This window comes from Lepidochelys olivacea, assembly GCF_965140295.1.
Source record: "Lepidochelys olivacea isolate rLepOli2 genome assembly, chromosome: 21".
In the NCBI taxonomy this organism is placed as follows: Eukaryota; Metazoa; Chordata; order Testudines; family Cheloniidae; genus Lepidochelys; species Lepidochelys olivacea.
In genome coordinates this window covers 584859-727358 of record NC_140431.1, presented here as the reverse complement: position 1 = coordinate 727358, position 142500 = coordinate 584859, and the positions used below count along the sequence as shown (strand labels likewise).

Below are 142500 nucleotides of genomic sequence, written 5' to 3'. Positions count from 1 at the left end.
GGGGGCCAGGATGCCTGTAAGCTGCAGAAGATTCCTCATCAGGATGCTGTCTCCAAGCTCCTCCACTCTGCCAAGCACCAAAAGCAGCAGCCACTGCAGGCAGGAACTAACCTCAGGACAGTGCTGCAGACTCTACATAAGGTAGAGGCTCTGCTGGGAATAGCAGGAATGGGGATGAGTGGAGAGATGGCCCTGCATGGGGTGGCGGGGACCACCCCTGCACCTTATCCTCCCCTAACTCTCTCGATTTTGGGATCAAAACCTCCAGTGAGTTCCCCTTCCCTTGGCTTATCTCTTCAGTTTCATCTTGATTAAGCTACAGCCACCTAGGCTTTGCCGAGGGGCTGGTAGATTCCTATGCACCCAGCACCGGCATCACGTCTTTCTCGATTACTTCATTGGGAACTCAGAAACCAGTATCTAATCACAACACAAGCTTTTACCTTTTGAGCTCTGATGTTGGAAGCCAGGCTTTGGGATCTGGAAAGCAGAACCTGGGGATGACCTTTAGCCTCTCCTCGGTATCCTTTGACTGCCTGAAAGGATGCTCGGGCTGGGAAAGGTAACACATGCCTGTTATACAGGGCAACTCTCCCAGGATCTCAGAACAATGGTGGCAGCATTCACTGTAATAGGTATAGTCTCCACCCTGCAGCAGGGGCTTGTGTGCATCAACCCCAAAAGCCTGATGTAGGGACTGCAGGAGAATATACTCTGGCTACACCAAATTCCCAGCTTCCTCTCATATTGCTCCATGCAACTCAAAGCACAGAGCCCCAGTGCAGCCTTGACAACAGATTCAGCCCAGGTCTCTTACGGGTCTGGTACGTACTTATTTATCATTAGACCGTTTTGATGCTCAGCTCCACAAAGAGAAAAGCTAATTCCTGGTCCCATGTTTCCAACCGAACAACAGACTTTTTTGCTACATCCTGTGCCTACTAGATTTAGCTGAGGATATAGTTTAGTGGCATTTCCCAGCTTATAATAGAATAAAGCTGGGAGAGCTCCCCCGGTGATCACTGCAGGGTGAGACTGTCCCACTCAGTCCTCTTGAGAGGAGATGCCATGATACTAATAGAACAGAAATATCTTCTCAAGGTTACGCTTGTATGTCTAATAGGCGGGGATCCCAGCTTGCACAGTAAGGAGAGTATATCCCTCCTATGGTCTGTTACAAAGGGAGGGAAGGGAGAAAGGTTTCGTGCATCATTAAGAGATAAGAAGGGCACAAATTCTTTGACATCAGGTACTGCAGTTACCTCCACTCAGCCCGAGTCAAAGTCCTTCAGAGAGAACAGGAGCACTTCCACCTTCAGAACTGCTCAGGAAGGACAGAGTGGGGGTCATTTAGCGCTTCCCTGTGGGACCACTGACTCAGCTGCATTTGGAGTAAGGGATTCAACCACTTATGGGAAACAGCAGAGAAAAAGATCATATGGTCTTTTCCAAGGAACGCAAGTCATATTTGGGAGTCACACTTTCAATCACTACACAGTCCAATGGGAACCTCAACATCACTTCAAGTGTTACAAGATGAGACAGGTTAGAAAGGTAACATGGATGGTCTCCAAAGGATGCCCGTTGCACAGGAGTTTTTCTGGCCCTAGACATCGGAAGAGGGGGACAGGCAGATTACTTGGGAGCAATGCTATTTTTAGAGTCAAGACTAATCTGTAATCACAGCACCCAAGGTATAATCAGTGCTCCCTAATTACTGGTATGATATTTCCTCATGAATCCCAGCATGAAAGATCCTCCTGTGTAAATCTGGTTGCATTCAACAAAATATTCTAAATCAGGCAAAGAGTAAACAGACATTGAGAAAATCTTTAGTTTTGTCAGTATCATCATAAAACCAGGCCAACAGCCATGTGGTGCAGACTGGAACTGATCCACTGAAGAGATGCAGTAGGGAAGGAAGATGCTCTGTCCCCACCTCCCCAGTCTCTGATGGTCACAGGGAAGAAGAACTCAGTCAAACCAAATTTTCACTGCCTTTCAATATTGGGAGTATATCACCTCCGCTCAGTTTCACCCTGTTGAATTGAGACTGCTCTCAGGGGCTGGCAGTGTTCCTTTCTGTGTTTTGTGAGTCACCGAGTATGTTTAATCACAATCCTCTCAACTGCATGTCAAACACTTATTGCTCTGGATACAGCAGATTCCCTTGCAGCCCCACTTGCCCTCCCATAATGGTGAAATGACTGCACCTCCTACAGAAAGGGCATGCTAATTCCCAACAATAACTTTTTTCTTTTTGCAAGAACCCAGGAGACTTCTTTTCTGGAAACTCTGAAAATCCACAGTATCTTGTGGTGCGCTGCTGAGACCCACAGGAGAGGAGAGGAAATGCAGCTGGATAGCCAAAGCTAGACTGACCTCATCTTGGCTGCTGTTGATACACAGACAAGGAGGGATGTGTTGACTCATGCCGCATTGGAAACAGTGACTAGATTCCATGGGGTTTCATTCTTTTTTTCCCCCAAATATCAAGGAAAGCCACATAAAGCAAACTGAACAAAACTGAGACCAACTGCCAACTACAGAGCCATAAACAAACTCATCAAGCACAGCAAGGCTTTAATTCTGCATGTTCAGACCCAAATGCATAGCAAAGGGCAGCCTCAGAGATTCCCCACACTAGCCCTGGTGTGACCAGAACTGCAAGGAGCAAGAAGAGTGATAAACAGGAGATGTATATGTAGTTTGCTCCACAGTCCTACACTGAACAGAGTCTTCAGATGTTATTGTCTGCCCAGGCTTTCAGAAGGTCCCTGTCACTGGTATCTGAGCACCTTCCACGAGAAGTAAAAACATAAATAATCTATTCCAGCCCAGCCAGCATGGGCTGAGAGGGGAGAGCAGTTCTCATTTCATAAAAGGGCTCAGCAGCAACATTTTCAGTTCGAATTACTTCAGAGGAAACCCAAACCCCTCCTGGGTTTGATTCTCTCTCAGCACTAAAACTGGAAGAGAAGAACATTACCATGTGCTTTCACTCCCTGCCAATCCCACCCACAATACCAGATCCTACGGATTATTGTCCCACTAACACTAGGTTCTTCATGGGTTTCTGACACATCCAGAACACTGGATCAGTATCAGAGCACACTGTGGGAATGCGTCTCAAGCCCCATGTACCGTGAGGCAGAATACAGCCTACCAAAAACAAACCCAGCTGCATCCATGTTACAAAAGGAACTTGGTAAATTACTAAAAAGAAAAGGAGTACTTGTGGCACCTTAGAGACTAACCAATTTATTTGAGCATGAGCTTTCGTGAGCTACAGCTCACTTCATCGGATGAATACCGTGTGTTTCCACGGTATGCATCCGATGAAGTGAGCTGTAGCTCACGAAAGCTCATGCTCAAATAAATTGGTTAGTCTCTAAGGTGCCACAAGTACTCCTTTTCTTTTTGCGAATACAGACTAACACGGCTGTTACTCTGAAACTTGGTAAATTACTGTTTATAGTGCAGCAGACAGGCCCAAGTTAGCTGTTGCCTGGGTACTTTAGGGTAGAGCAGCTTTACCCCTTCTCAAGTAAAAGCCAGAACAGGTTTAATTACAGCTCCAAGTGACACACGGTCTAACTACATGCTGGACCCTGCTGTTCTCCCAGCTTTATCGCCACACTCAGAAGGGGGAAGGAATGGCTGCAAGCACATACAGGATTTAAAGCAACAAGGTTAACTGGAGTAAAACTGTCTCTTCGGACCAGCATTTAAATCAGTTTCTACCAGCACCCTTGAGGAGACCAGAGAGAGAAGAGAAAAAACTCCTCACCTTCTGAGTGGCTCCAGAGTACAAGGTTCAAGTACTGTAGGCTCAGTAAGAATCAAGGACTGGGTCGTGCCACTCCCTCTTTGTGCATAGCAAGAAAAATGTCACAGGAAAGGATGTTTTCTCCATGAAAATCTTGAAGCAATATGCATTTTAATATGGTCAAATGTCAAGTCATACCTCTGGAAACAAAGAAGGCAGGCCAGGCTTACAGGCTGGGGCCTCTCTCTTGGGAAGCAACACAGGCTGGCTGCACATTATGAAAAGGACTTGGGGATTATGGTGGATAATCAGCTGAACATGAGCTCTCAGTGCGACACCATGGCCAAAAGGGCTAATGTGATTCTTGGACGTAAAAAACCAGGAAAATCTTGCACAGAAATCTAGAGAGGTTATTTTACCTCTGTATTTGGCACTGGTGTGACCGCTGCTGGAATAGTGTGTCCCATTCTGGTGCCCACAGCTCAAGAAGGATGTTGATCAATTGGAGAAGGTTCGGAGAAGAGCCACAAAATGATTAAAAGATTGGAAAGTATACCTTATAATGAAAGCGTCAAGGAGCTCAATCTGCTTAGCTTAATGAGAGGTTATGAGACTTGTTCAGTCTGCAAGTATCTACCCGGGTAACAAATTCAATAATAGAGGGCTAACAGACAATGGCATAACAAGATCCAATGGCCTCAATTTGAAGACAAATTCAGATTTGAAATTAGGTGCAAAATTTTAACAATGAGAGTAATTAACCATTGGAACAATTTACCAAGGGTTGTGGTGGTGGATTCTCCATCTCTGGAATTTTTAAAATAAAATTGGATGTTTTTCTAAGAGATGTGCTATAGTTCAAACAGGAGTTAATTCAGGGAAGGCCTGGGGTCTGTGTTACACAGGAGGTCAGACCAGATTATCACAGTGGTCCCTTCTGGTCATATAAATAATGAAGAAATTCACCCTTTCCAGGAGAAGTGTATCTATCTACAGTCTAGTTAATATAGTGCCCCAAGCATCGCAGAGTCTTTACTGTGTTTTCCTCCTAACACCCCTGTGAGGTAGGTAAATGCTGTCACCAGTGAAATGAGACAGAGGATGAGTGACTTACTCAGAGAGTCTGTGGCAGAGCCAGAAGTTGAACCCAGCCGGTTAGAACCCTAGCTACTGGACATCCTGGCTCTGCTCATCTGCACAGAGCCAGGGAGGAGGGAAATGCTGGGAGGGAAAAATAATTCAACAGATAAAGTGAAGCTGATGGGACTGGTACAGATCGAGGCATCTGCGTGGCACCCACCTTGCTGGGGAACTGCTGTATGACTTGCGGGGTGTACGTCGTCTCTGATGGCTTCTTCTGCAGGGACACCACCACAAAGAGCTCAAAGAGCTGCTGCTCTTGGAATTCAATCAGATCCCGCTCTAGGGTCTGATAGTGTGGGTTCCTCTTGGAAGTCGACTGTACTTGCAGCAGGCGCTTATGGTGACCTGAGAGATAAGGACCAATTCAGTGACAGGAGGCTGGGGCTGTAACCGTGATCATCGGAGACATTGAGCCTAGTGACTCCTTCCTAGAGCAGGATACTCCAGCTCAGCTCCCACAAGCACCAAGCACCCACAGAGAGACAGTAATGTCCCTAGCTGCTTTGCCTGGTAGATTTTATTAGCAGCCCAATACTTTCAATGCCTCTATAGGCTGATTCTTTGTCACAGCCCAGAGGCTCCCCCCTAACCTCCAGCAGCCCCGAGGAACTGTCTGAGTGCTAACAGGGCTGCTGCTGCTGAAGACAGTGAGAAGGGGCCTCGTTCTGTCAATGGGGCGCGCGCGCGTGCGTGTGTGTGTGTGTGCGCTCGCGCGCAGGTGCAATCTCCATAATGTTGCCACACTCCAGGCAATTACATCATAAGAGCGACAACTTCAGCAGCAAGGGAATTCAAAACAGAGGTAGAGTCCATCTCCACCCCATCCAGCCTGTCCCACGCAGCATCACAGACTCTCCCTACGCAACACATGGGAAACACTGACGTAGCCAGGGGGCTGCAAAGGGTCTGTGAGACATGCTCTGTGGGTTTGTACTATCCAGCCAGACTCACTCAGTGACTCATTTGCTCTATTTTAAGACAGCCTACTACCTCCACACCACCCCCCAACACAGAGGGATGGAGTTTTGCCATCAGCCCCAAATTATGGGCTTTTGTACCTCATCTACAGGAAGGAAACATTTAAAGTAATCCAACTGGTTCCTTTTCACTGGGTACTTCCAGCATGTAGCTATCACATTTACAGGCATGCTAGACAGATTCATCTGTAGTAAGTTCAGGGCTGCAGGCAAAGTTTTTACCATTTCATTTCCCAACCCTGCTAAGTGGAAGCTCAGATCCCTTCTGTGCCAACTAGAGCAGATTAGTCAGCACTGAACACCTAGATCTGAGCCTGTAGTTCTGGTTGTCCCTCCAGTGTTTACATCAAGCCAAGGAACCACACTATCTACTCCTCGCTGACTCCCTTCCAAACAAGGCATTTCACAGCATGGCAAACGTGAAAAGAGGGAAGGGGTACGGTACTCAGTTCTGAGCACCAGAGACAATCCACGGGGGTGAGTTACTCCAAGACACGCGTTTTACTTAGAGGAGGGAGTGACTGGCTGGTGAGTGGCACAGCCCAAGAGGCTGGGAAACCTGACATATGGGGCTCGACATGCAGACTCTGTCCCCCTCCAGATCCTTTCATCTCACTGTCACAAGAGGCTGGTTTGACACAAGAGTGGCAGCTTCCTCCATTAGCTACAGGAGGCACAAAAACCACAGGAGTGGCTAATCCCATATAGCCCTGCCAGCATTAATTATGACATGGCAACAGGACCAGCCCCGGTGACTCACTCACTCACTTTTCGGCAGATTCTCCGTCTCACTTTCATTCCCACTGGTTTCACCTGAAATAAGAAACAAGGCTTCCATAAAATCATAGTTGCAGTGGTAAGGTGGGTGACACCCATGGCTGCCGAAGGGGTCACATCCAAGACCTCCCTTAAGTCTACACCACGTAGGGCTGCTCATTAGCCACTTTGTTCATTACAGAAATCTCAGCAAAAGCAGTCCTTCGATAGTAATATAAATCCCAAAGAACATCAGAGATGAAGTCAGGTCCACCACTTCCAGGGAGATATAGACAGGCATGGAGATTCTGAGTAGGTATTTAAGCCCTCTAGGTGAGTTAGCAACACTTCAGGTTTGGATATAGTTTGTATTCTTTATTTAAAGTTGTTAGGAAACCAAAGAGGCTTTAGACCCCAAGTGTCCCTCCCCAAAGGGGCACCTGAAAGCACCATGAGAGAGCAACACGTGCCCTCCTCACAACAAATAGCTTTAACACCTCAGCATGGAGCTACCCCAGCACTGAAGACTCAGACACAGAAAGGGATCTTCTATATGTAACACTATCGAACTTGGATTAAAGAGATGTACAGGGCTTGATTTGCTGAGGTGCTGAACACCCAGCAACTCTCACCAGAGTCAGTGCAAGATGCAGAAGCTCAGTACCTCTGAAAATCAAACCGCTGTGGTAAAGTTCGCTCATTCGCTGAGCACTAGCTGCAGTATGAAGCCCCCATTATGCTGACAGGACTGTGGTGTGTTGTAAATTAGACATGTCCGTTGTCATGTCAGATGTGTGCTATGTAATGAAGAGAACGGTGCTGGCAGTCTCCATACCTTTTGCTGGAGGAGCTTCTTTCCCTGTATAAGTGAGTAACTTCACCCTCTTCTTCCCACGTTTAGACTCAAAGATCTCCTGTATTTTTAACACAAGCTGGAATCCAAAGAGAAAGCAAACATTAATACAGGCCACATGCACACAAGAGGAGGGAGGTGGCAGTGACACAGCAAAGCACACAGAAGACCTTCAGCAGATGTAACCACATTCAGGAAAGGCTTTGCAGAACCCTTGCTAAAGAGTTATGGTCACAATGCTGTTAACACAACTCTCTGGATACTGGGCACTCTACAGGTCTAACAGGACTGAATAATTATGACAAGAGCCAGTTGGAGACATCATACAGAGCACCCTGGAGAAGGAAGGAAACAAGCAGCATTTGTGCTCTGGCAGCAGACTAGTTGCTGTATATTTGGCTTATCAAGCAGGCTGCACAGGCAGCAGGGCCTAGGATACAGGGAAGTCTGAGGCTATGAACAAGACAAACCACCCATAAAGGAACTAGCAGCAGCATCCTGTAGGATTTGCCTCCAGGAAGCCTTCTGCAAAGGATCCAGAACTCTGTGCAACTACAGGTACCCCAATCCTTTCTGAGCCCAGCCAGAGCTCCTCAACGTAGCTTGGCCTAGTTTCCTAGGATTGTACAGAATGCACTGACAATTTGAGACCCCAGTTATGTTTTCTAAAGCACTCTAGGACTCACCTCTACTTGCTGTGTGTGTAACACCACGACAGACGCGGGGCCTGCCCCAAGGCATTTCCTTAGCTGAACGGTTATAAAAAACGAGCATTTTCTATACTCTAGCATGCCCAGAGGGGACAGAATGCTGCGTCTGCCCCACAGGGGCCCGGGTGGGCCCAGTCTACAGGGAGAAGAAACCTGAACATTACCACTGCTGTATGTGGGCTAAGCAACAAAAGAGAGAAAGGCACCAGCATTCTAACATGCAGAGCAGAAGCAGCTAGATTTTTGTTGATCCAATTGTTTTTTAGGGCCTTTGCTAATACCAGACCCATAAGGATTTCTGGAAATGGGCACCCCTGGCGCTGAAGGTGTTAAAAGGCATCTCCACTGCCATCCTAAGGCACTGTGTGCCCCAAGACCCAGGCAGGACTGGAGGGAGCTCCTTGTTGCTTCATGTTGGAGCCTGCTGGCATTTCTGATTCAGGAGTAGGGCGATTTATTTTTTAAACACAGTGGGGAGGTCAAGTTCTCTCTTGCCCAGTGTTAAGAATCCATTCATGCTCCCAGCAAAGGTAGTACGGTGGGGCCCAGTTATTTCTGTCCCCACACACACACTGCATAAAAATAAAGATCATCACCAACAGAACCTGTTCTCCAGCTCAAACCCTCATCCCCCATCTCCATGAACTAGGCTGAATTTCAAGCTTGCCTCGTTTTCTGATCTGCTTCTGGTTTTCTCGGGCAGTGACAGACATGTTCTGTTAATGCAGTGAGACTGCAGTGAGATGCCCTTCAGAGGAGCTGCTGTTTCACTTCGGAAGGCTTCCTTCCCTCTGTTACTCTCACCTAGAGGTTTTCTGTTATTACTCCTAATTTTGCAGATTTCAGTCACCAGTGAGGTTTTGGGAACACTTGAAGCAGCAAGTTTGCTTTTATTGCTCGAGAAAGAATTGGCTTTTTTGGACTGAAATTCTTTTCTTGCCTGTTCTGAGCCTCTCTCGCAATCCCGGCTGAATCCTTTGAGTGCCGGGAGAATAATGTAGGCTTCCTGCATGTAAATTGCTCCCAGATTTTTGGAACAGGTTTGGGTTTTTGGGAACTATTCCCCTCCCTCTTAACCCCAGAAAAAGGTTACTTGCTATCATGGCATTTTCATAGTTTTTGACACCATGCTCCCTGCTGCCAGGCAGGGTGTTTATAATAATCTTTGTATGCACAAAAAGGGGTATTACTACTTAACATTTCTACAGATTTCGCAGGCAGCTCACTCCACTTCACAGTCCCCTGCCAAGTAGGTAAATATACCAATTTACAGAAGAACTAACTGATGCCTAAGACTTTCCCAGAGCCACACAGCAGGGTTTTCTCAGCTAGAATTAGAACTCAGGAGTCCCATGCTCAAACCACTAACCAATGGTAACTCACCACAGTAGCTACGATATTCCCTCCATCCAATGTGCTATGTTTTGTTATTGTAGCATTGCTCAGGAGAGCTGGATATGGAGTTGGGTTTAGGGTTTTTTAATTAATACAAACTTTTAGAAATATTCCAAGCAGATACAGGCAGGAATTGTAGTAAAGTTTGACTTCTCCAACATGACAGTGGACTTAAATCCCTTTTGTGCTTCCGCCCTCAGAGGTGTGTGTCCCTTACTCACGCAGAAGGGAGCGGCAGGGAGAACGATACCCAAGTGTTATGAAACAGGCTCATTTCTAATGAGCTGTTCAGCAGCTTTTAACATGGAACAGCTGCCAAGGTGCTTTTATTAACATTAGATGAGGAAAATAGACAAACCGTCTAAATAACTGAGCAACAAGCCCCCACAAGAAAGCCAGAGTCGCTCCAGGCCTTGCCAACCAAACAGTAAGTGCTTACACCGAAAGAGCTAATCGACAGATAGTTTAATGGAACGGACGTGAGTCACGCTCACTTGTAGAGAAACTCCCCATGGGTATTCTCTGGCTCCCGACCACTACACTTGTTTGTCCATACACTAAGTTCCTCAAAGCCGGGACTGTCCTCCCTGCATGCCTGGAAAGTGCTCAGCACACAGCGGGTGCTACCACAGGTAAGTAGTAGATCTAATGCCACGAAACACTCAGCACATGCCTATCCTGTAAAGCAATCCCCCAGTCAAACCCCAGTGCTCCCTGGGACCCAAGGCTGGGAGGAAGTCACTCCCCCCACCCCCCGGCTCTGCACTGACATGCCGATGCACCAGTTCATCCACGTGGGAGGGCAGCTATCGTGGGGTTTGCAGACTCATGCTGTCAGGATGGTTATCAAACCAGACTGGGAGTCAGAACTCCTGGGTTCTATTCCCCCCTCTACCACCTGCGAGAGCCTAATGTGATCCTAGGCAAGCCACGTCCCCTCCCAGTGTCTCCACTGCCCACCTGGAGAGCAGAGATAAGCTCTGATCTGCGGGCCGAGGGGCTCCAGGACCATTGCAAAGCGTTAAGGTGCTAGAGAAGGTGGAGTGTTAGTGTCACAAATGCCACACAAGAAGCAGGGATTCACACAGGAGCAGAACGTGCAAGTCTCACCTGGGGAAGGTTCTTCCTTTTCCTACCAGCAGCGTCCCCTGCTCGGAACAGCTTCCACTCTGTCAGCGTGACGGGCAGGGTCGTGTCCTTCCCACGCAGGCATGCCCGGGCAGCTTTCAACTCCAGTGTCTTACGATGGAGGAAGGCAGGCTTGGGAGGGAGCTGGGAATGGACAGGATAAGACACTCAAGGTGTGAAGGAAGCTTTGGAGTTAAACATCTTGTTGGCCAGGTTACAAAGGGGCTCAGCAGGGTGCCCCACTCAGCTCCTGGGAAGCAGCCCCAGAGGGTGTCACAAGCAATCCCCTCTGGCATACGAACGCATATCGCAGCAGCTCCTGAGCCCCTTCCAGCTGCAAAGAGGGCACAGGACCTGGAGGTTAGTGAGTATTTCAGCAGGGAAGGAACCTGGAGACTCCCACTCAGAAGGGACCCAGAGGCCTAAAGAGGAGGAGAGAGCCTACACTGCCTGTCACGGGCAAGGTGAAGTTGTTAAAGGGACAGTCCTGCCCTGCCCCGCAGGCCTTATTAATGTCTAAAGTCCTCTGAGGATGGGAAGTGCCCAGCATTAATATGCAGCTTGTAGGGAAAATGAGATCCCTAACTCGCACAGCATCTCAGCTCCCACCACTCTGTTCCTACCACACACACTCAGGGCTGACCTGGCATTTAATTCACAAACAGCTCAAGCTGCCCAGACCTGAACGTGGGACGCAGCGTGCGACAACGACTCAGCAGGGACACGCATTATTCATGCTGGAAACAGGAAGCCCTGTGGATCCCTCTGCCTGTGACCTAGGCGTCACGGCTGTTTATTGCTGATGTACATAATTTTCAACAAAACCAGGGGCGACTGAAGACACGTGAAAGATGCAACTCCAGGTGCATGGAGAAGAGGGGCACGTGAGGGGGAAGCTCATTTTCCTTCATGAGGCCTGGCAGCTGCCCACCTCACCTCATAGCCAGGCACTTCTGCCCAAGGAATATTTTATTTTTCCATGCACTAAATATCCCTTACGCACCAGGTGAGAGTGTCCAGCCCTGGATATTGACAGCCACCTGACAGTAGAGCATAATTCAAGTTTTGTAGCTGAGCTCCCCGAGACAGCTGCTTTTCAGATCCCAGCCCTGGGCCCTCTGGAGTCAGGACAAGCTAGGTGTGCCCCGTGGATTTGAACACAGCCAGCCTGTGACTCACTCTCACCTTGGGAGGCTTGAAGGCATTCTTTGGGGGTGGTAACTTCCAGGCTGATGGGACCCTCCACAATGGTAAAGGCAACACTTTGATATCTTCATACAGATTCTCCTTAGCAGGATCTGGAGAGAACAGGTAAGGGACTAATGAAGCATGGGGAGCGGGCGGGGGGATGCTGCAAGATGGCCACGGGGCTCCCAAAGTCCTTCCATCTCCAGTATCAGTGGGTGTGGGGATCCTGCATAGGGACCCCACTAAATCCCAGCTACCTGCTGCTGCAGTACCACAGCCATCAGCACCTCCAGACAGCAGCCAATTCTTTCCACAAGTGTTTATATAAAGCACCCCATGGCATCTACAGGAAAGCTAAATCCAGCTCAGCTCAGTCCTATTCCAGGTGCCATTAAAGAAAGCCTGCCAGTGGTTAGCCCTGCTTCCATCCCACCCAGCAACCAGACACGGGGAAATCCAAACACTTCCCGACCTGAACAGGCCCCTCCCTGCCCCTGCTAACATCCCCGTCAGAGCACAGACACGTACAGATAATGTCCTCGTAGATGTTGTCTTCTGACTGTGTGTAGTAGAGTCTAGATCCCGAGCTGCTATTCAGCTCCTCATGGAGCTTCTGGGAGCTGGTGGCTGCCATCCGACTGCGGAAGCCCTGGATGTCTTCAAACTCAAAGGATTTCCTGAAAGCAGACCGGCACGTTTTCTAGTAGTTTCTTCTCAAGAGGGATGTAAATCACAGATGTTAGGAGCAAGCGAGGCCCTGCCCGCTGAACTCACCAGCACCACCTCCCCAGGCCGGCTTAGGAACTGGCCAGGCCCCCAATGCCAGGCTAGTGATTTACTGGTTTCCAGCCAATCCAATCATGTTTGTTTCCCCTGAAGATCTTGTAGGCCCGATAAATGGGACGGGTGGTTTTGGACTATCTGGGCCAAGGAACTGCACTCCCACCTAGTACCTGCCCAGAGACTCAAGTGCTGAAGCCCTGTCCAGGTAGCGCAGCCAAGGGCAGGAACCCGGAGTGCTGCTGTCTGGACGAAGGAATCCTGCACTGCCCCCTTCCTACATCCCTGGTGGTGCAATCCCCAGCACTCTGACTTGGGGGGCAGGGCAGGGGGCTGCAACTGACATTGGAGGTCCTGGTTAAAGACACAGGGACTGGTACAGTACACAGAGTCTGTCCCAGAGGACTGTCTTTCCTGGAAGATGCCTAGTCATTCTGCAGACTAATTCCGACACTTGGCTTCCTTTGGGGGGTTTAGCTCTGACAAACAACATATCTGCATCCTGGCAGGCACAAGTGGGCAGAATTCCATTTTTATTTTTAGTAGTTTTGACACCTTTATTTTAAGCTTTTTTCTAGATCTGTATCAATTTAAATTTTCATAGTTGTGGGAAATTATGGGGGGGCCAGATAATTACTTAATGACAGCAGGCACTGAGATTCAGAAAGTTAAAGCATTATAATTTTAAAACAAATTGTCAATATCAGATGTCAAAATATACCAAGCAAACATCCTGAAATCAAACTAACAAATTCTCAAGCAGCACTTCCCTACTTTGCTTATCTGTACATTTTGTTATTATTGATGTTCATACTCTTTTGGTAGCTTGTGTGTGACCAGTGATATGAATATTTATTGACATTTACTGATATCAATCTAATTCTGCCAAGCCTAAGGATGAATAGTAAGGGGCTTTGTTCCAAAGCCAGTCTGGGTCAGTCATCAAAGCATTAAGGGAGAGACAGGCCACTAAAAACCCAGAGTATTTGCAACACATTTAATACTATGGAAAGCATTGGAGGATCCAAGAGCCCCATCTCCGTGCCCCTCCACAGGATGCTTATCTGCTTACCCAGAGATGGCTACACCTCACCATCTCCTACGTCTGTAGAACTAGCAGAGGGCTAACACAAATTATATGTTAAGTTACTTGTCTAACTCTGAGACCCACATCCAAGTGGGCAGCCCAGCCCAGCCTGCTGCCACGGTGGTTATCTGAGAGTAATGGCCCCAAACTCCAGGCAACTAAAAGATCAACCATCTGGAGTCATGTCGGACTCACAGAGCAACAGTGCTCCTCACTGGAGGAGAGAATTAGCCCATGATCCATGGGAAATATCCCAAAGCGCAGGGCAGGCAGCAGCACCCAGCTTTGCTGAGGTCTGGACACCACAGCTAAGTCAGCTTTCAGGGTTCTGGGATGAGGTTTGTTTGGGGCAGTACTAGGGACCAGGCAGTCTGTGCACAGGAGTCATGCACTGCTCAGGGTGGGGAGGGGGTATTTTAGCCAGGACATACCCCTCTCCTTACGCTTCTAAAGAAGGGCCAACTGCAGAGCTACCATCACTTCTGTGGATTTTAAGGTCTCACCTGAAAGTGCAATTCATGTGAGGCCTTTAGAAACAAAGTAATTCTCATGGGTCACTGAGTGACCTGGTTTGGGCGAGGGACTTGCTCAGCAGAGGCCGAGGAGGCAGGTGTTCCGTGCATACAACAGCAAATAAGAATTAAGCCACCTACCTCTTGGATCTCCCTCTGATTTTCCCGTTTGCCTCTCTGTGCTCGGGCTCATGGGAGGAGCCTGTTGGGGAGTCCTTACACTGGCCTTCCAGTGGCTTTTCTCTGCGGGAGCTGGCTTGGTCCCTTTCTGACAGATAGCGGAAAGTCCTGCGGGGCTTCGGGGGAGGGATGGCAGCAGGTCTTGTCTCCTGTCCCTCAGCCTCTGAGTAAATGTTTTCGAAGCTCCTCTCTGTCACATTGAGAGGCTCCACTCCCCCAGCATATAGTTCTCTCTCTGTCAAGCCACAGCTCTCTCTTTTCCTTTTCAGCTCCAATGCCATCGCTAGGACCTTGTCAGGAGGAACGGCTTCCATGTTCTTCCACAGCCCTCGTGAGGTGTAGAAGTTCCCTGGTGGCAGCATCTGCTCTGGGTCCAGGAGGCCTCCCCGCCAGCCTCCGTTCTCCTCAGCTCGGGAAATCAGGCAGCTTGTGTGCACTTTGGGCCTGAGGATCTCCGAGGTACTGCAATCACCATCTCTCTTGCTGTCACCCTCACTCTGAGAATGGTTCCTGCCCTTTTCCCTGAAATCCAGGCCCAAGCTCTTTGAGTTTGCCAGCCCTGCCTTTCCGTCATTTCCACAGCCCCGTGGCTTGGCCGTCGGCAGAGCCTCACAGCCATGGTCGTACTGTACCCCGAAGTCCTTCGGCTGCTGTCTGTCCTCGCTGCAGCCCCCTCTAGTCCTCCCCTCCCACTGGGAGATCTTCTGTTTGATGTTCCGGCAGTGGCTGCGGGAAAGCGTTTGCACAGCACACCGAGAAAAGCCACCATCTGGGGTCCCTGTTGGGTGCATGGCAGGAGCCTGAATCCTCACAAATGCCCCATCACAGGCCCCGCCTAGTCCCTCCCGTGCCACACACACAGCGAGATGGTGCAGAGTCCCAGCGCTCCTGCTAGGCTCCAGTCAGGGAGCAGAACACAGACAATCCCTTTGGACACCAGCCCTGCGAGCAGCAAGTTCTAATTCAGCCCTGGACTTAGGGAAGGGGAGGGAAGAGAGAGAGAACATCCATTAGTCCAGCTCCAAGGCAGAAGGCACCAACTCACCCCAACAGAGAAGCATTCAGCAGCAAACATGAGGGCACAGTAGTAATCCTTCTCCGAGGGCTGACCCTCCTCACCAAGTGCTGAAGACTGGTCTCCCCACACCTCACCACACTCCTGAAAATCCCTTTCTCCCACCAAACTAGAGATTTAAACACCTGCTGTAAGAGATGCCAGGTTCCCTGATTTTCCCCACCAGCATAGGGCATGGCAAGACGGGAGGAGACGGACTGGCTGCTCTCAGTGCTTGGGAAACAGGCTGATGATTTGCAGTTCTCTGAGCTCTCTCAGGGCATTGCCCATGGTTGCTAGCACTTGTGCAGCACTCCTGAAGACAACACCAGCAAGAGCTCCAGAGTGGACCTGGTGCAGCATTTTCACGACCCCATCGTCTAACCCTGCTCAGAGCAGGTCTGCAGCATCTTGTGTGTGCTGGAGCTCCCGCCAGGGGAGTTGCATTGGTGCGGGGAGGTGTTGAGACAGAGCTCAGTACAGGTACAGCACAAGGAGTTTCCCAACTCCAGTCTGCAGTGAGCCAGTGACAGCCCTGATCGGAGGGCTGCTACGGTTTGACACAGGAAAGCAAAAAGGCTCATTGCGTTGACTGCAGACAGGCCCAGGTATTGGCAACACTAAACCTCCCGCCAGATGTGCCCCGCCTGCCCCACAGCTGGGCAGGAACATGTTCAACATTCCACCTGCCCACACCTGACCTAGATCGGCCACTGGGGAGACTCTAGGTCTCAGGGAAGCGGCAAGGTGGCTCATGGTGTCTTTTGGGGGAATGAGGAGAAGCAGCCGCTCCAAGTGCAGTGCTGTGCTGGTCAGTCACACCCTACTCTGTCCAACAACCCCTTGGCATGGTGTATCTGCTCAGAGACCCAGAGCACAGGCCAGTCAGAGACCATCATCCCAGGCTCTAGCTGGGTGACACTGTTCAGGACAGAAATCCTGACCACAGACATAAGTGAAGTTGGCCTGGGTGGTTCTGGCCACCATCTGACAGCAGGAAAAGCAGGTGGGCTGCTGTGCAGGGGAAGGGCTGCAAGTCAGGCTGGGCTGTACATACACAGCACTCCCAGGTCTGGGCAGAACTGCAGCACAGACATTTCCTGGGCAACTACTGCAGCGTCAGTGCCTATGAAGATCTCATCAGCCTTGTGCCCACATCTGCCTTTTTACCCTGCAGAGAGGGGTCTGGCCAAATCCTCCCACATCCCTTCTCCCATGTGCCAGAAATATCAGAGCACAACGTGGAGAGGAGTCTCCAGGATCAGCTCCACCTGCCGTCTGCCTGCCTGCCCAGGTATTTACCCTCTGCCTATCCCCGGGAGACCTGAGCCCCTGAGCTATTTGAATATGGAAACCTAACTAGGTGTTAATCCAGTGCAAGGGCCATGGCGACTATGTGCAGCAGCATTGCCACATTGATCGAGGTCCCAGCGGAGCCCCCAGCACGTGGTAGCTCTCCACGGAGTAACAGGCCAAACACCCCTCTGCGGCAGCTTTGTCCCCACTGCATAAATGATAACCTTGACCCAGAGAAGTGGAGAGACTTGTCCAAGGCCACAGCAAGCACAGGTGTCAGAGATAGGGCTAGAGCCCCAAGGTCCTGGCTCAGGCTTGTGTTCAGATCACAGCCCACATGACGAAGTCCCCTAGCTCAGTGGCAGAAAGTGATGCTACGAAGCATTGGAAGCCACTGTTTCTGATCTCATCAGCACAATCTGCGGTGACTTTCCCAGTTGCTATGAAACCCACCTCATCCTCACTGACTCAGCACCTGCAAGAACTGGCAGAACTGCAGACAGGAAGGGCACTAAGTCAGCGAGAAGCAGATCATAAACCTGTTTGCCCCACTATCTCACTACCCCTGCGAGCCACCTGCTGCCCTCGCAAGCAACAGGCTCTGTACCCCAGCACATTCAGCCAAGAGCAAGGTTTACACTGTGTGTGCATTAGCATCCTGAATTACATTCCCCATCCTGGACAGATCAGCTCTCAGGAGGGCATCCTGCACCACCACAACACTCAGAAACTTCTGGCAACTGGCTTTGCAGTAGTCACTGGCGCTTGCGATATGCAGAAATGCACTGAAGGGAGAAGGCCAGGGTTTTGCTCCGAGCAGAGGCTGCTGACCCTCCCTTTGCAGAAGGAACAGGCTGTGCCTGCTGCATGATGAAAAAAGGGGTGTCCAACAGTGGTGCTAGATGCAGGAGAAATGCACTGGCCAAGGCAGCTCACTGTTGGAACTAGCAAAACCAGCTCCTTTTTAGCCATGACAGCACACAGTTCCTCAGGCAGGGACTGAAGCTGTCGTGAGAGACTCAGCATTTGCACAGATGCATAGTGGAACTTACCCCTCTGCAGAGATCCTGATGTCCCAGCCACCCCCTGCTGCACTCACACAGAGCCAGCACCAGAGTGGAGCTTCCTTCCCCCAGCTGAGAGGCAGCTGCACCTAGCAGAGGCTGATGCTGCCCATCTCCAGGGATGTCAGTGCCGGCTCTCGCCTTCTCCAGAACTGTCCTGATGGGGAGAAAACACAGCATGCTGCTTCAGCAAAGACATGACCAAGCCAACTCCCAATCCCGAGCAAGGCGGCAACCACCCGCTTGCAATGCATCGTTAACATGAATGGCACCAGGTAACCCCACTGTGCTGGGGGTCTGTGCTAACCCCAACAAGCAGCCTGCCCCAGCCTCAATGCTCCACACATGGAAATATCAGCACTCAGATGCCGGGGCTGAACCTAGGAAAGTCACAGCACCCAGCTCCCAACAGGAGGGGGAGCACATGCAGCAGGGTCCTCTGCCCGCACAGACGGCTCCTACACAGACCCTGCCATTCAGAGTACACTCAGCTAAGCGAGTGAAAGAAGCACCGCCCCCAGTCCCTGGGAGCAGGCCCCTCTGCCCATCTGGGGTGTGCTCATGGTACAGTATGGCAGCCCTAATGCAGCACACTCTCCCCTCCCTGGTGTCAGCAGGCCAGGAGCGAGACTCGACAGGAAGCTGCTCCTGCAGCAGCAGGGTGACGGCGAGATGCAAAAGGAGGTGGAGGCAGGGGAGTAGCAAATAAAGGAAGCCTCGTCACCTGCCCCCTGCCCAAGGCATCAAGGGCTGGACAAGAGCCCAGCGTGCTGCAGTGCAAACTAAGGCATTCTAGGTACAACCACAGTTTGCCACTGTACCTACGTCTCCCCCAAACACACACAGCCCTATATCAGGGCCATCGCCCCAGGCACCGACACCATTCACCACGGTACCATGCTGCCCAGCTGCCCCAGCCAGCAGCCCTTCCCTGGCCTGGCCACTCGCAGCCAGAGCCCTGGCAGGAGCCCTCCTGTCCAGCACCATGCAGAGGCCTCCTCTCAGCCACGCCCCGACGCGCAGCAGCTATAAATAAGCATTGTCTCCAAACATCCTGAGCCAGGAGCCATCCTTCCTCAAGCCCAGTCTGCACAGCTCGATTAGCAGGCAGGAAAGCGTGCCCCCCAACCCCCCCTCAGTGGCCACGGCTGCCACGCAACGATAACACAGCCCTCGCTTCCCAGGCACAGGCCTGGCTGGAGTCACAGAAAGCCAACCCTGAGACCACCTGGAGTGGACTCCCAGGGTCTGGGGTCAGAAGACAGGGAAGGCCGTAGCAGTAAGACACTGGGGCTGGGGGAAAAAAACTTTGGCAGAACAGCCCTTTACTCCCTGCTCCCGCCCCTGGACACCACACCATGAACCCAGCCAAATGTAGGGAGTAGACACCTATGAGCCGGGAACCAGCTAGGCTGGTGGCAGGGCAGGCCAGGGCAGCAGTAATAGGAGTGCAGGGAGCAGCAACACAAAGCTGCTTGCAGCAGAGGAGAGAGGCTCTCAAAATCAGGGACCTCACTCAGAACAGCCAGCAGGAGCAATCACACCCCCCTCCAAAGGGCTCAGGGCTGCTGGGGAAGGAGCCTACAGAATGAGAATCCAGCACCCTATCCAGTAGCTGATTAGGGAAAGCAATGCTCTCAGCCACACAAGAGCCCACAGGAGCCAGAACCAAGTGCAGCCATCCCCAGATCCCAAGGAAGAGATTCTGCTCCATCGGAGTCTGACACCTGCTGTGCAGGGAAGGTAGAGTGCAGGGGCAGAGCCCCCCATGCCGCACAATTCACAGGCAGGACTGGCCAGCGAAGCAGCTGAAATCACTCCTGTTATCAGAGCTCCCAAAACACAGGCCCGAAAGCCGTTCTGGCACAGGGAACAATGGGCCATTCACAGGGCAGAGCGCTCCACAGGCTAATGCTCTGCGTCCCTCTGCCCACACGTCCCGAGTAACAGCTCCACAAGGGGCCTGGCAGCAGGGTGCTGGAGGGTTCAGTTATTCCCCTGGCGCAGTGTAGGTTTTCACTTCCTCACCCTGCCAGCCGTTCGGTGCTCCACAAGGAGGGAGCAGCGTGGCCTGGAGAAGCCTGGTCTGCAGGGCAAAGGGCCACAAACTGCAGTACACATCGCACTTCACAACAGGCCAGCCTGGGTCTGTCCCCAGCAGCACCTACATCAGGCCCTCTCTTCCCAACAGGAAGTAGTAGGAGTAGTTACATCTGCCCCTCCACATCTCATTGGCTGGGGAAGCTACAGAAAGGCAGGAGGCACAGATCACATGTATTTACGCTCCGGGGCTAAGTGAAGGAGCCTGTGGCCCCACAGTTATGCTGGAAACCACCTCAGTCCCTCCCTAGCACACCTAGATTCACAGTTACCCAAGACTCAGTAACTCAGCAGCAGAAGACTAGCCCAGCCAGGTCTCACTGTACAGTCCCACTAGGATCCATTCCCCAGCCAGTTAGCTTTTGCATTCAAAACACTGCAGCATTTATGTCAAGCTAAAGGAATTCACAGGCAAGTTCTCATGAAACACCAGGGAGGCTACGACACAAGCCATCAAGCTGAGCCAGCACCACAAAGCCTGAACGCACTGGACACCCCATAGCTGTGGGCACCAAGGCGCCATAGTTTCTGTTCGGTTCCCAAGGATTTCAGCACAACCGACCATCACCTAACGATTTACAACAGCAAAGAGGAGAGTGTGCTCCAGGGAAGGGGAATGAGCCCACACAGGCAAAAGGCAAAGCCACATGGGCCAACAGATCAGCAACAAGTAGGGCTCAGGGCACCTCAAATCCCGAGGAAAGAGCATCCAACCAAGAACTATCACGAGAGGTGCACAGCGCTGCCAGCTCTGGCCATTTATCATGAATCTCACTAATCTATTTGGGGATTTTTAAAAAGACTATTTGGTAGTCAGGTGATTACGTGACAATCCCAGCCCCCAAGTTCCTAGCCCTCCTGGTTGTGGAGAAAAGCTTGATAACATGACTTCCGACGGCTCAAACACCTGACCCAACTGATTTTTTCAGTCTCATGATTTTAAAATCACCCTCAAGATTTTTTTTTGAGGCCCAACTCACGATTGTTCAAATGCTTGGAGTTGGCAAGGCTGGTACACTTACCAGGAAACGCCTGCATGCCCAGGCCTTTCCCAACCACACAGTTTACATGGCATTTGCAGAAGAGCTGAGGAAGAAGCCCTTGGGAGGGGTATTTGATTAAGAAGCAACAGCAACTCACCAGCAAGCTTTCACCGCTCTGCAGGGCTGGCTGCCCACTGCATGGCACATCTGCTCAAATGAAGTTCTCTACTCCTGTCTCCTCATCACCAGCTCAATGCCCGCATGACATTCATCCACGGGGGTACCAACGCAGCATGCCAGCTCATGACTGTGCTCAGAACTGTCTTGGTTTATAGGTGCTCTTGGGCTCAAGGCATAAAGCAGACAGCAAATGTCTTCTCTTCAACTTAGCAAGGGTCTAACTCTCAACATGAGGCATCCAGTTCACAGCCACTTCTCTACAGAGAGAAAAGCATCAACGGATACCTCAAACTGCTCCTAAGAGAAGCTGCGCAGCTTGACTGCAGTCCTGGGACCCAAGGTCTCTAAGGTGTGTCACTGGTCCTTGAGTAATTACAATTAGAGCCAGATACAATTAACAATTAATTTCTATTCCACCTCTGAAACAACCTATGGAAGGCAAGCTAAAGGAACTAGCCAACATTACCTCTCCCTTGGGCCTAGTCAGCCAGGCGCAGCACTGAACAGGTATTTGTCAAATACACCCACCCGTTTGGAAGAATGGAATGTAGCATTTAACTTGCACGGGCTTGCAAGACAGGTGGCTGCTCTCAAGGAAGAGGGATTTTGATGAAAGCTGCTCCAGTGGGTGAAGCACATGAGCCCAGGAAACTATATAGACTTTGCCCTCAGAAGGAGTCACAGAAGTTGCTCTGAAGCAGGCTGGGATGGTCTGACCTCTAAGTTAAAGAAAGTTGCCTATTTGTGAGATACAAACTTAACACAAAACCTCTGCAAAACCTGACCCAAGGGACCTTCACAGCACAACTCAAGGGACTAGGGACAAACTGAAATCACCCTGGTCTTTTAACAGCATCACATCTGACAGCATCTTGTGGGGCTTCTCTGCAGGAACTCTGATCTGTAAAGGTTTCCAGCTTGCAAGCGGCTGTAAATCCGATCAGCAAATTTCTAATCCTAAAAACCAACCAGTTACTTCCAGACCCTTCCACGTAGAGACACCGGCAAGTTACCCAGGGACTCCTGCAGGACCAAAGTAGTTAGACTTGGGAAGGATGAGTCATCGTCCAGTTCTCGTCTCTGCTATTCCAAGGGCTGAAAGTAAGGCGGTACAGGCATACCGGTAAAAGGTGGCCGCCGGTACCAGACCCTACCGCCTTACGGGTTTTGCGGCCCCATCGGCGGCCAACAGGGCCAGTGGGGGGAGGGGAAGGCGAGCAAAAGGAGCAGCTGGAGCCCTTGGCCCTTTAAATTGCCACTGGAGCCCTGTGTGGCACAGGCCAAGCAGCATGGAAGGGTTGGCTGGGGGATGTTGACCCCCAGCCCCAGCCCCACCCCTGGGTGGGGGGGTGGAGGCTGGAGCTGGCACCCATACCGGTAAGTTTAAAATTTTACTTTCACCCCGGCTATTCCAGAGCTCTTCCCTATTGTACATTCTCTGATGCTTCTAACAAAACCTGGGCTTCCTGCACATGACATCCCCTCATCCCGTTCCCCATTCTCTGCACGTTCCTAACTGTGCCTCTGAGCAGAGAGCACTTCATGCAGGGAGCATCCAACTACAAGCTATTTTAGTTAAATTTACACTTTAAAAAAGAGTAAATGATTGCTGCACCTCAGCACAGCTCTCTCCAAACTACATCCAGAAGGCTCAGTAGTCTCCAGTTTGTTTTCCTGTGTTCCCAAAAGTAGCCAAACAGCCACCCCCACCCCACCAATTGTGACGATGCTTGCAATGCCTTGCATCTGAAGGCACTAAGCAAAGATTCTAGATCTATATTATTTTATTTGAAATGTTCTTCCTAGGTACAGAAAGATTTAAAATGTTTCTAGATGAGATCTGCCAACAGCATTGCCCATTTCTTGAAAAAAGATACCCTCTGAAGATACATGTCTCAGATTCAACATCTAGAGAAAGTTTCCGTAACATCTTTGCCCAAAGTTGAAGCATGAGGAGGTTTAGCACTCCCTGCCATGTAGTGTTATCTTTTTTTCCAGGACTGAGAGCCAGAGAGCATTCTAAGCATTTTCCATGCAAAGAATCCCAACAGGATTCAATTTCCTGAAACCGTATGTTCCAAAAGAGAACGCTGCCAACATTATTCAGGAACAAAATTACTCTTAATTGTTGAGCCCACCCAACCCAGGTGCTGCTGGCCCTGTGCTAACCCCAATACCGCAGTCAAAAAATCTCAAGCAATTAGCAAAACAAAGGCATTAACATGTGTGTGCAGCATCTCCTATTACAGGCTGCAAAGCATGCACCAGAACCCATACAGATTAATTCCTTGTGACTGTCAGCTTTCCAAGCCAATCCAGTTTCAAAATGCTTCTCAATTGTGAACTGCCCGAGAGGTGACAAGTCTTCCTGCCACAGTGACCCAAGGGTGGGAGGAGGCCTTCAAGTCTCTAGCGTTCTGGGAAAACAGCCAAGCAAATATTGGAGAGAGGTGGTTAGTAAAGATATTTATTACTCACTGTGAAGGCACAAACAAGGATACATCTCAGAATTCGTAGCCACTTTTACTCTGCTCAGATGCAAATCCTATGCTTTTCTGAGCAAAACTCTGCCCCGTTCTGGAAGTAGAAAAGTCTGGGGCAGTATCAGATAATAACACACTCCAGGAATGCTGCACTCTGTCATTCGTCTCCAGCTCAACAGAAACCACCTCCATTAGGAACTGGATGTTGCCACCAGGCTAGCAGCAGAGCAGAGCACCACAGAGTAGGTCTGCACAGCCAGTAGCTGCCCCGGGCTGGGATGCTCGCTGCCATGTAGATATACCCACTGAGACCCCAGAGGCAGGCATGGAACACATAGGCTGGATCACCACCAGTGTGAGCATAAATAATGTTCAACACTTTATTTTAAGTCTCTAGCTGTTGTGGATGCAGAGGGAAGATCCCTAAAGGCTCAAACACCAGAAGGCAAACAGCCAGCCCAACGTTCGTTATTTTTTAAAATCTCATGATCACTGGGGGGCCTGACTCATGATTCCTGAATGTCCGGGGTCAGCAACACTGGAAGGGTGGCAAACCACCCAGCTCTGAAGCAGGATTTCAGCCAAGTCTGCTGGCTGTTTGCCTGAGGGCCCTGCAGTTTCACACCAAGGTGCAGGCAAACTCAGCAGAGGCACTGCAGGCTGAATGGAGGGAGAAAATCAAAGATCAGCATAACCTGAGGTAGTTCCTTGATGCAGAACCAACATCAGTCAGAAAATGCATATTCCACAACACACAAAAAAGGGATGCCGGGGCCACTCCCTGCTGGGGCCTTTATTGTCTTTTGCCCCATTAGCAAGGTTTGACGTGACTGGAGAAACCAGACCTTTTGGCCTCTGTTTCACTCCCCCCCTGCTCCTGGGCCTCACCCAGCTCCCTGTGCCCCCAGGGTCAGCATCACTGCAAACAGAACAGGCAGAGCCTCCTGGGCTTGCTTGAGCCAAGGTCTCTCCCCCCAGGCTGGGGCTGCACCCTGGGAGTGTGGCAGGGGAAGGCACAGGCCCACACGGCCATGGAAGGTGGCACAGGTGGCAGGTCTGATGGGGAGGAAGCTGCCCTCCCCTCCCCCAAGACAGAGCGACCGGTAAGGGCTCCCCAGCAGCACTCTCTCAGTAGCAGTGACTCTCCCTACTGCCCCTCAGGTTCTTAACCGCCTGTGATGGACAGGACTGGCTGGCAGCAGAACAGCCTGGGCTATCAGCCAGGAGGGAGGCAGGGCTCCCAAGCATCTGCTGGAGTCTCCTCCTCACTGCACGGGGCTGGGCAGCTCCTGGGCTGCTCACTGCAGGAGCATCAGGCAGCCTCCTCCAGGCACCTGCGACATCCCTAGAACCAGCTGCACACAGAGGTGGCAGACATGGCAACAAGCACTAACCTCACAGGAGAGTGGATGACACCAGGGGCCCAGTTTCCAGGAGCAATTGGGAAACAGGGCAGCCAAAATCCTTGCTTTAGTCTCAGCTCCTCAGGGACAGGCACCATACTCGCCGCGGGGGCACACGCGGCTCTGAGCTCTGTCAGCACCACACACCACAGCCGAGCGTGAAGAGCTCCATCTAGGCGAGGGGGACCAGATCGTACCTTCTTGTTGCTCTGGCTGCAGGAGAGTCCAAGAGCTCAGATCCCCGCTCCAGCCCGAGTGCTCCAGGGACAGCAGAAAGCGCTGAGCAGAGCACTCAGAACTACAGTCCTGGCAGTGGGCCGGGCTGCAGCTGCCTTCAGCATCCCCTTTCCCTGGGACAAACAGCTAGGAGCGGAGAAGAAACAGTCGGCAAGAACGGAGCAGCTAACTCCACATCATGCTCCTAGCCCAGCCTGCCACTATCTCTGCCCTTGCTGGCACAGCCCAAGCCACCAGCTTTTGTGGAGCTGCTCGATCTACACCCCAACAGTTCTAGGGGCCAGGACTGTCTCATGCCATACTGCCACTGGGAGGAGCACCTGATTTGAGAAGCTCCAGGAAGGAGTCACCTCTGTCACCCCCTGTGGCCAGTCCTCTTTGCAGCTTTCCAGGCCAAGCTCAAGACAAGCCTCTTGGTCGGCTGGGAATTGAGGGCTCCACTTCAGTCAGCGAGTTAGTCTACAATCCCCAGGTACTATGCATCCTTCTGCCACCAATTCCAGAGATCCACATCCCAAGACAACGTGCTGCCCAGCTTTCCTGGGACCTGGACTGTGTCTAACCCTCTGCTTGGGGGAGACAATTCCTATTGGTCCTACTGACCACGAGAACAAACAAAAGCCAGCCTGAGCAGATGGAAAACAGACATCCTGAGAATGGGCGCTTACCCGTCCAGCCACAGGAAGCGTTAAAGCAAAGGCCAGAGATGACACTCAGGATAAATCGGTGGGCGGAAATGCCGCATCCCAGCTGGCTCCACACCTCCTCCTCAGCACTACTGCACTTTGCTTCCGGAGATGAACCTTCAGGTTACAAGGAGCAGCTGCAGCTAACTGAATAACCAGCCTTGCCCAGTGCTGGAGCAAAGTGCCCAAGCCGATTCATCAGGTCTTGGTAATGCATCCGCATGGCTCTGTGATGGCAAAACACTGGCCTGGGACACACTGGTTGTTCTGGGCCATAACCTTAGTTACCACACCTCCCTGCACACAGGCAGCAGCCATAGGAGCAGCAGCAGAAACATGTTTATTTGCAGTGACCGAAGGACCCACGGACAAACATTTAATTCACATGCTTCCAAAACAATGAGAAGAGCAAGGAAGCAGGTGTTTCCACATTAAAAGGCTGGGTCAACAAGGAACCGAGCTATGAGAGAAGAACAAAAAAGCGGCCAGACCAATGGTCCATCTAGCCCAGTGTCCTGTCTCTGACAGTGGCCACTGCCAGAGGCTTCAGAGGGAACGAACAGAATAGGGCATGTTATCGAGTGACACATCCCCTGTTGTCTAGTCCCAGCTTCTGGCAGTCAGAGGTTTAGGAGTATAAACTATTTGAGCATAAGTTCAAATAAATTTGTTAGTCTCTAAGGTGCCACAAGTCCTCCTTTTCTTTTTGTGGATACAGACTAACACGGCTGCTACTCTGAAACCTGTCAGAGGTTTAGGGACACCCAGAGTGTGGGGTTACATCTCTGACCATCTTAGCTAATTGCTAGTGATGGACCTGTCCTCCATGAACTCAAATGGCCCCTTCTGCAGTTCAGTAATGTCACAAGTGGGGAGCTATCACTGCCGTCTGTTTCTAAGCAGTTCACTACCGCATTGCAGTTGGAAGGCACGCGCTGCTCTGAGAAGTGTGATCCCCTGAGACCCCAGCTCCTTCCCTTAACGGCTGCAAAGCATATTTCCCTGTTCACGTCTCTGCATTTCTAGAGCATCACAGCCCCAAAGCACTCACAGGCATTAACTAAAACTCTCAGCCGGACAGGCCTGTATTACCCCATTTCACGGAGTCAGTGACTCACCGAAGGCCAAAGCAGGACTCGCCAATCCCCAAATCCTACCAGAGAATTGACCCGCAGAGTGGCCCCGCAGGAAGCCCTGCGACTGATGGGCTACGGCAGACTCGACTCCTGGCCTTATTCCATCAGCAAGACAGTTTTGTTGGGTCAGCCACAACCCGCCCATTCTCCGCACCTCCCTACCCCGCCTGCTCGTCAGTGACCAAGTGCGGCAGCCGCCACAGCGGCAGCCTACAGCTGGATTCCGAATGTCACTGAAATGGCTTTCCAGGTCCACGACATGCCCTCAGCAGCACAGGGCCTGGAGCCAGAGACCAGTTCAGCTAGTGGCACCAATGTGGACAGAACCATGATCACTAAGTGCATCATCCCAAATATGTACAGTAACAGCAGCTTCCCATTCCGGGAGCCCAGGAGTCCCCCCAGAACATGAGACGCCCTGACAGGGATGGCCCACGTGGCTCTTTCCCCTCTAGCTAGGCTGTGCCTTCCTTTGTGGTGGCAGATGGGACAGTGGACAATGCAAACACCATTGTTCAGATACAAACAGACGCGGGGCTACTCTTCCTGGCCAGCCTGCTGCCTGCCCATAACCCCCCTCCTCTCCTCCCTGGAGCCGAGAACGAGCTGTGGCCGGAGCTCTCGCTGTTAACAGGGGACTGGAGAATCCCAGCGAGGCAGTGCGTCAGACGGGCTGTGATCATTTTCAACTAGCTACAGCAGAAGAAGGGCCTACACAGCAACTCGCACCTTGGGCCAGGCAAGGCAAACTGAAAGGTGACTTGGTCACCATGTGTCAGTACCTTCATGGGGAAAGTCCCAGATACTAAGGGACTCTAATCTAGGGGAGAAAGACAGAACAAGAGCTAACAGCTGGACATTATTTAAATTGGAAATAAGGCCCCAGTTTTTAACAGGGAGGGTGATCAACCACTGGAACAAGCTCCTCAGGGACATGGTGGATTCTCCATCTCAACGTCTTCAGCTCCAGACTAGCTGCCTTTCTGGAAGAGAAGCTTTAGCCAAACACAAGTTATTAGGCTCTATACAGGGGTAACTGGGTGAAATTTAATGGCTTGTGTTATACAGGAGGTCAAGCTGGATGATCTAATGGTTTCTTCAGGCGCTGAACTCTACGAATCTGAGACTCCAGACAGATGGAATTCCATGTGTTCCTTAGCTGTGAAGAATTGTTTCCACTGTGGCCACATCATGGCACCAGCCTTGGGAGCGAAACACCAAGGGCCATCAGGAGAATGGGCTGCAAGCTCACACTGCATTTGGGGGAATCATCGTGTCAGGGGTTACCACAGCAGAGTTTAGCACAGGTAGAAGATTAAGGGGTTTAACAGCCATTCAGTATGTGCCCCTGTCCTGACTTCAGCACTGACAAGAGACCAGCGTGAACCCTCCGATGAAGTGAGCTGTAGCTCACAAAACCTTATGCTCAAATAAATTTGTTAGTCTCTAAGGCACCACAAGTCCTCCTCCTCTCTTCAGAGGGCTTGCAAACAGCTGGTTGGTTACTTCAACAGCACATGCTGAAAAGGGATTTTGCACTTTGTGGCCTTTCCCACCCCAGAGAGCAGAACTCAGCTGGGGCTAGTTTCAATATCAATAGCTACCAATGGCATTTACACATGGTTTAAAATCACAAGCAATTCAGGGCAGCTACACAGCTGGTTATGTTCAGTGCCCAGCATAAGAGGGTTTTCCCTCAGGGGCCTCTGGGCACCACCGTAATGACACAGCCACCACAATAGCTGTGGACTAATCCCTGCCCCTGGGGAACACCAGTGCGACTAGGAAAATATAGGGAGTGTACACAGCACAATTAATTCCCTGGCAGAAAGCTGCACCAACACTCTGTTAGGGCTGTAAATGAGATTATTATAACCTCACAGGGACAAAACCCAAACAAGCCTGAGAGCTGAAAACTGAAACTTCAATATCCCTACTCCATGGTTCTCAGCTCCTCTTCACTCCCACCACACCCCAGCCTGAACCCCCCGGGAAACAAAGGCCCCCCTCTTCCCTGGCTTAATTTAGTGGAGGATGAGAACACTTTGATAACCTCATAGTATTAGCCAACTCCAATGGGCCAAGCATTTTCTGGATTCAGGATGCTAGAGCTGGAAAACACCACTAGGTTGGGAGAATTGAGACTGGGAAGCTTTATTAGCTCATCCAACCCTTCCCACAGGTCCAGAGCAGGCTTGTTCCCTTTCTTAGGTTTCCTGGTGATGTGTTCAGTCTGGTTCTGAATATCCTAAGGAAAGGGGTTTCCTACTGCCCCCGGGACACACCTCTCCCCCTGCTAACACAGACTCACTGGCAGGGAGTCCCCCTGATATTCAACTTTGAATTTCCCTTTCCCAGCCCCCTCTCATTGACAGTTCAGCTCCTTGTACCACCCTCAAGGATTCATCTGGCTCCTCCATGCACACACCCTCTGTCTGTCCCAGCCTACTTCCCCATTACTCATCTGTTACGCAAGATCCAAGCCAGGCACGTTGCACTCAGCATTTCCCCACCAACTGAACCCTCTAGCCACGACCATCCTGCTGCTCTTTTCTGAGCTCACTCCTATCTCCTGTTGGTGAGGGGGATGCACAGAGATGAGCACAGCACCCCAGGGCAGCAACAGCCATCTTGCAGGGAGCAGGTCTTGCTGCTCCAGGATGACAGACACAGTCGGATTGTGCTGCATCTCACTCATCAGCTGCCCCCTGCCCCACCACCTGCTAAGATTTCCTGCAGCACCTCCACCCCAGAGCCTCTCTTCCTCACCTCTGTCAGCTGGGAGCTCCCCAAGCTGAAGCTGCGACTCCCCACCCACATCTCTTTTCTCTTCACAACCCTTTACTCTGTCCCTGGCCTCACAGCTGTCTGCAGCACCCCCCCCCCCCCGCATCATTAACATGCTGCTCACTACATCTTCTTGACCCTCAAAGATACCACAGAGTCTCACTCCCCTCCCCAGCTTGAAACAGGACCTTCTGCTCCGTCCACCCCAGCAGGATTAACCCAGCCCATTATCAGGACCTCTTAGGTTAGGGTCCCTGCTGCCCCATGAGTCCCGTTTACTGTCAGGACCCTTTCGTACACCAAAACCTGCCCTTCCTAGCTCCTGCACTATTCCTTCACTTCACTACTCCCACCCACCAACTGCCATTCCATGTAACACCTCGGCACTGTCTCTGAAGAGGTGACTGTGACTCTTTAAGGGGATTAATACTTAACAGTTCAGGAATAGAACAGAAACCACAACTTGCCACCAGCACAGCCACTGGTGGGCCAGTTCACAGGGCCACTAGCTCAGCTTTTCAGAATCCAGCCACAAAAGTCTTCCTTGTTAATGTTATCAGCACATATACAGTTAACGCAATGATCTGATTTGCCATGGCACCCAATCCTGACTCATCTTACACACATAGATTTAGAGTGTCAGAATGAGCAGAGAGGATTTGCAATGACCAAAAACAAGAATCCATATGCCATGGACCACCTGTCCAGATCTGCTGAGAAGCTGCCACAACTTCACCTTGCACCACTGCAGTATCTCAGGAGCAGCTTCCCCAAAACCCTTTGCCCCAATCTCACTCCAATTTCCTGCCACACAATACAGAAGGGAAAAGATTCTGCGCTAATAGTGATCCACAGTATGGAAATCAAACTCAGCAGACATCTGCTTTCTGCAAACACAATATGACAATCTCCTGGGCAGGGCAGGGCACATGGGGCAGGGGAAAAATTCAAGGGCTGAGACAAAACAGAAGAGAGAAAAAATCAAGAGCAGAAACAGGTCTCAGCCATAGGATGATATGGGCAGGTTTAAACTAATCCCTCATACGCCAAGAGAAGCCAGTAGCGAGTCTCACACTCAAGCGTTTGTTCCATGTGCTGTTCTTCTGCCCCCGTACTGCAGCATACCACACAGAGGTGCACAGAGCCTGGATTGGGCAGCAGCCCCTATAGCACGCATCAGCAGGACGGAACATGCCAGCAGCCAGCTTGTCACGCCTGCAAAAGCCAAGTGATGACTGCATGTTTCTCATTTCGAGATCATCGGCATGAGACTGCACCATGAAGGTCTCAGGAACATTTTTGCTTCTGCCAAAGCCAAGTCCTAGGGCTGGTTAGCATACCAGGGCTCAGGAAAGGGGCTGACCACCCCATCTTCCACAAGGCAGAGGGCAAACAGAGCTGGGGCTGGCAGGAGCAGAGAACTGCGGAGGGGTGGGGACTTAGCCAGCTGCCTTCTCCCCCACCATCACATAGGGCACAGACACTATCCCCAGTCCCTGATCCCGATGGGAGCCACTACCCTGTTTTGCTCCCTCAGTCATCCATCTACCAGCTGAAAGGCGAGGCAAGAAACAGAGATGCTATCAGTTAGATCAGAGGCACAAGGCTGCAACGAGGCATCTCCTGGCAGCAATGGATCTGCACCTCCAGCCTCTTGCTCCAGAGACGGACATGACTCACACCGCCGAGAGAGGCCGGCACCTCGGCTCCCAGCCACTCGCAGCTGTTAACCTCACAGGCGTGGGTCCTTGAGGGGACATGGAGGAGGTAGCAACACCACCTGTGATCTGGGCGTCAGTGAAAAGCAAAAGCTGCCAATGCATTGAGACGGTCACTGAGCAGAGGGGCCCCACGCCAGCCGGTCACTGGGTCTGTGCCATGTGCTAGGGGAGCACAGACAGGCACTAGACCACCACCACTCAGGGCTCCGTATGCTGCTGCTCCCCTTGTTCACACAGCCCTGGGGGAGGATGAGCAAGGCCGCTGCATTCCCCTCCCCAGGGTCAGCAGAAGGCAGCGTTCAGGTTCAACCAGCAACCCTGGCATTAGCACCCCCTACGGATAGGCAGGAAGTGAATATGCAGAAACCACAGAGCTATCACACCTCTGAGCCAAAGCAGCTATGACAAGGAGTCTACAGGCCCATCTGCCTTGACATTGCCCCAGACCCACCCCAGGAAACATCCACAGGCTCAGACACTGGGGTAGCAAAATAATACAAACCCCCAGCCACTGGTGACGCCACAAATACAAGGTACAAAGTCAATTCGAAGCCCCAGAGCGAGTCTCAAAATCCTGTCATCCTAGGAACTGACGAGACTGGCCCAGACCTGCTTTACCCCAGTGCCCAGCTGAGGATGCTCCAGAGGAAGGACTGAGACAGCCTGTAACAAATAATTACAGAATAAGCCGCCAGGAGTGGCACTTTCCACCCATCCCAGGGACTTAGCAGCTGCATTCTGTACTGAGTATTCCATATGGTGACCACCCACCACATTTAATGCTCCCTGTTATATAACAAAGGGCCAGACTGCCACAGCTGGGTCCTAAACAAACATACTTACAGTCAGCCTGCTGCGTGGGCTGGGTTTTTCTTTTTCCCTAGGCACATTTAAAGAAATGTGCCAAATTGCAACAAATATTGGCCAGGGGAAAAGGTACCCCAGATCCTTTAGCCAGAACTACAACAGTCAGCCCTCAGATCCCGTCCTAACACTAATGCCCAGTGCCTCACACACCTACCAAGAACTAATTGCCTATGCTTCCAGCCCACACCACAAGGCGGGACAGCACTCACAGGGATCAGTATAAAACAATCTGTGTTTGTGCAGTGCCCAGACTCTGATCCTGACTGGGGCCTCTGGACATCACCACAAGACAAACAGATGATTTTTGAGGAGAAACTGAGGCTCAAAGAAGGGACGTGACCTGCCCAAGGTCACACAGGCAACCAGGAATAGGACCCAGGAGTCCTGACTCCCAACACCCTGCTTTAACTACAGGCCTTTCATTTGGCTTCACATCCTTGAACCTGGCCCCCATACTTTACCCTATGGGCATCTTGGAAGTCACCCATCTTCTCCTCACTCCTTCCTGCCGCTCTCAGAAAACAGCCCAAGTGTGGTGAACCGTTCCCTCAGTGGAGGTGAGAAACAGGAAATCTCAGCCATTCAGCTGGGCAAACCCATCACTCACAAGGCATAATTAAGTACCTGTTTGGACACGTTCAGTTTAACACACAGTCTTGTTATACCAGTTTCTTCCTCAGATAAGCTACTGGCAACACAATCCTCCCAGAATAAGAGAAACCAGCTGACCAGGTATCACCCTGAGCATGAATAAGGTGCCACTAAACCCATGAGCAGCTGCACTTACAAAGGACGTTTCACTGCTATTTGTACAAATCATTTCAACGGTGCATCTTCCAGGAAGGCAAGAGCCGGTCATTCCAGCCCAGGATGTCCCAGCACCCAACCCTGATGCTAACCCACACCCATCACCAGGGTCTCTCGCCCTAAGCCACGATTGCATTCTCTTTGCGAAAGATGGCAAGCACTGAACAGGCCAAGAAGTAATCCACTGCAGTCCTGAGATCTCTCCGCCGGGGCAGCTGAGCCCAGAGCAACCTGCGACTAGGGCTTCCGCCTGCAGAGCCAGCTCCTTCCACTGCTATCTGGGCTCATGCTCGGTGGGCTGGGACACAGTGCAAGGCCTGGCACAAAACTCCTGGCAGAGCCCATCTGCCATTGCATCAGCTTGATCTCTTCTGAGAAAACCCAGAATTTCTCCCTGTGCTTCTTTCCTCCTTGGCTGAGGGAGTTTGCAGAGGAGAATCCTGCACATCCCTGCTGCAACTCCCAGGGTTTCTCCTGCTGGGGGTTTTAACAGCCAGGGCTCTCCTTAGACGGAAGTGACTGAGGGCACTAGCCAGGGACTCTGGAGACATGCTTTCATTTTCCTGCTCTACCACAGACTCCCTGGGGGACCCTGGGCAAGTCACTTGGCCTGGGCACCTCGGTTCCCTCCTACGCGATGGGGATAACAGCACTGCCCTGCCTCATTGCTGTTGTGAGGAAAAGTACATTGCAAGCCGAGGCACTCTGATATTATGGCAATGAGCCCCAGCCAGTGTCAGGACAGAGACCTGCGTAAAAATAAATGAAAAGTAAAGACAAACCAGTGGCAAATGTGATTCGGCAGGCTCCAGGACAGCAAGAACTCCTCCTGTTTCAGGGCAGGAGCCTCCAACTGACAGGGTCAGGAAGACGCTTCCCCACTGGGCAGGTTTTTCTATAGTTGTCCACTAGGGAGTTTCTTGCACCTGCCTCTGAAGTAGCGAATTCTGGCCCCCCTCAGATCCAGGAGACTGGATTAGGAGGCGCTATGGGCTGATCCAGACTGCTAGTTCCATGTTCCTAACATCATTCAGCATGATAAGACATTAACAAAGCGTTAGACTCATCTCCAGTGGGCACCACAGTCTCTGTTTGCAGAACACACTTCCCCAGAACAGTCAAGCTTCCCTTTCCCCACAGTGCTGTAAGTCCAACCTGCTAAAACAGCATTTTGCCTCCATTAAATGGTGTTAAAGAAACAGCAGCCTAGTGTTCAGGGGCACGTCTGCCTCAGGGAAGCATGGAGCTAGACTGCAGCAAGCACGCAAATAAAAACTTTTCCTTTGGCATCACACCAGGCTATTGAGACACCATTTAAAAACCTTATCCAACATTTTCCCTTTGTTTCTGTACTAGAAATTGCTCTATTGTCATCCCCTCCAAAACACAATGGAAGGTCACAAGACAACCTTACTACATTTCCTGATCTGGCTGTGAAACAACTTCAGAACATTGAAAACAAAATCAACAAAATCTACAATTTAGACACTGATTCCTCTCCATGCCATGTCTGTTCTGAACAACAGAGCCTGCACAGATGTTTAATGTGAAGAGCTGTCTACCCTTCCCTGCGCACAATCTTCTCCTAATCCATTGGGATAGACATTGCCACTGATAAATCTGCCATGTCTTTGCATTTAAGAAATTCTTCAGGAGACTCCAAGAAATTCTTCCACTGGTACATTTCTCTTGCTTTAAATGTCCATTCACTGGAATCAAGACTTAGCCTGGGATATTGATCTCACCAGGTTAGAAAACGCCAAGGCAAAGCCAAAAACACTGATTCAGGGACATACAGAATCCTGACTGTTACTCCTAATTCTATCACCTCAAAATTGAAACCTGAACAAAAAGAAATCGAATCTGCAAAGCTCATGCATGCCCCATTAGGCAGAAACTGCAGCTGTTTCACTGGCTCTCCATCTGGTTATTAAAAACCACACGTGAAGCTGGGACAGTAACTGGGCATGGCACTGCCATGCAGAGCGCTATGCCTGGCGCAAAGTCAGGACTCTGAGATCTGATTAGAAAATAAACAAAACACCTTCAAAATGCCACACACGGTAAAGACAGTCCCAGAACAACATCACAAGCCCTGTTTAGCCCTTGCGAAGCACTGTCACTCCACACATCCACGTACCTAGTGTGAGCCCATCGCCAGGGTATCTAGACACTACATGAGCATTAACTCTCCGATTCCCAAAGCAGCTGGGAAAACAGGGGCGCAGCAGTGGGCAGCTGCTGGCTGCAGTCACAGTGCACAGGGCGCTGCTCCAACAGGAAAGCAGCTAATCCAGAGACTAACCCGGGGCTGCCTTGTTCCGAGCTCTGGACACCCCTGCTGCGGTTCCCGAACAGCTCCGCGCCACACCGAGCGCGTGCACGGGCGGCGAGCCTAGGACCGGGCGGCGAGCCTAGGACCTGGCCCCCGCGCCCCCGCCGCCCGCCGCCCCCGCGGAGGACGATAGGGACCGGGGCTGACTCACGCCCAGAGCGAGGGGAGGATTTGTTGAGTCTGGTTCCACGCCCACCCCACCGCGTGAGCTCGGGGGGCGGGGAGACGGCTTCCCTCCCGCAGGCATCGCTGCTGCCCGGGGCGGGGCGGGAGCCACGGACACTGGGGGGGGGGGCGGTGGGATTCTCCGGTCACGGGCTCTGCGAAGCCCAACGGACCTGCCAGCGTCGCCAGCGCGGAGAGGCGGCGGGGCCCGGCGGCGGGGCCCGGCTTCACTCGGCAGCCAGCAGCGCCGCCGACCTCCCCTGCCGCCCTGCGCGGCGCGGCCCGGGGCGCTGGGACTGAGACGCTGCTGATTTTGCCTAGTCTACGGATTGTCAGGCAAGGGGGGTCTCGGACTGTCGGGGCATCGCCTGGCCACCCGCGTCCCCCTGTGTCTGTGCAGTGCCCGGCGCCCCGGGACCCCCCCCGGCCCCGCTCCCCCCGTGCCCGCCCGGCGCCCCGGGACCCCCCCCGGCCCCGCTCCCCCCGTGCCCGCCCGGCGCCCCGGGACCCCCCCCGGCCCCGCTCCCCCCGTGCCCGCCCGGCGCCCCGGGACCCTCCCCCCGTGCCCGCCCGGCGCCCCGGGACCCTCCCCCCGTGCCCGCCCGGCGCCCCGGGACCCTCCCCCCGTGCCCGCCCGGCGCCCCGGCCCCGCTCCCCCCGTGCCCGCCCGGCGCCCCGGGACCCTCCCCCCGTGCCCGCCCGGCGCCCCGGCCCCGCTCCCCCCGTGCCCGCCCGGCGCCCCGGCCCCGCTCCCCCCGTGCCCGCCCGGCGCCCCGGCCCCGCTCCCCCCGTGCCCGCCCGGCGCCCCGGCCCCGCTCCCCCCGTGCCCGCCCGGCGCCCCGGCCCCGCTCCCCCCGTGCCCGCCCGGCGCCCCGGCCCCGCTCCCCCCGTGCCCGCCCGGCGCCCCGGCCCCGCTCCCCCCGTGCCCGCCCGGCGCCCCGGCCCCGCTCCCCCCGTGCCCGCCCGGCGCCCCGGCCCCGCTCCCCCCGTGCCCGCCCGGCGCCCCGGCCCCGCTCCCCCCGTGCCCGCCCGGCGCCCCGGCCCCGCTCCCCCCGTGCCCGCCCGGCGCCCCGGCCCCGCTCCCCCCGTGCCCGCCCGGCGCCCCGGCCCCGCTCCCCCCGTGCCCGCCCGGCGCCCCGGGACCCCCCCCCCGGCCCCGCTCCCCCCGTGCCCGCCCGGCGCCCCGGGACCCCCCCCCCCGGCCCCGCTCCCCCCGTGCCCGCCCGGCGCCCCGGGACCCCCCCCCCCGGCCCCGCTCCCCCCGTGCCCGCCCGGCGCCCCGGGACCCCCCCCCCGGCCCCGCTCCCCCCGTGCCCGCCCGGCGCCCCGGGACCCCCCCCCCGGCCCCGCTCCCCCCGTGCCCGCCCGGCGCCCCGGGACCCCCCCCCGGCCCCGCTCCCCCCGTGCCCGCCCGGCGCCCCGGGACCCCCCCCCGGCCCCGCTCCCCCCGTGCCCGCCCGGCGCCCATCACAAGGGCCTCGATCCCCGGAGCCGATCCCCGCAGCAGAGGCCCCCCAGGTCGGGCTCTCACCGGCTCGTCGGCGCCGCTCCCCCCAAAACCCCCCCGGCCCCGACTCCAGCCCCGCTCAGGGGGGCCCGCGGGCGTCTCTAGCTTCATACATTTGGGCAACATCCCATTGGGCAATGCGACAGTCACTCAGACACCTGGACCCGCCCAAAGCTCCGCCTTTTAAAGGGACACGCACCGCAGGACCCTCGTTCTCTCCTTGGCACCTGGGGCCTTGACTTGCTGCTGGGGGGCGGATCGAGGGGTGGGGTCCGTCAGCCTGAGCCCCGGCCCCGACATGACCCCCAGGGAGACAGATTCCCCCCCTGACATGACCCCCAGGAGGCCCTCGCATTCCCCATCCTGACCCCCAGGGAGACCCTCATCTGTCCTGCCCTGGGGGCGCCCCCTCCTATGCCCACACCCATCGGGGAGAGCCGCTGAGTCCTGGTGCTGCCCCGTTCTTTGTACAGTGCCATGCACAGGCTGCCCACGCACAGGCTGCCCACACCCCGCCCATCTCAGGGATTGCCACACAAATGAAAATCCATCCCAAAATGGGGGAAGTGACACCTTCACTGGGGTTCAGGGCTGCAGTCGGGGAGCACAACCCCACCAGTACCGTGTGAGTTAGTTGACCAGCCACAGACAATAGTGACTCGTAGGTGCGAGCAGTTCCCTCAGACTCATGGTCTGGTAACTACTCGCCCAAGCTATATGGTGGGATCCCATTTGCCAGACGGTGGGTGAGGGCTACTCCTGACAAATACTGTCCAGGGCTCAGGCAAACCCCATATGGCCTGCCTCAGCCAGGAGTAAGGTCTTTGGAAATGGGGCCTTCATCCCGAAGGGCTGCACCCCAGCCCAAGCTTCCTGCCCCCTGAACGCAGCTAGGCTATGGGGCCCTCAACATCCAGGCCCACAAGTGCGTGACCCCACATGCCTCTGGAGCTTTAGTTTACATAACAGCTCCCGACTACCCCAGGCTGCCTGGTGCTTTCCAGCCCTGTCACTCCCTTGGGCACGCAGGAGGCAGTGCCACCCTCTGGAGTCTTGGCGCCTGGCACCATGGGAACAATCTGGCCATTGCGGAGGGTACAGCGAGGATTGGGAAAGGCTGGAACTTCAGGCAAAACTCACTGTGACGCACCCCACCTGTGACCTCATTATTCTCACCCAGAGCGATACACACCAGTCACGCCTTGCCAACTGTTCACGCAGGCTCAGGTGCTAGGATGGCCCGGCGCCCACGGCATATTGCAAGGTGCTGTCAGTGCTAGGGGCTGTAGATGCCAAAGCTGAGCTCAGCAGGCATGTGTCTCTCTGTGTTGTGCAGCCTCTCCCAGCGACCACACAGCCCTGACAAAGCCTCTTCACACTTACTCACGTTGGTTCACACCGAGATATCAGAATTCAGCAGCTGAAGAGCCAGCGACTGGGATGATCCTGCCTCAGGCCCCAAAAGCTTAATAGGAAATCCCATTAGGAAGGAATGGCTGGGACCCCCCTCTCAGCCCCCCGCCCGTGAAACAGAAGGGAAAGTGGGGGTTGCTGACAGCCCTGGGAGCCAGCGCAGCTACACAGTATAACACAATACAGACTAGTATGTAATATAATTAAATATCCTATGGACCATATTACCACCTAACAGCTTCTGACACTATCCATACACTCTCGATTTATTTCTCTGGAGGGAAAATCAAATTCCATACCATAGTCCAGTACAACAAACTAAGTCCTGAAGACGGGGCCCAGGACTACGCCAGACATGCAGCCAGTGTTCTGTGGGGTTAAGAGGCAGGAGCTGGGTCATTTACTTGTGGATGCTTGAAACTTGCATATGTTTTAATTTTGTGTTTTGTAGTTGGGGCCCCTGCTCTTGCAAGTAAATGCAGGGCTGTTGTGTTTGTTACAGCAGTGTAACTGCAGTGAAAAGCCACTAGATGGCAACATTTAGACATTAATTCCAAAGGACAGGATAGGAGGACTTGTAGCACCTTAGAGACTCACCAATTTATTTGAGCATGAGCTTTCGTGAGCTACAGCTCACTTCATCGGATGCATACCGTGGAAAGTGTAGAAGATCTTTTTATATACACACAAAGCATGAAAAAATACCTCCTCCCACCCCACTCTCCTGCTGGTAATAGCTTATCCAAAGTGATCAAGAAAACCTGGATTTGTGCTGGAAATGGCCCAACTTGATGATCACTTTAGATAAGCTATTACCAGCAGGAGAGTGGGGTGGGAGGAGGTATTGTTTCATGGTCTCTGTGTGTATATAATGTCTTCTGCAGTTTCCACGGTATGCATCCGATGAAGTGAGCTGTAGCTCACGAAAGCTCATGCTCAAATAAATTGGTTAGTCTCTAAGGTGCCACAAGTACTCCTTTTCTTTTTGCGAATACAGACTAACACAGCTGTTACTCTGAAAGGACAGGATAGTTGTTCTGTGATTCCCTTCCTGTCACTGTACATTTATTAATGGCACAAATATTTAATCGTAGGCTTTGTCTCTCAAAGGACGATATATTATTACTAAGAATATCTTCCACTTATAAAGCACTTTTTCATCTATAAAAAGAAAAGGAGTACATGTGGCACCTTAGAGACTAACCAATTATTAAGGTGCCACAAGTACTCCTTTTCTTTTTGTGAATACAGACTAACAATACAGAGTATTGTTACAGAATACAGAGTAACAGCTGTTACTCTGAAACCTTTCTCATCTATGAGGCTCAGGGCAACACAGTTCAGCTAATCCCCCACCCAGACACCTCCAGCACATGCCCGTGTGTGTGTGAGAGACAGAGCGGATGCCTGCCAGCTCCACCCTTTCCTGATCCCCACCCATGAAGGGCTGCCATTACCTTCTGGGCTATTGCTTATATGGGCTGGGCCAAGGGACAGAGATAGCTTAGTCTTGACGTGGTCCTTCACCTGTGCTCCCTCACTGTCAGCACTTGCCATGAGGATGGGCAGCCTGAAACTTTGCAGGGCTGATTCCCTCAGAATAGGCTTATCCCCATAATGTGGACTGGTGCAGTATAGCCTGTCCCTGGGATGGGTGTTATTCTGCATACAGCATAGATACAGCACTCATAGAAGGGTGGAGCTGAGTCATTTGCTTCTGATTTGTGAATAGCTGAACAGGCAGAATCTGTGTTGCCACCTCTGGTGATTTAATTGCCACTCACAATATCTGAGTTTTTTCTTAAAGCTCCAGCTCCTGGAGTCCTGCGATTAAGAGAGATTCTCACCTTTTGCTTGCAAAGAGTACATTTCCAGCCCTTATGGCTACAGAGACATGCCTGAAAACATGACACCAAGTGACCCAGAAACCACACAGCAAAGAAAAAGAAACCAACTTTATTATTTGTTAAAAATCTCATGATTTTCAGGGCCTGACTACTGATTTTTGAACACCCAGAGCTAGTAACCCCGCAGAGAAAGCATGTGATCTCTAGTGCTGCAACACAAGAGAGCGAAGGGCAGGCATGGGTGGGGCTCTGGGCTGCCCCCGGCCCTGACAGAGCGGAGGAGGCATCAGGGTCCAAGCAAGTTTGGGGATCTACTCCGGGGTTTTCAGGCCCTCTGCGATGAGGTTGAGTTCGTAGCACCAGGTCTCATAGCGATAGGCCATGCGGATCTGAGGTACATTTGTCTTCCAGATGTTGTTGCCTTGGGGCCCCTCCTCACAGTAATTCTCCCCCAGGAACTTGGTCTTCTCCTGGCAGAGACAAGGGAGCAGAATGAAAGGCACTGCATGGATCTATGCCCTCATCTCCCTTGGACAGCCTTCCTCTGCAGAATCCCGGCTGCCGTACTGTGCACAGGTTAGCACTGGCAGGCCTCTGCAGCCTCCCAGAGAAGCTGCTTCTGAGTCTCGAATTCCCTTTAGCACCAGGTCTGACGTGTCACTCTCCAAACAGGCAGAGCCATCCCTCCAGCTCCCCCACCCACTCTGATGCACACATGGACACAGCTGCAGGAAGGGAAATCCTCACTCCCAGGCCACTGGCGAACTGCTGAGCAGCTGGACCCTCCCCAAGAGAGATGTGGCAGACAGACAGCTGTACCTCATGGGACAGACCACATTGCAGGACACTGTTCCTGGCAATCTCACACATGTCACAGGTGCTGAGTTTGAAGACTTGGGCAGCAATGGCATATTCTTCCATCAGGGGCTCCTAGAGCAACACAAGAATCATATCGGGGCGGGGGGGGGGGGGGAGAGGAGCATGCATAGTGCTGCACAAACAGCTGGCCCTGCAGCCAGACTCCTCCCAGCACCTGCTGCACAGCTCTGTGCCTCTGGGGGCACAGCCAGCATTCCCATTACTCTGTTACGGCAGTGCCTAGGGCCCTCTCGGAGCAGGCACCATTGTGCTGGGTGCTGTACAAATAGCTCCCATGTCCCCACACTGCAGTGCACTGTAAGGACCCTGGGTGGTATTTCCATGCCCAGGCCTGCCCTAGCACCATACCTTGGTGTAGTGGAACTGCATGGGGTCGTCCGTGGAGAGAGAGACCATCAGGCCTTTCTGGTGGAAGTCCAGCAGCGGGTTTTTGGCGTACTCAAGGAAGAGGCTGTTGTTGCTGAGCGGGGACATAGCAATGGGGATGTGGGCAAGAAAATACAGGTACTGCAGCACAGGACTCTGAAAGGAAGAGCGTGGCCGTCTTCAGGGCGGGGGTGGGGTGGGGAGCAGGGTGGTGGCAGATGCGGCTGCGTTCTCCACTACCTACAGCCAACCCTTCCATGCCCTGGCACAGAGAGCTGGGATGCGGAGCTCACAGCTGCTTTCTGAGAAGGGAAGGGTCAGTCACTGTCCTATAAATCCACGGGGAGTAGATCTGGGCTGTGCCTTGGCTTAAGCCAGTTGGTTCCTCCATGGTCTGTGCACCCTGCAAGCACAGATTCTCACCTCCTCAGCATTTTCTCCAAGCAGACGGCCCAGAGCAGGGATCTCAGTGCTGGGGAACACATGGTGCTCCAGGTGGGGGCGCTGTGTTTGAGTGACATGGGACAGCATATTACAGTTCAGTGTGTAAGAGTCATGTGGGGTGGGGCTATGGGACCGGACTGGGGCTCGGGAGACCTGGGTTCAATTGCCAGCCCTGCCACACACATCTCCAGGGTGCCCTGGGCAAGTCACTTAATGTCTGTGTGTGGGCCCCAGCCCTGCAAGGCCAGTGAAGGGTGTGAAGCAAGAGCCACTGGCATTGGCTGTGAAGACAGGGCCTTGGACAGACCATCCCCCTGCACCCTCTGGAGCCATGCAGCTCATAAGAGCATTGGTGCGGGGGAGGGGGAAAAACATTAAGAGACTCTCCCCCACACTCACCTTCTTTAGGTTCAGGCCATGGGAGATATTATCTGCTGTCATGAAAGCTGCAAGCAGGTGGGTGATGGCCCCAGCTTCCCCGCAGTGGGGTCGGAACAGGAAGGTGTTCATGCCGCGTTCCCTGTGTGCAGACAGCAATATATGCAGGGGTGCTGAAATAACTTGTGTAGCGGAGGTGCTGAGAGTGACTGAACCAAACTGTAACCCCTGTGTATGATGGAAACCTCTTCAAGCCAGGGGGTGTGGCAGCACCCCCAGCACCCTTAGTTCCAGCACCTATACATGGGGCTGATGCAAGGAGTTGGAGGGCATTGCTGGGCGGGAGCTGAGCTGGAAGCCCACTTCCAGGGAGGGACCCCTAGAGCCCAGCCGGACCCTCTCCCAGGGACAGGACCCCCAGAGTCCAGCCAGACCCACTCCCAGGGATGGGACCCCCCGCGCCCAGCCCAACCCCAGGCCTCAGTGTTTGTCCTTTATTCTCCCTAGTGCATTCAGACTGGGTGCAAGGAGACAGTCTCAGCTGAGCCCAGGTGTTTGCCACAATCGCTCGTGTCTCCCTGCTGTCAAGGAAGCCCCAGGGCTCCCGCGCTGGGCAATCTCTGCGATGGAAGCACAGACCCCAGCAGAGCCACCCCAGCAGAGCCGCCCCAGCACCGCCTGCAAAACATGAACACAGGTCTCTCTGTGCTTCTGCTGGAGGCAACTCACAGCCAACATCCCCTCCCTCCATATGGGGCACAATGCCCGTGTGATGCATGGCTAGAAAGGGTTAAACATCCTGCAAAATAAATAACCCTCAAAAGACATGTGGGGAAATAATGTTTGTGGTTTTGCGTATTTACATATGTATGAGTAAGGTCCACAATGTAATCAACAGTCCCTGTCTATGCTGTATTCTGATAATTCAGAGGTCAAAAGAACATGCTGTCATTTAACTGAATTGTAAACACGGGATATCTCTGTATTCATCTCTCTTTTAAATGTATAGCAAATAATCTGTGAAAGGTGGAGGAACAATAAGTACCAGTAATGGACCTCCTTCAAAGTCATGCTAATTACCCTTTGAACTCAAACTTGTCAAAAGACATGAAATTGTATTAAGATCTTTGGGTCCTGGTTCTTTCATCTCAGATCTGCTTAGGCTTCATCAGTGAAAGTGTGAGTTGCAAGTCTGAGGTCCCAGTTATGCTAATATTCCCTGAATATGACGTTTGGATATTGGACTATAATCTATGAGCTATTTCTGAAAAAACTCTTTGCAACTACAAAGCTCACCGTCTATGCTATGAATCTGAACCTCAATTAATTGAACTCATGTCTGTATGTATATTGATCTTTTAACCCTACTCTCTCTCTTTTGTTTTTTAATAAAGTTTAGTTTAGTTATTAAGAATTGGCTGTAGCGTGTATTTGGGTAAGATCTGGAATATTCAATAGTCTGAGAGGTGATGTGTCCGATCCTTTGGGATTGGTAGAACCTTTTATTTTATATAATGAAATAAGATTTACAGAAATGTTCATCATATTTGACGTGGGTACCCAGATGGAGGCCTGAGGCTCCATCACTTTAAGACAGTGGTTTTCAAACTTTTGTACTGGTGACCCCTTTCACATAGCAAGCCTCTGAGTGTGACCCCCCCTAATAAATTAAAAACACTTTTTTATATATTTAACAGTCTTAAAAATGCTGGAGGCAAAGCGGGATTTGGGGTGGAGGCTGACAGCTTGTGACCCCCCATGTAATAACCTCACAACCTCCTGAGGGATCCTGACCTCCAGTTTGAGAACCCCTGCTTTAAGGGAACTGTGTTGTTTGGATTTCTGAGTAACCGGGAAGGTAATAAAGAAACTGTTTTATGCTGGCTTGGTAAATCTAAGTATTGGAATATCCACCAGCTTTATGGGGATTGTCTGCCCATTCTTTGCAGTTCACCCTAACTGAGTGACCATAGCTGGCCCCCACTGGGACCTCTCACAGCCCGTGAACCAGATCCCCGCCAGAGGCGACCAGCAGCCCACATACCCTGTGCAGGGACCCACCTGCGGAGGTTGTTGAGCACCGTGATGTTGGCATACATGTAGTACAGGTAGTAGGTGTAGGACGGGTTCTTCTCATGGCTCCACTTGTCCGGCTTGGGGCTCCTGATGGAGAACATGTGCCCACTGTGCTTGGACTCGTCATCCACGCTATCAAAACCGGTGATCTGCTGGCACAAGCAGACAGGAATGGGTCAGCCCCACCACCCTCCCCTGGCTTCTAGGGCTCTCCTGATCGAGGGGGTGTCTGTGAGCAAAGCCAGACGCCACCTCCCTCCCCATGGGCGAAGCAACCTCGGACACCCATCTCCCTGACCCAGGGCACGTGGCACGGAGTGCCGGACACCGCTCGCACTGCAAGCACCCCAGCACATGTAGTGCAGGAAGGGGCCCAGCTCCTCCAGCACATCCTGCCCAGAACCCCGTGCAGAGCCTGGCATATGCAGCACAGGAGGGGTGCCGGGCTCCACCCACTAGCCTGGGCCCCCCTTAATGGACCAGCCCCTGGTAAACTCAGAAAGGAGCTTGCTTGCTCATCTCACAGGCCTCCCTCTCCTGGCACCTCCCAACCCCAACCCATTTCTCTGCTGGGGGCCAGAGCAGGGAGGGTGGGAGGCTGACTTCCCCGACGTGTGGCAGAGGGCTCGGTGCTAATGCCGAGCTTACCAGTGTGGCAGACAATGGTGGGGTCTGAGCCCCAGAGGCACCACCCCTCCCGTCAGCACTTCGTCAGGCCCAGGCCTCTCTGTGCAGCACTCACGTGTCGCAGGAATACGCTCAGTTCCTTGTTGGCCTGAGGACAGACAGTCGCTTCAAACACTGGCACAAAAATATTCTCCAGCATCTTCCCAAAGTGGGGGAGGAATTTCTTGGTCCTGAACACGTCGCTGGGGATAGAGACCAGGGTTAGCCTCCAGCAGGAGAGCTGCACAGCCCCCAGCATGGACAGAACAGCTCCCCCTGAACCTCCTCTACGGATGCCCCACAGCTGCCACGTTGGTAAGTGAGGCCGCTCCTGCTCCCACCAGCCTTGCCCCGACACCCGGAATTTCAACCCATGGCACGTACTAAATCCTGGGCACTTGGATCATCCACTTCATGTTGGGGGAGTAGACCCTGTGCCGGTTGAACCAGCTAGCCAGCTTGGGCCACTCCTCCGGTGAGCGCCCGTAGATGGACAGACGGGGTTCCGCGTGCTGGTACTTGGCGTCCTCCAAGTCAGAGCTGACTTCCTGCAGACGTAAGGGTGCAGGTGGTCACGTGTGGCCCACTCACTGGCTGGAACTCGGCATACTGTGGGCCTCCAGGCTCCTTTCTGCTGCACTGGTGCCCCTTGTGTCCCTGGACCCCCCCCCCCCACGCTCACCTTGATGATGGTGGCAAAGTACTCGCCATCAATGGTGTTTTCTGTCTTCAGGTAGAGGTCACGAAGCTCACTGGCTCCCACTGGGTTGTACTTGTCATTAAACTTGTCAAAGCGCTGGAAGGTCTGGCGCCCCTGGGGTGCAAATCAGGGTCAGAGCTGAGGGCTGATAATGCTTCATGGACCTAAAGGGGTGGGGTGCAATGGATTAAGGCCTCACTGGAAAGGAGAGGATTAACCCCAATTCTAGAGAAGGAAAAGTGGCCACCCTGCCATGGGACAGAGCTGGTGCAGTATGTGACTGGGGAGGGGTCCCAGGTGACAGAAGGCATGTGATGGAGTGCCCTAGGAGAGGTAGGTGAGGGTGCCATGGGACATGTGGGGGCATGGCCCAGTGGCAGGGCAGGCATGGGACGTCTTACAGCAGAGGCCAACAGACTCACAGCGTGGACATCAAGAGAATCCACCGTCAGGTCATAGGGGTGCAGGTTGAGCTGCTGGAAGAGCTCCTTCAGGGTGAGTTTCTTGCCCTTGGCGTCATACACGACCCTCTCTGCATCCACACGGTACGACTTCTTGATGAAGTGCAGCAGGTGCTTCTGGTTCATGCAGGCTGCAGCATGAATGTGGGTGTCCACCTGCCAGGCAGAGGGGAGCCATCAGTCTAGCCAGGGCCCAGACAGCGTTGGTGAGGAGGCAGGGCAGCCAGGACCATAGAAAGGAATGCTGCTGACACTGCCTGCGGCCATGGCAAGTCTGCCCTGACGTCAGGGAGCACATCAGCCTGAATCCCAGTAAGTGATGGTGACCACTAGGGGTAGAGGAGGGTACTCCCTGTGCCTGCACTCCAGCCATGCCTCCACACACTCACACCTCCAGGGATGACCCAGGGTCTGCTCAGGGGTCACAGCAGCTTGTGCTGCCCCAGAGAGAGGTGCGGGATGGAGAAAGCTGCCGGAGCAGCACCAGTGCCTGTATCCCCTGCCTGCGGAGGAAGGAGTCAAGGCAGAGCCCGCGACTCAGCCCATCTGGCAGGCCAGCCGGCAGTGGCTGTGCATCTGTCCCAGGCCCTCACCTTCCTGCAGTTGTAAAAATCCCGATGAGGGTTGTTCTTCAGCTCCTTCAGCTCCTCCATCTCATTCAGCATCTCATGCACACTGAACTTGGAGGAGAGGAACTTCAGGCGCCGATGAGTGTAGGTTTTCCTGACAGAGACAAAGGGTCAGAACCAGGCACGTTCAGGCCCAGCTGAGTGCATGGGACCTGGGGATGCTACCGGAGGTGCGAACAAGGGCACTGCTGCCATCCAGCTCGCACATGGCATGAAACTCCTGCTGTAATTACCTGAATCCTACAGCGCTTCCCACCCAGCACCACCCTGAGCACTGTACCAAGGAGGGGCGATGTCTGCACTCCCACAGAGCCAGCGGCAGGGTCACCTGTGTGGGGGCTGGGTGAAGGGAGCCTCCTTGGACACACAGCTGTCTCGGGGGCACAGCAGCAGCTGTGTAACAGTGCACAGCAACATGGCATGGCAGCTCCTAGCACTGTGCCTGAAGAAGCAGGTTCTGAGTGACATGGCCAGGGCCTGTCATCACCTACACGGGGCTGTAGCCATGACACCAAGGCTAACAGCTGCTTTCACCCAGACTGCCCTGGGATTCTTAATACCCATGAGTGCCAGGGGCTGGCTCTGTGCCCCATAACGACACTCCCTCCATCACTAGTTGTGTGGGGCCAGGCAGACAAGGCATTTAGCATGTCACTAAAGGCAGCAGGGAAACCAGCGGCTGGGGCAGTGACAGCATCCCAGCAAACTCCTCCAGGCCATGCTTCAGTCCCAGAGAGCAGCCATGGAGGCCTGCAGCAGGGCTGGGCTCCTCTGCGCACCAGGGGCCTGGCAGGTATTGCTGGGGGCCTGGCCAGCCCCTCTGACTGAAGCGGGAGCTGGTGTCCTGCTTGAGGGCTGCAAAGTTCTGCAGCGCACAGCCTCCAGCAGGGCTGGAGCACAGCCTGATGGGGGTCCCCTGACATCCCTCTGAGTGTCAGGGTGGGGGCCTGGCTGGGCACTTACATGGGTCCCTGTGCAATCAGGGCGAGGAGGAAGTTCATGTCATCGAGGAAGTCCTCGAGGTTGGGGTAGGGCAAGTCCTTGGGCTCCCCTCGACTGGCAGCCACTGCGTCAGCATAGACATAGACCACACCGCCCTGCATGCGGATGCAGTATCCCAGGTCCTCAGGCAGATTGTCCAACCGGAAAGGGTCCTCACCCTCCTTCACAGGGGGGGTGAACACTGTCCCGAAGGCAGAGTGCGGGTGAGCAATGGGCCTGGCAGGGCAGCCTTTGCCACACTGCTGTACTTCTGGGCTGAGGGCAGAGGCAGTGCCAGCCTGCCCATGAACACAGGTAGCCCACCCTGGAACCCAAGGCCAGGCCAATGGCTGCCCAGCATGGGGCCCAGACAGACACAAGCTGCTGCCGCTAACGTGCTCCTCTGGGGTAGGGTGACCAGATGTCCCGTTTTTTTAGGGGCAGTCCCGCTTTTGGGGACTTTTTCTTATATAGGTGCCTATTGCTCCCCACCCCCTATCCCGTTATTTCACAGTTGCTATCTGATCACCCTACTCTGGAGGCCCTTCCCTGCCCTGGTGCCTGGGCTGCTCCCTGCCTTTCCGGTGGTAGAGCCGGAATCCCAGCTTTCTGGCTACTGAGTCTCTCCAGGCCTGCAAGGCCTGAGCAAGAGCACGGCCTGCCCAGAGACACAGATTGCTGGCGGAGATCTGACAACTCTGGAGGGATCTAGGGCACAGAGGCGAGTGAGCGTATGCAGGGGACGCTGCAGCCACAAGAGATCTGCTTTCACATGATGCCTTCCTAGCTGCTGTGTCCAAGCTTGCTGCACTCAGCAGGGGGGCAGATCCCTTCCTCAGCCTCACAGCATCCGGGGAGGAATCACACCAGGAGGGACAGGGCCAGTCATGCTCAGATGGCTTACAAGGCAGCAGGGGACCTTCTCACCCCACTGGGAGCGTGGCAGAGACCTAGGGCATTCAGAGGGGCTCTACTCCCCACACATCATGGGGTCAGTCTCTGCTGGAGACAGGTTTGAAGCTCGATGGGGTGAGGCTGCATTCCTGTAGCCTCAACAACAGGAGTCATTTCCCCCAGATAGATGCAGGTTCAGCACCCCTGGCCCTGCTACCCGGGACATCTGCTTGCCTGCACAGCCCTGGGCTCCCCAGCTACTCTTCCTGTTTGTGCTAGTTGTGAGTTACCCTGGAAGCCATGGCTGCTAGTTACCTGGGGCGCGCCCATCATCGGCTCGCCAAATCTTGCCTTCAATGTTGCGCAGATACTGGGATGGGGTCTTGGGGAACCTCTGAAACGACTTCTGCATGTATTTCTCCCGGATGCACAAAGCCCGGTAGAGGCCTCTGCAGACAACTTCAAAATCCTCAATTGTGACCTGCAAAAGTTCTTTGTTGAGGACAGTGGTGTCTGCAGCATGTGGGAGTCTGCCCTGAGCCTGTGGGAGCTCCCAGCCTTGCTGGAACGCACAGACAGACACGCTTGCTGTGCACATGCTGGAGAACAGCTGAACCAAAGCAAGGCCTGGGTTCCCCCCAGAGCCTACCCCCACATGCCTGGTCCAAGCAGGCAGCCTGGCAGCCATTCTCCAAGCCCTGCCCTTTCAGCCCGGCTGACAGCGCTGTGGGCAGTTCAGTGGCCAGAGCCAATGGGAAAGGTCCTTGCTGAGGTAGAAGGAAAGCCCCAGAGGCCAGGACAAGCCGTCAGGGGCATTGTTCTGGAGCACGACTCCCAGCTGCTGTCTGACATCTCACTCTGAAGCTGCAGCCTAGGGTGCTGCAGGAGCTATTTTAGGAGCACAGGATGGTCCTGCTTCAATTTCATCTGACCCAGCACATCGTCAGCACATCTGATTTACTGCAGAAGGCAAGTGTTGTGTGGGCAGACCCAGGAGGTCAGGCCTGGTCACTGGCGAGCGACAGGAGCAGGGCATTGCCACCCAGCAGCTGCAGTGGCTGGCTGGGACCACAGCTAGGGAATGATGCAGGAGCGGCCATCTCAATGCACCAAGGAGTGTCCTGCCAGAAGAACCTGTAACCCACACCGTCCTGTAATGGCCCCCGCCTTTGCTGCTTGGCCCCAAGCTGACCCAGGTGGGTGGGGCTGCACCTGCGCTCTTTGATTCTCCACAGGCAGAGTGCATGCTGAGCATGGGCCTGGCAGTCACCGCACCGGGGTGTGTGCATGCAATTCACACAGTGACAAAGCTCAGCGCATGCATAGTCACAGCCTTGCATTTCTGCCCCCCTGCCCTGGCCTAGTGACTGGCTGGAGCGCTATGCAGGGATGTACTAAGGGGTCTCAGCAACCGTTCCATCTGCCGCCCTCCAGCATCTCTTCTTGAGGGGCCACAAGGGCCCTGTGCCTTCCCAGTCATCCCACAGAGAAGAGCCTATGAGTTTCTCTGCCACTTACATTGGCTTGCACCTTTGGGATCACTAGGGAATTAGCAGGGTGCTGCCATCTGCTCAGACTGAGCTGAGAGAAGTGGGGCCACTCCTATGCATTTAAACAAGGGGCACTCACGTGCACATTCCCAGCTCCCAGGTGACAGCGGGATTGAGGCAAGCAGCCAGGAGAGAGGAGGGCAGAGGGCGTTGTGGGGAAGACTGGAAGAGGAAATGGCACTAAGACTTGGGAGGGAGTGAGGCATGCTGGCACTTACCCCTGAGGCATAGTCCCCGGAGATCTGCACGCGCTGGAAGTCGGGCACTGCCTGGTACAGTGGCGAGGCAGCAATGAACTCGTCAATGGTAGAGAGTCTGGTTGCAGAAGGATGAGCCATGGGCAGAGCCAGTGCAATTGTCTTCAGGGAAATCCGCTTCTTCCTGCAGAGGACGGGGTGACCACCTCAGCCTGGGCACTGGCAGCACCATGTGCCCTGCAGACATGGCAGGGCCCTGCCCAGCACTAGGGGTCAAAGGGCTACGCCCAGGTATTCAAAGGGAAATAGTGCAATTAGCAGCATCTCCTTTCCTGTCTCAGTCCAGACCTGGGCTGTCTGCACTGATAGGACAACACAATCCAATGCCTCAGCCACCCCAGATGCTGTTTGTTTCCCTGGGTCAAGCCAAGGGACAGCCTGGCTGGCGAGTGACATGTTCCAGCTCCTGTCCCAGGTGTACCAAAGGGGTTGGGGGACAGAGGCTGCAGCAGAAGCTTTGGTCCCACAAACTTGGCTCTCCGAGAATCAGAGCTTCATGATGTTTCCAACCATAACAGGGTTTGCAACTTTTCATTTGACACTAATCCTGGATTATTGGCTAGAATAACTGGACATCTGTCTGTCTGAGTACTTGCATGGCCCTTGTCACCACAGTCTCTGAATGCCTCACATTCACTAGTAGGGGTTGCCCCTCTGCCTCATGTGCGGCAGGGTCGGGTAAGGTAAGTGACTGGCCCAAGGGCACACAGGGCATCTGTGGTGGAGCCTGGAACAGGCCCCTGGTCTCAAGGCCCAACGCAGCACTCATCTCCACTAGGCTGCCACCCTCTCAACAGATTCTGAAGAGCTGGGGAGCAGTGGCTGAACACACCAGCCCTTGGGCGATGCTCAGGCAGCATGATGAGGCATGCAGCACAGAGCAATTGGACAGACAGGCTGGATGGATGGATGGCCAGATTCAACCAGGGCTTTCAAATACTTTCACTGGGGAGTACCCACCTCTTACCACAGGGATTGTTTTGTGGGCCCAGCCCTGGCACAACACTCCTGGGGCCACCAGGCACCAGCATCCACGGAGGAGTGTGTGCTGGGGGTAGGAAGGCTGCTTGTACATGTAATGTGATGAAGCACCTGGAAACAAACAGCATGAGCTTCCCAGCAGGCTCTCCATGGCCACGGCTTCGGAACCTCTAGGCCAGATAGACAGTGGCCAGGCACGGTTGTCCCAGAGGGTTCACTGAGATATTCTCAGGCCATACTTAAAGTTTCCATCCTCTTCTCCTGGGATAAGGGCATGCAGGGGCAGGGCAGGTGCTGGAGCTAGGGGCTAGCAGGGCCACGGAAGGTGTCAGAGGTGGGAAGCTTTCAGCCTGTCCCGCCCCACAGTGCCCCAGGCCTGCTGCCCCTTGCCCAGCTCTTACCGCTTGTCAGCCGTGGCTGTGGTCTCCTGGTGGATCATGTGTTCCCTTATTTCATGGTGCAAGATGGGGCAGATTTCTTCCACATCAAAAGGTGAGATCTCGTGCCTGCTCTCCTCGTCCTTTACCTCAGAGGCAAAGACCTTCTCAGCGAAGGAGCGCATCGCCTCATCCATCTCTGCAGGGAGAAGGTGCCCTTGTGACTGGCCAGTCTGCACCCAGCCACCCATGACCAGGCAGGACTCCTCCCACCCAGCAGGATGAGGTGCTCCAACACCCATACCTGCCTGGCAGAACCAAACTCAGATATTAACTACGTCATTGGTCCCTTCTGCCTGCACTTCCTCTCCCAGCCACCCAACACAGGGAAGCAAGGGAATAGCTGTTGTCTTGGTGCTAATCTCTCAGGGCCTGTCATGGGCTAAGTGGGGCTAGAGACGTGTCCTGACTTCACCCAGCTCCAGAGGCACTGCTCGCTTGGGGCAGGACCAGAGCCGAGGGGGGAACAAGCCCATGGGCAAGGGGACTGAGTGGGGGTGGACCCAGAAGGGGCAGGCATGTGGGGGAACACACAGGAGGGGAGTGAGAATTAGCACAAGCCCCTCCCCTACCCACCAGCTGAGTGCTGCTCTCCTCGTGTCATTTACACACAGCATCCAAGGATGGAGGCAGTGATGAGGCTGAAGATGGACACAGAGCTGCTCCTTAAGTGGCATACAAAACATGATGGGGGGGCTATACGCTCCTGAACCGTGTGGAGAAAGTAACTAGGAAGTGTTATTTACCTCTTCATATAACTCATGAACCAAGGGTCACCCAATTAAAGTATTAGTATTAAAACAACAGTAAGGAATGTCTTCTTCACACAACGCACCGTCAACCTGTGGAACTCATTGCCATGGGCTGTTGTGAAATCCAAAAGTACAACTGGGTTCAAAAAGGAACTGGATGAGTTCATGGAGGATAGAGTGATCAAGGGCTATTAGCTGAGATGGTCAGGGACTCAGCCTCATGCTCCGGCTGTCCTTAAGCCTCTGTCTGCCAGAAGCTGGGACTGGACAACAGGGGATGGAGCATGTGATAGTTGCCCTGTCCTGTTCATTGCCTCTGGCACCGGCCACTGTCACTGGGCTCACCCAGTGTGGCTATTCTTATATTCACTTGACCCTGGGGGATGGGGCTGGGAGAGCAGGAGTTTCCCTGATGCTGCTTCAGGGACCTTGTCTAGCAGGTGGGACCCGACATTTGCTAAAGACAATGCAGCCTGAACTGGGGGAGCTGTTGCCTTAGTGAAGGGCAGGGAAGCCCTGCCTGTGCTCAGCACCATGGACATGGTTTGGTGGTGGCTCTGCTCTGTGCCATTCAGGGCCTTCCACAAATGGGGGATGAATGGTATTGGTGTTTGGCTGCCCCCAGACAACTCAGCGCCGTTCAATTGCGCTCCACACTCTGGAGCCAGAGGCTGGGGTTGCTGGGGTTTCTGTCCTGTTTTGCCCCATGAGGCTGGGAGCGCTAGGTCAGGGGACTGCTGGCTTCCCCACTGGCACGTAGTGGGGTTTTTGGTTGGCCCTCGCCAGTGCTTTATTCATAATAAAAGCAGTGCTGGGGCTTGGCCCTCGCAAGGCCTGGCACTCATGGAGCACTGGCCCCTCGCCCAGTGCCAAAGGACAGGGGCAGGGCCAATGGGAAATCAGGAGCCTGAGACTGATGGTCCCCGGGGCCAATGGGGAGGGGCCAACCTCCAGGTCAGCCCGATTGACAGGGCAGACGGGCCAATGAGGGAGTCAGGAGCCCGGGGTCCCGTCCTCCGTGTGCGCTGGAGCTGCCTGAGGCAGCGCAGGGCCGAGCTAAGGGGAGCGGGGGCCCGAGCTGAGCCGGGAGCAGAGCCAGAAAGGAGCAGCCCAGAGGGCCGGGCCGGGCCGGGAGCAGAGCCAGAAAGGAGCAGCCCAGAGGGCCGGGCCGGGCCGGGAGCAGAGCCAGAAAGGAGCAGCCCAGAGGGCCGGGCCGGGCCGGGAGCAGAGCCAGAAAGGAGCAGCCCAGAGGGCCGGGCCGGGCCGGGAGCAGAGCCAGAAAGGAGCAGCCCAGAGGGCCGGGCCGGGCCGGGAGCAGAGCCAGAAAGGAGCAGCCCAGAGGGCCGGGCCGGGCCGGGAGCAGAGCCAGAAAGGAGCAGCCCAGAGGGCCGGGCCGGGCCGGGAGCAGAGCCGCGCCGGCCGGCCGGAGGGGCGCCTGGGGAGCCGCGCTGAGGCCGGGGCCGAGGCCGGGGCCGTCCGGAGCCGCGTGCGGTGAGCAGCTGGGGACTGCGAGGGGGGACCCCAGGCCGAGGGCCCAGCGCAGGGAGAGGTCACCAGCCCAGGGGTCTCCCAGGCCGGACCGGGAGGGGGGCCGTGACCCCGACGGGGGGAGGGGGCAACACTGGGGGAAGGGCCCTGCCACCTAGAGCCTGAGGGTGGCTCCGGCCAGAGCAAGTGTCCGACCCGCCGGGCTGCCAACTTTCTGACCGAACGAAACCGAACACCCTTGCCCCGCCCCTTCTCCGAGGCCCCGCCCCCTCCATCTCCCCCCCTCCCCCACTCGCTCTGTTTCACCGGGCTGGGGAGGGCCCTTTCTCAACTGGGTGTTTGGGTGAAAACTGGACACCTGGCAACTCACCCGCGGTGTCCCTGCCGCGCGGCCAGGGCCTGGGACGTGCGAGGGACGGACTGACCTTCCCTTGCAGCCCAGAGGCGGCTGGTGGTGTGTCCCCGGCCCACCGAGGGGGTGACGTGGTTTCCTGTGACCGGCCCATTTGTCCTTATTTTGTTTGTTGGTTGCTGTTTAATCAGTCGTGTTTGCTTTGAACCACTCTATGTAATGAGCAGTGGGTCAGGGACGTGGCCGGGGCGGAGAGACCCCCCACCGTGGGGACACCCTAGCCACTGTCCTAAGTGACCACGACAAGACTGGGGGTCAAGCCCCCCCCAGGGATCCTGGGCCTGGCCTTGTTGGAGTTATGAGGACTCTGCCCCACGGGAGGGAGGAAGGGGAGTCCTTGAGGGCAGGCAGGCCTCTGGGTAAAGGGAGTGGGAACGAGGACTCAAATCCTTTCACTAGCCAATTCCACAAGGGTGGTGTATAGGGTTGCCAACTCTCCAGGAATTAAAATTAATTTTCCTTTAAAGATTCTGTCGTGATGAAATCTCCAGGAACAGGGCAGGCCTTAGGTAAAATGGCACCCTGGGCAAACTAGTATTTTGGCGCTCTTGACCCTGGTGGGCACGGTGCCCCCCCTCCTTTGTCCCTGGCCCCCATGGACTCCCTGCCTGCACCTCCAACCCCTGTACTCCCCTGCCACCTGCATCTCCAACCCTTGCCCCTCTCTTGCACCCGAATCCCTGCATTGTGCCTCCTTTGCTCCTAAGCCCGAACCCCTCTCCTGCGACCATGTGGGAAAACTGACCTGGGTGCATAAAACAGCTAGCATTGCTGCTCGATCTCTCCCCCACCCCCAAACACTGCTCATCCGTGCACCTGTAGGGGATTGTGAGGGGGGAGCGAGGACCAGCATTGGGGCTCCCTGCATCCAGATCACTTTCCCTCCTGGGCTGTTTAAGTGCTTGGTGTTGCTTCTCGCTCCCCGACTCACAGCCCACTGGGAGGGGGAGTGTGGTGCAGAGGAACATGGGGGGGGGGAACAGTATCTTTGCGTCACTGGTTGTCTCCCATCCTGTTCCTCCGCCAGGAGGAAACGGGGAAAAATCTGGGTGCCCCTCCATGCAGCGCTCCCCTGTCAGGCAGGAGCAATTTCTGACTTTAAACCATCAGTGTGCACATCTATGCTGCTGCACGGTGTCCCCTTGCCCATGGCACCCCTTGGGCAGTTGCTTGGGTGGCCCACCCCTGCGACCGGCCCTGTCCAGGAATACGTTCAGCCAAAATTGGCAACCGCGTAGGCCAGGAAAGTTCCCCACGATAACAGAACCATTCCTCTGCTTACATCTAGAAAGGGGTTTCCTTAATCTACCAGATGTTGTAGCAACAATGGAGCATGCAGAAACAGCCACCTGGGAGCCAAACCAATGAGCTCCTGTACCCCTCAGGGTGCAGCTGTACAGGTCGCTGGAGAGGAAAGGGGCCTGTGCAGGAGGCCAGCATAACTATGCACAACTGACATGCCACCTAAAGCTGCAAGGCACTAGCAAGGACTAAGACGCTTCTGGGGGAGGTGGTGGTGCGGGGAGGGGTTGAAGCAGTGGCTAGCCTCCTGCATGGCCCCCTGCAGGCCACAGACACTTTGGAACAGCTCCAGAAAGCAAATGCTCCCTGGACCTAACCGCCTCACAGTAAGCCTGAGCAGCTCATGAACGTGATGTATGGCAGGAGGGATGTGAACTGTGATGAGCAGAAGGCTGAAGGATGGCCTATGCTGGGGATATGCACATGCAACACCACTTCATGGAAGCACAACAAGCATGTGACGAGGAGCCAGGACCGGGCCCCATCTGCATGACAGAAACAACTGAATTGGGGGAGTTCCTGTTCTGAACCCACAGGTTCTACTTGGACATGGCCTCAGGGAGGCCGCAGTATTTTATCCCGTGACATTTGAATTTCAGTTCTAGGGTTCCACCCTTGAGAGAAGGCTGCTGAGGCAATCTTGTTCCCAGCAGCTGCAGGATTCTGAGGCAAAGAGGCTCATGCTCAACTCTGCATCCAGCAGCAGCGTCTCTGCAAATTCAGGAATCATGGCCACTTCTCAGCAGTTCTGGTTTTGCTATATCAGCAGCTCCTGATCTATGTGACACAAGGGCCAGGCAGTGGTAAATAGACGGGAGCCTGAGGGATGTACTGAGTTGTTGTAGCTATTTGCATTTTCGTTATCAAAATAAATGCAACTTCTGAACCACTGCTCTTCTCATATCTTGCTGGCAGATGGGGACACTGGGTGTGTGACTTTCCCTGCATTTGCAGATTATAAGTTTGTCCTCACCCTGTCCACGGTAGAAGAGGAGGGTGTAAGGGGCTGCGCGTCGTGGGCCCCTGATCTGGATAAAGGAGACAAGGCTCTGGTCTTGGTCCCAGTGAAGTCTGCGGATTGACTGCCGTAAGAGCAGGAGGTGGCTAGAGAATGCTAGGTTAGCCTGAGTCACATAGCAGGAAAGTGAGGTGCTTGTTAGACTTGGGAGAAAACTGAAGTTTTTCTCCCTCTAGTCCTGCTCATTTCACAGAGAATGAGATCTCACCCCAGGCTATAGAGGCCCAACCTCTCCACTGGCCTTAGTTGCAGGCTTAAGGAGTTAATGGTCAAGTTGGAACTTTACAAAACACCAGCTGTTAAGGAAATGTTTAATAATAGCAGCTTTAGTGATTGTAAACAGCCAGACAATCAAAACATGTGGAAACCAATTCTACTTGTGGTCCAGGCTGGTTCCTGGCATGTACTGCTGAGAAATGGCTGCTTCTCAGCTTGTTAACATATTGCCATGGTCATTTGTCTATTAACTATTTCCAGTGATAAAATGTCTGGTTCATACCCCAGCAGCCACACAAGGAAGGGCCAGTAATATTCATGTTTTTCTTCTGCTGTTGGACGTAAAATAAAAACACACAGAGATGATCTGCTCTCGCAAGTCCCCAGATGCTTCTCCCTCCCATAAATATTAGCATTTGTGCAGAAAAATGTGCAGAATTATTTCAATGGCAAATATTCTAAATTGTTCTGTTTGCACTGTGTCACTTTGCAGTGATAGGAAATATCTCCGTTACATATACAAATTCTACTTTGACAGTTTTACAAGGTTGTCTTCATGCTACACCTGAAATAACTGTGTTGCAAACATCTCATTCCTATCTTGGAGGCTGTTCAGCCATTAGATGGAGCCTAAAATCTGCAGCAGGAACTTCAGCTGACTTCTGTGTAAAAGCTATAATCTAAAAACCTACTCTGGGATTTTCCTGTGTCCATCTGAGGAGAGCAGCATTTGGTAACAGGATCTGAGCAGGGTTAGATGGAGAAGAGCTGGGATCCTCCAAGGCAGCAGCTTTAGCTAATGGAGTCTATCCTCTGGCTAACCAGGGATGGGACAGCTCACACTCCATAATCAAGTCACTTAACTCATGGCCTATTCAGAGTGACATAAGAATAATTATTGAATACATTTACTCATCAAATAAGATCCAGGCAGCCTTGTCTGGCTGGTGTTCGTCAGGTGTTTCCACACTCCTGCGCTCAAGGGCAGGCAGCACAATCCAGCACAGGATGCCGGAGCACAGAGTTAGCAGAGACTCCTTGGGCTCCTAACAAGAAGCTGATGTTTTAGCAATTTGGCTAGTCTGGGAATTGTTCTGGATCCACCAGTGGGAGAAACAAAGGCTGTGGGAAACTCCCACAGCCTGTGCCTCAGCAAGTGGAGGGTAAAGAAATGAATATTGCTACAAGCTTGTGCTTTTGATTCAGTGTCTGAGAAACTCCGGTTTACAGCATCATAGAGATGCACGGCTGGATTGGGCCTCAAGATGTCATCAAGTCCAGCCCCCCGCACTGTGGCAGGACCAAATAAACCTAGACAATCCCTGCCAGCTGTTTGTCCAACTTGTTCTTAAAAACCCTTAGTGATGGGGATTCCACAACCTCCCTTGGAAGCCTATTCCAGAGCCTAATTATCCTTTGAATTAGAAAGTTTTTCCTAATATTTAACCCCCATCTCCCTTGCTACAGATTAAGCTTCTGGTCCTACCTTCAGTGGATATAGAGAACAGTTGATCACCAGCCTCTTGCTAACAGCACTTAACATATTTGAAGACTGTTTTTAGCCCCCCCTCCCAAATCTTTTCTCAAGAGTATAATTGTCCAGTTTTTTAACCTTTCCCCCACATCAGGTTTTCTAAACCTTTAATAATTTTTGTTGCTCTTCTCTGGACTCTCCAATTTGTCCACATCTTTCCTAAAGTATGGTGCCCAGAACTGAACATAGTACTCCAGCTGAGGCCTCACCAGTGCCAAGTAGAGTGGGACAACTACCTCCCATGTCTTAGATACAACACTCCTATTAATACATCTCAGAATGTTATGCTGCAGGAGGAATGGGAGAAGTGGCGACTTTGATCATATGTGGTGGGAATGTCTTTTCTCCAAATGTTTTTGCAGGCAGATCATCCACCAGTCTTCCAGTACTTTTCAAACATAGTTTAGGCTAGGGCTTGCTTTCCTGGTTACGATTACAGTTAGGTATTGGGGAAATACCTGTCATTTATATTCAGTAAATTTCCAGCTATTATTTTTATCAAAAATAAATTAATAGGCATTTCATTAGCTTTATACTCTCTACAGCTCAATATCACTCTGAGTTGCAATTCAAAATATAGAGCAAACAAGTTCTATGGTCTGATTGTCAGAGAGGCCTGACCTGCTGCCTTTGGCTGGCTGCTGCTTGCTGAGAGATTATGGTTAGAGTGAACCTGGCTCAGATGAATTCCTTGGGCAGTGCGTCTTCCTTAATGACCTTTACACCCTCTTACCAACTTCCTTTGGCTCCAGTCCTTCTCACATTGTACCCCTCTGACATTGTACCCCCAGACCCCTTCCATTCCACCTAATGTTTTCTTTGGTTATAGGTAATTCTGGCTCACTGCCTGTCCCACTCACATTGGAATGAGATTAGTGAAGCTTACTCTCCTATCATTGAGACTGGATGATGCATACCAGAGCTCCACCATCCCCTTTAGTCTGAATCATCTGGATTAATAATCTGTCACTAGTGCAGTCTGTAGGACTGAGCACAGATTGTGAGACCCAGAAATCCACATGTTGGGATCCCTGCACACATCCACAATTATCGATGTATAACGTATAATCACACATCTCATATAATTTGCCAAGTCTCAGGGGATCCTAATTATTGCCTTGCAGGTTCCATTCCCAGCTCTTTTCTTTTTTGTTTGCTCCTTATCTGTCATGTTACAGGCTGCTCTGTGCTCTTGCCAAAGACCAGGCAATGCCAGACACTTGTTTGACACTGTCAGTTTGAAGCTGGCTGCTGGGGGTGGTCACTGGGAGAAGATCCTTTCACTTTTCCCTGTCCCAGGCAATTGGGATTTGTGTCAGTACGATGAGCCATTAACCTAGCGCAGCCTTACACACCTCTCTATACCTGTGATGCAGGCAGACCCAGCATAGCACTTGGTATCAAGGCTGCTCTGATGAATGCTGGAGGCTTGATGAGTGACGGAGGAGCAGGAAGGATTTTCAGTCCTGAGCTGCTAAGTCTGCTCCTTACCCTTGCTGCAAACTCCCTTCATGTTTCTGCTTCACCTTGTCCCCAAGCCACAAATCATTTTTTGCTAGTGTTACATTAGTAGAGCACCACAGCTTCACTCAGTGTCCTAATGTGCAGGAGCACATTGCTTCTCTCCTTGCCAGACAGAGCAACAGGGAATCTCCAGTAGCCCCAATTCCTTTTGCTCACCCTCTTTCTCTTCAGATGCACTCATGATATGTCCAGACATTTGGCTTCAGCTGGGGTGCTAGCATCAGTCACAGTTGCAAGTTGAGTGTTAGGACTGAGCCCAATTTGCTTTAGCACCACTCTACATGCTCAGCAGGTCCTAGTTCTGGGGACCTGTCCACTAGTTTGGTGGAATCCACTCACCTGGCCATTTAATTCAGTGCATTTATTTGCAGTCCTGTGTTTCCCTCATTTGGCCGATCATCCTGTACATCTTTTATGTGAAATCCTGGCTCCATTGAAATCAACCGCAAAACTCCTCTTGACTTCAGTGGGGCCAGGATTTCACCTTGTATCTGCGCCATCTACAATATAGCATGTAGCTTTCTCTTCATCCCCAAACAAAAAACAAGAGACCCCCTTTGGCTGCTGCCATCTGCATCACCAGACATAATGGGTACATCAAGAGAGACTTTGCAGTTTACAAAGAGCACTCTCTGGCTTCTCACCTCATTGGCTTCTTTTAGACCTACCTGCAACTTTCACTTGTGGCATCTTTGCTACAAGCTGTTGGAGCCCCGAGTAACTCACTGCGGTGAGGGAGTGCACGTGGCTGAGAGAAGCTGCACAACAGCCTAACACAAATTTTACTTCTGTATATCCCCGTGTAACCAGACTCCCCTCTCTAAAAGGAGAGGAGGGATCAGATATGGAACTATTTAAAGTTGAATCCAAGAGCAGTCTCAGTGGAACAGGTGAAGCTGAAGGCTAGCATTAACTCTATTGACCCTGAAGTACCAGAAACCTAATGCAGAGCTTAGAGTCTGTGCCACCAGGAGATAATTCCTGGAATTATTCATCGTGCTATTTTGACTTGGCAAATGTTGACATTATTCCCTGATATAATTTGACTTAGCAAATATTGGAATGGAAGAGCTATTCCTGTTTAGAGAAACACCTGGAATGTGCCGACAAAATCACTCTTCAGCTTCTGACTCGGCAGTGTAGGGACCTGCACTGCCTGGGCAACAGGGGAGCGAAAAGCACAGGGTCTGTCACAGGCCCAGCTACTGGCTTTGTTTTTATTTACTGGGGAAGGAGTTAAAAGAAACTGAATTAAAATTAGTACAGCTCAAGCAAAACACCCAGGGCTAAAATTGTTACAGTCACACAGCTTGTGACTGTAACACAGAGAAGGAAACAGACTGACCAGTTCTCCCATGAGAAGACCATAATTTATTATTTTATTATTTGCATTACTGTGGCCCCTGGGGACATCAGCTGAGTTCAGGAGCCCATTGTGCTACACACTGTGGATACACATAATGACACTGCCCCAAGGAGCTTACAGTCTAAACAGCTGGATGGTCTAAAGGGTAAGGAAGTATTATCCCCATTTTGCAGATGGGGAACTGAGACAGGGAGAATAAATTAAATATTGAAGGTCACACAGGAAGCCTATAGCAGAAGTGCTGAGTCCAGTCCAGCACCTTCACAAGATCATTTCCAGGTCACTCAAAGAACCTTTCAGAAACTCTGTTCATTCAAGTTCTGTGGGTGTCACTGCTTCTCGTGTTAATGCTCAGCTGGGTTATAATCAAGCAAGATACTCTCAGCGGTTCTTGGACTATATCACTAATTTTTACATTCTCCAGTTATCTTCCCGGATGGTACACTGGGACCTGCCCCTTGCCAAAGACTCTTGGCAAATGAGTTGCTTTACTTGCCTGCAAATGAGTGTGCAGCTGGCAAACAGCAAAATGGTGGGATGGTCCATCCCATGTTGTTATGATTATTTATTTTTATTACCTTAGCACCTAGCCTCATCATAGCCCAGACCCCATTGTCAATCGAGAGATTTCTGTGTTCTCTCCTCAGGCCTGGGCTTTATGATCTTGGTCTAAGACACTGTCAGATATAGAAGACTACTGACTAGAGCCAGGGCTTGCACTGCTTCCTTTTATCCCTGTTCCTTTCATTAACTTTTATAAATAATAAAATCTGAGACTTGGTTTTAGGAACCCAGACCCCACATCATTGTGTGGATGATTCTTTGATTTAAATCCTATAAAACCAATGTCTCCTGCACATCATTACCCTTTAAAGACTACATTTACTTATAATCTTTTTGGGTTGGATGTCAAGGTCAGAGGATTAACATCAGAAACTAAGAATGACCTTCAAGGCTGAAATTTCTTCTTTTTCCTATAATCTCTCATAGAATTATAGAATATCAGGGTTGGAAGGGACCTCAGGAGGTCATCTAGTCCAACCCCCTGCTCAAAAGCAGGACCCATCCCCAATTAAATCATCCCAGCCAGGGCTTTGTCAAGCCTGACCTTAAAAACTTCTAAGGAAGGAGATTCCACCACCTCCCTAGCATTCCAGTGTTTCACCACCCTCCTAGTGAAAAAGTTTTTCCTAATATCCAACCGAAACCTCCCCCACTGCAACTTGAGACCATTACTCCTTGTCCTGTCCTCTTCCACCACTGAGAATAGTCTAGAACCATCCTCTCTGGAACCACCTCTCAGGTAGTTGAAAGCAGCTATCAAATCCCCCCTCATTCTTCTCTTCCGCAGACTAAACAATCCCAGTTCCCTCAGCCTCTCCTCATAAGTCATGTGTTCCAGACCCCTAATCATTTTTGTTGCCCTTCGCTGGACTCTTTCCAAGTTATCCACATCCTTCTTGTAGTGTGGGGCCCAAAACTGGACACAGTACTCCAGATGAGGCCTCACCAATGTCGAATAGAGGGGGACGATCACGTCCCTCGATCTGCTCGCTATGCCCCTACTTATACATCCCAAAATGCCATTGGCCTTCTTGGCAACAAGGGCACACTGCTGACTCATATCCAGCTTCTCGTCCACTGTCACCCCTAGGTCCTTTTCCGCAGAACTGCTGCCTAGCCATTCGGTCCCTAGTCTGTAGCTGTGCATTGGGTTCTTCCGTCCTAAGTGCAGGACCCTGCACTTATCCTTATTGAACCTCATCAGATTTCTTTTGGCCCAATCCTCCAATTTGTCTAGGTCCCTCTGTATCCTATCCCTGCCCTCCAGCGTATCTACCACTCCTCCCAGTTTAGTATCATCCGCAAATTTGCTGAGAGTGCAATCCACACCATCCTCCAGATCATTTATGAAGATATTGAACAAAACCGGCTCCAGGACCGACCCCTGGGGCACTCCACTTGACACCGGCTGCCAAATAGACATGGAGCCATTGATCACTACCTGTTGAGCCCGACAATCTCGCCAACTTTCTACCCACCTTACAGTGCATTCATCCAGCCCATACTTCTTTAACTTGCTAACTCTCAATCCTCTCACTGTTTTAAACTGAAAAGTCAATTAAACTGAGCTCCACAGATAGGGTCATCCGCAGAAACATTAGTAGGGATGTGTTATGTGATACAATAATCACAATTAAATCTTCATTAAGTTAAAATACTGAACATGAATGTGTGATTTTTCCACTTTTGTCCAGCTATGAACTTTTTCAGCCTTTGGTCTGCATCGCTGGTGAGGCATTTATTCTCAACATTGAGCAGCCTTGCCAGGCACAGGCCTCAGAAACCCGGCACTAAATTCCTATTAGGCTTGCTTGCTCCTGGCTGCTCCTCAGCACAGGGGTTCTTACAAGGGAGGAGACTGAAACCTTGTCAGATAGTAGGGCAGATCTTTTAGTGACATCCTTCTCCCCAGTCTTGCTGTCTCCAGGTGCACCTGTTGCCAGATGAGGTGTCCAAATCCAGACCTGTGGCTGACAGTTCTTCCAGGCAAGCCAAAAGGCAGCCTCAGTTTTCAGAGAAATGTTACATTTCCATTAATTTCATAGACACACCCTGGCTTGTGAATGGTGTGATTAAATTCATGCAGTAGGTCCTCACCAGCACACTGGGCCAGTTATTAGCACTAATTCCCACAGAGTTCCTCTCAGCCATTCGCTATTCATTGACCAGATTCCTCAGCTATGGGCTGAGCCTGTTCAGGTAAATGGCCTTGCATCCCACCCTGCAACATAAGCCAGTTAGATCCCAGAAGGAGATCAGTAAGTCAGAGGGACAGACCAGAGTCCTGCTGGAATAAAGATTTCCCTATAGCACCAGAAATAAAATGACAGGTTTCAGAGTAACAGCAGTGTTAGTCTGTATTCGCAAAAAGAAAAGGAGTACTTCTGGCACCTTAGAGACTAACCAATTTATTTTAGCATGAGCTTTCGTGAGCTTTCATCACTGACGCTCAGCATCAACAGTAGCCCCACACATACATCTGTGAGCTATACAGGGTGAGCTCACGAAAGCTCATGCTCAAATAAATTGGTTAGTCTCTAAGGTGCCACAAGTACTCCTTTTCTTTTTGAGAAATAAAATGCTGTTCTACGGTAAATTTCACCTAAACATTCCACATGGATCTCTCAGCGTCTTATGAGTTTAATTTACACTAACAGCAGTCCCTTCTGCTTCACTGTTTGTGTCATCTCTGTTCAGATTGCAGCCGTCAGCTCCAAATTTTACAACAGTAGTTGCCCCCATGGGAGCTGGGACTTGCTGTGTGATTGTCACATACTCCAGATTCTGTTGTGCCTGTTTGGAGGGTGAGGAAAATAAGTACAAGTGACAGGCCTCATCCGACCTACTTATTTTTGGGGATATCAGATAACCATGCAGCTAAGCTCAACTTTGGGTGACCTTAAAGGCTACAGGGCTGGCTGGAGTTAGCAGCAAAAACAGGCAGAAGTCCATTGCTCAGAAAGAACTAGAAACCAGCACACTCCTTACATGCAGCGGCCACCACCCAGCAGGCTGGATTTCAGTCTGGTGCGAAGCAAAGGGCTGCACCAGAAGGCAGCATGGCACTTGATCCCATTTGAAAGAGGCAGCTTCCTCCATCCATGTCTTCACTGCCCACCTTGACTTTAACACTCTGCTAAGGTATGGCTCCCTCAGGAATTGCAGTGAACAGTAAGTGTATGGAGATAGAGCAGTAGACTCCAATCCTCCCACAACACTCACAAATGTGATTCCTAAAGATGGAAAAATACATGTTTTAAGATCGAGTCTTCTTCTGCATGACCAGAGAGGTTTGGGGTGCATTTAGATGTGGAGCTCCTCAGAGTGGCTGTACAGAGCTGAGAACTGTCAACATTTAAATAATGGCCCAAGTTTCTTTGAAAATGGAACATCACACCAGCACTCTGGCAGCAGTGACGAATATGGCACAAAAGCCTAATCAGACAGAGTTCAGCCTTGTCTCACTTGTCTGTGATACTGTGGTTTCAGTGATCCGTGCATAGAGGTAATATGCTTAAACACTGAAGTTACAAATATTCAAATTGGAATTGAGGTGATTTTTTATAGAAACAGCAAGGATAATTAACTCCTGAAAAGATTCTCAAAGGCAGTGTGAAATTCCCCATGAGTTGGACTCGTTAAAACAAGGTTGGATGACTTCCTAAAAGATACACTCTAGTTCAACCACAAGTTACTGGGCTTGATGGTGTCACTCATGTAGCAGGCAAAATGAATTCTCTTCATTGCCAGATTCACTGGGTGAAACTCTGTGCCCTGCAATATACAAGAGTCAGACTACATCATAATGGTTCCTTTCTAACATTATAATCTATTAATCTGGATTGTTCAACATCTGTGTTCTTTTTATTCACTATCATTTCAAATTGTGAAGCATTTTGTGACTACAAACTTCATAATACTGTTCCTTTCTAACATGTTAGGAACAGTCTAGATTCTGTGTCCACCACCAAATTGCAGCAACAAGCAAATGGACAAAGAGAAACATACACGTGGTCTAATGGTCCTAAAAGAGCACTTGCAACCCACTGCATTCAGAAAATATGATGCCATAGAATTTATTAACTCAAAAAGACTGAATAATTGCAAAAGCTATTATAGAACAAGAATTTAAGATGGAATTTTCCCCAGTACAACTGATTTTGCATCAGGGACACTGATCAGCAGAGAATGAACAGGAGGTATGTAAATATTTTTCCACCCTTGTAGGAAGTGGCCTGTTTCAGGATAGTGGCCACCAAGAATAGTACTGGTCCCTTGTAGCAGTTTCAGCCCCCTGTATAGCTCACAGATGTATGTGTGGGGCTACTGTTGATGCTGAGCGTCAGTGATGACAATTTGAGGAATTGTTCGAGAAATCTATAATTCTTGCAGAGAAAGGATGGCCAGTGTTGTCCAGCGAGCATGCTGCAGTAAAGGGTGGGTACCCTTCCCCAGTTAATGATCCCAAAAACATATAAATAACTAAAGATTTTACAGGTTTATTCTTCTAAAAATAATGTTATAAGCAAAATAACTGACTTTAAATTCAAATCAATGAGAGTCTTTTGAAAACAGTTATCTTTCCAATGGAATATAAAGTAGCCCTTTGATCCAGGATACAGACTCCCGACAATTCCCATTTATCTTGCAGATTGCACATTACCATTTTCACCAGGGTTTGGCAGCCCAAAGGCATGTGGAGTGTCATGTGAATACAACTGAGACACCAAAGAGTCCAGAAATTACTTGAAACCAAATCTACCCTTTGTAAATACCTGAATTCTATTACAACAGTAGAATGAACAGTGAGAATAATACATATTGAACTTTCTTAAACATTAGCAGAGTGGGGATGTTAAAGCAATATTGTGGCTAGTCACCACTTTGCTATCTGGTTAAAGCGATATAAGGGCTGTCAGGATATAAAAATCATGTATTTAAAAAAATATCTTTCCTCTGTTACCATCAGCTGAGATTAACCAATGATTACCTTAAAAAAAAAATTTCATTTTCTTGGTCTCATTTATGCTGTTTGGTTTCAGAGTAACAGCCGTGTTAGTCTGTATTCGCAAAAAGAAAAGGAGTACTTGTGGCACCTTAGAGACTAACCAATTTATTTGAGCATAAGCTTTCTTGAGCTACAGCTTTTCTTTTTATTTATGCTGCTTGTGTCTTTGTTTCTCTCAGCTGAGATGGTGAAAGCAGCATTGTGAGTTTCACTTCTAGGCTACTGTGCACTAACAAACAGGGGACGTTCACATTGGAAGATCTCTCTAAACTAACTTTAAAAAAAAAAGAAAATTATATGAAAATATTGTTTGTATTTGGGTTTGTGGCCCCATCACCTCCCAACTAGCCTTAAAAAATTCCTGGGTTTGAGTCCCACCCCCACTAGACAGAACTCCTACAAGTGACTGATGACACACTTAAGATTTGACCACAGCTATGCATATGCAAACCCAATGTAAAATATGTTTTAAAAATAATCAGGTTTTATATCTTGAAAAATCCCAGCAGACAAAAGCATTAACCAGCAAGATGAATACTGTGCTGCTTTCACGCTGTATGCTTAGATTTTCCCCATTTAGCTCTCTCTTTTGCCAAATCAACTCAAAATCAGTAGAAACGTTACACTCTGTAATGGATGTTGGGCATGGAGGATACAGCAGCCTTATTCTTAACGGTGTTAGAATTAGTCAACTAGCTTCCAGTAGCAGAAATGATTTATGGAGAACAATCAGAACAGTAAACATACAGCTCAGCCATGAAACTCTTGGAAGGTAAGTATGTTTGCTGCGATTTCTATTGAGATTACCCCATGGGGAAGCAACATATGCAAAGGAGGAGAGAGAAGAGAAAGAAGAACAAGTGAGAGTGCATAAGGATGGGTCCAGTTTCATCATGACCATACACCTGGTTTAGATTTGACGATTGTAGTAACAGAGCTATGCTGTCAGTGCTGATGATAAGAGGAGTGAAGTGCTAGAAAGCCCTTGGATAGATCAGACTTATCCTGGCAGGAGATCACCACTGATTCATACGGAGCACGAGAGCCCATGTACAATGGGGTCAATTCAAAGACCAGTGAAATCAGTGAGAGTCTTTCCATGGACTTCTCTGGGCTTTGGATCAGGACCTAGGAAATGACCTGATATGACCCAGACAACAGAACCAAGGAGAACAAACAAAACAGAAGACCAAAAAGAAGAGAAGAAGCCTTCCACCGACACAGGAACATAGCTCAAGGGCCTGCCCTCATGCTGCAGAGGCAATGGTACACAATGCAACACTAGGTAAGAGCTCAGCACACAGAGGAACTAGCTCCCAGGTGAGTTTGTGCTTGCACTTTACCATCTTATCTACAGTCTCTCCAATTTGCCTGCCCCAGACTTTTGCCCAAACATGCATTTCCCTGATCAAGCCAGTCACTCTCTCTGGACTTAGCGAGAATGAGCCTCCTACAGCTAGTTACCCTGAGTGAACGAGGGATGCATGTGCTCAATTTGGCTTATGGCGCTCAGCTGAATAATAAAGTAAGGCAGACGTTCCTGAGGTGAGAAAAGCAACTGTCACAACAACACTTCCTGTGTTATAACACACAGGGAAGAGGGCTCTTGAGATCTTATGTACTCTGGTGTGGTGCGTCTGAGACCTGAGTGCACCAGAGGCTGTTAGAGTTAATGGCCTTTTTATGAAGGTGATTACAGTTAAATGTAACTAGGAGGCAAAGTACGGTCAGTTGCCTCACACTGGTCTTAGCCACAGTTTTTGAACCTCTTTAACAATACTGGTTTAGGAACACGCAAAGTTAATATGTGCAACCCCTAGTGTGGATGCAGTTATACTGGAGCTTGTTATAGAATTTTAGAATCATAGGTTAGAAGGAACCACAAGGGTCATCTAATCTAACCCTCTGACAAGATGCAGGATTTGTTGGGTCTAACCTGTCCAAGACCAGATGGCTCCAGCCTTTCTTTGAAAACTTCCAGCGAAGGAGCTTCCACAACCTCCCTAGCCAGTCTGTTCCATTGTCCTACTGTTCTTACAATTAAGAAGTTTTTCCCTGAGATTTAATCTAAATTTGCCATGCTATAGTTTGAACCCATTGCCTCTTGTCCTGCCCTCTGTGTAGCAAGAGAAAACAACTTTTCTCCATCTTTTTTTATGGCAGCCTTTCAAGTATCTGAACACCGCTATCATGTCCCCGCTTTATCTCCTCTTTTCCAAACTAAACATACCCAGTTCCTTCAGACTTTGGTCATATGGCTTGCAATTCATCCCTTTGATCATCTTTGTCACTCGCCCCTGGATCCTTTCCAGTTTCTCTACATCCTTTCTATACATCGTTGGCCAAAATGGACACGCTACTCCAGCTGAGGCCTCATGAGCACTGAGTAGAGTGGTACTATCACCTTCCGTGACTTCGATGCCTCTGTTAATGCAACCTAAAATAGCATTTACTTTTTTTGCAATGGCATCCTATTGCTGACTCATGTTGAGGTTGTGATCCACCACAATTCCCAGGTCCTTCTCAGCAATGCTACTGCCAAGCCAGTTATCCCCCATTCTGTATTTGTGCATTTGCTTTTCTTCCGTAAATGAAGCACCTTACATTTATCTGTTGAATTTCATTTTGTTGTCTATAGCCAAGTTCTCCAATTTATCAAGGTCCCTCTGAATTTTAGCTCTATCCTCCAAAGTCTTGGCAAATCCCCCCTGCCTTGTGTCATCTGCAAATTTGATCAGTAATGCTCTTTATTCCTATATCCAGGTCTGTAATAAAGATGTTCCACTTTATTCCATGCTGATTAGGCCTCAACTGGAGTAGTGTGTCCAGTTCTGGGTGCCACATTTTAGGAAAGCTGTGGGCAAATTGGAGAAAGTTCAGAGAAGAACAAAAAAAAATGATTAAAGGTCTAGAAAACATGACCTATGAGGGAAGATTGAAAAAATTGGATTTGTTTAGTCTGGAGAAGAGAAGACTCAGAGGGGACATTGTAACAGTTTTCAAGTACATAAAAGGTTGTTATGAGGAAGAGGGAGAAAAATTGTTCTCCTTAACCTCTGAGGATAGGACAAGAAGCAGTTGGCTTAATTGCAGCAATGGAGGTTTAGGCTGGACATTAGGAAAATCTTCCTGTCATGGTAGTTAAGCGCTGGAATAAATTGTCTAGGGAGGCTGTGGAACCTCTGTCATTGGAGATTTTTAAGAACCGGTAAACACCGGTCAGGGATGGTCTAGATCAGTGGTACTCAACCTATTTACCATTGTGGGCTGCATCCACTACTACTTATATGGCCCTGAGGATGTTACATGGACCACAGCTCTGTGCTGATTGGGCTGCAGGTTGAGAAACACTGGTCTAGATAATACTTAGTCCTGCCTTGAGTGCAGGGGACTGGACTAGATGACCTCTCGAGGTCCCTTCTAGTCCTATGATTCTATGTTAAACACCACCGGACCCAGACCAGATCCCTGTGAAACCCCACTTGAGACCTTGCTCCAATCTGACAACATGCCGTTACTAGTTACTCCTTCTTTGCAGTTATCAGTACAGCTTATTCCTGTACAAATACACCAGCACACTGGGATATTTGTGGCCACATTAGAGGATTGAACTACTTTAACTATAGCTGTTTCTCAACTCATATGTTAAGAATGATACAGAGACTGTGTAGATCAACCCTTGCAAGTGTCCTACAGAACCTCCCACTGAATCCCCTGTTCAAGGATCCTAGAGTAAAATCCACTTTGCACAAACTTTGTCCAGTCTCATTAACTTTATGATTTGGTATTTCCCAACAGGCAGGGTTCTACTTAGGGGGGCTATAGAAAAAGTAGATGAGAGTTTGAAAGCTCAAACATTAACACCAGAGCTTCCCAGAAGCTGGAGTCATAGTTAGTGTGTTTTTAACAACAAATAGCATGTGTTACACTGTTTTAACACAGAGAATGCTTCTCAGATGTAGTTTCAGCTAGTTAATATGCTGCAGACCCAGCCAAATAGGATATTTAATCTTCATATGGTTGAACTCATGACCTTTAAACATCAAATACCAGCTGTAAAGAAACACGATTTCTTAATACTTTCCTATGAGTGTGCTCTGACAGCATGCTTTCTAAAGAGATCCCTTAAACACTGCACTAGTTGTCCCTTTTCCCACACAGTCTGGCAGAATAAAATAGTTCACATTTCCAAGTAATCTACAAAATTTGCACAGACCCGGCTAAGAGAATCTTAGCAGCCAGAGATACCTGCCTCTTCTGCACAGGGCATCCCCAGGCCACGATCTTTCCAGGTGGGCTCTTACTTTCAATAACCTGAGCAGATGCAAGACACAAGACCCAAAGTCCTCACAATAGGGCCACCTCAGAACACAATCATGATTGCTTAGAGAAAGCAGACAACACATTATGCCAGACTCACAATTCTCTTGTGTCCCCCCCGGACACATAACCAACCACCAGCATAACGTTTTAGGAATGTTTTTGCAAATCAAGAACTACATCTTGTCACATAAGAAAATGTACAAGTTTCCAGTTACTGACAGACAAGACAGTATACAACATTTTACTACCAAGGGTTTTCATGGACCTGTCCCAGTAAGGTGGGACCTCTGACTTCAAACAGTGGGATCAAGAAGCCACAAGACAAAAGGGCCCCAGTCAAGAATCCAGCATGCGCAGATCCCAAACAGCACTCTCCACAATGCTGCCCATTTCTGTGCATGTGCGTGTATCACTGGAGGCTAATGTTTTATGTTCAGAGATTTTACTCTGAAATAAGACATCGGTTTCACACTAGCCAAAAGCAAAGTTATTTTAGGAACTACACTTGTATATAGTGTCAACAGCAATTATTTGGGGGTATACAGTAATTAGAGTAGCAGTCCCCACTGCATTTGAGGAGGAGGAGCAGGCATGTACTTGATTATGGAAGTACATTAAAGGGCTAACCTTACCTCTCAACATTTTCTAATTGGAGGAGGAAATCTCAAAGTAAAATCTATGATTCTGCTACCAGCAAGCTGAAACAAAACCCTCACCAGCCACTATCTATGTGGGGTCCATGTTAGGGCTTTGAGTTCCCTCTGTCAGTTATACACCACCTGTTCTTCCTAGAGAAAACACACTGTCAGGTTGGATGGGATTTGGAACTGCACTTTGCTTTGGAATCACCAATGGACTGCATGGCAAAGGCATGGCTACTCACTGCAGCTTTAGATCTAGCTTTTCCACTGTCAACCAGATCTTTACCTTGAAACTGCTTTTTGAGAAGGTGTCTGAAATTTAATAAGTCCTGAACAACACTTTTTATAGACTTCTGTCAGGCCTCTGATTCAACGCCTCATGCAAGTGTGTGGGATTTGATGAAATGACTTAGTGTCATTGACAGAAGAGCTCTATAATGGAACGGAAAGCTACACTTGACTCAATGGCAGATACACAGCTTGGTTTCCTAGCTCCACAGGAGTTTGGCAAGGCTGCGTTCAGTCATGATCGTTGTTCAGTTTCGGCACTATTGGTTAATGGATAAACTTGAGGAGGCAGCTGTTGGTGACGCTGTGCTGAAAACCATTGCACTCCGAGATCTTGAATACGGAGATGACATTGTCTTGTTGGCTCAGTCTGGTGTATCTACAACTGATGGCTGATCTGGTCAGGCAAGAATCAGCATGCATTGGTCTGGTTATTAATCCAGATAAAATTAGGTCCCTGGCCATTACCATCAAGCAACCTCCAGCTCCAGATTACAACCAGTTTACTATTAACTTGTTTGGATGAAATACTGAAAAGATGGGAACTGTCAGATAATTGGGCAGCGTCAGAGACAGTGCTGGAGGAGGATGCTTGAAAGATGTGGACACTTGTACAGCAGAACGTGACGCCACATTTCAGGCCCTTCAGTGGCCGCTGTGAGGCTATCATAACATCAAGCTTGCTACAAAGCTGTGGATCCACAGAACCACGGTTATATCAACTCTGTTGTACGGAAGTGAAACATGGGTGCTGAGGAAGGCTGAAGAACATAGGCATGACATTTTCAATTCTCATAGTCTTCATCAACTGTTCTGTATCAAATAGCAGGACAAGATCAGAAACAAGGACATTTGAAGCTGAACCCAGCAACCACGTCCTTCAGCACTGGTTTATTTTCAGCAGCTTTCTTGATATGGACATATCAGTATGATAGACCAACTAATTCTGAAGCACATTTACTAAGGAATGCCATTACATGGCCAGTGATCATGTGGGTGCCCAAAACTTTAATGGTCTGATAAAACTGCCAGTGATAGAATCATAGAATAGAATATCAGGGTTGGAAGGGACCTCAGGAGGTCATCTAGTCCAACCCCTGAGAAAAATACCATCTTCAGGGGGGTTTGAACCATCAGCCTTTCAATCATCAGCTACAGTTGTTAATCACAAACACAGGTAACTGCCTCAAAAAATAAAAATTCCATTGTGTGGAACCATATTGACATCCACAAGGATCATCATCAGGGTTGGAACCTTTACCTTCGCTACACTGCCACTTGAGCTAACTGAATAACGGACAGCTGTAGTAGGTTGTCATCCTAACCTGACAAACTGAACATCCAGCTCGACCACCTTAAGGTCCTATCCAGAGATCAATCCAGGAGGCACTTGATCTGCAAGGAGGCCATGTCTGTTTGGGATTTACCACAATGATGATGATTGGTTTTGAAATATGCTACTTTAGCTCATCTGGTCATTTAGCTCATCTGGTTCAATTCCAATGGTACATTGGCTAGTGAAGGACCGACCCAACATACTCTCCCAGTTGTAATACCACAGGTGTTGTATAAGAGTGCCCTTACTTGTAAGGCCTACTTCATGCCAACTAGCAAATGGTATCTTGCTCCAGGAAGAATCTCCATGATTTGTGCAAAGATTCGCTCATACTCTACTGGGGGCAGAACAAGCACCAAAATCCCATCACCAAACCAAGAAAACTTCTACGTGCTGATCTCTGAATTAATTTCCTTCCTCATTCTGCAAACCCCTGCCACAGATGATTCTGAAGTCAGACATAATCAGAAGCCAGATCAGTTTTCTGTGCTATATTTTATTGCTAGCTTCTCCCCCACTTTTGGAGGGACTGCATGCACTGAAGTCTGGAGCAAATACTAACACTGTGCAAGCCAGTCAGAAATCCAAGACTCCTTCCCCATTGAGAATGTCCCCCAGCTACTCTTCCCAGAGATTCATTTGACAGAGGCTGTATTTGAAATTTGGTGATGAGGCAAATAATTTAAAAATAGAATTGAAAGTTCTAGACAAATCTAAACAATTAATAGTCACCCAAACTGGTAAAATCCACTGGTGTGGTTACCTGTCAAATAACTGTCCACATATATTTCCAGCCAACATTAACAAGAGCAGCTGATTAGCTTGGTCCTACCTGGAGAGGAAGGAAGCCCTGGGCACAGTGACAAAGCAAGATGGAATGTACATGAATCTACCTACTAAAACAGAAAAGAAAACAGATCCATTGCCTTGTGCTCCTCAGACATGGAGACCCCTCTTCCCCTCCCCAATGTCTACTGGAGCTTCCAGCTGGGAAGTTTCTCTAGATGAAGAGGCAGAGTCCAGTCACGCAAATAAACTGACCATGTGCATTTCTCAAAGATATGATCATTTACAAGTGCACCAGCTCTCAAGGGAACCTGAATCCTCGGTAATTCCCTCAGTCTGACAATGGGGAAAAGCTCTAAAGCTCCTTTGCAAACAGGCACTTAATTAACAAAGATCTCTCCTTTTTATTACAGAAAGATAGAGGATCGGAGTAAACGGCATGACACAATGGGTGTGCTGTGAGTAGGCGGTGTGGTGCACACAGAGAGCAGATACCAATCTGGAACAGGTAGCAGAGTATTAAGAAACAGTGGCAAAGCCATTTCTGACATTACCTGCCAGTCAGTGATTAGTGACATTTCTCAGATAGCCCTGCAGGTCTTAATCTGATACAAAGGAAACAAACATCACTTCTAGCATCTACTCTAGAGGTAAAAGTGTTGTCATCTTTTTCACAGCATTTGGTGTTCACTTTTCTTGTGACCAGTTTTCTGTTTGAACCTACCCAGGAAAAAAAAAAAAAAAGAAATCCCAGTGCATCAACAGATGGGGCTTTCTCTGCTCAGTTAGCCAAGCAAGGAGGTAGATGTTCAGAGATGTTCTCTTCAGACGGAGCACAGAAAAGGACTTTATACTGCTTGGCTGGCACCAGGGTACTGGCAGGGCATCATCATGAGATGCTTTAGAGTGGCATCAGGACTCGTCCTCCAGCTACATCTGATCCAGGTATTCTTGGTGACTAAAAGGGAAAAGCATCTTTGATTAGCTGTTACACTATTTCATGATGGATATGTGATATGACAGGGTATTTGTGTAATGAGTACTGGGGTAACCTACCCACTTTATTCAGCAGGGCAATGCTTTCTGAACAGCTGTTGGAAAGAATCTAACCCTCCATCACAGCATTCTTCATTTGTTTGAATTACTGCAGTTTTGTTTGAGCCGCCCAAGAATGGCACATAGTTCTCCCTTTGTTGCCTGTGAAGATGCAATTACAAACCCTCCTCCCCTGCAGAGCTGTGCTTCCCATGTTAGCTGTACAGAAGCAGGTCACAAGCCAACACTAATCTCAGAGTTGTGAAGATCACGGGTGGCACTGGTGTGAGAATAAGGAAGTATGAAGTGTGTGCTGGGCTTCTCTGGCTTAAACCAGTGTTTCCCAAAGGACAGAGGCAGCTGGCAAGGGGCCACACAAAGGGACATACAGACCAGAATTGCCAGTCCAATCTACAGAGACCATGAACAGACCATCCACTTTCAAACTTTGCTCCTAATTGATGAAACAAGCTTCAGAGAAGTAACTGGTTCTAGGTCTGGTTAAATCCACAGGACACCAACCAACAGGTTCTACAATACAGCAAAGGCTGTGGCAAGAACTGGTCCATTATAATCTACTTTTTCCAAGGCTTACAGATGCATTCATATGAGTTAAGTGAAAGATTTAATCACAGCTCACCTAATCACATCACAATGCATGACAATCCCATGCAGCCTTGATTCCCATCTTCACTGCTGTTGAGCTTTTTCATCCGGTATTGGCGGATCTCTCTCACCAATGTGTAAAAAGCATCTTCAACACCCTGAATGCAAAGAGTCCTGGTCAGGTATTCTCTCCCCCATGTGCTTTGGGGGTCACTTTGCACTCCATCCATCATTTTACTATTCCACCAAAGGATTCTTTGACATACTTATTCAAAACGCATTTCTTTCTCCATGGCAGCTCCTAGCCAACTGGGAGCCAGGAGGATCAGGGGCCAACTTATTCCACAATTCATTGCAGCAGGGAACCAGCATATATGCCCACATTTCCCATAATTAAAATTCTTGACTTTGATAATTCTCCCTCTGAGGAAACCATAAACAAGCAGCCAACACAGCAGCCTTCCAAAAATGGAGGCAATGGCTGATTGTAGCTATAGGAGGAGGTTTCTGAAGCTTATGTCCTCAGTAGGAAATGGGGTTATTTCTTGGCAAACTGCCTCCCTGTTCATGTTTTATTTTCAGGCTATTTCTTAGCAATTTATTACCCCTTTCCAGATTCATTCTGCAAAGTGATGGAGCAATGACTTGGGGGAGCCTACTGAACACAGGGCGATTAGTGGAGAATGCTCTCTATATAAACACACACACTCTGAGGACATGCCACTGACTTAGCTTCAACACTGGCCTTAATTAGAAGCCAAGGGAAACTTGGCAGTTTTGGGACAAAATCCCATAAGAACAGCATTTGGTCTTACTACAAACTACTCCAGAAGAGAGGGATGGCTGAACTCTCATCTGGTTGGTAAGGACTTGGTATTTTTAGAACCCAGCTACTGAGGCCATCAAATGTGAATCTGAGGAGTCACTGAGGTTTTGATATCATCCAGAGCAAAAGAAATTAAATAAAAGACAGAAAATATCATATTGCCTCTATATAAATCCATGGTACGCCTACGTCTTGAATACTGCGGGCAGATGTGGTCACCCCATCTCAAAAAAAGTTACACTGGAATTGGAAAAGTTCAGAAAAGGGCAACAAAAATGATTAGGGGTATGGAACGGCTGCCATATGAGGAGAGATTAATAAGACTGGGACTTTTCAGCTTGGAAAAGAGAAGACTAAGGGGGGATATGATAGAGGTATATAAAATCATGACTGGCGTGGAGAAAGTAAATAAGGAAGTGTTATTTACTCCTTCTCATAACACAAGAAATAGGGGTCACCAAATGAAATTAATAGGCAGCAGGTTTAAAACAAACAAAAGGAAGTGTTTTTTCACACAATGCACAGTCAACCTGTGGAACTCTTTGCCAGGGGATGTTGTGAAGACTATAACAGGGTTCAAAAAAGAACTAGATAAGTTCATGGAGGATAGGTCCATCAATGGCATCCCTAACCTCTGTATGCCAGAAGCTGGGAATGGGCAACAGGGACTAGATCACTGGATGATTACCTGTTCTGTTCATTCCCTCTGGGGCACCTGGTATTGGCCACTGTCGGAAGACAGGATACTGGGCTAGATGGACTTTTGGTCTGACTCAGTATGGCTGTTCTTAAAGTTCTACTCTGCATGTTCACATGGAACTCAAAGGTAAAAATAGGAAAGTGATTTACACATCTCCATCTCCAGCCCCCTGCAATCAGTACCATAGAGGATCCGGGGCACTACCATATTTATAGTACCAAGGAAGGAAATCACACTGGAAAAATGGAAGCTCGTCACCTGTCTTGTTTTGGCTGACGTCTCAATGAAGGGTATCCCATAGCTCTTGGCTAGTTCTTGAGCCTGTTTTGTATCCACTGTCCTTGTGGGCAAGTCACACTTGTTTCCCACTAGCACCATTGGCACATCATCTGAATCTTTCACTCTCTTAATCTGCTCTCTGCAGAAAGAATACATTAAAAACCACCTTTTCTTGTACAAAAACTGAGTTTTAAACTGACATCTTATTACAAATCAGACATCAGTGCTGGAAAAGACCTCACAGGACTTAGCCTCCAACCCATCAACCAATATGTCCGTCTCGTTACACTGTCAGTGCATTCACCTTGATGTGCTCCCCTTTCGCTACTATCTCAGGTGTCTTGTCCTGTATGCTATGCCACTGAAATACCATCTAATCTTCAACACTCTATCTTGGTGGCTGTTCCATTCTCCATTTGCTGACAATTTATGTACCACTCTAAAATACTGAGTCCGATTTTCAAAGGCATTCTGAAACCCAGTGTGCTGTATGGAATTTTTCCAGCATTTATTATTTGAAGATCATTGATTGTCTTGCAAGTTTGGTCTCCACTAATTCCAGTGGTGGATAATACTCAATGCCAGTTGAAGATTGCGCCATTCCAGCCTTCACCCTCCAAAATAAAACTAGGAAAAGCTTCCTCACGAAGAGCAGAACATACCTGTAGAGATTGATATCAGCAAATGATTTGCTGTTATTAATGGCAAAGACACAGAGGAAGCCTTCACCAGTTCTCATGTACTGGTCTCGCATAGCGCTGTACTCCTCCTGCCCTGCAGTATCCAGAATGTCTAGCAAACAGGTCTCACCATCAATAACTACCTGCTTCCGATATGAATCCTGAGGGAGACACAAAGACAACTTTTAAAACAAAGACAAGACTTAGTGCTGTTGCTGCTGCAATCCCTTACTTCAGACTCTATTAGTGAGTGTCTCAAAGGCACCTCCTAGTCCAAAGCCTAAAACTGGCAGCAATTCCATGTCTTGCTACACTTTCTCATGAACTCTAACTGAGGAAGCATTTCAAGTGCAGGGTGTATTGCTAGTGACCTTAACACAGCATGTAACTTTTGTGACAAAAAGGCTTTCACCTCTAGAAAGGAAAAATACTGCCTCCTATTGCACTGTTGCTGTAGGGGGAGGAGGAGCCTCTGCTGTGATTCATTGAAGAGTATATCTACAGGAAGTTATAAAATTATATATCAGCAATGCATCCGATGAAGTGAGCTGTAGCTCACGAAAGTGTATGCTCGAATAAATGGGTTAGCCTCTAAGGTGCCACAAGTACTCCTTTTCTTATATCAGCAAAGGAAACCCAAACATCTCATAAAATAACCCCCATGATGTACCTCTGTACCATGCATCAAGGAGAATATGCCCCCAGGTACAGTGGACTCTATAATCCCCAAACAGAATCCCAGAAAGAAAAAACTAATATTGAGGATGACTCAGAAGCGGTTTCTCCAGTTTATGTCCTTTTTAGAAGGGGCAAGAGTCCAACATTTGGAGGTTGCTTTATACACTTACATCTGTTTTATTTTTTTATGCATTATCACCTATAAACACAAATAATTCAATGCTATTTACCTCATAAAATATTACTCAAATGATACAACTAGTGATAATTTTTCTGCATTAACTTCAGGATCATCCTGGCTAGACCAGCACCAAATAAAGCCCCATTAAACCATTGACAGCCTGTCCTGGGAACCAAGTCAAACTGGTGGTGTAGGAGACAGGAATGTGCTTCCCCTGGATTTATGACCTACCCATAGATACTTTTATTAGTTGTATCACAGCAGCAATGAGGAGATTTAGACATGGGCCAAGATGCCATTGTGCTAGGTGCCATCCAAACACAGAACAAAAATGGTCCCTTCCTCCACAGAACTTACTCAACGGACAGTGCAATGAAGAGGATTCCCCCTCTTTCAGCAAAATGGTAATGATGAAAATACATGTAGCGATTGATTACCCATACAAGCAAATACAGGCTACATGACTCTTGGATGGAATGCACACAGGTGCCTACCTGTACTGCAGTGCACCAATAGATGTGTCTCAAAATAGTCCTTCAAAAGAGGCTTAAACTACAACCACTTATACACACAACACCCATTGTTTGCCTCATGATAGATATATTAGTTTCCCAAGTAGTTTCAGAATCAGATAGCACTCTCCCTTCTCCTTTCCCTCTCTGTGGGACAACAGGGGGAGATGACAATCTACACTGTAAAGCATAGATTCATAGATTCATAGATATTTAGGTCAGAAGGGACCATTATGATCATCTAGTCTGACCTCCTGCACAATGCAGGCCACAGAATTTCACCCACCACTCCTAAAAAAGACCTCACACCTATATCTGTGCTATTGAAGTCCTCAAATTGTAGTTTGAAGACCTCAAGGAGCAGAGAATCCTCCAGCAAGTGACCCGTGCCCCATGCTACAGAGGAAGGCGAAAAACCTCCAGGGCCTTCCAATCTGCCCTGGAGGAAAATTCCTTCCCGACCCCAAATATGGCGATCAGCTAAACCCTGAGCATATGGGCAAGATTCATCAGCCAGATACTACAGAAAATTCTTTCCCGGGTAACTTGGATCTTACCCCATATAAAAACCCATCACAGGCCATTGGGCCTATTTACCATGAATATTTAATTACCAAAACCATGTTATCCCATCATACCATCTCCTCCATAAACTTATCGAGTTTAATCTTAAAGCAAGATAGATCTTTTGCCCCCACTACTTCCCTCGGAAGGTTATTCCAAAACTTCACTCCTCTGATGGTTAGAAACCTTCGTCTAATTTCTAATCTAAATTTCCTAGTGGCCAGTTTATATCCATTTGTTCTTGTGTCCACATTGGTACTGAGTTTAAATAATTCCTCTCCCTCTCTGGTATTTATCCCTCTGATATATTTATAGAGAGCAATCATATCTCCCCTCAACCTTCTTTTAGTTAGGCTAAACAAGCCAAGCTCCCTGAGTCTCCTTTCATAAGACAAGTTTTCCATTCCTCGGATCATCCTAGTAGCCCTTCTCTATACCTGTTCCAGTTTGAATTCATCCTTCTTAAACATGGGAGACCAGAACTGCACACAGTATTCCAGGTGAGGTCTCACCAGTGCCTTATATAACGGTACTAAAACCTCCTTATCCCTACTGGAAATACCTCTCCTGATGCATCCCAAGACGACATTAGCTTTTTTCACAGCCATATCACATTGGCAGCTCATAGTCATCCTATGATCAACCAATACTCCAAGGTCCTTTTCCTCCTCCGTTACTTCTAGTTGATGCGTCCCTAACTTATAACTAAAATTCTTGTTATTAATCCCTAAATGCATGACCTTACACTTCTCACTATTAAATTTCATCCTATTCCTATTACTCCAGTTTACAAGGTCATCCAGATCCTCCTGTAGGATATCCCTGTCCTTCTCTAAATTAGCAATACCTCCCAGCTTTGTATCATCTGCAAACTTTATTAGCACACTCCCACTTTTTGTGCCCAGGTCAGTAATAAAAAGATTAAATAAGATTGGTCCCAAAACTGATCCTTGAGGAACTCCACTGGTAACCTCCCTCCAACTTGACAGTTCACCTTTCAGTAGGACCCGTTGTAGTCTCCCCTTTAACCAATTCCCTATCCACCTTTCAATTTTCCTATTGATGCCCATCTTATCCAATTTAACTAATAATTCCCCATGTGGCACAGTATCAAACGCCTTACTAAAATCTAAGTAAATTAGATCCACTGCTTCAGAGTAGCAGCCGTGTTAGTCTGTATTCGCAAAAAGAAAAGGAGGACTTGTGGCACCTTAGAGACTAACCAATTTATTAGAGCATAAGCTTTCGTGAGCTACAGCTCACTTCCTCAGATGCATCTGAGGAAGTGAGCTGTAGCTCACGAAAGCTTATGCTCTAATAAATTGGTTAGTCTCTAAGGTGCCATAGATCCACTGCGTTTCCTTTATCTAAAAAATCTGTTACTCTCTCAAAGAAGGAGATCAGGTTGGTTTGGCACGATCTACCTTTTGTAAAACCATGTTGTATTTTGTCCCATTTACCATTGACTTCAATGTCCTTAACTACCTTCTCCTTCAAAATTTTTTCCAAGACCTTGCATACTACAGATGTCAAACTAACAGGCCTATAATTACTTGGATCACTTTTTTTCCCTTTCTTAAAAATAGGAACTATGTTAGCAATTCTCCAATCATACGGTACAACCCCTGAGTTTACAGATTCATTAAAAATTCTTGCTAATGGGCTTGCAATTTCTTGTGCCAATTCTTTTAATATTCTTGGATGAAGATTATCTGGGCCCCCCGATTTAGTCCCATTAAGCTGTTTGAGTTTCGCTTCTACCTCAGATATGGTGATGTCTACCTCCATATCCTCATTCCCATTTATCATGCTACCATTATCCCTAAGATCCTCTTTAGTCTTATTAAAGACTGAGGCAAAGTATTTGTTTAGATATTGGGCCATGCCTAGATTATCCTTGACCTCCACTCCATCCTCAGTTTTTAGCGGTCCCACTTCTTCTTTCTTTGTTTTCTTCCTATTTATATGACTATAGCATCATGTACAGAGACAAATAAGATGTACATTAAGGTACATGTGGCTGACCTGCTTCAGCTCAAATGCCCAGAGTCTGGTTTACCTGGAATAGTGGACATTCAAAATAAACTTTTTGTAGATCTGAACATGAAGACCAAGAACAACTGTGAACTTCTCAACTTGAAAGTCCAGCATGCTGTCAGCACTTAGCTGGGTTGTGCAATGTGGCATTGCCTGGGAAGACCAAGTAATAAATCTGCATGTATGCTGCAGTAGAGAAGGGTGAGTGAAACCTGTTGTACAAAAGTGCATTACAGCCTAAGTCAGCCTCACCTGGAGAGCTAGAAGAGGGATTGCTAACCTGCTGCACTAGTTTACAGGAGCTACAAATGCGTTTGAAGCTTGTTAGTTATTTCTGAGCCGTGCCACTTCCCTGAATGGGTTGAAAAGCTGCAGTGCAAACACAGCCTAACTGCAAAAAGTGACTAAACGTCAAATCAGTCACAAGAATACATAGTCTGTTTCAGGAGCGTTGTGCAGATCAAGGTTTGTCTTCATACGCCCAGCCTGCATCAGGGACTCACCTCTATGGTCGGGTCGTACTCGTCCACAAAGTGGTTCTGGATGAGCTGAATGGTCAGGGCGCTTTTGCCAACGCCACCAGCTCCCACCACCACCAGCTTGTACTCTGTCATCGCCCTGCTCGGGAACCTGCGGTCACAGCACAGAGGTCAGCGGAGCGAGGGCCCGGGACCCACTCACCCGGAGACACACGGGGCGGCAGGGGAGAGCCGGGCCTCGGACCCCCACCCCAGAGAGACGGGGGCAAAGGCCAGCCCGGCCGCCCCGAGACATGGGGAGGTCCCGTGACCCTCGCTGTAGACAGAGCCCTGCGTGCCCGGGGAGGGGCCCCGAGCCCCCAGCGCAGGGCCGGGACGCCGGCCCCGCGGGGTCCGAACCGGAGGCAGCCCCGCGCCCAGCCAGTCGCGGGGCGGGGCCCGTCCCGGGGAGCCTCTCACCTTACGGCCCGACAGGCTCCGCGGGACGCGAGAAAGCGGAACACCCCTCCCAAGTGGGTCCGTCCTTCCGGCTTCCGGCCCGCGCCCCGAACGTCATCAGGCGAGGCCGGAAGGCGAGCACAGCCGCTCGGCGCACGAGGGCCCAGTCGAGTCCCTGGCGGCGAGGCCGCGCGACTGCCGGCCCGCTTCAGGCTGGGCTCCCGGCCGCAGCGCGTTGCAGGGGAGCGCGAGTTATGGGCCGGCGCAGGCCGCGCCCCGCAGCCCTATTGCCGAGCGGAACAAGGTCGAGAGCGGGGCAGGCAGCGACTGTCTCAGAAAGCACCGCCCTTGTGCTAAGCCCCAACCCCTCTTTTATACATCCCGCAGGCAGGGGGGAGTGATGCAGAAATAAGGGGGCTAACGAAACACTGCAGAAACATGAGGCTTTGGAATTCAGAGACCTTGAGCGCTGAATGTGAACTTAGAGACCAGACGGGAGGCATTTTTTTTCAAAATCAGTAAAACTTTATTCTATTTCCATTCTTTGCCATTAACAGAAAATTGGAGAAAGCAATGTTTGTTTCACAAAGATAATGCATCTCCCAGAGAAGAAAAACTCTAAATTGAGAATAGAGGTAATATGGAAAAAAAAAAACACAGTACTGCCCTCTATTCAAAGAAAATAACTCCTGATCTTTTTGGTTAAAGTAATACTTAGACCAATCATTCAGTTTTCTTGCTTGATAAAGTGTGACTGGGGAAGAATGGGGGAGGGGGGGGGGAGAAAAAAAAGCACACAGACATTAACTATTTCACCTTGATGAAAATCTCAATACAGCTATGGAAAGCCTAAGTATTTATTCTTTTACAGTACACTGGGTGCTGGCTGCAAAAAGAAAAATGTATTCACTTCAGGCACAATTTTTAAATTTAAATCAGTAAAAGAAACTGGGTTTAGAAGCTGCAGTGTTCTAAGCAGCAGCAAAATTTGTGCATTGTTTTATATATTTAAATTACCACACCAATGGCACACCTCATCCTTCTGAAATTCTGCACCGCACATACTATTTGCAGAAAGTTACAAAAATGGATCTATTCTGGAAGGTACTTTCACTGAGATCTAACAGAACTTTGCTACATGGACTCAAGTTTAAATGAGAGATGAAAACAACATTGTAACATTTGGCCATCAACTTAATAAAGTTATCTGAATGCTCATACAGATTTATATATAAAAAAGTTAATATAGTCCACCCTCATATGGTCCTCAGAATTAGATCTGAACAAACAGGAAGTGAGCCTCCCACTTGGAGGGGAAGATAATACAACTGAGAGCTAAGGCATAGTAACACCTTGTCAGAAATAATGAAGGTAGAGTATATATCTTTTTAGTGCAGAATTTCATAAGGTCTACCGGAGTAGAACTGTCTATAATGTTCACTTACATAGGCAATGTAGACTTGCAGTTACCAGTTGCGTTAAATGCACCATTCAAAAAGCGTCTAAAATGTGATACTATAAAGGTGCCACCTTAAGTTTTCAGGATGCAACTGTGCATAATTTTAAAATGGTTTCATAAATTTTTTTAAACATAACATGAGGAAGGTGTTAAAACTGGTGTAATAGCTTCTTAGAATTTGGAAGGGATGAATAGGGAGATATTCAGTACCCTTCACCAGCTCCCACTGCTTGATCGTACTTAGTTATGTGCTTTATGGATCAGTTAGTCAATAACACCAGCTTGACGAATCTTTCTCTCTGCACCAAATCCCTGTAATGACATAAAACCTCATTAATCAACTGCAATGTGAAATAATGTATATGGTTAACAGAGATGGAGAAATTGAGAGAGCTGTAATATATCAAAGTGTAGCCCACTCTTCATGTTTTGTTTCTAACAGGGTAAAGTGTTACCAGGATTTCTGATGTTCATATTTGGGGACAAAGCTGGCTCAAGTTAGCACAGAGCTCCCATGCATTTGTCTGCAGTTCTACCTAGGCACTGTGCTCTATACCATTTCCTTTAACTCCAAAGAATCCCCTCTACACACCTGGAAGGGTGAAGAGCAGTGTTCGCTCTAATTTTTTCCATCCATTTGTGGAATTAATTTTATGTGCAGCACCAATATCGAGGTAATCTGTGGATATGCACCATCATCTCCCGACTTTCACAACAGCCCCATTTTTCACCAAGAGCTCACAACATCCTACTGCTAGTACCTAGCTAGGTCTTAGGAAAGGTGGGTCTTCAGGTGACCTCGGCAGTGCCTATCCATTCATTCCTACAGCCCCCTTCCACAAGGGTCAGTACATGCTTTGCAAACTATGCATATAAATGTACCATTGAAATGCAGCCACCTCTGGTGAGGAAAATTGGCAGCCAGCTAGGCCAACAGCACAGAGCACTGTGCAGGAGTTTGGAAAGAGAAGGGGAATTTTGGAGAGGAAGAATCTTTTCCACTTATGCAAAATGCTTGAGATATTTAATGTTCAGACAGGGCTTCATCTGTAAAGGTCTTGTCTGAATGTAAAATATAATACCACAATTTAGAAATCAAAGTAAATGTTTCTTTTTAAATCAGGACACCAAGGCTCAAAATAATTAAAAAAGCACTCAGTTAAAAAAACCACCACTCAAATTCCCCTTATTACCATCCTCTTGTATTAATACAAAGCACTTTAAAAGCCATAAAGACTATTCAACCTTCATGTGGTTTACATTTTTACACTGGATCAGCTTGGACAATTAAGGTAGCACAGTCAAGTTCACCTTCAGAGTCTCATGCACATATACAATGTTCTAGTGTCTCACATACAGGAGGTTCTGTGTCCTCTGCACCTAGCTGAAGTTACCCATTCACATGTAGAGTAACCATGACAGTTCCGCTGCACTGGGGAACTTTCTGTGGCTACCTATGTTCCTACGTGAATTTCAACATAAGAGTGGCCACACTGGGTCAGTCCAAAAGTCCATCTAGCCTAGTATCTTGTATTTCAACTGTGGCCAATTCCAGGTGTCCCAGAGGGAATGAACAGAACAGGTAATCATCAAGTGATTCAGCCTGTCGCCCATTCCCAGCTTCTGGCAAACAGGCTAGGGACACCATCCCCGCCAATCCTGGCTAATAGCCATTGATGGACCTGTATCTTCCATGAACTTATCTAGTTCTTTTTTTAACCCTGGGATAGTCTTGGCTTTCACAACATCCTCTGGCAAAGAGTTCCACAGGTTGACTGTGTATTGTGTGAAAAAATACTTTTGTTTTAAACTGCTGCCTATTAATTTCATTTGGTGACCCCTAGTTCTTGTATTATGAGAAGGAATAAACACTTCCTTATTCACTTTCTCCACACCAGTCATGATTTTATAGACCTCTATCATATCCCCCCTAGTCATCTTTTCCAAGCTGAAAAGTCCGTCTTATTACTCTCTCCTCATATGGAAGTTGTTCCATACGCCTAATTTGTTGCCCTTTTCTGAACCTTTTCCAATTCCAATATATCTTTGAGATAGGCGACCACATCTGCACACATTATTCAAGATGTGAATGTACCATGGATTTATATAGAGGCAATATGATGATATTTTCTGTCTTATCTATCCCTTTCTTAATAATTCTCGACATTGTTTCCTTTTTTGACTGCAGCTGCACACTGAGTCGATGGTTTCAGAGAACTATCCACATTGATTTCAAGACCTCTTTCTTGAGTGGTAACAGCTAATTAAGACTCCATCATTTTATATGTATAGTTGGGATTATGTTTTCCCATGTGCATTACTTTCCATTTACCAACACTGAATTTCATCGAAGTGTGCACAGCTGACATTCACCTTAATGAGGTTGTATACAGCAACCATCAGACCCTGTAGTTTCCCCAAGGGGAGTTCAACCAAAATGTACTTATCAGAATTTGTATTAACTTTGTCTTACCTAGAGACTGTTCCTTTGCAATCTATAAATGGGAAAGGCTCACTTCTTCAGCCTGATACTTAAAGCTCCCATGGAATGCTTAACACATGATCTTACTTCTGAACTCAGAGCACAGTTCAAGTTGAGGGGCAATGTTATATTGATCCAGTGACTAACCTCAACACAAGAACATTTTCTGCCAGTTGATCCAAGTAATTGGTGTCTTATGCAATGGAAAGCCAGGGACAATGAAATACTATTTTTGCCATTTTTAAAAAGGAATGAGATAAATAATGTAGATAGGTAATGACCAAGAATGAGGTTTATAAGACCTTTACATGAAGTTAAAACTTATCAATCGGCGTGGAGCTTGCTAGAAGCATCTCTCCGGCAGTCTACTGAAAGTTTTATTGAGGCATTATTTCCTGGCTATTCAGATGGTGACAACACACATTCTGCTAAACAAGATACTGTGCTGACCAGGGGAGAGGCGGAGCTGGGGTGGGGGGGAGAGGAGTCTTCCCCCCACATCCCAAGCCCGGCACACCCCAAACTACCGTCACTGCCCCACATCTCACCCCACTGCCCCCACCCACCCTCCACGCTCACTTGTGTGTGTGGCCCTTGATGGCCTCCTGTGCAGCCACGCAGGCACACACCTTAGAGGGAACACAGGTGAGGAGTGAGCTTGCTGGGCTCCCCCAGATTCCTCCATGCTAACAAAAGTTCCTATGAAATTCAATGAGCTGAAGCTCCAGCTCTTTCCCCTTTCTCCTAGGTGGATTATTTCTGCACAAAGGAGAATAGGCTCTTTCATTAGAAAGCTGTTTCTCTAGAGGAGTTTTAAATGGATTGCTGCAGAAGAGTACATTTTGCCTTCTAGCAATCAATTTGTCACTCTTAAAGACAGTTAGCATCACCTGCCAGCTGAGGTGGTAATTATACACCCAGCTCTGAAATTCAGATTAACTATGTTAGTGCATTACAGTCCTTTCCGGGATCAGCAGCTTGAGTGGCTTGTGGCAAACATAGCAAGACAGGAAGCCTTGATTTTTGACTTTTACATTTAAAAGAATTAACAAAGTAAGAACAGTTTTAGCCTTTATCAGCATTCACACGTTACGAAAAGAACAGTTACTTACCTTATAGTAATGTGGTTCTTTGTGATGTATTGTCCACACCCATTCCACTCTTGGTGCATATGTGGGTGATGTAAACAGGATCAGATTCTTTTAGCCAGTAGTGTCCACTGAGGCTACCCCTGCACCCTAATGTTCTCACATCCCCATGCCAGATAAAGAGCAGAGCAGGCCCAATCATCCCCACTTCCTTCGCCAATACAGAATCCCAGAGGAATAGGAATCCACAGTAGTGGAGGAGGGTGTGTTGTGGAACCAATGTGGACAACACACAAGAGCCAGTTACAGTATGGTAAGTAACCCTGCTCCGAGATTGTTCACATGGATGCACTTTTGGTGACTCGAACAAAAAGTTGTGTTTCCTTGGCGGGGTGGGTAACAGGACTCTTACTTAGATAATGACCGTAAGACAATCCTATCAAAGCAGGCATCCAGTGTGGAAGCCTCTATCAAGGAATAGTATATTTTAAGTGTGGGGCCTGAGCTCCATGTAGCTGCCCTAAAGATCTTAGAAATAGGAACAGTCTTCAAAACATGGGAAAGACTGAGGGGGGAAAAACATAAGTTTAAAAAAATCTAGGCTTTGAAGAGTGGCAAAGTACAGCATGGCCTTGAATAGGAATAAGATGTACAGAGATACTGTTGCCAGATGGACCCTTGGAAATATTCCACATTGTTTCAGGGCTAGTCAGCAGTCCACTAGTGCTCAAATGAGCAGTCAAGGGCAATAGCTGGGGCTGAGATGCCCCAATATAAAACTAAGTGGAAGGAGGAGTTTTCCAAGTCAGTCTAGTTAATGCTTTCCTGCTCTGGAGCAGAATGTTTTGAACTTCAGCTGAACAGCTTCTTTCAGTGGACGTCATCCTGTCAAACATCCAGGCTGTCAGATACAAGAAAGCAGGGTCCAGGTGCAGGATCTGACCATTGTTCTGCAAGACTGTTGGGTAAGACCAGTAAGGGGATGGTGGCGGCTATGGTAAAAGGTGAATAAGGTCCTAATACCAGAACTGCCTATAGCCTGGGCAGTCGTGATCAGTCATGCATCTTGCCTCACTTCCCTCAGTATCAGTGGAGATTACCTTCTCCTTTCTGTCATCATAATGCATAGCTGTGATGCTGTCTGTCAGCACCTGGACCATGGATCCCTGGCATAAAGGCAGAAATGCTTTTTATGTCAGGCAGATGGCTCTGGGCTATAGATGAACTTCTGAGGGTACCACAGACCTTGTGTTTGAAGGTGATCTAGATAAGCTCCCTCCACCCCTGAAGAGGCATCTGCCACCAGAGTCTTGGTAGGTAGAGGCGGAGAAGGTTATTCCGTTGCACATGTGAAGAGGGTCTTATCAATTTAAGAGGGAGAAGACTGATCTTCATGTCTATGCAGTGTCTGCTGGGTAGACAAATTTCAACCCTCCCCTGCATGGAGCATAGGTGAAGTCTGGCAAACCGCATCACACAGGTGTCCTAGATTTTAGTAAGCCATCCAACAGTTCCACATGATATTCTCATAAGCAAATTAAGGAAATATGATCCAGAGGAAATTATTATAAGGTGGATGCACAACTGGTTGAAAGACTACACTCAAGAGTAGTTATCAATGATTTGCTGTCACACTAGGAGGGCATATCTAAACTGGGTCCCACAGGGGTCAGTCCTTGGTCTGCTCTTATTCAATATTTTCATTAATGACCTGGAGACTGGAGTGGACAGTATGTTTATAAAACTTTCAAATGACACCAAGCTGGGAGGGGTTGCAAGGACTTTGAAAGACAGGATTAGGAGTCAGAACCTTGACAAACTGGAGAAATGGTCTGAATTCAAAGAGATTAAACTCAATAGAGAAGAAGTGCAAGTATTCACGTAGGAAGGAAAAAAACAAATACAAATTCAAAGTAATGGACTAGGTGGTAGCACTGCTGAAAAGGATCCAGGGATTACTGGTGACTCATTCAATTTGTGATACAAGATGGGATACAGCTGTGAAAAAAGCTGTTACCCCTGGATGTATTAACAGGAGTGTTGTTCATAAGAGACTGGAGGCAACAGTCCCTCTACCCAGCACTGATGAGGCCCCAAATGGAGCACTGTTCCCAATCCTGGGCATCCCACTTTAGGAAATAAGTGGACAAATTGGAGAGAGTATAGAGGAAAGCAACAAAAATGATCAAGCAAGCCTGCCTTTGTAACAGATGGTCCCTTACATCGAAAAATCACGATATTCAGGTTACTCCTAGTCCCAAAGGACCAGTCAGTCACTTACTGCAAGTCAATTGTACCTTAATGTTTCTCAAAGACAATGCTTGTAGCGAATCCTGTAATCTAACTAAACGGTTAGCTAGGAAAAAGAAAGGGATTACTCACAAGGTTAAAGCAGGTTTCAGAGTGGTAGCCGTGTTAGTCTCTATCAGCAAAAAAAAAAAAAAAAAAAAAATGAGGAGGACTTGTGGCACCTTAGACACTAACAAATTTATTTGGGCATAAGCTTTCGTGGGCTACAGCTCACTTCATCGGATGCATTCAGTGGAAAATACAGTGGGCAGATTTATATACACAGAGAACATGAAAAAATGGTGTTGCCATACCAACTGTGACGAGACCAATTATCAGCAGGAGAAAAAAAGCCTTTTGTAGTGATAATCAGGATGGCCCATTTCAAACAGTACGGGGGAAAAAATCAGCATGGGGAAATGGTTTTTACTTTGTGTAATGACCTATCCACTCCAGTCTTTATTCAAGCCTAATTTAATGGTGTCCAGTTTGCAAATTAATTCCAATTCTGCCGTCTCTCATTGGAGTCTGTTTTTGAAGTTTTTTTTGTTGGAGAATTGCAACTTTTAGGTCTGAAATTGAGTGACCAGGGAGGCTGAAGTGTTCTTCGACTGGTTTTAGAATGTTAATTCTTGACATCTGATTTGTGTCCATTTATTTTTTTGGGTAGAGATTGTCCGGTTTGGCCAATGTAGGTGGCAGAGAGGCACTGTTGGCATATATCACACTGGTAGATGTGCAGGTGAATGAGCCTCTTACGGTGTGGCTGATGTGATTAGGTCCTATGATGGTGTCCCTTGAATAGATATGTGGGCACAATTGGCAATGGGCTTTGTTGCAAGGATAGGTTCTTGGGTTAGTGGTTCTGTTGTGTGGTTGCTGGTGAGTATTTGCTTCAGGTTGCGGGGCTGTCTGTAGGCAAGGCCTGGCCTGTCTCCCAAGATCTGTGAGAGTGAGGGATTGTCCTTCAGGATAGGTTGTAGATCCTTGATGATGTGCTGGAGAGGTTAAAGCTGGGGGCTGAAGGTGACAGCTAGTGGTGTTCTGTTACTTTCTTTGTTGGGCATGTCCTGGAGTAGGTGACTTCTGGGTTAAAGCAGGTAAACATCACGCACAGAAGAGTTATCTTAGGTTTCAAAAAGTTATAGAAGTTGCTGTAAAGTGCAAGCTCTGTGTCCTTTAGGGCTACCCCAAGCAAAGCAGTGCGGGGATCCCTTGCTTATGCTTAGATATTTTGCCCTCTCCAAATTTCTCAGCAGAATAGTGATATGGTTCCTTCTGGTCAGGGACTTATTCCCACCACAGTTCGGACAAAGGTTTGTACACATCCCCTTTTCATGGGTATAGGGGAAGCAAAATCAGTCTTTGTCCACTGATGTTCTACAAATGGTTCATCTGGTGTCTACAGGTCTCTACTGATGGACAGAATGTGACTTTTATACTAGTTTACCACAAGTTCACACCTGGTAATGCTCCTTTCCTGACTGTGGGGATTTCCAGTGTCATAGCAAACACTTTTATAGTTACGTTGAAGCAAACACGTAAACGTTACCTTATAACATGGGATGCAGATAGTGAGATTAACACATTCAGTGACCCATAAGCATTTCATAAAGTTGAAACACTAAACACATTCTTATAAACTTAAGATCTATTTTAACAATTCTAACACAGGTGAGCAAGATTGGTTTCCAGTTATCCATTTATCAGTGTTCGGTGAGGCCTGGACATGAGCTAGCACCTGGTCTGCCAGCATCAGTGATCCTAGGATGCGTTAAGTGGAATCTCAAGCAGGAGTAGAGAAGTTATTTCCCCCCGGGAATTAGCTATGGTGCAACCCCTGTTGGAATACGGTGTCCAGTTCTGGTGGCCACAATTAAACAACGTTGGTAAACTGGAGAGGGTTCAGAGAAGAGCCAAGAGAATGATTAAAGGATTAGTGATGACTCAAAGAGCTCAGAGGGACAGCTCAGTGGTTTGAATATTGGCCTGCTAAACCCAGGATTGTGAGTTCAATCCCTGAGGGGGCCATTTAGGGATCTGGGGCAAAAACTGGGGATTGGTCCTGCTTTGAGCAGGGGGTTAGACTAGATTGACCTCCTGAGGTCCCTTCCAACCCTGATATTCTATGATTCAGCTTAACAAAGAAGGTGGGGTGTCTTGATTAGAGAGTAACTAACTACATGGGAAACATTTAATAATGGGGTCTTCAATCTAGTAAAAAAAGTTATAACATGATCCAATCACTGTAAATTGAAGCTAGACAGATTCAGGCTGGAAATAAGGTAAATTTGTAACAGTGAACATAATTAACAATGGGAACAATTTACCATGGGTCATGGTGGACTTTTGGAAAAAAGCAACCAATCTTGATTTGAAGAGCTTGGCTCTAGGAATTATTCAGGGGGAAGTTCTATGGCCTGTGTTATACCGGAGGTTGGACTAGATCATGACGACCTCTTCTGCCCTTGTAATGTATGAATATTTTAAGCGCGGTGATCAATTGTTCTCCTCTGAAGGCAGGTCAAGTAGTAATGGGGCTTAATCTGCAGCAAAGGAGATTTAGGTTAGATATTAGGAAAAACATTTTAACTATAAAAAGGCAGAAAAGTTCTGGAATAGGTTTCCAAGGGAGGTTGGGGAATCCCCACCATTGGAGGGTTTTAAGAACAGGTTGGACATTAACTGGTCAGGGATAGGTTAGGTTTATTTGGTCCTGCCTCAACACAGAGGGGCTAGACTTGATGACCTCTTGAGGTCCCTTTCAGCCCTACATTTCTAAGATGTGTCAAGAGTCTGAGAGGCCAGTCTCACTGATGTTCTTGAGTGATCTTGATAAACCTCAAACAACTTTATCTCTGTAAGGTAAGCTCTCACTGACCTAAAAATCTAACATGGCTACTATAAGCGCTAAGTATTGAGTCTATGTGGATTTCTCAGACTTTGAGGCCCAAAATGGTAAATAACTTAAGGTTATTTCAACTGAGTTAGTCACATGTTGGAGGTGCGGGAGATCTTCCTTGAATCAGTCAGTCAAGGTATATAGGTAGACCAGGATCCCTGGTCTCTTTAGATGAGCTACCACCAAGGGTTTGGCAGTTGTGAACATCCTCAGTGCCATGGAAAGACCAAAGGGCAGGCTCCCACACTGGTAATGAGGTGTTCCTACTAGGAATCTAATTAATCTAACCCACAGAAAACCTTTCTGTAAAAACAGGAATTCTGCAGGTTGAGAGCTCTGAACCAATCTTGTGGATCTACAGAGGGAATTATGGAGGCTAGAGTCACCATCCTGAAACTGAACAGCAGATGAAGATGTTGAAACAGAGGTCCAGAATGGGAGGCCAATCCCCTTTTCTGGGATAAGTAATGGGAATAAAGACCCTGGCCCCTGACTACCAAGATCACCTCTTCCACTGCTTAGTTGTAGGAGTCCACTGTTTTAACAGTATCTTAGGAGAAGGATTCATGAAAAGGGATGAGAAAGGGGGTATAAGAAGTAGGAAGGGATTGGAATTGGCTTGTACAATTCCTGGGACCCACAGGTCTGAGATAACTGAATCCAGATTTCCCAAAAATAAGAGGTGGTTGCCAAAAGGGGGCAGAAGAGACTAGATCCTCTGGAGGTTCTCCTAGGCTTGTGACAACTGTGTCAAATTGAATGCCAGGGGAAAGACATTGTGAAGCACTAGAGGAAGAGTCAGAGTCACTGTTCCTGGAACCTGTATTTCTTTCTCAGAAACTCTGAGGTCTCTTGAGGCTGGTAATAGTAATCAGCAGAGAGATGGTGCCTGAAAGTCTGGTCTTGCTTGCTTCTTTCTTGGGGCTGAAACAGAAGCCCAGGGAGCACAGAATGGCCCTAGAGTCCTTCAAGAAATGTATGGCCTCATCCCCCTTTGGATTAAGAAATTTGTTGCCAAAGAGAAGACTGTCCGTTGTTTGAACCTCCTTGGGAATCCCTGATAATCAGAGCCAGGATGTTCTCATGGCTACCAACATAACCATAGTATTTGCTGCTGTGTCAGCCACATCTGGCACAACACGTAAGGACACGTGGACTATCAACCGTCCTTCAGACAGACGGTCTTTAGTCACTCTTGGTGTTGAGGTAGCCTGTTCACATACTGAAACAGTTGCACAGGAGAGCTCAGTCATCGGTGACATCTGGAGGCTAGTACATGAACAGGCTGCATGTCCAACAAGCCCAGTCTCTGGGTCTCACCCCCAGGTGTAGGGTTGGAAAGCCACTCCTGCTATGACTTTTCTTGGACCACAGCTATCACAAGCAACCCTGGTAAGAGGTGACACCAGGTGCCCATTATTAAGTGGCACTGAGGTTTTGCACAGAGGGGCAGGTTTTAAAACCTGGAGATTTCACTTTGGTTACTTTGCTAGAGCCCTTGTACAGAGGGGAAGGTTTCTGTGCTAAAAACAGAAGCTGATTAAAATAAGGACTTTTTGTGTACTGGCAACTGGCAACAAGCCTAACACACAACTACATACACACTGAAGGAGGTGGATACTGCAGGAGTTCCATCTCATTGCTACCAGCAATAAAAAAAACTACGATAGCTGGGCCTACTCCCCTCTGTTTACATCCTTTGATGGAGATGGGTATGTATGGCTGGGCCTACTCCCCGCCGTTTACATCCTTGATGGAGATGGGTATGTATGGCTGGGCCTACTCCCCGCCGTTTACATCCTTGATGGAGATGGGTATGTATGGCTGGGCCTACTCCCCGCCGTTTACATCCTTGATGGAGATGGGTATGTTCAAGGACATCAGAGCACAGGCACTACCCCCAACAGATACTGCTGGCAAAAAAGAATCTGATCTCATGTATGTGGGGTACATATGCACCAAGAGTGCAAATCATATGGACAATTCATCTTGAAGAATCAAGATTCTATTACCATAAATTACCATTATTTCTAGATATTTATAGAGAGTAATTCTGCACACGAGGCTGTTATCGTAAGAGTATACCTTTGAGTTATCCGGTCCCCTTGGTTGACGAAGAACTGTTAGGCGAGGAGCACTGGCATCATCTAAAGTAATGCTCTTTAAACGATTAACAAGTCTATCAGGACGCGGAGCAGCAACAGCCTTTGCGCCTTCACTGTAACAGAAATGGAGCTAGTTACTTGGAGCAGCAGCCATCCCCTGGATAATGTCCGGACTAACATTTGGGAAGGCATATGAGGTGACTGGGAATTGGATAATTTGTACCAAGACAAAAAGGAAATTGAGACTAAAGAAGTCACCTCATTTTGAGATGGGCTTTCTGGAAAGGACACTATACCAACCCCAAGGTCCTACGATATTTACTGCAGCCCCTGGATTCTCAGATGTCAGCAGGAGCCCACATAACTTTATCCTCTACAGCTAGCCAGGAAGCTACAATCTTTCCTCTCAATGCAAACCTTCAACAGTCACCCCATGTGTTTGTCACATCCCAATTAAGCTTAATGCCAGTGCTCAGGAATCATTGATATGCCGTGGTACAACATGCCAACAACTCTCCAGAATCTCTGGAGAAACAACTGGCTGTTACAGTTGCAGAGATGAACTCAAAAACTTGAAGTGTAACATGAGTCTGCAGCACTTGGAACAATAGCTCTGACTAGCGTGAGCTACCTATTCATCTCAGAAGGGGTTAGTGCAGATACCCAGTGATCCTGATATTTAAATTAAATTCCTCACATAAGAATGAGGGGGTATGTAAATTTTGCACAGTCAAAGCCATAGGTCCCCTGAGCCAATGGCTCCTCAGGCTGATGCGGTTAAAACGCATCAGTTTCATGACCAATGGTTCAGGAATCACATCCAACCACCTTTGACCGCCCTAACAATGGATCAGGTAGCCATACTGAAGCTAGGTGAACTGGAGGCAGGCTTTGACAGTCTGAGGTTAAGTGAGACAAACCCATGACCTTCAGGATTGTAGTCGAGTGCCTTAACCACTCAGCTCTGTATGCAGAGCTTGGAAAAAGCACCACTCCCCCTAACCTGGCTGCTGCTTAATGCCCTCTCTTTAGAGATATGCTTGAAATACATCTGGAAGATCCAGCAGAAAGTCCTGAATTGCCTGCTTCCTGAGCGGGGCAGGCCATTGTGACTACATAACTCCTACATTCAAGTCATTACACTGTTTTTCAATTAACTGTCTGGGACCCAGTTATCTAAGAGACTGACTGACCCATACTTCTCACAGCATTTAAGAATAGCTGGGAGGCTCTCACTGTCAGCGTCTTTGTTAAAGATTTTGCAAATGGTGGCAGTGTCCTCCATGGTGGGGCCCTCACTTCAGTCTTATAGAAATGAAGGATGATTAGCTCTAACTCAAATGCAAGAAGCTTTTTGGTTTAGTCTTTGCCCATTTTTGAGAGTGACCACACGGCTTTAAAGTTTGTGCACACCTAGCTGCTACTGCAAAAGGCTTTTAAAAGTAAAACTGACGTATTAATGGTCAGCCATTCAAAAAAAAAATCAAAGCAATTTATTCAAACAATATCTACTAATCTCTACCTGGAGTTGTGCACTCTTAGCCAACACAGCGCAGGAAAGCATTTCTTCTTTCCGTGTTCTACACTTGCTTCAGGGTGATTTCTCCCACAGCTTGGCATAGTTTTCAAAATCTCCTTCAGTGCAGAACTCAGTTTTCCAAAGCACCCAAAATAGAAAGCTGCCTGCCTGCCACATTTTCTTGCAATTAAATGTCTACCAGTAAGGGATCAGTGGAAAGAGGTTTATAACAAGTGTGCAGAGCTACAATGAAGTTTTCTGAATATCAGTTAAATGCTAGTCGGAAGCTTTGACTCCAACCCTTGTTGAACTGCCACACATTTTGCATATGTTGTATGCAATGCTGCCGTAGCTATGTTGGTCTCAGGATATTAGAGACAAGGTGGTTTACTGGACCAGTTTCTGTTAAGAGAAGCTGCATAAGCTTGAAGAACTTTCAAGCTTATGCAATGTCTCTTACCAACAGAAGTTGGTCCAATAAAAGATATTACCTCACCCACCCTGTCTTCACAGAGCCCTGTGGCCCATTCTATTAAATCTTGACTTCTAATTTCATTATTTTACTTGGTTTACCTGTCCACATCCATGTTTCCCATTGTCAAATACGATACTAATCCTTTTAATAGGCAGGAATGCTGCTGTCCATTCAGTGACTATTAAGAACAGGACTTATGCAATATGTTTGATAATACAGGAGGCAGTCATTTACCAACTATGCCAGTTAACACAAAAGCACATTAAGGTCTGTCATGTAAAAAAAAGCGTCACTTTCCCACGCAGGAAAGTGTGTGCTTTTCCCCCAACCTGCAGAGATCTGATTATTTGTTTCTGATTAAACCAGATAATCCCAATTCCTCACCAGACACGCCATACATTACAGGCACTGCATTTCCCTGTGCGCTGATTCAGGATCACGGAGAACTCTACTTCATCTCCAGCCTGCAGCTCTACACCATCCTGAACTTCTTTCACATGAAAAAAGAGCTTTTTGCTGTCACCCACTTCATAGTTAATGAAGCCAAACTGAAAAACAGCAATGCAATTTAGTTCATTCATGTCATTTCAAATGGACACACTATTGCATTTCAACTCCACTTTGTTTATATGTTGTATTAAAAAGGGACAGAGTGCAGGTAAGGTTTTAAAAAAATGGATGCCTAACATCAGGCACCTAAATCCATATTTAAACACCTATTAAGCCAAAGGGCATGGTTAGTGTCGCAGCTCTTTTGGAAGTCAGGCCACTTATGGTCCTAAATATGGCCTTAGAAGCATAACTTACATATCTGTTTTTAAAATCATGGCCTAATACTGATACTGTCATCTTTCTGTGTGGGAACAACTATGTGGAATACTGAGTTAAACTGCAGACACTCAGTCTCAGAAGTCTGATAGCAGAAGGGGTCCAGAGAAAGCAAACAAAAGGAGGCAGGAGGTAAAATATTCAACTCTTTTGTGGGAAAGTATACACAATAAGTGGCAGAAAGCCTCCATCAGGTGCTCCTATTTACTCGTAATACAAGAAGTGAATGCCCTGTGAAATTAAGGTGGCAACATATTCCATCCTTCCACCTCCTGCACTCATCTCTTCCCAAGCAGACTGTGGATTTTACTACAAGATACTTTTAGTAAAATTAAAAAAGGATTACACAGTTATACGAATAATCTATTGGCAGCGACATTAGCTATGATAAAAACTGAAGGGATATCAGCCCTCATATTTCAGGACAGAGCTACCACTAACTACTTGAAGTTAGTAACAAAACTTCTCCCATAGGAAAATCATCATGCACATCAAACGATTTGAAAGCTTATTTCCAAGATGAGGTAGGATATGGGACTGTCAAGTGGTGCTCTTACCATCGATGTGGGCATGAACAATGACACCATCAACACACTAAAAAGACCACTTTGAACTGTTTGGATTAGTGTGTGTTAAATTACTATGTATTATTTCAAGACATAATGGATTTCTTTCGGACCTGAAAGCAACAATCTAAAAGCTAAAAATAGTCAGAAGTTTGTACAGGTATCACTGAAATGTAATAGTGCTGGTGACACTTTCTAGTTATCAGTCATGTGCACCTGGGTTACCAGAGTCTTCACTGCCTTGCAATGTACACAGTTCTGTGCAGGGAAGACTTAACTACAGATAATTAGCTGATTGTGCCTAAACCAGTAGGATCACTGCAAAAATAAAGTCCTGCAGAAACTCAAATGCTATTGGGCACTTCAACACAGAAAGTAGATCATCCACATTTTTTCCACCCATGCTGCAATGGTGATCCAATATCTGATTTACCTACGTGTGAAGGCATCCAAATCTTTGTTTGCCAAAATGCTCTTGTGACATGCTCTTAGAACTGTCCTCACATGGTGAGAGTTTGGCCAGTGACTTGTCCTCTTTGATGGACAGATTGAGTTGCAAGCAGTTCAGGTCTCTGTGGAGCTCCTTCTCTCTCTCACTGGTCATACAGCACTGCTGCAAACATCCTTGCTGTAGGAATTGTGGCTGATCTATACCCTCCCCCAATTTGGTAAATCTCTGAAGCAGTAAGCTCCATTTGTTTTGGCAACATTAAAAAAGGTTCCCTCCCCTCCCCTGCACATAGCAAACAGGGGTGGCACAATCACATCGTTGGAGGGGTGGGGGGGGAAGAGGAGATCTGCTTCTACACTCAGGTGCATTTTGAATCATGTAGTCAGAAATTTTTACAAGTGACTGCTTGCTGGATGCCACTTTAGTTCAGAAACTTTCTATGGAGGCACAGGGCATCCGCCAGTCAAGCTATTTGTTGCATCCAACCTTAGATCCTGTCCAGTTCTGTCTTTCCAAAGTTCGTCATATTTGTCAAAGATTTTGATTACAGAATTAGCTTTTGTCAAATCCTGTTAGGACCTACCTCAAGTACTCAGCAGCCAATTCAGTGAAAGTGTGGAATGCGTCTCCAGCCATTTGTATGACAGCCATGGGCATTTCTAATGTACACCGTGGTTTCTTTGTTGCATGCTCTTAGCTCTTGAATTCTTTCAGCTTGAGCTTTCAGCTGATGCCCTCACTCAGCTTAGTCTGGTCTTTTAAGGGCTTGTCTACACTTACAGCACTGCACCATTCTGCACCACTGTAGCGCTTAATGGAGACCCTACCGACACAGAAGAGATTCTCCTATCAGTGTACTTATTCCACCTCCACGAGAGGGGATTGTTATGTCACTGTGAGAAGCCCTCCCATCAACACAGCACTGTCTATACCAGGGGTTAGATCAGTGTAACTGCGTCGCTCTGGAAAACCTACCCCCCGAACGACAGTTATACCAACATAAGCTGGTAGTGTGGACCAAGCTTAAGTGTTCCATCAGCATGGAAGAGGGGCAGGGGCACAGGTCATACTGTGTGACTAACATGCCATCGAAACATTATCTCTGCATCTTGTGAAGGACAAGGCTCTGTGGAAAACAAATTTCTGGACTGACAGCTGCTGTGATCGTCCTTCCCTTGCCAGACTTCAATTCAGTCATCTTGGTCATGCCAGCAAAGTGTTAATGACAGATTTATTAACTGGGCTGAAGAAGCGGTGTGTCCCATCAGAATCAAGTATACCTTTCACAAATCTCTCCATTTGTTCAACATCTAGTATTTTCAGTAGAGAGACTTTTGTAAATCTGAGGTTACATGCAGTCCAGTATGTAAGTCAATAAGCACCTCTGGATGTGATTCAGGGTCAAATGGGTTGTTGATGACATAGCTGGTAAAAAAAATGTACCATGCTCCTCATCCCTCTTCAGTGCAAAGGTAAGGACTTGTTTGTGGACTGTCTTCACTACTTCTTGTTAGGCCATTTCTTGTATACCTTTTGCACATTCATAATATGAAGTGGTGTACTGTCATCTCGAACACTAATAATGAATGACTTGTACATAAGTGTCAATTAAAAAGCTAGTTTCTAGAATATTTCAAAAGACTAGTATTACATGCCTAGGCAAATTACAAATAAAAACCTTCTACCAAGCAGGCTAGAAACTACACTATGTACAAAAGCTTACAAATGGAGAAACATTACATTAGGAATTCACACATTTACATCTATTCATTATGCAGTACAAAACTATGTATGCACAACCTATAGCTACTGCTTCACAATCTTAATTGAGAGACTGATCTGCTCAGCATATGTCATCTGAAAATAGAATCACTTGTACAATATTCTGACAACTTAGAATGTGATATGAAAACAGTTCATGTTATCAATATTTGCCATATGCTAAAGTTCCTTTCTGAAAAAACAAACCTGCCCTTACAAAACCAATACAAATCTTTTAATACACCATTGTTTGGTAGCTCTGATCAATAACCACCTGTCACAAATATAAAGGGAAGGGTAACTATCTTTATTTATGCAGTAATATAAAATCCCTCTTGGCCAGAGGTACAGAATCCCTTTACCTGTAAAGGGTAAAGAAGCTCAGATAACCTGGTTGGCACCTGACCAAAAGGACCAATAAGGGGAGAAAAATACTTTCAAATCTGTGGGGGGAAGGTTTTTGCTTTGTCTCTGCATGTTCTCTGAGACAAAGAGAGACCAAGCATGTAATATAGCTCCTAATGAATGATACATCTAACTTAGAGAAATAGTAAGTAATAGCAAGGAAATGCGTTAGAGTATTTTTGTTTTAGCTTGTGAATTTTCCCTGTGCTAAGAGGGAGGTTTATCCGTGTTTTTGTAACTTTAAAGTTTTGTGCAGAGGGGAATCCTCTGCATTTTGAATCTTATTACCCTGTAAAATTACACTCCATCCTGATTTTACAGAGGTGTTTCTTCTACTTTTTTTCTTTCTTTATAATAAAGTTCTGTTTAAGCATCTGATGGGTTTCTAGGATACTAAAAACCAAAGGGTCTGATCTGTGTTCACCTAGTTTATCTATTTGGTTGGTAGATTATTCTCAAGCCTCCCCAGGAAAGAGGGTGAAGAGGCTTGGGGGGGGACATTTTAGGGAAACAGAAACTCCAAGTGGTTCTTTTCCTGAATCTCTGTCTAACTGACTTGGTGGTGGCAGCAGTACTCATCCAAGGACAAGGAAGGATTTGTACCTTGGGGAAGTTTTTAACCTAAGCTGGTAGAAATAAGCTTAGGGGGTCTTTCATGCAGGTCCCCACATCTGTACCCTAGAGTTCAGGGTGGGGAGGGAACGTTGACACCACCACATTAAGGTTTTGAAATTAATATCAACAATAAACTTCAATCCATCATGCTGGAGTGTTTCTGGAACTGTGCACAAAGTCACTCATTTTGGGTACCGTTGTTTCATCTTGCCCAGAGGCTTATGGCACCACTTAACAGCTCCACATATAACCTCATCTAAACGTACCCAAAATAAGCTTTCAAATGATATATGATGTGGGTGTGTAGTGTGAGTACATCAAACTAAAAAAAAATATGGCCCTTTAGAGAATTGCCGCATGCCTACTGAGGCTGAACAATGTGAGCTCCCAGGACTCCTCGACACAGGGGACTGTGACTGGGCACATGGGATAACAGAACAAAAGTTTCTGTGTAACTCTGTTTTTCTTCAAAATTCAAGTCCCAGTATTTCAGAGCTACACAAGTTAGAACCATCAGATGGTTACTCATATAGTAGTTAGGAAGTCTTTCCTAATACAAAATTAACTACCCTTATAATTAAGTTCTGGAATTTGTTGACTGGGAAGCTTCCAAGGGAGGCTGTGGAATCCCCATCATTGGAGATTTAAGAATAGATAGGACAAACATCTGTTAAGGATGGTCTAGGTTTAGTGAGTCTTGCCTCAATGTGGGGGCTGGACTTGACCTCTCAAAGCCCTTTCCACCCCTGCATTTCTATGATTATGTGAACACTCTTGTCTCAAGGAAGAATCCACTAACCTGATCTTTCACACATTCCACAGTGGCTCTGCGAAAAGGAGTAATGTTACAAGCCATCGTCTGTTCATTCTGACCAAGGACGCAGAGCTGAAACTTGACTGTCTCCCCCTTTTGCAGGCAATCACCCTTGTTTGCCATCCCCACAATTCCAAATGGATAGACCTCTCCTTTCATCTCCCCTAGCAGAGAGGGAAGGAAAACACTGTTTAAGATCTATTTCTATTCCTTCATGAGGAAGTATTTTGAAGTGTTTCTACATTGGACACAATGTTTTTTTCTAGCTAGAAACTTGAATTAAAAGTTTACGTAAGTTGCTAGTTTATAGTTTACTAATCTACAGCGAAAGCTCACTGTCAAATATAGTTTGACAAGTGTGAGCTGAACAGACTCATTAAAAGTAATCTCAACTTTACAAACAGTATGTTGGCACTTTAATGCAGGGCAGTGCTGAGTCAGGTTTGTTTCTGCTTACCGTCCTCCATGACCTCAATCATTCCCTGGTATTCAGTCTGTGTGGGATCTACACTCCGCAGGGGGCGAATTACTTTACCCGTGTAGACAGTTGGATCAGCTTCCTCAGTGGCACCATTCACTGTAAAACAAAGACAGTACACACTGTTTAGATTACATAATTTGGGAGCCTAACCCAATGAGACCTTTACCCCTGATTGGGACCATTTGGTAACACTGCAGTATTACTACAAGTTTCTATATTCAGCACAATACCTGAGATACACAGAATCTAGCAAAGGGATGGGCAATTGTTAATCAAGAACCCAGAAGCTTCTAGAAACTGGATAGCAAACCAAAGAGTCAAAGGATTCTCATTCTACCCCATGGCAGCCTATTCAGAAAGGCTGAGTGGATTAGAGCATCCTGAGCCATTCTGATCACTCCCATTGTAGAAGACAGGAATATGATGTTGCCACAGCATCACTACACTTAAAGCTTTGCAGACACTGATGTCTGAACTGGCATTTCATCGTTTTCATTGTAAATACTTCCGAAAAGAGCAAAGACTACTCAGAAACAGCTCCCTTTTCTGGTGCACTTGATTTATGTACACTAGTATGTCGGGAGTAAAGACCATAAGAATGCTCATACTGGGTCAGACCAAAAGTCCATCTAGCCCAGTATCCTGTCTTCCCACAGTGGCCAACGCCAGGTGCCCCAGAGGCAATGAACAGAACAGGTAATGATCCAGTCCCTGTTGCCTATTCCCAGCTTCTAGCATACAGAGGTTAGGGACGCCATTGATGGACCTATCCTCCATGAACTTATCTAGTTCTTTTTTGAACCCTGTTATAGCCTTGGCCTTCACAACATCCCCTGGCAAAGAGTTCCACAGGTTGACTCTGCATTGTGTGAAAAAACACTTCCTTTTGTTTGTTTTAAACCTACTGCCTATTAATTTCATTTAGTGACCCCTAGTTCTTGTGTTATGAGAAGTAGTAAATAACACTTCCTTATTTACTTTCTCCACACCAGTTGTCATTTTATTAGTTTTGAGGGCATTCTGCGGCAAAAAATTAAAAATTCTGCCCCCCGCCCCCCAAAGTATAAAAGCTCTGCGCACAGTATTTTAAAATTCTGCAAATTTTATTTATCAAATAAATGTGGAGGCTCCAGCATGGCATTGGGGACCCCAGGCCACTGGCTGCACAGAGGTGGGAGATGACTATGCAGCCCCCCGGGACACAGCGGTAAGGCTGCACCCAACCCTGATGCAGTGCAAGGACTGGGCCTGCCCCAGAAACACCCCAGGGCCCTGACCCTTTGTGTCAAGTGCACCAGGTGTGGATGGGCAGGCAGGCAGGCTCAGCAAGGTAGGATCCAAGTGTGAAGGAGCTTAGAGTGAGGGGAGCCAGGTGTGGGTTGAGGGGGCTCTGTGTGGGTTAATCTGGGTGGGAATGGCTCAGTGGGGGATCCAGGTGCAGGGGTGATCCGGATGCACAGGGGCTTGTTGGGGGGGGGGGCGGGGGGTGGTGGTGGTTCTGGGAGCAATGGTAATGGGACTCTGCAGGGCGGCCCAGGAGAAGGTGGTTGGGATTCAGCAGGAGATGTGTTCGGGTGTGGGAGGGATAGAGCTCGGCAGGGGGTCTAGGTGTGCGGGGCTCAGTGGGGTGGGGATCCAGGTGCAGCTGTTTGGGGCTCAGTACAGTGGGGATCTGGGTGCAGGTGGCTCGTTGGGGTGGGGATCCAGGTGCAGCTGTTTGGGGCTCAGTACAGTGGGGATCTGGGTGCAGGTGGCTCGTTGGGGTGGGGCTCGTCAAGGGGGTTCTGGGTGTGAGGGGGTTTGGATGCACAGAGGTTGGGTTGATGAGAGAGCAGCTCCCCATGAGAAGCGATGGGTGCAGAAAGTGCGGGGGGTGGGTTGGGGATTTGCAGAGCTTCATATAGCCAGGGGAGAAATCTGGGGGGGGGGGGGGGGGTCTGACACAGCCCCTGATACTGTGCAGGGGGAAGAGGAAGTCCAGTCCCCCCAGCCCAGCCGGGACTAGCAGCTGAGCCCAGCACAGGGTAGGAGTCACCTGCCGGGTCTTCTCCAGTCCTGCTCCGTGCCCCACAGTGATTTACCTCTCTGCCAGCTGCCCTGGGCACCTGAAATGTACTGCTAGGGAGGGTCACATGACCACTCTTGTGGCTTCCCTGTCAGACAGTCCTTTTTTTTTTTCCAGGGAAGCAAAGAAATCTGCAGGGGATAAATTCTGTGCATGCACAGTGGCACAGAATTCCCCCAGGAGTAAAATTTTAAAGACATCATATCCCCCCTTAGTCATCTCTTTTCCAAGCTGCAAAGTCCCAGTCTTATTAATCTCCCCTCATACAGAAGCCATTCCATATCCCTAATAACTTTTGTTGCCCTTTTCCAAATTCCAATATATCTTTTTTGAGATGGGGCAACCATTTCTGCATGCAATATTCAAAATATGGGTGTACCATGGATTTATATAGAGGCAATATGACATTTCTCAAGGCTCTTTTGTAAAGTATATTCTTCCTTCTGCTTAACCCAACCATGACCTCTTACCCCCATGTTTTTTCCACCCTGATCTTCTACTCCTTGCTGATCATTTTCTCTCTATAGATATCTTCTATGCACTGAATTCCCTCCCAGTCCCCAGATACCAGGGCAACAACCCTTTACTCAAATCCCCAAGAGACCTATTTTTGTTAGGAATCAGCCCCCAAAACAAACAGAATTGAAAGTTTGAGGAAAGTTACCTAAGCAACTCTTCCTCGGGGCCTCTCACAATCAACTTTCTATGCCCCTCTTAGACTCAGCTTTTCATAACAGGTAGTCAATTGTCTTGTACAGTCACAAGCATGCTGTCAGTATTTGGTAGACAAGAATAATCCAATTCTCATACAACTCAGGCAGCGTGCTCTAGAAGCTGGAATCAGGTAAGAGCCACTATCTTTGAGCTGTTGCTGTCTACAGACTGTTCTTGCTTGATTAGCTCCCACCTCTCCTGACACAGTAAGCAGCTCTCAAAGGGCTCTTCCTAAGAAGAGGGGAGATGTCCTTCAGAAGTCCTAAAGTGACCAGACCAATTCTGGTCTGCTGTACACCATTATCACAATTTCTGTAATCGTGTTCCAGATGTACTTTAGACTAGAGTTCCAAGCAAGACACTGCCAGCCTTTGTCCATTAACCCAGAACTCCCTACAAAATTGCAAGTGCCCTTTTGCTAAGAGAGAAGTTACTGACATAGTTTACCTGCATGTGTTTTGTTCACCTTTTCTGCACTGACTTTATTTCCTTTGCCTTTTGATAAGCTGTATTCCACCATGTCCCCAAGTTCCAGGCTATCGACATCACCAGAGAATTCACTGTATGGGAGAAGTTATGCACGTTTTGCTTTAGTTACATGCTCATCAACAAAACCACTCACCCAGCAACAAAGTGGAAGGGACAGAACCTTTACACTTCAGCAGGCTCACCAATTTCATTACTACAAGACCTTACAATTTGGATGCAAGCGTTTTGCTCAATGTTTACAGATTATTTAAATCTACCCAATAGCCATTTTTTCCTCTTCATACAAGAAGTTTACAGTAATCAATTTGGCTATTGGAACAGAGTGAAATAAATTATGCTTCCCATGAAGCAAGTCACGATCAGTAATCCAAGTCCAGGGCATGGATAATAGGATTTATTCTGAACCAGCAACTGTTAAGATAATGCATTAAATCCTGCATGAAGGATAGGCCAAAACTGAGCATCCCTTAAATATACCCGTGTTAAATGAAAGGACTGTTCCAAATCCCAAGAGTTTCCCAGCTCATTAGAAGTCAGGACTGCATCTCCGATCAACTCCCAAATTCTCTGCTGAGCAACTTACCTGATGTAGGATTCTGGTTCCTTACCATTACATATGCTTGCCAGAGTGTCTTTGCCTGCTAGCAGGCAGTTAAGACTAATTCAGAAAAGGAGTCGGTCATCCCCATTACTCCTAAGGGAAGTCCTCTCAGAGAATACTGAAAATATACCTTTGCACCAGGAGTCTCAACCTGCATAATCCACCACCAATGAAGCTCTAAAAAAGTACATTCCTCTAGCTGTAGTTATATGACTAGTCTACGACACAATCTCTGAATACTTAAGATACAGGATGTTAAACAGCAAAGCCTGCAGCAGCCCTGTGGAAGTGGTTAATTAGAAGTTTCTCAGATACTTAAACTTATGCACATGGTGTGTAGAAAACAGATTAACACTCAGCAATATAAAAGGGAGTCACTCACCTGTAATGGAAGAAGATCTCCTTATCATGATTGGCCGTTTCAATAAATCCAAAGTTATCTTTCAGGGTTGCCACATACCCCACAAGCCTCTTGGAGTTGTAGTTGCGACCAAGCATTCTGACAGAAACTGCTGTCTGCAAACCTGTTCTCTTCACTTCACAAACACTGAATTCAACCTGTTTGTCAGAATGAAGAAAAAAAGTAAGTTTTGTATTTATTTTATTAGAATGGTTAATGAAATGTCTGCACCCTGGGGAGGAAGAGAGAAAGCAGTATTACTCCAGCCACTGCTCTTCACCCAAAAAAGGTGAAGTTATAACATCACACAAATGAATAAACTAAAATAACTGGCCACAATACAAATGGATGGATTTTTAAAACCTTTGCATTTCTGATCTTATACAGATCAGAAACATGGACACTGCTTATAGAAGACCTCAGGAAGCTGGAAGCATTTCCTATGCTTTGCCAGCAGTGACTACTATGCATAAGATGCTGATTTTTATCAGCAATGGGTATGTATTACTCAGACTTTAAGGCCAGAATCATGATCATGGATCATGATCATCCAATCTGACCTTCTGTATATATTGCAGGCCAAAGAACCTGAACCATTCACTTCTGCAGGAGGCCCATAACTTCTTGCTGAGTTACTGACGACTTCCAGTTACAGAAAATCCACCATTTACTCTAGTTCAAAGCAGCAAGTGACACAATGCTGCAGAGAAAGGTGACCAATCTGACCTGGGGAAAAAAATTCCTTCCATAACCCCCGATATGGCAATCAGTTAGACCTTGAGCATGGGGGTAAAACCCACCAGAGAAAGAATTCTCTGTAGTAACTCAGCTCTCTCCATCTCAAGCTGTTGGAGATATTTACTAACTGTCACAGATGGGCCATGTCATTTTAGGCAATCACATCACCCCCTCCATAAACCTATCAAACTCAGTCTTAAAACAAGTTGTTTTTTGCACCCACTACCCACCTTAAAGGGCTGTTCAAAACCACACTCCTTCGATGGTTAGAATCCATTACCTAATTTCGAGCCTAAACTTGTTGATGGCCAGTTTACACCCATTTCTTCTTGTGCCAACATTAGTCCTCAACTTAAATAACTCCTCTCCTTCCCCGGTATTTAACCCTCATGTATTTATAGATAGCAAGCATATTTCCCCTCATCCTTTGTTTTGTTAGGCTAAACAAGACAAACTCCTTAGTCTCCTCTGGGTTCTTCCATTTGCCTGATCATCCTAGTAGACCTTCTCTGTACCTGTTCCAATTTGAACTGATCTTTCTTGAACACGGGAGACCAGAATTGCACAATATTCCAGATGAAGTCTCACCAGTGCTTTGCATAATGGTAATGACACTTCCCTATCTCGATTGGAAATACTTTGCCTGATGCATCCTAGGCCTGCATAATCTGCGCCCCCCCAACTGCATCATGTTGATGGCTCAGTCATCTTGTAATCAACCAATTCACCCAGGTCTTCCTCCTCTGTTGTGTCCAACTGATTCCCAGTTTTTACCATAAATTCTTGTTGTTCATCCCAGGGTGCATGACCCTACAGTTTGCACCATTAAATTTTTTCCCATTTCTATTACTCCAGTTTTCAAAGTTGTCCAAATCTTCTTGTAGGATATTCCAGTCCTCTTCTGTATTGGCAACACTTCCCAACTTTGTGTCACCTGCAAATTAACAACACCCCCCCACTTTATATGCTTAAGTCATTAATTAAAATGTTAAGGTCTGGTCCCAAGACTGATCCTTGAGGAACTACATTAGTAGCCTCCCTTCAGCCTGGCAGTTCACGTTTCAGCATGACCCGTTGTAGCTTCTCCTTTAAACAGTTTCTTACCTACCTTCTGATTCTTGCATTAATCCCCATCTTCTAAAATTTAACTAATGACTTTCCATGTGGCACTGTATCAAATGCTTTACTAAAATCCACATAGATTAGATCTGCTGCATTTCCTTTTTCTAAAAGGAACATCAGTTATTTTCTCACAGAAAGTTCAGGTTCATCTTTGTAAAACCATGTTGTATTTTATCCCAATTACTGTTTACCTCTATGTCTTCAACTACCCTTTAAAAATTTGTTCTATCACCTTACATACAACTGAGGTCAAACTAATGGGACTGTAGTTTCCCAGATCACTTTTTTCCTATTAAAATATAGACACCATATTTGAAATTCTCCAATCATTTGGGAACAATCTCTGAGTTTACAGATTTGTTAGAAATTCTTGCTACTGGACTTGCAATTCCATGTGCCAGTTCCTCTAATCTCCATCCAGGAATATTATCCAGGCCTGTGGATATGGTCCCATTAAGTGTTTGAGTTTGGCTTCCACCTCAAATGTGGTAATTTCTTCTTCCTTATCCTTATTCCCCATTAGTTACCCTGCCACTGCCTCCAAGCTCCTCACTATCCCTGTTAAAAACTGAGGCAAAGTATTTGTTTAGGTGTTGGTCCAAACCTAGATCTATGATCTGCACCCCATCCTCAACGCTTAGCACTCCCATTTCTTTGTTTTTCTTTTTAAAGTATGGATAAAGAATCTTTTACTATCAGTTTTAATTTCCTTTGCAAGGTCCAAATCTGCTTGGCTTTTAGCAGTTCTCACCTTTTCCCCTATACTTTAAGGCTTCCAAGAGGTAGCATTCCTTGTTGAGCCATTCATTCTGCTTTCTCATAGTAACTTGTTTCAGATGCTTTTTCCATTCAGTTTGACCTGCAATCCATCCCTACAAATTTTTTCCTCCTTGCTTGGGATGCAGGTTTTCGATACTTTAAGTTGCAGAAACTAATTTCAAGCCTCCTCCAACATCCAGATCCTTGAGTTCTTTAAAAATCGACTCCACTTTCCTAATTCCCTTATTTTTTTTTAGTTTGCCCTTTCAAAATCAAGGACCCTGGTTGGAGACCTATTCTTGTTTATCCTTCCACTTAAAACTGAATTAACTCACGTTCACTCGAACCAAGTTTGTCCTCTATAACCAGTTCTTGTGAGGTCCTCAAGACTTACCAGTACTAACCCTAAAATGGTTATGCACAAGCACTATCCCAGTAGAGCCTCTGTTACCATTCTCTCCCAAGTAATTTTGACCCAGTTTCCATTATATCCATTCCATCACTTCTACATTTCTTTAGTTTAACTCATCATTAATAAGCTATGCTACACTACCACCTTTGCCTTTTTCTGAACAGCACATACCTTCAATTCCTATATTTTAGCCATGACGACTATTCCACCATGTTTCCCTTATCCCTATGATATCAGGTTTCAATTCCTGCACCAGCAGTTCTAGTTCCTCCGTTTTGTTACCCAGGCTCCTTGCATTGGTGTACAGACACCTTAATTCTTTCTTCTTTGCTTCAACCATATTCCCTGCCCAACTACATACAGTCATTTTACTGCCAGTACTGCCCACCTGTTACTGTCATTTCTTCTTGTTATCCATTTGCTTACCCTCTGTTCCTTTCCCCATTACTGTATTATCTGAGTTGATTTTCCTCACTCTCAATATTAGCATCTCCCAACCATTTATCCTGAACTCCTAGTTTAAAGCTTTTAATCAGTTGTGCCAACCTCCATCCCAGAAGTCCATTTCCCTAATTACTGAGGTGGAGTCCATCCCATAAGAACAGTCTTCTGTCCAGGAATGCTTCCTAGGGGTCAGACATCCTCAAACCCCCTTTTAGCACCACTGCCTGAGCCACCTATTGATCATCCTAATCTTCTCCTGCCTTCACATACTTCCTCTAGGGACAGACAGAATCCCACTGAGAACAGGCCTTCAGAAGACTGAAGTCACCATCTGTCACAACTGTCTGGCACTTTTTCACCATATAGCCTGCTTCAGAGAAAGTCCCACACATTCAGCCCTCAAGACTGGACTTGAGCTCAGGAGAAGAAATTACCTGGCCATGGTCTGTAGGCGGCCACATGATTGTCCATCATTAACTTGGTTGGATCGGATCAGTACTAACCCTGTCAAGCCTTTAGACACCTGGAATACAGCTGTATAGTGTGGCCACGGACGCTAAGCGCTACAGAACTTTGCGGTTTAAGTGCATTGTTGAGGACTGCTCTTCAAACATCTACCCATTACACTCATATCTACTTCAATAGGTTCCCCTTGGACTTCCCTTACTTCATGTGAAGCAGCAAGTGAGCAGTAAGCAACTATTGCTAAAGGTAGACTAACCATGTAGCATGCTGTTATCAATTCTCGTACCCACATACAAGGTATTATTTCCCTATAGTTCACCTTTCTGTCCTACAGTTGTCTCCATCCTCAAGAAGCTTGAGTATCACAACACAGTCCATTTCAGTTTAGGTCTTGTGGGGAGGAAGGGGGTTATTAGCTTGAACAAATAGTATTTTCATGGTATGCCATCTGAAGACCAACCACTCTATCTGGGTTTCCTTCCAGATCTTCTCATTGGTCCCTCTGCCTACTTTATGCATTTTATATCACCACCCACAGTAAGAATAGCCTCCCACACACCATGAACAAGCGTTCTCCCTTTCCTTCAAATCCACTTTGCATAAAGTCTTTTCATACATCCTCTTGGACAGTCCTCACAGGAAAACACGCAGACAATTTTCCCATGCATATTATACTAATTCAGTCTAAGCTCTTCAGGAACAATCTCCTACCATTTGAGCACCCTTTACATGTATGATGCCATATAAGTAATTACCAGTAAAGCAATGTACAACTCTTAGATGAGGCACACCGCAGGAGCTTCAGAAATATCTTCTGTATAATTGGCAAGGGGGGTGGAGGGGAGAGAAAAGAAGGAGGGAGAGAGAGGAAGGCTATTCACCAGGCCTGGTTGAAGAAGTGTACTGAATACCAAAATGGGAAAGGGAATGTATAACAGAAGAGGAAAAAACAGTTCACACATTATTCTTCACTCCTTTCTGAACTAGTCTTTGACCGCAATAGCTGGGTAAAGCAAAAGGTCAAAATTTGTAGCTCACAGAAAGATCACATATATTTTGGGAACTTAGTTATATTGCCTTATCTCCTATCTGAGGGTTAGTAGATCCTTCCACATCCTTGGCCTGATAAGAAACAGTCAGTTTCTCTCCACAATCATCATACGCGATTATTCCCTCTTCAGCTTCCTAAAGAGAAATAACAAGATTCATTATAAAGCAGAGACTAATTGGTAGATGCAGGCTTTTTAAGTGTCTGAGTCAATACAAATGCAGTTTATTTAACATTTGTTTTACACAATAGCTGTCCAGTAGTCAGTAAAGGCAATAACCAAATGGCAGACATACTTCAGAACCTGAAAATAGTATAAAATTTGGGACTATTCCTATCAGTTAAACATGGTTTACCTATACAACGTTTTTGAAATGGTGTGTGCCACTATTTCAAATAGGCATTTAGCTGAAACTTAAGTAGTGAGCACCGTCACTTTTGATGGTACAATTTTAAACACTTGGAGGCACGGATATGCCTACTCTACCTCTAGCCTGTGTTTTGGCAAATTCACACAACTTGGCGAGCCACTAACAAAGGAGGAGAAGTTTCCCACAAGGCTCTGAAGACAGTTATCCCACACAAGACTGGAACGAATGTTTTCAGCTACTACATCCCTTCTGAGAGCCCAAAGTTGCATTTCTATTATTCTGCTTCAGTCAAATACCAGCTGTTTAGCTGACTTTTACCATTAGCCATGCAGTACAGTCACTCATGACCAGGCAAATACTTCCAGAAATTAAGTTAAATACATTTTATAAAAGTGTATCCTCAGTTCAAGGCAGAAAACTAAATAGCTAATGCACACCTAGAGAAACAGCATTACCTTCTCTTTGCTTTTATTTGGGCTAGTGGCTTTGGCAGAAGTGGCTTCTTTTTCTATAGTGCCCACAAAGCGGTGATCTGACTGGCTGTGGAATGAAACCGTGCCCTTAGGAAGCTTCTTAATCCTTATAGCATGATTTCTTTGGGCAGACAGCATATCCTGGAAAACAAGACCCACAGTACTTTAAAATGAACACAATACTTCTATTAGTATTTAAAAAGTTGTAATTTTACTCACAGGAACCACAGTAAACTCTACTTCATCTGAAATGTGGAGCTGGTTTCCATCCAGAATTTCACTGAAGTGAAAGAACATGCGGGCATCCCGATCAACACATTTAATGAAACCAAAGCCATCTCTCATTGCTGCAATCACACCCTGGGGAAACACAAAGACACAGGACACCTTGTCAGTTGCTGCAGCCAGTGAAAAGTAATTAGAGTTTTTAAGATGTCTGTCTGCACAGAGCTGCACTTGTGGGATGTATAATATCCTTAGCACATGACCAGAGCCTTATAAGAATGACTGCTGGTACACGCACATGCTCCCTTGTAGATCACAGTACGCAACCCCAGGGACAAGAGGAGATACAAAATGGGTCCAACCCAGTTTCTTTTGCATTTCAAAGTCTCTGAAAAGGGAGAGGAGTGCAAGTATGGATCTTTATATGCAATCCCTAGAAGAGTTACAGCATAAAGAAGCATCTTTCCTTTTCAGAATTGCTGATATAGATCCCATTGTGGGAAACGAGCAGTAACAATTCTTAGAGGGTGGTCCAAAGGAAAAAAGTAATTCCAAATTTCCAAGACACATCATCCCAAGGCTCAAAACCTGCCTCTAAGCTCTGCAAGCACTGGACAGAAGACCTAAGACTCAAGTGAGGAAGGGTCAGTAGTCCTTGTAAGAACTTAATAGGATGTACTATTGCAGAGGATTCATGCACAACCACAGTTGTATGCAGATACAGCTACCAAGCGACCCTAAGAGAACTCAGGGAAAGTCTGGAACGTTTGACTGAAACCAAAGATATTTTCATCTTTAAAGCGTATGCTTCTCTTGTGAAAGATTTATGGCTGCCTAGAAAGATTAGTTTATTTTCTCATTCGCAATCAGTATCTGACCTCATGACTAATGCCTCGATCCCAGCTTCCAGAAATCACAGAATCATAGAATATCAGGGTTGGAAGGGACCTCAGGAGGTTATCTAGTCCAACCCCCTGCTCAAAGCAGGGCCAATCCCCAATTAAATCATCCCAGCCAGGGCTTTGTCAAGCCTGACCTTAAAAACTTCTAAGGAAGGAGATTCTACCACCTCCCTAGGTAACGCATTCCAGTGTTTTACCACCCTCCTAGTGAAAAAGTTTTTCCTAATATCCAACCTAAACCTCCCCCACTGCAACTTGAATATTTGATCTTATTTGATCAAATATTCGATCTTAGTGAAGAACCTGCCTTGCGACAGGATCTCCACCTGAACTGGCAGAAGAACTGAAGGTTTGATGCTAGCAAAACTGAGAAACCGAAGTTGGAGTTTAGTATGTAGCTGGGAAGAAAAACCATCCCATAAGAGACTAGTTACCCGCCGTCTCTAACAAAAAGTAGGAACTCAAAATACCTCATTTTTACAAAGCAGAAATTTGAAGACAAACATCAATCTCTTTGAGAGACTTCATATTCAACATTGCATTTTCAGCTCAGGAAGGCACCCAAGGTATTTTCTTTGCTTGAACTTGTCAAACAGTATTTGAACACAAGTAATTTAGGTCTTTCTGTATGTGAGTAATTCCTGATTTCTGCCAAATAGTTTGGACTAAGTTCAGACCTTGAATACTTTGTGAATTGTTCATTACAACTATCCACTCTCTGCAATAAAGAGCATGCAACTGGTCACATGGTATCATTTCCGCTCCATTACTAGAAAAGAGACTAACAGGCCAATGGTGAGTAATCCAGATCTGGGAAGAATTTCAGGAAACATGCACCATTTGTGAACACTTTCATGAGTGCCAGTTGTCATCCAGCTACTCAAACAGTATGACCAAAGAGTGAGCTATTTAGCTGCAAATATTTTTTCTAAGTCAATTAGTTCCAGGTCTTTGCTGAGTAAGTAAAAATGCTACCCAAACTGCTTCTTAAAATGGATACTAAGGGCAAGCTCCTCCTTGCCCACTTCTATAATATATGGAAAATGCATGTCAGGATTTACAGCAGAAGAAAAAAGTTCTTAAGGCAGATCACCTAGAGTTTAGTATATTTTATGGTGTATGGTTGGATTTGAGATGCTGAATTATATGGTGGCCCAAGCAACTTCCCCAAATTATGCTGAAACCACAGTTAATTCCTTTTCAACTGTCTATAGGGATGAAAGGCATCCCCCTCAGCTCATTCTATGGTGTTGTCCACCACAGAGTCTGAGCTCCTGAAATCACTAAGAAGCACAAGCTGTCCTGTGAAGAAAAAAAATGAAGTCTTTTAACCAGCTTTCCATCAAACCATACTGAAGGTGTCACATGTGCAGGAAGCCTCAGGAGGAACCTTATGGAGCGGTCAAGTAGATCCTGCAGCAGCTTTTTTCTTACGCTTCGGGAATCTATCCCTTGGCAAGCATGCTGTTAGAGACTTTGCATCCAAAAACAGCTCTATGAATTCCACTGTGAATTGGAGCAAACGGATTTTTTTATGCTTGGATTTTTAGACTAGATGTAGAGGGCACACACAGTCTGAAGAGCTAACAAGTTCTTATGTGGATTTAGAGAGGAACAATTGGGGGTTAACATCAGTTTTCAGAGTCTGAACCTCAGGGTGAGTGGATTGATTTAAAAGTTGGCAAACAGGAAGACTTAATTTAAAATACAATAAAACCTCAGCATTATGAACTGACTAGTCAACCACACACATCATTTGGAACCAGAAGTACACAGGAAGCAATAGAGGAAAAAAGCAAATACAGTACAGTACTGTGTTAAATGTAAACTACTACTAAAGGGAAAGCATTTTTCTTCAGAGTAGTTTTCAGTGAAGATGTCAAGAGATGCATTAGAATATATCAACTTAAAATAAAAAACCCTCAGAACAATCCTGATTAAGCCATCATACCTCTCCCCCCGCGCTGCGCCCCCCCCCCCTCGAGTACATGCCTATATATAAAGATCTATTTTTTTTTTTTTTAAAGATACTTGCCATTTCTCTAGCTTCACTAGTAAACTGGAAAGTATTGTGAAGAACTTCAATATTGGTGGCTCGTTCCAATTTGTCACGTCGATCTGTAGAAATGTTGAACCTAACATGGTCACCTTCCAGCAGTGTCACCTTGGATTTTGTATCTTTGTCTCCAAATGGAAGTTCCTTAGGAATCACGAAGTCAACTTTGATGCGTCCGGGCAATGGGTCATTCTGGTGGCCCCGTAGAAAGGAAGAGAAATTTTTGATGAACCAGCTATTCCTTCCAGACTCTAAACTGAGCCTTGAAAGAAATTCATTAGTTGCATTTCAACTGACTATGAATTGGTCTTTGAGTTTTCCCGTAAGTATCAGTAGATTACTACTTAGGACTTCAGACCTCAGATTTTACATATGAGAACACTAAGACAGAGGTTAAGTGACCTACCCAGGGTTACAGCAATTCAGTGGCCCATGCTGCCTGCCTCCTACATAAAACTAATAAGACTTCAGCGATTGCCCCAAAACAGAACTCATTAATGTTTTCAAGCACTTGTTGAATAGAAGTGTCAACCTGTTTCTATATTCAGCCTTCTGACTCGCAGATGGGGTAGTATGTCTAATGTAAGAGCCCCTTGAGCCTCAAGACAATCACAGGAAACAGATACCTTCTACGATAGAGTATTTTCTTGAAGAAACAAGGATACAGTAACACAAACTGTTCTGAAAGGTGAGGTACACCTATTAGGCTTTCCTCAAAAGAAACATCAAACGATGTCTGCATTTAGGACCTTGGATGTTGTCTGAGTTATCACCCACAACAATCCTCAAGAAAAAAAAACAAACAAAAACAAAACCCCAACCCCCCAAACTTTTCAACCCAGCAGCAGATGAAAAGATCTGTCTCCGTCCTTTTAAAAGGCAGGATTCTCCCCCCACCACAGTCCCTTTCTTTAGTTCACATTTCCACAACAGTTCTTTACATTCAGATGACCGTTTTTACCATTCACATAAAAATGTAGAGTCATCTTAACACTTGCTCTTTAACCTTCCCCATTGGTAGCAGCCACTACAGATACAAGTAGTGATTTTTTAGTAACATAACATCCATAATGTAATAATTTTACTTTGAATAATGTTATGGGGCTAATATGCTAGAATCTAAACTGTGCTGTTGGAGATAAAACCCTCTCATACCACTCTACAGCAGAATCTTCATGTTTCAGCATTTGTGCTGAAATGTAAGAGCAGCACAATGCAATTTGGACTAGATGAACACCTTTCTTCTGTTTCAGCCATGCAAATGTTGGGAAGATGACCTCTAAGAAATATTTAAATTTACCTGATTTTTGTTGGGTACTTTTGGGATTACTTTGGTTACAGTCCCATCAAAATGTTCAATGCTGATATCTTCAAAAATAACAGTTCCTTGAGGCAGTAGTCTTACATCTGTTGCGACTTCTTTACCCTATGAGCAGAAAGTAAATCAAAACAAGGTAAGAGGTATAAGTTACCAGAAGACTGTCAGTTTTTATATGTATTTGAATCTTGTCTTCAATTTTACTGAATTTGATCTTACATTTCTGTCTTTGATTGTAAACTCCACATCGTCACCAGGCTGTAAGGCTTCTAAGTCACCTTTAAATTCACTATAGTGAAAGAATATCTCCTTTACGACATCGCCCCTTTCAATAAATCCAAAAGCCTCCTAAGAGAACATACAATGTTTAGCAAATAGTCAACTGTCTAAAACACCAAGACAATAGCTTTACTTTGAAGTCTGATAAAAAGTAAAGTCCTCAGATAAAACCAAGCAATGAGAAAAAGCCAAATAAAATGTTGCAGACTAAGTGTGCCCCCAGATGATCTACAGCAGACTTAACCACTGAAGACTCAACCAACCTCAACCACCGCTGGTGGCCCCAGCAACCAACACCAAAGCAGTGCATCCAGGAGCAACAGGGAGGGGCTTCTACTCCCTCCTCCCCCAAAAACAGCCCAGGAGGCTGTGACCACAAGAAGAGCTCCTGGTGGTGTCATTTGAGAAACGCTGATCTACAGCTACTGAACCATTTGTATAAAGATATTTTTGAAACTTAAGACACATATAATGGGAAAAACAACATTACTACAGCCATCTTAAAGAAAAGAAATAGTCAAGAGTAATTGTGTTAAAAACTGTTAATGGATCAAGTCCTGAAGTGTTTAAGTGCCTTCTGTGCCCAACCTTTACTACACAGAGCATATACATATATTGTGCCTTTCAAACAGCTCTAAAAAGTTAAGAGTAAATCCTACTTACCTTCATGGCACAAACTACTCCTTGACAGCGGGCTTGTTTCTTTTTCAATAGCATAATGTTACGAGCACTTACAGCACCAGTACTAGGAAAAAGGGTAGATTACGATGACAAAGTGGACCTAAGCAGGGCCTCATAACAATTAGACAAATTTCATAAGCATATCAGATTTAGTACAACTTTCTTATTTGCTATTTGACAGGGCAAGGTAGAGGAAACTAGAACATGCTACTCTTGCCAAGTAAAACTAAAAATCTTTTAAGTAAAGGTCTATTTAGCTAATCTTTTCTTGCTTTAAATATACACCCATTTGCAATTTAAGATCTTTGAACTAAAGCAAGAAATGCTGGACTATTATGTTTGAGATTCGATAGTTCTTTACAGAACCAAATATAAGAGATGCAATTACTTTTAAACTTGATAAAAATACTTGCATCAGACATACGGCACCTTTGGCCAACACAATCAAAAAGACAGTTTCAGGAATCCTGGTAAACAAGTTTTGATTTCTAAATCTTGTGTGTAAGCACTAGCTTCTATGATAAATTGGAGAATTGGTCTGAATTTAATCAGATGAAACTGAATACAGATAAAGCCAAGTACTACATTTAGGAAGGATACAAAAAAAATCAAATGCAAAACTACAAAATGGGGAATAACTGGCTATACAGTAGGATTGGTGAGAAGAACCTGGAAATTAGGGGTGGGGGGGAAAATCAAACAACGTAAATGTGATACAGTTTCAAAAATGGCTAATATTCTGGCATTTAACAACATGAGTGTCATAAGATAGACACGAGGTAATTATCCCACTCTGCTCAGCACTGGTGAGGCCTCATCTGGAGTACTGTGTCCAGTTCTGGGTGTCACATCAGGATACATGTGGACAAATTGGAAAGAGTCCTGAGGACAGCAATAAAAGTGATCAAAGGTTTAGAAAACCTGACCTATGAGGAAAAAGTAAAAAACCAGGCATGTTTAGTTTTGAGAAAAGAAGACTGAGGGAGGACCCAATAACAGTCTTCAGATATACGTTAAGGGCTGATACAAAGAGGACTGTGATCAGTTGCTCTCCATGTACACTGAAGGTCGGACAAGTAGTAATGGGTTTAATCTAGACGGAGGAAAGTTTAGGTGAGATATTATGAAAATCTTACTAACTATAAGAGTAATTAAGCTCCGTAATAGCATTCCAAGATAGGTTGTGGAATCCCCACCATTGGAGGTTTTTAAAAAACAGTTTGGACAAACACCTGTCAGGGATGGTCGAGGTTTACTTGGTCTTGCCTAAGTGCACATGACTTCTCAACGTCCCTTCCAGCCCAGCATTTCTGAACCATCACACCACATTGTTAATTCGGTGTGTAATAAGAAAATAGAAGTATCAACTTACTGTTTATTTGTATCAATTACAAAATTTATTTTATCTCCAGTTTCCAGCTGTACATTTCCATCAACATCCTCAGGGGTGTAAGTCAGGTAAAACACTTCCTGTAAATTAAGGTTCGCTAGCATTACTCTATTTGCAAAACGCAGCCTCGCCTTAAACAAGATTAAATGTCAATGTGGCATTAATTTAATAATTATTTTCCATTTCAAGTTACACTATTTCAACGTTTGTGAAAAGTTGGAAATTGTGAAAACGTTGCATGCGAGAACGTTTTGGTTCCTTGGTGCTCGTGGTTTTGCTGAGTCCATACCCAGCAACTTGAGGAGTTGAAAGGTTTGTACACAGTATTACCATTACATTTAAGTTGATTTCCAAAGGGTAAAAGCGTTAAGTTCAAGAAAATAAAGATCCTATGAACAGTTAGTTGTTAATATTAACTGACATTAAATCATAATCATAACTAGTAAGAATCTATAACTAGGTATTTAGTTCTACATTAAATCCTTTAACAAAGGTATTATGGCAGAGTAAGTTGTAAAAAACATATGGAAGTCAACAGAGGTTTCTATATTTGTGGTAATTAGTGGTTGTAGTTCTTAGAGAAAAATTTAGACTGGGTGACAACGGCAGTTTAAACTGTCTACTTCAAAAACAAGTGCCAATTTTTATTTTTTTTTCTGTGTACAGATCACACTGGTTGGTCACTCAAAAGTTTAAGTAAAATACATGAGTTTTACCCCATTACGTTCGTAGCATACACTCCCTGTTGGACTCTGACCCGGGGCAGCTGGAGATTTACTCTCTAAATTGTGAGGAACAGCGCACACAACCTACCAGTCAAAAAAAAAAAAAAAAAAATCCATTGCTAATCATTTCAGGAGCAGCACTGTGCAATACAAACTGAACTTTAATATCCTCTACTACACACTCAGGGATGCACTTTAAATGTAATCCACAAGAGGATGCCATGCTGCAAAGTTTCAAACTCACAGTACTTCTGCTGACTGTAAGAAGTGTTTGGGGTTAAATAAAAGCCCAAACTGAATCTTCATATTTTTGCCAAAGTCAGATAAAAAACAATTTCAATTTAATTGAAAAATTTATGCAACTAAGATTATGCGTGCAAAAATGGGATTTGTCCTTTTGTATTAGAATAAAATGGATATAAATTATTTGCATATAAAAATTAGACATCAGAGCAACTAACTTGTCCATTTATTCGCTCTTCAGGTAAAATTTCTGGTTTTATCTTCACCAATTTAACAGCAATGGGTTTTCCAGTTCGGCGATCAGAAGATACTTCAAATTCAACATCATCTGCAAGAATCAAAACCACAATAATGACACAGGACTCTCAAGCACCATATTCACATTGTCTATTTAAAAAAAAAAATCAAAAAAATAAGCAGGAACAAAAGGACAAACAAAAAAAAGTAATGGAAAGGGAGGGAAAAGGAGAAACACGCATAAAGTAATGACATTTATTTGCTCTACACTCTGCTGTCTGAACACAAGTGAACCCTTACTGCTGTTGGAGGCCATTTTGCTTGTGGAAGTTTCTCCTGATAATAATCATTAAGTCTATTCTCCCCTTTTGCTAATGATCTGCGTTTTAAAGTCTTGCCACTTCCAACCTAATTCTAATACCTTCAGCTGACTCAATACTAAATGACATCAGGTTCCATGATAGATGTGTTGTGAAACTCTGTTTTTAATCTTTACTGCCAGATCAAGCAGAACTGTGGGGGAATAATGTCTCCCTACTGAAATAAGGTCACCTATCCCTAGTGTAACTCCACTGAAATTAATGGAGTACATCTGGGAATAACGTAGCCTATGGACTCACAAACAGGGGGAAGTAGGCAGAAGATGTATTGATTTTTGTATATAGTTTCCCTATCCCTAACACTTAAGTTTGTCCCAGCATGACTCCTTCTCAAAGGTAGCCATAAAACAACATCACTGACAGAAGACAAAAGCCTTAAATTACCAAGGATTTTCTCACATTGGTTTTCCTTTCTACTGGGAGATTTCTGATTCATTTGTCAGTTTAGCCACTCAGAAGTAACTGTATGTGTCTGTAGTGGTGGTTAGATGTATCAGAACTGTGTTACAAGGTATAAGACTGCAATTCTTAAAAAAAACCCTCAAATTAGAATGCAGATGTATGGAGTGGAAAATACAGTAAGCAGGAATATTCCTGCTTACTGTATTTTCCACTCCATACATCTGATGAAGTGGGTTATATCCCATGAAAGCTTATGCACAAATAAATGTTAGACTAAGTTGCCACAAGGACTCCTCGTTGTTTTTACTGATACAGACTAACATGGCTACCCTTCTGAAACCTATTAGAATGTAGAGAATCTTATTGGTTGACTTATTACCTCCTACTTTAAGCTCCTGCAGGTTGCCATTATACTGTGAACAGTGGAAGAACAGTCTAGCTTGTCGTTCTGAACACTGAATGAATCCATAAGAGGTCAGCAGTTTTTCAATAACCCCAGTTTCACGCAGTGCTGCCGAAGTACCATTGGGGTACCCGTTGTGTCCATTGTTGTGGAGAAGGTTTGGATCAAAGCTCATCTATTTAAAGAAATGAAAGGTAAGCTATAACTATTCCAAAACAAAGTTTCTCTTCCCCACCCTTGAAAAATCTTACACCAGTGCATGATAAGTATAATAAATATGAAGTGAAGAGCCAGTTGAATGTTATGAAAAGACAACTGGCCAACAGGCAAATAAAATTTTGGACAATTCTTCATGATAAATTAAACTACTTTAGAGATATTCTAAGATAGCTTCCTAAATTTGAGTATTACCAATAAATTTAACAAAAACATGTTGTAATGATGACATAAAAATAAAGTCTGCTCATCAGGTCAGATTTCATTCTAATTTACCCGGGCATGTTATTTTGCTGTTTTAAAATTAAATACTGTATTAAGAGCATCCTCAATGGAAGAACTCTTATAGTCACTGCTTTACGTTTGACAGTCTTAAACTAGAATTAGGATCAAGATAAAATATGACCTACTTTCACTGATGAAGTAGGTCATTAAGGAAATTAGGCAATATTAAGATTCTTCCCACATGGAACTAAAACATTTATAAGGCTTTTAAATAGCCACATTTTATTTAAGCATGTTTGTATATATTTGGTGACTGTCAAAGTTAAAGTTTTAGTTAACCAGTGAAAAAGTTTTAACCTGATTGTCATAGTAGTTAAATGTTGGTTGGAGCTTGGCAGGACTTTTAAAAAACTTAATTCAATAATAATGGAATTAGAAGGAAAAAAAGTTAAGATTTATTCAACCATCCTTTAACTTTTCTCTATAAAAGACTTCTTTAAATACATTTCAGAATTGTGTGTATCTGTAAAGAACTATTTCTTTAGATTTATAAATATGCAATGTGGGAACCCCCCATTGCTCTGCATAAGAATCCCTTATTCTTAACACTTTGAAACTTGGAAGTAGAAGTGTGCTATTTATGTTTTAAAATAAGATCAAATTAGTAACCATTATAAAAAGGAGGCCCTAACAAGAAACCATGAACATCGTGCAATTCACAGAGAGCAGTCAAGACAAAGTGCCATCAACATGCAGTTTGAGATACTACATTTAATGTTTTCACTTGTTGCAGTTTCCAATGTATCTGTTTAAGAAACTGATTGCAGGTTTCCCTTTTGTTCTCAGATACCTATATATTCTGATCGGTCACAGCACCAAGCAGAGTAACACTCAAAACTAGTTAACATTAATAGGGTTAAAAGGCTTCAGAATAGCTTGTATAATGGCAATACTTTTTAACTACAGAACAGAGGATTAGGCACTCAGTGTACTCAAGTCTATGGTTAAGCAGTGCATATTAGCGTTTGCCAACCAGAGTGAAGTTAATGATCGAGGCAGGTAGCACAACTCTGGCTGTAAATTTCTTAAGCCACAAAACAGTAGTGGATTTCCTGTTAAGTAGGATGGACAGTAAGCCTAGGGCAATCAAATACCTGCAAGGGTCAGGTTCTGACTCTTTCTCAAAGAGAAACTACATCAATGCTTTGGGTGGTGGCATAAGAGAAGAGTGACATGATTTTCAGTCTGGAAGTTATTGCTAACCGAGGGGACTGTGCTTGCTGCTTCTCAACAGAACTTCACTTGGAACACGTTACATACGGACTTTTTAAAAGTGAAGTAGTGTCATTTAAGGGTGTCAACACAGCCCACAAGTGCTGTTTTAGTTTTATGATCCATCCCAACCCCTCATTTTATAGTTTAAGATTAAAGGCAGATGGGGTAGCTTACACTAGGAAATAGTCACAGTCAATAATATACATCCCCACAGGATACACTTGGACCAAGTGGCAGTTAAACACCCCCCACCCAACAAAGCGGGCCGGAGGGGAGGAGGCGCGGGGAATGACATTTTCATGTGGTAAAAGTTTCTGAAACAGATACAGGAAAAAAAAAAGTCTAGGATTTCCAACTGGCTCAGAAGGAATTGGATTCTTTAACTTGTTAAAGGGTTTGATATTAGAAAAATTGAAAAGAGAGAATGTGCAAAGTTGTTAGCCCCTAAGATTCCCCATGCTATTAAAACATAGATGTAGACACTGCTGCCCTGACTTACAGATCTCTGATACAGGGGGGTCCTCTTCTGCTTTTTAGACCCAGATGAGGTAGAAGATGAAGAGAAAGGTAAAAGAAGAGAAGGAGGGGGAGCTGCAGGAGGGGGGAGAGGATCTGATGACACAGTATAATGGTTCTCCATCTCATACAGCTGTGATAACATAGTACAATATTATAACTAGTCAAAATTTAGCACAACTTTAAAGACACGCAAGTCAATGTTAGTCAAGTCCATATCCTATAAGAGGTTAAACTAATTAGAACTTCACACTGAAATAGTAAACCCGCATTTCAGCTGTTTGCACAGGTTTACTGAATTGTTTTCAAGAAAAGCATACATGGCTACATTTCTAGTCCTGCATTTCCATTTTCTTTCCACTCACAGGTTGGCTCAAATTAGCAGGAGCATAGCCAAGTGCTACACAAAAGCTAGAGGCTAAAAGGGGATAAACATTGGAAGGAGAAGTGTATAGAAGTACCTCTAGAGCAGAGGTAGTTACCACAGATGTTGTACATGGACTAATTAAAATCCTCTAAACTACAATTATAATAGCAGTTGCTAAAAATCAACTCAATTCAGAGCCCCTTTCATCTTCAAACTTCTTCCATTGTACAGTATGCTCCCCACTAGAACAGGATAGATGGTATTCTATTGTCCCATTTTAAAGGGAGAGCAGAACAGATTAGTTTAATGGAAGCAGTAGTTACCACTTCAGCGAGATTGAACCTGACACTACCAACAGTTGTCAGGGGATTGGATATGGCTCCCACTGAAACCTGTGGGAAGATTCTCATGGACTTAAATGGGTACAGGGTCAGGGTTTTGCTTTGTATCTATGCCAGTGGAGAGTTCCTCCAAATTAAATTCCATAGAAATCCTGTGTCCAGCAATACATTACTCAAATTGGAATATCTGAAAGTTGAAAGACTAGTTAAGTCTGACAGAACCTATAATTTTAGGACGGCTTGAGTGTTCCATCTTTCCCATTTTTATTAACATTCTATATCTTTCATTATAAAAGCTTCTCTGTGACCGAGAGGGCAGAACATAGACAAAGACAAATCCTGAGCGGTGCTGAGCACTTGAAAACTCATCTATTCTTACTGGAAATTGCAAGTGGTACACTTCCTGCAGAATGCAGTCCTTCATGTAATTTCCAGAGCAAGCTGAACCCTTCTCTTGCCCTAGATTTTAACTGTTCTCCATTTGGTATAGTAGCAAAATTGCTGGCCACTGTACAAGCCTTAGTTTAGGCAGCTGATTTCTCTTCAGCCATATTTAGCATTTTATTAAAAAGCCTTGAAGCATGTCATAGAAAGGTCTGTTCTTCTATGGAGCTAGGGTACAAGTGAAAATACTGAAAACTAATCATTTATGGTAAATATTAGATAAAAATGCAAACAGTTTTATGAACAGTTTCTGTACAGTCAAGTTAACTATCCCAGGTTTTGTTGCCATCACATTAAAACTTGTAACTGAACAAAACAAGTTTGGATCAGTAAAGTTATATGTGAGGCAGGACACTTTCCTTCTCCTGTGAAAACAGTAACTCCACCAAACTGCTTCAAAATCATTTTTCCTATTTTCTTGGGACATCCTAAGCGACAGGAAACATTTCATATTCAGGTTTCAGAGTAGCAGCCATGTTAGTCTGTATTCGCAAAAAGAAAAGGAGTAGTTGTGGCACCTTAGAGGCTAACAAATTAAGGTGCCACAAGTATTCCTTTTCTTATTTCATATTCAGTTATATCAGAATAAGAGATTTTTCTGCTACGCTGGAATTTTTAGAGCTTTCTGATAAGCCATAATGATGTGTTAAAAGAAAGAATGAATCCATACAAAAGTGAAAAGCTTTTAAGAAACCTGACCACTTTACCTTAGTCTTGTTCAGACTGATGCAATTTCTCAACTCAGTAATAACTTCTATGACTGAATAAAATGTTTCAAATATGAAACCCCACAGACACCAGGAAAACAAATCAAGTATCAAGAAATACATCAACTAAAGCTTAACACAAGAATTAGTTACATTCTCAGTTTAAACATTAGCAAGTAGTACAAGCTTTAGAGAACACCTAAAGAGTTTTAGTTGCTATACCAAAATGTACTAGTACATGATATCATGGAGATAATATCAAACGTACTTACCACTATAACACTAGATCCAAAGGCAAAATTCTAAAGCTACAAGAAGCTTCAAAACCATAACCGTGGTATATTCAGACAGATGCTCAAAATATCTTTATTCCTTAAATGTTACAATGATCAGAACGCCCTCATCAGCTCTACACTGTAGCAGAGCCTTCTGCCATAAGCCTAAATCAGACCAGAATTTCAGTCTTTGGGATACCCACCTTCAAAGTGGTGCAGCCCCTAGGGCACCTCCCTCTGTAAGGCAGACAGCATCAAGGGAATGCAACACCTTTAAGTACTCCCTATAGATTGGCTTTAACAGCCATCAACACTAAAATTTATTTTAAAAAAGAGGAGCTGGTGTCCTGAAAACTGTCAGTAGTGAGGAAATGGTTGGGGGAAGGGAATGAAATGATTTTCAAACTGAAAATAGTTCAGCAACAGTATGGGTGAAGCAATTAACCTACTCTGGAAGAGCTATAGTGATGGTGGCAGACACCTCACATTGATAAGAGGGCCCCAAGTTTTATTAAATCCATTTGAAAAATGGACTCTGCATGCTTCTGAAGTAGAACTGCCAGTAAATGCCAGATATCTTGGAACTAGAGGTATTCAAGTGTTACAAATATGCAAAAAAATTAAAAACTACGTTCAAAAAAACCTCAACTAACAAGGTAAAGACACTTTGCTGTCATTTCTCTTGCTCAAAAGGAAGTTTTTGCATTATACCATTTGAGCTAGTTTGGGTTTAATTTTAAGACATTCCAGAATGGTGAAATTTTTTTTTTTTTTTTTAAACTGATTGGCCATAAGATAAATTCAGTCCAATAGGAGATGCATTGCCCAGGTTGACACGAACATATGCAGTAGGGGAAGAAAACAGCAAGGAAAATTCAACAAGTTCTTTCCAAGCGCTTGATGTATTTCTACATCTATTTCAACTTAATTTTATAATGCTGAATATAACAAAATCAAACACGGTAACTGTGTCAATTTATATGGGCCGCTTATCTAGAGTCCCATCACAAAAGGTGCTCTTGAGGCAGCTTCCAAACAAGAGGCGAGATTTAAAAAAGGTTGGCGTTGCTGTACTAGTCTACAGAAGCCTGGATTGTTTTTTTGCAATGCAGAAGCCAGATGCTTTTTGCTAGACTGGACCCATGGGTACTCTCCAACTCAGCAGTCCACTACTAAAAGAAGTCATCTTGTACATCTAACCTTACAATTTACAGATGTGGGGACTATCAACTGCAGCAATATCCGTATTTGAGGAAAAATAGGAATTTTATTAAAAAAGATAACGATTTAAAACATTAGAGTAAACTGATATTTCAAGAGAAACCTGGAAAAAATTGCAGAAGCTTTGAGAAATGATTGCATGCATTTACAAGGTTGCTTTCATTTAAAACTATTTATGGGGTGTCTTTAGGAATTGTTACTTGTAGTTTGTACACACTTGGCCAGTAATGGAAAGCAATCTGGTTCTATTAATTCTACCCTCATACATTTGAGACCAACAAACACTAGCCTATGCAATAGTGAAAATTTGTTAAGTTTTATGTTATATGCCAAATAATTGAAGGATTTAGTTCAGAACCATTTATAACTGTTTAATATAGATAGTACATGCACCAACCTCGCAGTGATATTCAAATATTGCACTTTCAGTAGTATTCGCGGATTCTTCTGTTTCAGCACACGTTTCAAAGTATGAAGACTGCTATTCTTAAAAAAAAAAGACAGCGAGAGGAAAATGATCTATCAAACTACTAAAGAATATAACTGCTGCTGCACTGGGGAGTTTCAGTGCAGCACTGGAGAAAACAAAGACTACTAGCAGCGTTGGGACGTGCTCTTTTGAAGCTGTTGAGTAGGCACAAACTTCTTGTTTCAGATCAAGTGTTGTGTCTTCAGTGTAGGTTTACTCTTCTTTGGTCTTGTCTTGTTGTTACAATGTGGCGTGTTCCTTTCCTGATCTGAACTTGAAGCAGCAGTTTCAGGTGGTAAATTCTGTTCTGTTACACTTCATACTGGAGAAGGAAAAAAAAAAACACAAACACACACTAAGTATACTTGGGATAAACATATTACAGACCATAAATTCTGACCACCAGGTACTTTGCCACTACCTTAATGCTGCAGGTTTGTCCCATGATGGGCAAGATTATCTGCTTTTACAGATGCCCTCTAGTTTTCCCATTTTTGGTCTTAGATACCCAAGAGGATCCACCTCCAACCACGAAGAGAACAAACATTTCCAACTCATGACGGCCTCTGCAGATGCAGTAATGCTTCCCAAGAAAGCAACAAATTTTATTACATATCAAAACACTGCAACAGTAACCTTGCTTTGATCAATACCAAGTGAACAAAAGGTGTCATTTATGTGAATTCGAACCTTTTCCCCTAAACTGTTTATATCAGGGATCGGCAACCGGCAGCACATGAGTTGATTTTTAGTGGCACTCTGCTGCCAGCCAGGGTCCCTACTGCCAGCCCCGCTCTGCCCGCTGCCTGCCTGGATGAACGGAACTCCAGGCTGGCAGTGGGCTGAGCAGGGCCGGTGGCCAGGACCATGCCTGGCAGGGTCTGGTGGAGGGAACCCCAGACCGGCAACAGGCTGGGCAGCTCAGCCCACTGCCGTCCTGGGGTCCTGGCACCTGACAGCCGGGGTCCTGGCCACCAGCCCCGCTCAGCCCACTGCCAGTCTGGGGTTCCGTCTGCTGGCCCCTGGCATGCAAAACCTTAAATTACAGTAAATAAATGAAGACTTGGCACACCACTTCTCAAAGGCTGCCAACCCCTGGTTTATATGATCCATTTGACAGCACTTTATGTTTAGTCAGTTTCACAGTTTAATCAACAAGCCTTCCCTGCTGTTAATATGGGTCTTGGACACAACCAGAAACTTTAAAAAAAACCCCAGTGTGATCAGGGAGATATAGGTGCAGGTCTAGTACCTAGAACTACTTTGTCTTTGTATAAACTTAACTGATTTGCAACTGATGGTGTCCCTTGAATCAGTCATTGCTGTAAGTGAACAAACAGTATACTCGGACAATATAGATAAGTTGTACCATCAAGTGTCATTTTATGACATTTCAAAACCTCATTATGCAACACCTAGAGCCAATGAACAGCATAATATTAGACTATTTCTTTCTGTAGTAATCACTGGGCATTACAATCCTTTCCGAACATGTACTGTTTCAATTTCCACAAGCAGAGGGCTTAAAAGGGAAACAGACATCCAATATATCGGGCTACTAGGTGAAAGATAAACGATTTAGGGCATAAGTATATCCTACACACAAGCCAGTACAAGTGTGTTCCCTGGATGAGAAAACAGTGAAGTTACATATTGCACAATTGGTTGAAACACTACTCATTGAGAAGTTATCAATGGCTCACTGTCAAACTGGGAGGGCATATCTAGTAGGATCCTATGGGGTCAATCCTGGGTCTAGTATTATTTAATATTTTCCATTAACAATTTGGATAAGGCAATGGAGAGCATGCTTACAAAATTTCCAGGCAACACCAAGGTGGGAGGAGTTGGAAGTATTGTGGAACTCAGGATTAGAATTCAAAAGGACCTTGACAAATTGGAGAATAGGACTGAATTCAACAAGATTAAATTCAATAAAGGCAGTGAAGTAATTTGCACTTAGGAAGCAAAAACCAAATGTACAACAAAATGAGGAATAACTGGGTTGGTGGTAGTACTGCTGGAAAGGATTGGCAGAAGGTTAAAGTGGATCCACAAATAAAATACGAGCCATCAGTTGATGCAGCTGCAAAAAAGGCTAATATTCTGGGGTGTATTAACACAAAAGTTGTAAGTAAGATGAGAAAATCATCACACTCCGCTCAGCACCAGTGTCCAGTTCTGGGTATCACACGTTAGGAAAGATGTGGAAAAATTAGGAAGAGCCCAGAGGACAGCAACAAAAATGATCAAAGGTTTAGAAAACCTGACCTATGAGGAAAGGTAAAAAAATCAGGCTTGAGAAAAAGACGAATAAGGGGGTACCTGATAATAGTCTGTAAATATGTTAAGGGCTGTTAGAAAGAGGAGCGTCATCAATTGTTCTCCGCGTCCACTGAAGGCAGAACAAGAAATAAAGGGTTTAATCTGCAGCAGGGGAGATTTAGGTTAGATATTAGGAGGTTCTGGACTTCCCATCAGAGGTTTTTAAGAACAGGTTGGACAAACATCTGTCAAGAAAGGTCTCGGTTTACTTGGTCATGCCTCAGTGCAGGGGGCTAGACTTGATGACTTTGAGGTCCCTCCCAGCACTATATTTCTATTATATTCCCCACATCATCTGAAGGCGGAGGACACCAACTCAGCCTATGAGTGCCTTCTTTGCAGCATCATTCCCCCTTTCTCCCAGTAGGACTTGAGAAACCATCATCCACTGTGAAGCACAATACTGACTGAGTCCACACTGATTTAAGATTCCTCCTCCATAATCTGAGAATACCATACCAAGAGGGAAATTTTGGATCATCGGAATCTTTTAAGACAACCCATAACTCTTAACACAACTATGCTACTATGGAGATACAAGAGGGCCTGAGGTACTGCAGAAGCACAAGGCCTCCATGCAAATAGCTCTGATTCAGTGGATCCCTGAAATAATGGGTAAATCCAGAGCCAGATCCACAAGGATAGACTCACTGTTTTGCGGCTAGTGTTCCCCCCTTTCAGTTATACACAGTCCTAGTATATCTTAACAACTTTTCCACATAATTAAAACACACCAGCAGTACAAGTTTGCATCTCTCTGCATGATTCAACCTGGAAAAAAAGACACTTGGTTTTTGATGTTTCTTGAAAAGTTTAAGCTTATGGCCGTACCTTTAACGCTCCATCAGGAACAGGGAATTTGAATTAACATTTTGATGAAACATGGGTGGGTCTCTCAGCTCTGCATTTCATCCAGCTTGTCATAAAAAGCTGAGAATGTGCACCAAACTTTGAAGTTATTTATAACTATGTTTCCAAAAAGCATTAGGTTTTTAAGATTTCTCCCCTCACTACACCCACACAACACCTGCAACAAAACAAGCTATTTGAGAGATGCAGAAGAGAGTAAACTGAAAAGCTTTACCAAAATCAAGTGACAGTATCCACTTGACCATAATGTACAGAGACCATGCTGTCTTAAGAAGGGCCAATTGTTACCATGTAGCATTGTCAGTGCATATGAAGATTATATACTGACTTGACACAGAAGAAAATGAGGAAGGATGGAGAGAACCTACTGAGATGGTTGGGGGAAGGGGGATGCCTTGCAAACAAGTCAGGATCCCCTTATTAAAATACTTTTCATCCAAATTGCCTAGCACGCTATTGGTACTGTTAAATTAATGCTACATTAAACACTTTTTAGCCTTGCAAGAACATGACTTAGTTCTTTCATGAAGCTATTCAAAACATTTCTTATCCTAATTACAAGTCTGCCTAGGGCTAATTTAATTAGATATGGAAAAATTTTTAGCATACTTTCATTTCATAAAACTTTGGTTTGATGTAAGATGAGTTTACCATTCTTACAGTATTGAGAAAGGTTTGGTGAGTCAGACAGAACTTGAGTAAAATCTGAATGTGTGTCTGCCTCAAATTCTTTACTTTTCAACTCAGCTGCTATAAATACTCCTCCCAGCCATAAACACAGAGAGCAGCTGCCCAGCCCTCAAGTCACACTGGTCTCTGCATTTGTATATTTACAGCAGAGAGGATTAACTCAGAGACAAAGCTAAAGCTATACATGTTTTGCAGTTCAAGGTCTCTCAAGTTTTAATTAGTTTAAAAAAGAGGGTTATTAAGTACTCCGCACATGCATGTTTTCAGTTCATCAGAATCAAAAAATTGCAGAGCTTAAGCCACAACCATTTTCTGTTACCCATTCTTTTGAAACTGGGATGTATTCTCATGTAGTTTCAAAACACAACGCAACAGATGGGGTTAAAACACCATTTGTGTTTAACTCAAATGTGATTATAATATATCTCAAGAGAACAATGCTGCCATGTTTAATGGAAATTGGATGTTACATTTTTACCTAGCAAGCCACAGCTCTGAAGACAATACTAATAATTTATAGTAAAGTTACTTTGGAGATCCTTCAAATAGTTCATTGTTTAAGCACCTTCTATCAGCTAAAGGCAACAGAAGTAAGAACTCCAGAAGACTCCACAGGATATCCACAAAACTCGGGCAATGCAGTAGCAATTGTTAGATGCTATTGATCTGAAGCTGAGATTGTTTAAAAGCATGAGAGAGACTGGGAGGGGAGAGAAATCAAGGTAGATGTTGAAGTGACAAATTTGTTAGTAGGCCATGCAAGTTAACAGATGTATTTAACAACAATTCAAACTGGAACAATGGTAAATATTAAAGCAAACTTAGTTTTATCTTTTAAACTGGTCTAGAGCTAGCCAGTGTATCTTGTGGAATGACGTTATTACTCCAGACAAAGAACAGAATCTGATGCATCAGTCTCATTAGCGGGGCACCCACTGGGGCCTGCAGCAAACCAAGAGGCTCATGCAGACATTTACAGTGCACTGGAACATGGTATCCAGACGCATGTTAGGTTGGAGGGAGCGGCAGCTTCCCCATCCAGGCCTCCATGCGTCTCCAACACGTTACTTTGCAGCAAAATGGTGGCCGCTGGGAAAGACTGAGGAGAAAAAACCCCACGGACGTCCTGGCTTGGGGTGGTGCCGAACTCCTCAGCCCCGAACGCGCTGCGCAGAGAAGCAGCGCTGCCCTGCCGGGGGCTGCTAGCCGAGGCTCAGCGGAAAGGGGTGAGGGCCGGAGGCCCAAGCATGACAAAGCATCGGCCCGAGAGGGCGCTCCTCCCCGCAGCCCCGCGAAGGCAGGCCGTACCCCACGGCTCCCCGGCCATGACGGCTCCCCGACGAGCCAGCAGGCGCAGGGCCTGCGACCCTCGCCGCATACAAAGGGGGGGGGAAGGAAAATGGCGGCTGCTCCCCCACACACAAAGGAAGAGAGGCCTGGCTCCCTCCCGGGCGGGGCTAACTGCGCGCTGCATGCCGGGACCCGTAGTTCTCCCCCGCTCCATCCCCAAGAGCCCCTCGGCAGGCCCCTCACAGGGCACCTCGCAACCCGTCGTCCTCCCCGCGCCCAGGCCCCACCAAGGCAGCACCGCCCAGGCCTTCATCCCCCAGCAGCGCTCGCGGGCTGCCCTGCTCGGCGGCTGCCGGGAGCCGTAGTGCTGAAACGGCCCAGGCCCCCGGCCCCGCGCAGCTCGAACTACACCCCCAGCAGTCCTCGCGGCAGGCCGCCGCCCGCGGCACGCTGGGACTCGAGCTGCTCAGGCCCCATCTTCGGCCCGCAACCCGCGGGCCCCCCCAGCGGCTCCCGCGCAGGCCGCGGCTTACCGCGCCGGGCCCCCTCGGCCTGCCCGCGCCCCCCCACAGGAAGCGCGGGGGGGGCTCTGCCCGCTCGGGACCGTTGGGCGGAGGGGGCGACGGAGACGCGAGCTCCCAGGCCACGCCAGCCCCTCCCGCCGCCCTCAGAGCTCACGGGGCCCGACTAGGCAGGTGCGGGCGCCCCAGGGCCGCTCCTCGGGCCGCACTTACCCCAACAGCTCAGCGCCCCCGCTCCAGCGCCGCCATGAGCAGCACGGCACAGCACGTAGGAATAAATCCCGGCCTCTCGCGAGAGACCCGTGGGGAGGGGCCGGCAACTAGGGAAGAATGCGCGTGCGCGCGGGGAACTCGATGAGGGGAACGCGCAAGCGCATAAAAGGACCCCCTCCCCCCGGGAAAGTGCGCATGCGCCCCCCGGGCAGGGGGCGCTAGTGCGAGAAACGGAGCCAAGGGGCGAGGGCCCCACGTGCCCAGGCCGCTGCCCGGGGGCGCGGCCGAGGGACCCCAGGGCCAGGCTGCAGGGCGAGGAGCGGCGACCCGGGTTCCCGCGAGCGGGGCGCGTCTCGGCTGAGTGCCCGGCGCGCTGCCGGCACGGCCGCTCGCCCGCATCCCGCACCGAGCGCCCGCTGCGCCGGGGCCGCACAGCGACAACCAGACGGCGCTGGTGCGTTTTACAGCCGCCCGAGACTCGCCCCACCAGGCCTAAACGGCCGTGCTTCAAAGCGTAGCTCGTCTGGGTTCGGGCTTCCAATGAAGTTGATCAGTCTAGCCCCCAGTAAGAAATCCCTGTTTAGTTTTGCTGCTCTAGAAGAGGCAGCTGCAGTTGTGTAACGTCTGTATTTGAAAGCATTCGGTTCTAACCGTTTGAAAATTATTTACAATAACTTACAAAGCTACAGCGTGCTCTACTATCCAGAATGAAAGTACTATTTCAAAATAGCCTTTCCGTGTCAGTCATGAGACCCGAAAGCGCAGGGCAATAGATCTATTCCTGGAAATGTCCATACTGTGTTACAGACAGCTGTTCCACTTTTTTGGATTGTTAACAAGGACATGAGACGCAGCACTACAAGTAAAATGCAGGATTCCTTTGCTCACAGAAAAGCCTGAAATAACTAAGTGAGCTGTCCCTCAGGAAAGCTTATGCTCAAATGAATTTGTTCCTCTCTAAGGTACCACAAGTACTCCTTTTCTTTAAAGAAACCAAAGATACTTTTGCTGCATGGATTTGTCCTGTTACTCTTAAGGGTCAGAAATGTTCAGACCTGAAAGTGAAAAAAACCTAAATAAAATTATTAGGAATAGAAATAAGGATTTATGATAGCTGTTCTCTACAAGTTTTTTCTATTGGGCCCTACTTTGTCTAAAGAGACATTTCACAGTTTTGAAAGAAGGGGTTGTATCCTTTCTCTCCATGGATTAAAGTGCTAAGTAGAAAGCAACAGGAAGAACAAAGTGGTCTTTCAGATGTGGCTAGCCCCTGTTTAAACTTGTGTTGATAGGAAGGGGGAGTAGGGCTTTTCTATTGTTGGCCGCCAGTTACACAACTTCCAGAATCAATGGCGATAAGAGCACTTCACTCTTACGACAGAGCTACAGTCGGAGAGTATATGCTTTCACACAATATAAACATATGTAATTTTACCAATTCACAGCCCTGGTATTACAGTAAAACCCATCATGTGCTAGAGGGTATGTGGACATATAAGAATACAATCCTGTACCCCAGAGAGCTTGCAATGTAAAAGCATTCAGAGCATGTTCCTCAGTCAAATCTGACAGATGGCTGGAATTCCTCAGGAGACACTGCTGCAGAGATACATCACCCTCTCATAGAAGTCAAAGCCCACATTAGTGGAACTAACTCTTTCTGGAGGCTGACTTTTCTTATGCAAACTGGATATCTGTGCACAGAGCACTCATTTTTGTTTTGCCTCTATTATAACTTCTAAATAATTAGTCAAAGTAATTACATTGCATGGGGTTACAAGTGTTGGTAGATATCCATCTATATGAAGTATTACCATGTGACTGTGCTTTAAGAGATTTATTTCAAGAAAAATAAGAAGCCAATATACATACATGATAAATCTGAGATGTAAAGAAAACTATTTCAAGTTGGCTGACTGATTAGAGCAGGCAAATGAGAGAAAGAATTATCCTAGCACACCCCAGTAACGCTAATTTATTTATAGTATCTTCTTCCTTAGAATATTTACAGTGTAAATCAGAATGAAACAGACTGAGCATGTATCTGCTCATTATAGGAACTCATTTGACACTGAAAGTGGCACTGATGGCATATTTAAAGGCATAAAGCTACAATTGGTGCTAAGGAACAACTGAACCAGTTTCTACTAATTAGTCTATGTTTGTACAGCACAGCAGAGCAGCAATTTTCCTGTCAATTCCAAGTTCTGTACTCAGGATCCCAGGTCCTGGTGGTTGCAGTATGGTCATCCAGGCGGTGGAGTCTGAGAAAGGTGCCAACTTATTTCTCAGCACTTCCACTGAGGAAGATAAATTGTGGGAAGGAAAAGAACAGGGAGGTATTTTGCTCTTGGACCAAAGTTCAGATGCTGTGCTGAAAGGTTGGATTTTCAACAGTTAGGCACCTAACTCAGTGACTTCAATGGGAGTTGAGCACCCTTATGCTCTTCTGGAAATCCCTCCAATAGCAATAAGTCAAAGATAACAATACATTTAAGGTCACACATTCTACAGTGAACATTTACGTTTAGAAAAGTGGAATAGCAGAAGTACTCATTAAAACAGCACCCTCTTGACCCCTCTTCCTAGTAAGGATTTCAGTAGTGACTGTCTGAGAAGGCAACTGCTGCTCAGCTTCCAATTTCTTAAACTCCACATCTTAATCAAGCTGCTGTACAACCCAGTGTAGTGTCATGAGTGTGGAATGCATTTACGCCAATCTCACAGCACACATTACCATAAGAGCAAGATCCATAATAAATAATTATTCTGTTTGCAGCTCTACACTGAAGCGCTATGGTAAAAATTACCTTGAATACAGAAAAATTCTGTCTGGTCTCAAAGCACTCACTGAGTTATTCAGAAAAATAGCATTCTAGGTTATTTCATTTATTCTTCAACTGAGATGGAAGAAAGGAGAAGAGAGAATTTTTCTCCCATTATTTTCCTTTCCAGAAGTCCCTTGTCTCTACCCAACTCACACTTGCCAAAGATGTCCTGGGGTGAGGGAAGGAATTCTCTCCCAATCAAAAACATAAGGCCTACATCCACCTGTGTCCAACAAAAATCTCACTCTCAGAAGAGGATGAAGTAAAAACTACACTCTTGCTGGAACTGAGAAGTTTAGTATTAATTCATGAAAATAAATCTTTTGAATACTTGCTAACAGGGATAGACAGCCTGCATTTAAAAATTTATCGTTTCTGGATTAAGAGTGATGCTTTTAAACATTACCTAGTTTTTTGGGCTTTGGGTGTGTTCACTCCTTCCAACACAAGAGCTAGAAAACACGCAAAATTACAACTCTGCCATTCTCTGGGTCTGTTTACAATAAAAAGCAGAGAGTCTGTAGTTAAGTGACATTGTTAACCCAGCCAAATGCTGTGTGGAGAGTTATTTAAAGCAAAATTACAAGAGTGATGTTTAATATTTACAAGAAAACTTCTCCAATAAACGTTTTCACTCATATATATATAAGAAAAAAAATCACAGCTTGTAAAATGCTCTATAACCACTGATGAAGTGAGAATGCTAAAGTAGATTTGAATTGCAGGCCACAGAGTTAGATGTCTCCCATTGGGGCTGATCCAGAAACACTCTTCATGAGAGGAAACAAACAATTGCAAGGAGTATAGCTGCATAAATACCACATTGTTAAGCTGCTGTATACTGTTAAGACTGAGCAGCAATACAAACCCTTGCCATTAGAGGGTGACATGAGACAGGGATATCAGGAAACACATGAAGTAATAAAACAGAACTAAGATAAAATGTTTTCCTATACGGTGGTTGGTTTCCATAGAGTTTTGAAAGTCAGGAGTTTGGAGAGAGAGTTATTGTGTGACTTGAGATGCAATGTCAGGCAGCTCCTCTCGCCTCACCTCGATAGTTTCTTTGCTGATGGATAACAGCTCCCGCAGCTCTTTATTTTCAAGCTGCAAAAATCGATATATTGGCTAAAACAGAAATGAACTAATTCATAATTAAAATGTCAGTACTAAAGAGCTCTAACATACTGAAATTGTACAGTGGAGAACAACTCTGCACTGGCAGAGAGGGGAACTAAATAACCTAAGATGTCTTTTCTATCTCTTAATTCTACACATACAGACACCCCCCCACACACACCACAGAAGAACCTTGGGTGAATGGAGAGGCATAGGGGCTGTGCTCTTTATTTCACTTTTAAATGTTTTAATTTGGTGCCCAATACACAAAAATAGTGAGCACAGATGGGATATCCCTCTGTCTCTTACTTTCTGCTCTCCATAAATAGATCGTTAGGATTTCCCTTTAAAAAGCCAGCCTGGGTCATATCCTGTATGAAGCAGAAAGGATTTCTCTGAATCAGTCAATATCCCAAAACCTCACCCTTAGTGAGTATGAGTAAGCAACAGGTCCATCCCACAACCAACTTCACTGCCACACCAAGATCTTACCTCCAACTGGGCTAGTTTTTCCTGAATTTTACAGAATTGATCATCATCCATCTGAACAGCTTTTCTCATCACTTCCCCCATCTCACAGATTCTGTCCACGTGACTCTCAATTTCCTGCAAATACATTGAAGCAGGACAATACTATGCTCAGTTGACAGTGGCACCGTTTTACATCTTCTAAATACTTTTCCAATAGTGACAAGTAGGACTACGTCCCTTCTTGAATGAAGTTTATGTATTTTATTAGTTCCTTTTTAAAATGTAGATTTTATTAAGCTGAAGTTGGCTTGGAACTCTGGGTTACTGTTGCAGTGTTTATAGGAAGGAATGGAAGGTGCAGGAGGTCCCATGGCTTATGGAATCAGGAAGGATATTTCAGAGCAGAGTTGTTTGTGGGAAAGGATACAAAGTAAGCATAAAGATAAATGATAGTGGCAGAGCACAGGGTTTTTAAAGTACAGACTTTATTCCCAACACTTGGCAGAAATAGGTAAAATAATGATTACCGCTCTCCCCAACTTACCACAGAATGAGCAACATGCACTTTTAGGACGGGCTCAGCATCCACATCTTTTCTTCCCATTATTAAATGTAACATCTGCTTTCTGTACTTGCTCATGATAAGTTCCAAAGCATCTTGATGTTCCTCCAAGGAGATCCACAACTCTACAACATACAATACAATCATCATGAAACAACAATTTTGAAGGGCACCTTCCGCACTACAGTTATATGAGGTTACCTTCCATTATACACACAGACTTAATAAAGACAAGTTCCTAGCAGGTGGATAAAATCTCCCACACTTCCTGTTTAATTAAGTTACTTTAAAAAGAACATACTGTAAAGTTTTCAAGCAACCCAATTTCCCTCCACCTTGAATTGCACATTTAATTACAATCTAGAGAGAAATAAACCAATACATTACACTATGATGGAAAAGTTACTGGCCTCAGAACCCTGAAGTTTTATTTATACAGCAAACATTTTATTCAATATAATAGGCTCTAGAGAAGAAATAGCCTTTTCATAGGAGATGGATGCCTTTATTTTCATTGTTCCTCAAGTCATTACAGGTACTTCCAAAATGCACGTTTCTAAGCTCCCACCTTTAACACACTTTCTTCATAATAAAACCCCATCAGGAAACTCCACGGAAGGGATTCTTTCTTCTGAGACTTTAATGACAGGGTTAAGAAAGTTCCAAATCATAATGACTTTCCCTCAGTTATACCACTTAAGAATTATAAGAAGCCACTAGGTAAAATGTAAAGTCATAATTGTTGGCAATGCCTTACCTTTGCACATACAGTTAAGCACAAGATGCTAGGTATTTTAGCACATCTGCATTCCCTTTCAAGTTATGCGGTTTATAGATATATAATTTACTATTCTAAAGGTTCTAGGCATTCAAGTGTGAAGAGCAATCATGTAGAGCTAGACTACTAACCTCTGTTTTCCTGTTGCAAGTCTCTGATCTGTGTGTTTTCTTGTGATAGCAAGATGTGAGGTTTGTATTTAGATGTGTCCTTCAGATCAGCTGCATCTTCTTGGTACTTGAAAAACAAAGGGACACTTTTACCAAGGATAACAACATTTGTATAACTCTTTTGCATAGAAGAATGGTGTCTCCTGCACTAACCTTTTCTGACAGTGACGTTCCAATCTCCTTCATGGCTGCCACCCGTTTATGGAGGACAGTCGACTGATCAATGAGAGACTCTGCTGCATTATCATGGTCTTTCAGCCTTTCAAGCAAAGTCTTGGCATCTGTTAAGATCTTCTCTATCGTGCAGGTCATAGTGCGCACTGAGAACAAACAGCGGCAGTAGGTACATATCAGGCACCTGCTTCCCGTGCAGGAAATGCGCCCTCCTGCCTCAGGCGAATTAACAGGAGATTGGCCTGGCACGTGTCTGGGGAGGCCGGAAGGCCGAGGACACGACGCTGGGGCGTCTGCCCCCGGCCCGCCCCTGCAGCGCGCGAGGGAACTGCCCGACCGCGGCTCCCCCGGCGGTTGCCAGCTTTCAGCGGATGAATTCCTAGCGGAATCACCACATGACATTACCTTTAATTAAAGATTAATCTTCTAATTCCTGGAGACTCCAGGACAATGCGAGAGGGTTAGGAACCTACCCACGCCCCCCCGCGCACGCCCCCCGCAGCGCGGCTACACTCCCCCAGGCCGAGCGGGACGAGATCCAGTCCCGGCCCGAGGGCGCTGAGGCGGCGCAGGGGCTGCGGCCGGGCCCTCGCAGTCGCTTCCCCGCTGCGCGGGACCGCGGAAGGGCTCGGGTGGCTGGCTGAGGCCGCGGTGATGGGCGCCGCTTAGGCCCCTCCCACAGCCGTAGGGCGGCCTGGCCATGGGGGCGGGGCACCCTTGGACACTCACCTCCTCAGCCGTCGCTTCCGCGTCCCCACCGGGTCCTGCGGGACAGCGCATGCGCGGTATCTCCCCGGGACGGGTCTTGGCACCCCCGCGCGACGGGCGCCTGCGCATGCGTAGTTTCCTCCCTGGCTTGAGCGCAAGAGCGCATGGGCAGCTCTCTCCCCACCCTTCACTCAGGGTCACGCCGGAGTCATTGGTGCAGCGGAGGGTCCGTGTGGGCGGGGCCCCCATGATAACCCCCGACCTCTGACCCCGCTCCCACCCTGGGACCCCAGCCCTACCCCCGGCCCGCGCGGGGCCTGCT

At 47.1% G+C, this 142500-nt stretch overlaps 5 protein-coding genes and 2 long non-coding RNA genes across 14 annotated transcripts in view; 1 reads left to right on the top strand and 6 right to left on the bottom strand.

Annotated features, from left to right (window-relative positions):
- Window positions 1-35744, bottom strand: part of DENND2C (DENN domain containing 2C) — a 46000-nt gene extending 10256 nt beyond the window's left edge. Inside the window, exons 1-10 of one of the 5 annotated variants that reach the window (XM_084610978.1) lie at window positions 35588-35744; window positions 17881-18049; window positions 14440-15452; window positions 12448-12596; window positions 11917-12029; window positions 10714-10875; window positions 7481-7577; window positions 6658-6702; window positions 5070-5257; window positions 444-553 (exon numbers count right to left, since the gene is read on the bottom strand). In XM_084610978.1, the coding sequence (XP_084467104.1) occupies window positions 444-553; window positions 5070-5257; window positions 6658-6702; window positions 7481-7577; window positions 10714-10875; window positions 11917-12029; window positions 12448-12596; window positions 14440-15269 (1694 nt within the window). In that variant the 5' untranslated portion in view covers window positions 15270-15452; window positions 17881-18049; window positions 35588-35744. The other 4 variants (XM_084610974.1, XM_084610975.1, XM_084610976.1 and 1 more) reach the window with 4 other exon arrangements.
- A 4941-nt stretch (window positions 35745-40685) lies between these two features.
- Window positions 40686-52458, bottom strand: AMPD1 (adenosine monophosphate deaminase 1). Of its 3 annotated transcripts, XM_084610981.1 has the most exons (14): window positions 52213-52387; window positions 50792-50954; window positions 49339-49504; window positions 48112-48331; window positions 47113-47242; window positions 46481-46675; window positions 46041-46172; window positions 45743-45906; window positions 45435-45561; window positions 44678-44841; window positions 42638-42758; window positions 41777-41950; window positions 41369-41479; window positions 40686-41019 (listed from the first exon to the last, which is right to left on the bottom strand). In XM_084610981.1, exons 1-14 carry the CDS (start codon window positions 52383-52385, stop codon window positions 40861-40863), a joined length of 2199 nt encoding a protein of 732 aa, XP_084467107.1. In that variant the 5' UTR covers window positions 52386-52387; the 3' UTR covers window positions 40686-40860. The 3 variants fall into 3 exon arrangements, with proteins under 3 accessions (XP_084467107.1, XP_084467106.1, XP_084467105.1); XM_084610980.1 differs by lacking the exon at window positions 41369-41479 and having other exon boundaries at window positions 52213-52456; XM_084610979.1 differs by lacking the exon at window positions 40686-41019 and having other exon boundaries at window positions 41084-41479; window positions 52213-52458.
- Window positions 41028-43948, top strand: LOC311510899. The gene is made up of 3 exons (XR_014709159.1): window positions 41028-41125; window positions 41222-41426; window positions 43124-43948. It is a non-coding gene; the product is annotated as an uncharacterized lncRNA (long non-coding RNA).
- A 22732-nt stretch (window positions 52459-75190) lies between the features above and the next one.
- NRAS (NRAS proto-oncogene, GTPase) lies at window positions 75191-83944 on the bottom strand. Its single transcript, XM_084610982.1, has 6 exons — window positions 83843-83944; window positions 83408-83534; window positions 78915-79093; window positions 78232-78391; window positions 76482-76605; window positions 75191-75764 (listed from the first exon to the last, which is right to left on the bottom strand). The coding sequence occupies exons 2-5, from the start codon at window positions 83516-83518 to the stop codon at window positions 76486-76488; spliced, it is 570 nt and encodes a 189-aa protein (XP_084467108.1). The 5' UTR covers window positions 83519-83534; window positions 83843-83944; the 3' UTR covers window positions 75191-75764; window positions 76482-76485.
- Window positions 83945-84355: 411 nt separating this feature from the next.
- CSDE1 (cold shock domain containing E1) lies at window positions 84356-135504 on the bottom strand. 2 transcript variants are annotated; one of them, XM_084611407.1, is made up of 20 exons: window positions 135369-135504; window positions 129388-129781; window positions 123380-123578; window positions 122200-122309; window positions 121730-121822; window positions 120996-121093; window positions 119606-119687; window positions 118883-119011; window positions 118646-118771; window positions 117325-117537; window positions 114382-114522; window positions 114145-114303; window positions 113348-113455; window positions 108313-108488; window positions 107288-107400; window positions 104038-104157; window positions 103566-103744; window positions 98525-98688; window positions 96127-96259; window positions 84356-85592 (listed from the first exon to the last, which is right to left on the bottom strand). In XM_084611407.1, exons 3-20 carry the CDS (start codon window positions 123576-123578, stop codon window positions 85545-85547), a joined length of 2391 nt encoding a protein of 796 aa, XP_084467533.1. In that variant the 5' UTR covers window positions 129388-129781; window positions 135369-135504; the 3' UTR covers window positions 84356-85544. The 2 variants fall into 2 exon arrangements, with proteins under 2 accessions (XP_084467533.1, XP_084467534.1); XM_084611408.1 differs by lacking the exon at window positions 121730-121822.
- LOC311511093 lies at window positions 91320-96049 on the bottom strand. Its single transcript, XR_014709199.1, has 2 exons — window positions 93470-96049; window positions 91320-92225 (listed from the first exon to the last, which is right to left on the bottom strand). It is a non-coding gene; the product is annotated as an uncharacterized lncRNA (long non-coding RNA).
- A 1686-nt stretch (window positions 135505-137190) lies between the features above and the next one.
- On the bottom strand, window positions 137191-142138 carry SIKE1 (suppressor of IKBKE 1). Its single transcript, XM_084610863.1, has 5 exons — window positions 141450-142138; window positions 141258-141363; window positions 140331-140473; window positions 139808-139921; window positions 137191-139303 (listed from the first exon to the last, which is right to left on the bottom strand). The coding sequence occupies exons 1-5, from the start codon at window positions 141870-141872 to the stop codon at window positions 139202-139204; spliced, it is 888 nt and encodes a 295-aa protein (XP_084466989.1). The 5' UTR covers window positions 141873-142138; the 3' UTR covers window positions 137191-139201.
- Between the last annotated feature and the right edge of the window lie 362 nt (window positions 142139-142500).

Bases quoted from the DNA above. Each gene is read 5' to 3' on its own strand.
- AMPD1 (XM_084610979.1), bottom strand. From the start codon at position 52,439: ATGGGTGGCTGGGTGCAGACTGGCCAGTCACAAGGGCACCTTCTCCCT. The intron at 50,955-52,212 runs GTAAGAGCTGGG...CGTCCTCTGCAG, and splicing joins ACAGCCACGGCTGACAAGCG to GAAGAAGCGGATTTCCCTGA. The intron at 45,907-46,040 runs GTGAGCGTGGGG...TTACGTCTGCAG, and splicing joins ACTTTGCCACCATCATCAAG to GAAGTCAGCTCTGACTTGGA.
- NRAS (XM_084610982.1), bottom strand. From the start codon at position 83,518: ATGACAGAGTACAAGCTGGTGGTGGTGGGAGCTGGTGGCGTTGGCAAA. The intron at 79,094-83,407 runs GTGAGTCCCTGA...TGTCTCCCTCAG, and splicing joins AGTACGACCCGACCATAGAG to GATTCATATCGGAAGCAGGT. The intron at 78,392-78,914 runs GTATGTTCTGCT...TTCTTTCTGCAG, and splicing joins GCTGATATCAATCTCTACAG to AGAGCAGATTAAGAGAGTGA.
- CSDE1 (XM_084611407.1), bottom strand. From the start codon at position 123,578: ATGAGCTTTGATCCAAACCTTCTCCACAACAATGGACACAACGGGTAC. The intron at 119,688-120,995 runs GTAAGTTGATAC...CCTTTTTCCTAG, and splicing joins GTAATTGATACAAATAAACA to TACTGGTGCTGTAAGTGCTC. The intron at 118,772-118,882 runs GTAAGATCAAAT...TTCTGCTCATAG, and splicing joins TTACAATCAAAGACAGAAAT to GGTAAAGAAGTCGCAACAGA.
- SIKE1 (XM_084610863.1), bottom strand. From the start codon at position 141,872: ATGTCATGTGGTGATTCCGCTAGGAATTCATCCGCTGAAAGCTGGCAA. The intron at 141,364-141,449 runs GTTAGTGCAGGA...TTGTTTTTCAAG, and splicing joins GAACGTCACTGTCAGAAAAG to TACCAAGAAGATGCAGCTGA. The intron at 139,922-140,330 runs GTAAGTTGGGGA...ATGTATTTGCAG, and splicing joins TGCATGTTGCTCATTCTGTG to GAAATTGAGAGTCACGTGGA.